Here is a 144179-nt window from a genome sequence, read left to right as displayed (position 1 = left end):
AGTGCTTTACGGAACAGGAGTTCTAGAATAAGTTACTTCATGAAGTAATAATTTACAAAAAATACAAACACCTTAAATTATAATAACTGTAATTAAGTACAGCCCTGCATCACAAGTTGTCTAAATGTGGGTAATTTATAAAATTAACAAGTTAAACAAAGATTGTAATAAATTCTTGTGTACTACCCACTTCTATTTTTATTATAAGTAGTTGCTTAAAAAATTTAATTGATTTGAAAAAAAGGAGGAGGTTCTCAATTCGACTGTATTTTTTGTTTTTATATGTGTTAGCTCATAAGTTTTAACCGAATGTTGTTACCTACTATGTACTGATTTCGAAGATTTTTTTTTCATTCGATAGCTAAAGATCAGCGTGTGCCTACACGTCATTTAATTTTGATCGAGATCGATATTATGAATTATCCTACAGTTATTTTTGTTAATGATCAATTAGTTTATCTACGTGATGCTAGATAATGGTTAGCCCTTGTATATTATATGTAGTACCTAAACAGAACCAAGCAATTAGCCTGATAGCTACAGACATAATATTACTTGGAAACGTTAATCTCAGCTAACCTAATTTGTTGATGTGTTTAGCACTATGTATGTGCCACATTTAAGCTTCTCGGGTATTCTAATGACTTGTCCTTATGCGGTAAATAATTAAAAATGAGGAACAGAAAGCAAACATTTTATTCATTTTACTTAAGTTAAAGTGTTGTACGTATTTGATTTTATTTTTATTTTTTATAAATGAGGTCATGATTGATTTTTGAGTAACGGTTTTAGTCCTTTTTGTCCTTATGTAAATATATTAAACGAAATAAAATTAAACTGTAAATATATGTGTTGATCGTTCTAACATTACTTAACTGTACATAGATTACTAACAATGTTTGGATGTGTTTGTTGTACTCTGTATGTTTGTGTTGTTTTAGGTTACAGGCTAACTATCAAATACCTACTATTACTACGACCTTCAATAGTCTATTGATGCCGTATTCTCAACCGCACCGATTAATCTCCTTCGTGTCTTCTCCATTCTACGTGACATTGGCGAAATCATCTGTGCTAGTTTGGCACTGTTGGAAGCCATTAATCTGAATGAATGAATATTTGAGTAACAAAAGCTTAAGTCTAACGTAAAATCTTATGTATGATTAGAAATGTTTATTTAATATCTAAATACAAATTTTACGTAAACAACATCGTGTTCTGTGTAGATCAGTGACTATTACTACTAGTGACTAAATGACTAATGACTATTACTACTAGTGACTAAATTAAACACGTCCAAAGGGTTTAAAATATAGTTTATTAATACCCACATAAATAGATTAATGAATTACATACGTTTATAACATAGGCACACTACAATCGCGGGTAACAGCTAGTAAAAGTTGATGTTAAAATCCACTTATCTAATATTGATTGCTAATGACGTAGGCGAGAATAATAGTTAATGGTTTAACGTGAAGCGGGCGATAAACACATTTTATACGTTGACATATTTTTAATCAACCTAAAAAAAGAAGGAGGTTCTCCATTTGACTGTATTTTTACGTTACCTCATAACTTTTTACTGGCTGTACCGATTTTTTTATTTAAAGGCTGATAATTGTCCTGTGGTCGCATTTAAATTTTAATAGAGAACCGACAAGTAATTTTAATTTCTCTCTAATAATGCGTATTTACTGAGGTAGAGCACAGCAGGAAATATCCTACCCAAATTATGGAGCAGCCCGACTGGGGTAGTACCTCGACCTTAGAGAAGATTACAGCTAAATAATACAGTTTTCAAGCAGTATTGTGTTCCTGTTGATAAGTAAGGTGACCAGAGCCTCTGGGGGTATTGGGAATAGGGTCGACAACGCGCTTGCTATGCTTCTGGTCTTGCAGACATCTATAAGCTACGGCTATCGATTACTATCAGGTGAGCCGTACGCTTATTTGCCAACCTAGTTATATAAATAATATTCCTAACAATAATTTTATACACACGAGCATATATACAATAATGTAAATTTTATACAAATGTTTTAACTGAAAATGTATATAACGGAAAACAAACAGACGAGATATAATATATATGCACATTTATTTGTCGGCATTAGCGCTGTCGTACGCAATTAGAAAGGAATTATTAAACAACAGATGCAACGGTCGCGCCACCTAGCACATCGTTCGATAGTCATCTACCCTCATTTATTATATTACTCGAGTTATTCTAACGTGTACGAAACGAACGGTGCAACCGCCGCTAAGGCAGTCTTGGCTCTGGCTTGGCACGATACACTCGTTGTATCCTGCTAGTAGCTTAACCTAGACTCGTTCAATAATTAATTTGTGCAAACGAATTAATTGTTATCTATTACGATTAATTTGGCTAGGCGAGGCGTATAACTCGAGCAGTGAAGGTGAGCGTTGATGCGCATCTCAAAGGGGACCTACACTTAGGTCGCAAGTCCTAGGCACTGCTCTGAGTTACTCCCTCCGCCAAACGATAGACTCGATCGTAACTCCGAAAAGTGTGCACGCATACACGCGTTCGGTGTACGTAATAATTTTGTTATAATCTTTTTAAGTACTACCTACATAATATTGTAAAGAGTGCGAGTATAGCCTACGCCCGCGCCCTGCAAACATAGAAAAGGAGCTTCCAAACAGTCGAAGACTACATATTTATATTACAAAATCTCTATGCAATATTCTGCTACGTAAATAATTCAGCGACGAACGTTTAATTGTAATTACTATTTGGCTTTTTATAGAATAAGCTATTCAACAAATTAATAAAACAGCTACAATTGAAAATCGTATTTTAATCAATCGTATGCTTACAATTCGTACATCATTTTGAATAAAAAGTTAATTACTTTACTTATATTTACAATTAGACGTTTCTATATTTTGTTCGAATAATAAGCGGGTATATTGATTGATTTGTAAAACTTGGAGGGTAGTTGTGTAAAAATGTTTATGGTATTGTTACTGTTAAGTTGTTAAAATTATGATTTTGACTTATTATTGATATTTTGAGCGTCCGATGTCGAATGCCGGTGTGCGGATAAATAGACATTGATTTTTGTCACACCGTTGAATGCTAATGTTTTTAGTTAAAGTTATTTGTATTTCAAATAAATAAATTAAAAAAAAATCTAAATTATATAAATAATTTCCATTCCTTTTCAATCACCTATATAAATCAGAATGTAATTGAAAATGAGACGAAAAATTGACAAAAGCCTCTCTCTGAAAATGTTCAAAATCAAATGTCCGGCCAAAAATTACACAAATGAACGAGAACATACTAATTGCAAACATTTCCATGCGTCCTAATGAGCATGTATCAAAACCAGACTTAGATTGTTGGGGGGGGAACTGTCGAGTTTTTTTTCTTATTTGTATATTTTCTATAAATACAGTATTGGCGGGGATTAATGCAAACTTAAAAGGAAAATGATAATATGTGCTTAAATTTATAAATTGTTATTTATCAATAATCTCAACATGTAAAGCGGAACAGATGGGTTATAAGTAATTTACCCGAGTATTAAAATACGTTATCTCTTTCTATTCTACTTCTATTGTAAAATGAAATAAAAAAATTCAATGAGCTACACGTGTAGTCCAACTTTGTAACGACATACAATGAGAGTCGTTTATTTATATTAAATCTGTAATTGACCTAAAGTAGGCATAATAAAACATATATCATCCTATCCTTCTATATTGCTATCTATTTTCCTGGAACTAAGTACTTCATATCCAAACATTAGTTATTTGTGTCATGAACAATTGCTAATTAATTCAACAGGAAAGAGAAGACCATTTAATTATTTTAAAAATAATTGTATCCAATATATTCCCAATCGGCAATATATTATTAATAAAGTATCTATATGTACAATACTCATAAGTGAACTGTAATGTTCTTGAGAAATAAAGTTCTTTAAACCTATTTTTTGTAATGTTTTGCATTGTATTGAATTAATTTCAGATAATACAAATTATATAATATATTAATAGAAATAATAATTAACACACTTAAATATACACATATACACAACACACAACAAACCATAAATGTCCGACACGTGAGAAAAGATAAAAAATGTTATTTAATTTTATTTAACATAGTATTGAAAATGTCATAGTTGGTCCAGGTCAAATATTTTTATAATAAAAATGTACTCTTCCACTCGATTGGCCTAATACGTCCGAGGAGATGTTTTGTTATGACGTTGTCACGTTAAACTATCGTCCGTAAACCAACTCTACGGACAACCAATTATTTTCGTATTTACTTCTCTACACTTTCATATTACTATTTATTTTGATTATTGTATGTTGCGATTTCCTTTAATAAATAATTGTGTTTGCTCGCAAATGAAAAAAAAACAACTTCAATTACATCAACATGTAATACAACGTAGGTAGACTAAAAGAAGTCAAGTGAATGAATACGCGTTATTCAAGCAGTTGTTATCAAATCTCGATGAAATTTAAACATGACGACATGATAAGCATCAGCTTTCGATTAAATCGAAAATCATCAAAGTCACACCCAGTAAAAAGTAATGCGGTATAATAAAACGTAAGTCGACGAATAAATAGTCAAGTAAAAACGCATTATTAGATATAACTTGAAAAGTACTTGTTAGATTTAAAATAAATTTAAACGGGAACAGATGACACGCACCACCTGTCAATTTAAAAAAATTCATCAAAATCGGTCCACCCAGTCAAAAGTTCTGTGGTACCTAACATACCTACATTTAAAAAAATTCAATCGAATTAAGAATGTCCTCCTTTTTTGGAAGTCGCTTAAAAAGAAATACAATTGAACCAAATTAATCTATTATGTAAAATCTTTTTTTTCGTTCAATTTTTTTAATTTTCCGATAAATTACAAAATATTTTTTCATACTATAAAACTTTTATTCATGGTTTAAGAAATAAATACAATGAATTTTCAAAATTACACACTACGAGTATTTGAAAAAAAGTTAAATAAAAAATCAATTAAATGATAAAAATACTGATAAGAAGATTACTGACTGACTAAATTATTATCATACAATATTAGACTATTAAAAAAATGTATCTTAAAATTATTTATTTATTTAACTAACTTAAAAATAAATTTTTCCTGTTAATTTAAAATACATGTTATAATTTATTAATAAAGCCCCTACTCATAAAGACCTAATTATCTACAAGGAAACAGCTACAATTATTTTTAACCCTCGATCCGAATACTTATTATGAGTTGATTTTATTAGTTCTCGAACAAACATGGCTGTGATATCAAGTTTATTTGTGCTTGTTTTTATTTTCAACACTGTTTATTCGGGTAATGTAATTTTTTTTGTTTATGGTGATAAGAATTATTCTTAATGTACTATAAGTCTTGCACTAAATACTGTTACAAAGAAAAAGAAAAAAACAGTTTTTCTTACACATTAACATTTCATACTATTACAGTGTGTTATTTTAACACATTAATATAAAACCGTTAAAAGTATATAAAGCTTATTCGAAGTGGTCTCCATTGCCTGCAATACAGTTATTTAAGCGTTGAAGCCAGCTATCAATAGAAGCACGCACTTTTTCCGTGGGAAAATTCTTCACTGCCAAACGTATGGATTGTTTTAAGGACTCCAAATTATCATGACTATCAGAGCAAGCATACTCTCTAAAACTGACCATAAATCATAATCAAGCGGATTAAGATCGGGACTAGATGACGACTAGTCTTCAGCTGTGATGAAATCCCGAACGTTGGTTTCTAACCAAGATTGGTGGTGCTATGTTTATATCCCGAGATAATATCTTTTGCCTTTTTTCCCTTACTGCTATGATAGCCTTTTTCTTACGAATACTACGTGGACGGCCAGATCTTTTTTCTGTCACAAACAGAGGAGGTTTTATTTTACCTATCAATAGCCCAGTACACAACCATTTGACTAATACCAAGCATATGGAGAGTTTTAAAAATTGTATTTGGCTTCATACCTAATTTGTGTAATACAATCACAATGATTCGGTTCTCTTTATCACCCCACTCCAATTTTAATATCACAAAATGAGAAAATACAACGAACAATCATATAAAAATGACATACTCCAAATTTAAATTTAATATTTTGTTTATTTTCAATTGTAACAGTATTTATGGCGACTAGAAAACAAGTCAAGCTTAGCCATATCATGTATCTAGACTAGATCAGGACAGAATGAGGCATGCCAGATCCGGTAAGCCCTATTAGGACCAGGCCTGGTTCAGATAAGGATAGCCTGATGTAAAATATAACCAAGTATGGTAAGTCATACTGGATTAGGACCGGGTCTGGTCCAGATAAGGATAGACTGATGTAAAATACAATCAAGTATGGTAAAGCATAACTTCGTCAGGACCAGGTCTGGTCCTGATAAGGATAGCCTTAAGTAAAAATAATGTAATCAAGTATGGTAAGGCATACTGGATCAGGGCCAGGTCTAGCCTAGATAAGGATTCAAAAAAGTGGCAAAATTTGGCAGATTTCAAAGAATTTTTTAATTTTATTTTAAATACGGTGTTTATATGTAGAATACTTAGGTATAAAGTTATTTATTCTTTTATTATTGGTTATGCATTTATTATTATATGCAGTCTAAACTGATCGAAAAATAGCTCACGTAATATACCTATTAGTTCCTATATTAGATATTATTATGTAAAAATAAATAGTAATTTGTGGCTTAAGCATAATTCACATTTATAAGTATAGATATGAAAGTAATATATTAACTCATAATAATATTTCGTAATTGTTATAAAAACGTATTATAGGTGTACTAGATCGTTCAATAAGTCCCGAGACTAACCTGGAAATGGCGCATATATTAAAAACTCTTTTGATTTTTAAAAAGCACTGGCTATCAATACAAGAATATGTGTCAAATTTTTAAAAATGGAATAATAAAATTATTGATTTTGAAACATTTAAGTGACGCTACGGTTGTAATTTCGATACAATGGAAAAAAACGAGTTTCGCGTGTTAATAAAACATTGTTTTTTAATAGGAAAAAATACCGTTGAAGCACAGCAATGGCTTATAAAATGTTATGCAGGATCAGCTTCCTCTAAAGCAACCATTTGTCGGTGGTATACCGACTTCAAACGCGGTCGCATGGACACCAATGATGGGGAACGCTCAGGTCGTCCAAATGAAGCAGTGACTCAACAAAATATTAACCAAGTCCTCAAAATCGTATTGGAAGATCGGAAGGTAAAAGTGCGAGAGATAGCTGAGATAGTGAAGATTTCAGCTGGTAGTGTTTTCACTATTTTACATAAAAATTTGGCCATGAAAAAGCTTTTTTCTAAGTGGGTGCCGCGTTTGCTTACAACTAATCAAAAGGAACAACGTATCAATGATTCAGAGCGATGTTTGGCGCTGATGAATCATAATAAAAAGCATTTTTTACGTCGGTATGTAACAATGAATGAAACCTGGATATACCATTTCACTCCGGAATCCAATCGGCAGGCAGCGGAGTGGAGAGCGGCTGGTGAAAGCCGCCCGAAGCGTCCAAAGACTCAGAAATCGGCCGGTAAGGTTATGGCGTCTATATTTTGGGATGCGCATGGAATACTTTTCATCGACTACCTTGAAAAGGGGCAAAATATAAATAGTGACTATTACATGTGCTTATTGGAGCGATTGAAGTACGAAATTGCGGATAAACGGCCTCACATGAACAAAAAGAAAGTGGTGTTTCACCAGGACAACGCGCCTTGTCACAAGTCCGTGAGAACGATGGCCAAAATTAACGAATTAGGCTTCGAATTGCTTCCTCATCCCCCTTATTCGCCAGACTTGGCCCCCAGCGATTACTGGCTGTTTGCAGATCTCAAAAAAATGCTTCAGGGTAAGAAATTTGACTCAAATAGTGAAGTTATCGCAGCAACGGAGGCTTATTTTGAAGCCAAAGACAAATCGTTCTACACATATGGGATAGAAAAGTTAGAAAAGCGTTGGAGGGACTGTATCGCTCTTGGAGGAGACTATGTTGATGAATAAAAATTAATTTTATAAAAAAGACCTTTTTTTAGTACTTAGTCTCGGGACTTATTGAACCACGTGTTAACGTTGTTTGAGAATTACAGATTTATATGATTTGTTTTAATTATGAACGTAACAAAATATAATTTTACTATTTTTAAATGTGACATAATTTTTCTTCTACACTGTAGTTACATCTTTTTTCTATAATATTCCAGTAGTTACTTATTAGACTTAGATGTAATAACTTAACCGTAACAAACAACTCACTTTATAAATAAGCATTCGTTCTATCGCCAGCAATCCCTCGTAACAAGTATGTTATACTTAATTTTCGTTGCAAAATATAATATATATTGTACATTTTTACAGAGCCTCCTCAGACGACGAAGGCACCTTTGGTATTGGTAATATACACGAGTTTCTTTAAATATCTACTCTTTAAAATAGAAAACAAGGTTTTTTCTATATATTTTTTTACAGCTCGTTGGGAAACGTCGTAGCAGGCTATAAAACTTCACGCTTGGATCCCAAGATTATCTATTATTATAATTGTAATCTTCTGCATTTGTCTAATTATCTATACTAATATTATAGAGAAAAGATTTGATTGTTTGTTTGTTTGCATTGAATTGGCATCGAAACTACTGATATACTACTACTGTGTATTATAATTTTTAATTTTGAAATGTTTGTTAAATACCACCGTGCAAAGCCGGAGTAGGCTGCTAGTTTAAATAAACATATTTTATACTGTACAATCAATTACATAAATAACTTTTAATAAAAATAAATTTGTTTAAAATTTTGCGCTTAATAACTCTTTTATTATTCCTCCAGGTATCCGGGTACATAGACAAGCTAATCAAAACAGAGCTGAGTAAGTTATTTTTATTTGGGACACCTTTAGCCATCCATATATATACGTATAGCGTTAATTTGTTACTTTATAAGTTTAACTAAATAAGATTGTCAATATTTCAAGAGATATCAACCATCGAACCTTTGAAAAAAGCAATAAAAAATCGTTTTTTTCTTAAATTAAGAAAACAAACGTGTTATTTGTTTGTTACTGAAAACACTATCATTGCTGTGGAGAGATGAATTTAATAAAAATCCCTTTATAAAAACCATGTTGCAATTTTTAAAAATATGTCAAATTATAAATATAACATACTTATATGGTCTTAGCGTTAGTAATTTAGTCGTATTTTATAACAAAATTCTTTTTTTTCCAGATGGATGTGACCTTAAAATTGTGAGTAAATTTATAACATAAATTATATAACTATGTGTTCAAAATTATTTAAATTGTCCTTTGAAATTGTAATGCAGATTTTAATTGATAAATAGTATACAGAATATTGTGTAGGTACAATTTCGTACATACAGTATTTGTGTTATTATTTTTTAGGGTATATCTGGTATGAAAAGTTGCGGCGCTAGTTTAAAAGGTATGAACAAAATTATATTGTACTAATATTTATTAATGTAAAGTTAGTCAATGATGTTATATAATGCAAATAGTTACTGTAAAATTTTAAAGCGTGCTATGTCTAACGACAAGGTCTGCCTACAAGATAAGAAAAAATGCCTAATTTATATTATTATTTATCTTATATTAATTTTATATAAATTTAATGACTGACGTAGATGACAATGACGGATTGAAAGCGACTGGTACACCTGGTGAAAAGGGAATACCTGGAGAAAAAGGTAATGTAGGACCACCTGGTCCACAAGGAATAAAAGGCAATGTTGGGCCAATAGGACCCCCTGGACCAGTCGGACCTAAGGGTGATGTTGGACCAAAAGGAGAACCTGGTTCAACAGGGGCAAAAGGTGATACTGGAGTAGGGCAGAAGGTAAGACCAATTATTATTAATTATGTTATAAACATACATACATACATATAATCACGCCTCTTTCCCGTAGGGGTAGGCAGAGACCACTTCTTTCCACTTGCTACGATCCTTACATACTTCTTTCACTTCGTCCACTTTCATTATTCCCTTTATAAATGCTATTCGGTTTAGGGTATTCTTGACCTGGCCTTTTTTCAAGACGTCCCTTATTTGGTCTCGGAACGTCCGCCTAAGTCTACCACTTACACACACTTTTTTCGTCAATCGTTCTTCATTCATTCCCTCGACATGACCAAACCATTGGAGCATACCTTTCTCAATTTTTGTCACTACATCTTCTTTCAGACCATTACGTTTCCTTATGTCACTATTTCTTATCCTGTCACTCAGTTTAACTCCTATCATAATTCTTAACGCTCTCATCTCAACTGCATTTATTCTGCTTTCATGTTTCTTCTGCTATACCCAACTTTCACTTCCGTACATGAGTGTCGGAACCAACACCCCCTCATGCACAGCCAAACGAGCCTTGTAAGACACCTTGCGACTGCTCATAAATGAGTGCAAAGCTCCATTCACTCTGTTTCCTGCATTCACTCTTCTTTCAATATCACTCTCACACTTTCCATCTCTTGTAAACTTTGAACCCAGATACACAAACTCATTCACCTGTTCAATTTGTTCATCTCCAATCACGATATTGCAGTCTGTCACTGCCTCATCTCTTTCAAACACGTTGTTATAAACGTTCAACAACGTATTTTATAGACGTTAAAATTAATTGCTAGTTGTAGTTGCCTATAAATGGATGAGCACAGTGAAAGAGTATTTACTGTACATAAATTGTTCTTTGATTTTTTTTAATCAACGAATGAATAAAGTGAATTATTGTTTCAGATTTTAGGGAAATTCTAATCCTGAGGGGGGACAATTCGTATATAGATTAATGTAGTAGTCGACAACTCACGGAAACAGAAAGGTTTTTGACTCATTAGAACTAACGACTACAAATTTATATAAATAAATACCTATTTCAGTATTATTTGAAATTTCATCTCTAAAAGGGTTAAATATTGGTAGAAAATTTGTATGAAAGTCCATTATTTGAAAATTTTAAGCATTTATTTTTGGTGTAGTGTGATATATGGAGTAAATTTTGTTTTAAAGTTTATTGTATTCTTAAGTAATATTAGACACTGATTAAGAAAAAATATTAAAATATTATATATTGGTGGTGAATCGTGGTATTATATATAGGTAGTATGTTTGAAAAATTTTCAAGCCTAAAAAGTTTGTCCATTACATTTGATATCAGACGCAATTAATTAGTAAACAAGTATTTCAACCTTTTTGGAAATTCTTAAAGCAAATGAATTTTAAGAGTTTGTCTGTCACATCTGAGTTTAAGAGTACAAATATTTATTTTAGCCTTAAAATTACGTTTCAATTAAATAAGTATTAGCTTTTGTCGAAATTCTGGAGAGTGGAATAAGAGATCAGTTCTTATTACAAGAATTACCTAAAACTATGAGAGCACAGTTTTTCGAATAGACAGTCTGTGCTGTCGGGTATATTCCTTACGTGTAGTCTTAAACTACTGTGATGTTTTCATATGGTAATATATGAGGATCCCTGTGTAAATGTTATATTAACAGTTAATTATTGAAAATTGAATTCCGTCAACAAACATTTTATTCATACTTGTATTTTTATTTTAAGGGTGAACCAGGAAAAGATTGCAAACCTGAAGGTATGTTAAAGATTAACAAATTTTTTTAATTGAAAACTAACACGTAAAAGTTTTTCTAAAAAAGTTTGAAAGATGTTTATTACCATTGACGTAAAAAGTATTGAACTAATTATAATAAAGCTTAGTATGTACTTATGTAGATAGTTTGAGATCCGGAGTAAATTATAGGCTAATTTTAAGCCGACATTCCTATGGGATCGGAAATAACGCAGGTGGAACTGCGCTTGCGGTTATTTGGATATACATAATTATGTCAATAACTGCACCCGCAATTTCAGTACGTCCTGTTGAACCGAAAGTATTCATGGCCGTAAAAATAAAAAAAATAAAAATTATAAACAAATGTCATTTACGTTATAAATTCTAATGTACAACCTTATATTTTTCATTTGCAGGACTAGGAGATCCTGAAAGCGGCAAAGCAATATTGGGAAGTTTTTCGAAACCAGCTAAATCCTGTGAAGAAACGAATGACGGTAAGATTATGAAGTAGAATAATATTAGTGAGAATAATATATTAAAGAGCAGTAGTGTCGATGTATATAATATTAGCTGAAACCTCGATTTCATTTGGTTCGCAATTGTCATCCTTTTCACGAAATCTCTAAAATAAAACATGTACGTACCTACGAGTATACGCTAGCTTAGGATGAGTTGAGTTTAAATATTGCGTCTGACTTTTAAATTATTCGGATCTGATAAGATTTATAATGTATTAATTCCTAAACTTTCAAACCAGGCTAAAGTATTTACGAATCAATCACTAAAAAAAGAGGAATTAAAGTCGATCTAGGGAAAAATTATGTATAACTAAATACATATTTTGACTTATCGTCCCACGGAAATGACGGAATCGTCCCAAATTTTGGTATTTTATTTTATTTAGGAAACAAACTGTATAATAATACAGTAAATTAATAACATACAGCCAATAGACAAACCAACAAAGTTTCCAACAGTAAATAATTCATAAATGAACAAAAAGAACACATTAACAAGAAATAATCGATAAATCATATACAGAAATATAAATATAAATAATTCAAGCAAAACTAAAATAAACAATTAGACAAACAAAAACAAATAGGAAAATTCAATACAATCATCATTTAAATAATAAACAATTTGAGGATAACAAATAAAATTTAATACAACATTACAAAACTCAATCAAACCAACTACTGATTGAATACAATTAGGTATAATTATAATTAAATCAATTGAAATCCAAAATCATAATAGATCATTTAAAAATATTATTATTTAATGGCATTGCAATACAAACATTAATCACTTAAAGTTTTAGTTCTTTTTCTCTTTTGTTTTTAAAGTTACATTATATCAAATACAAATTATCATTAATTAATTAAAAATCAAAATAAAAACAATTTAGTTAGACAATTACAAAAAAAAAAGAAAAAATACAATAACTATCTTATAATCTTACTGTCAATAATGAAATATTAGAACACTAACAATTAGAGAGCTTTGATTCTTTTCTTAACCAATCCCAATGAAACTGAGAAACAGTCTATTTCTGCATACACTTTATTATATCGAGCACTTGAACGCTATATAAAATTGTTTTTGGCGTACATAGTTCTCGTAAGGGGAATGGTAAAAGTGGACTTACAGCGTGAAGAATTAATGGAGTATCTGAAGTTCAAGCTATGTATTTAAAAGAATCTGAGAATCTATCATATTGTTAAGCAACCTCCACAAGAATATTTGGTCTATACAAGACGTGCATCAAAATTTGTGAATCTAGTAGTAAGAATTCTCTTAAATTCACGTTGGATCTTTTCTATTTCATTATTATTATTTTATATTGAGGGTTCCATATGATTGAACCATATTCCTAAATTGGACGTACTAAAGAGTTATATAATATAATTAGGGTATCCGTGTGCTTAAAATCCCTACTAGCCCTCAGAACGAAGCAAAGAGTACGAATGGCCTTTGCAACAATGATTTCTACATGTGGTTTTAATGTTAATTTGCCATCAAGGTGTTCACCCAGATCTCTCACCTCGGAGACACGACTCAGAAGCTTTTTATTTAAGTTTTAATTAAATATAACTGGTGTTTTCTTACGCGAATATGAAATAATGTTACATTTCTTAATGTTAAGAAGCAGATGATTAGCAACACAATATTTGCAAAGTTCGTCCAAATCATTCTGCAGTAGCATGCAGTCGTTAGAGTTATTTATATTTTTATAGATTTTCGTATCATCTGCATAGAGAAGTATTGATGAGTATTTAAAAACGTGACGAATATCATTACAAACATGTTAAAAAGAAGAGATCCGATGTGAGAGCCTTGGTGGACACCTAACGTTACTGGGAAAAATGTTGAACAAAAACCTCTGATCGCAACAGCTTGGCTTCTATCACGAAGATAAGAAGATAACCAACGTAGGAGGTCGCCGTGTATACTCACTTCCTCGAGTTTAATAATTAGAAGATCGTGAGATATTTAGTCAAAAACTTTAGAGTAGCCAGTATACACGGCATCCACCTGGTAACCTTGATGCATAGCATTCGAGACGTGATGGTATACTGTCCTATTTTACATAATTTTGAAATTGTCCTTTAATCTTTAACATTATATCTATCACCGGATTTAAAAATTGGAGTAACGAGTGACTTCTTCCATATTATATAAAGTATCTTCTGCTTCAGTTTGAAGTATGAACTCAATTCGTTGGACACGAATAAAAGTTTAAGTAAGTTTCGATTAAAAGACACACAGAGACAGACCAAAAATTACATTTTTACTTCAGCGTCGATTAAAGTCTGTGCTCCAATAAAAAAGTTCAAGCTACCTTTACAGTACTAAATAAGACGTGTTACTTTTTTTATAGTATGTATTCCTGATATAGATTTCATCCAACTGTGTTTACCGATATTACTTCTTTACAACTGATAATAACTATTTAATATGAGATTGACTGTATTTTTGAACAGTTCTGGTGAATAGGGATAGGATTATCTTTGAAGTAAGTGAGGGGCCTCTCTAACCGCTGCTATAAATATGTTTCATATTTAATATGTTTCATTATACTATTTTATTTTATTTTTCATTATACTGTTATTATATTTTAACTAAGGTAGGAAATTTCCTGCTCAAAATATGGAGCAGCCTGACTAGGGAAGTACCCCGATCTTACAGAAGATCACGGTGAAATAACACTGATTTAGAGCAGTGTTGTGTTCCTGTTGTGAGTAAGGTGACCAGAGCTACTGTGAAGGGTTATGGGTAGGGACGGCTACACGCTTGCCATTCTTCTGGTGTTGCAAGCGTCAAAAAGGTACGGTAATCGCTTGCCATCAGGTGAACCGCACGCTTGTTTGCCGACCTAGTTGTATAAAAAAATATTGACGTCTCCCATTTGTCTGACTGCACGGTAGTTATTTTGTTAGCAATCGGTTACATTAGTAAGAAAATAATAATAATTATTATTATTTAATAAATGAATAAAATATTTCAATTCTTGATGTTTGCTACAGGTGATTAAAATTATTTGTTTCAGTTAACATTTATATAAATCCTTTGGACCCATTCCCAGTAATTTGCGATAGAAAAGAAAATAAAGCTTGTCTCAAAGTAAGAGAAATAGATGAAGACATTCAGAAAGCAGAAACCGTGACTTTTTCAAATAACAGTTTTTGGTTAGATGACCAGTTTAATTTGACAGCATTTTATGATGTAAGTTTTTTGATTCTTCATGGGTTAGGCATGGTTAGGGCACAGCAGGAAATTACCTGCTCAAAATATGGAGTTATGGAGCATCCCGACTGAGGTAGTACCTCGACCATATAGTAGAAAGATCATAAGCTAAATGCTAATGCTGCTCTCAAGCATTGAGTTTCTGTTGGTGAGTAAGGTAACCAGAGCTCCTGGGGTTAATTGGGAATAGGGCGCGACAACGCGCTTGCGATGCTTCTGGTTTTGCAAACGTCTATAAGCTACGGTAACCGCTTACCGTTAGGTGAGCCGTACACTTGCTTGCCAACCTAGTAAAATAAAAAAGCTACATATTTTTTGTTACATACCCAGAGGGCGGATCAAACCTATAATGCCAAAAGAGGAAACAAACTGCGCCAGCGGACTAGTCAAAATTGGTCGTGATTTCTTTTATTCAACGATGATAAATTTTTTATTTTATTCACATTAAACATGAACTTTCGAAAGTACAAAGAATAAAAACTTGATTGTGAATCAACGAAATAATGTATACAAATAATTCTAATTTGACTAAAATAAAAAGACATATTTTCTTACTTACTGAAATGAATTTAAAGTTAATGTAAAAAATATTCCAAATAAACAATAATGTTGACGAAATTGATATTTTTTCCTTTTTATTCATAATTTAGTGCACATTTAACGAGTTAGACTAAAAATGACAATAATGTGATCAAGGTAACTTCAATTTCAGTTAAAAGTATCCAGTCTATCCTACATCCTAGGTTTATCAACGAGTGTCACGCAAAAAATAAGGTATCATTGTAAAAACACCATATTAAGTAACGAACCAGATAAAGCCGTGCTGATGTTACTTTGGAACGACAAAATAGTTGGACCGGTAGCTACAAAAGAGATGCCTATGCATTACCACATACCGGAAGAAGAAAACCATTGCAAGGTTCGTTCAACGTTTAAATTATTAAAATTTATGTTGAGAATAATTGTGTTACAAACGAAAAAACCGACTTTAATACGTATACGTATATAATATACGAGTGCACAGACAAAAGAGTAAGTATAGAATAGGTAATCGAAAAAATACATTATTATTGGTAACTCAAAATCAAATTGACCACCACCACCTGATGAGGACCAAATGACAAATACCAGCTTTTGATAAAAAAAATCATCAAAATCGGTACACTTAGTAAATGCTTGAGATAGCACATTAAAAAAATACAGTCGAATTGATAATTTCCTTCTTTTTTTGAAACTCTGTTAAAAATACTGTTTAATTAAGAACCTCCTCCTGATTTTGTAGTCAGTTTAAAAGTTTACGCTGTTATTTATGTGTATGAATTAAATGTTCCAGGGTGAAGGTGATACATTGGAAACTGCTATAATAGAATTGAAGACACATTTAAACACCCGCCTGCCTGTTGTAGACTTTTATATTCAAGACATCCGTCCATCCCTTCAGCAGACAGTGTTTTTGGAATTGGTCGAGCTATGTTTTAATTATACGCCGTTAAGTGACTAAGGCGGATAAAGTTTATCCTGCGAATAAGTTACGTATATGTATACTTTAACAGCAGGAGGTAGAATAGGCTATTGGGACCTATCTCACCTCAATTAATAAACTACCAATTCTTGATTCATATTTTCAAATAGAAATATCTCATAAATATACTAGAATTCGATAGTAAATAATTAATAATTGTATTTGCTCGCAAAACGAAAAAAATCGACTTCAATTACATGATGGCAAGTAACTATTTAACACTAAACACGTCATGATCACCTATATCGTCTTTGTATGTATAATATATATTTATTATGTATTTAGATATGAATGTATTTTATTGTATATGTGAGTATTATGTATGTTTATTATTATATATTATCTATTTATACTTTATTCAAATATTCTAATTCGCACATCACAACAACAACAATTATTTGTTTACTTCCTAACTGCAGTTTCTTTTTCGTGTCCTATACCCAAAGGTTGTCTGGAAGAGATCGCTCTTTCAGCGATAAGATCGCCTTTGTACATCTTTCATTTTATGTTTTTTTTTTCTTTTAGTGGTGTACAATAAAGAGTATTATGAATATTAATATTTACATGACGGGCGCTTTCCACTAAAGCCGCAACGCCATTGACCACGATCGATGAAATTGCCGTTCGGCGAGACGGCGAAACCGAAAGGCCGAAAGGGCGTTGTGATCGGTGCGTTGGCTCAGTGGAACGCGCCCGATGTAGTAGTCGACAAATCAGTCAATTTAATAGCCACCCATCGTCGAGTCGGTTAAGAGGATTACATCATTAACTTTTATCTGTAAGATGTAATCCGTCAAATAACTTTATACACAAATGTTGAAACAGGTCCAAATGAACTTATTGAATTTTAATGAAGTTAATACAATTAAACAAGGATAGTGCTTTTGTCTTACGTTTAACATTATTTTGTCACTTTCGTATAGAATGTATAGTCTTAATACCTGATTAACCAAAAAAATTTTAGTTACACTTATCTATATCATTAATGTTAAAACTTTATTATCGGTTGATATATTATATAAAATGAAATAGTTGTGTTTAATACATTCTAAAAATTTGTAGCCATTTTGTTAAATTTTTATAAGTGTAAAAAAAAATGTGATAATTTCAATTTTCTTTGATGAGAATAATAAGTTTTTACACAACATGTAGGTAAAACATGTAGGTAGTAGATATCTAGGTACAAATAAATGTTTTCTACCATTATTTGTAATTCATTTGTAAAAAATGTGAAAACTAGAACTTAAAAAGATACACAGACGTATCTATCATTTAAAATATTAACATTGTTAGTACCAAGTAGCTGAATTAAGAGGCCATTATCCCGTCTTGAAACTGGGAAACGTGTCAAGTTGAAATATTTACGTTTTCTGAAACTTTAAAATTTTCAGCGCAGTTTCCTTATTTTTTTACTACGTAAGAATCTTCTATAAAACATTCGAAAACTTGAAAAAAATATTGGTGTATATAAATATATTACAATGAAAACAGTTACTATAAATAAGCGCCATCTTCATTAAAATTAATGTACTTTTTACAAACGAATATTAGTAGCGCCATCTTTTGATAAATTATGATATTAACAAGTTTGACTTGTTTGACGTTCACACATATTTTAAGTTTTACCTTTCAATTCAAAACATTAACACTAGATGGCATATACAATACATTGCAGTCATAATATAATTATAATATTATCTATCATATTCATATTATTATATACAGCAATAATGGGAAATTATTAAACTAATAAAATATGCCAAGAAATTATAGTTATAATTATTCATCATAAAAATATAAGAATTATTTATTATTTTCAAATACATTTGCATTTAAAAGAAAAGGGTTGTTGTACTAATGTTTTTAAAATCTTTTATGTATATTATTAACTAGCTTCTGCGTGCGTCTTCGTTCGCGTGGAACAGAGGCGCGCGCAATACTTGATCATTATTTTGATGCGATGTTATTGAAGCTCACAAAAGGAAAAAAGAACCCCCGATTTTGAAACATTCTTCATTGGTGCTCCGCTATTTTTGGTCTTAGCGTAATGATATATTATAGCCTTATAACCTTCCTCGATAAATTGGCTATCTAACACAAAAATAATTTTTCAAATCGGATCAGCAGTTTATGAGATTAGCGCGTTCAAACAAACAAACAAACAAACAAACAAACAAACTCTTCAGCTTTATAATACTATTATAGATTCAATCTGATAGTAAGAAATACTATGATAAATCCTAATGATTTATCATTTTGACAGAAATGACATTTCTATCACAATATTTTTTGTTTAGTTTTAGCGCACGTGCAATGCGCTTATTATAAATTTGGTAGAATTGCAAACGTTCATAGGTTATTTAAGGATTTATGACAAATATATCTACTAGTCTAACTTTCCATGAATTTGGAATATACAATAAACTTGATTACGCTGCATCGATTAAAAAAAAAGAAAAAGTACTTACTTAGCTGATGATTTGAAAGAGATGATTTGAGAGAATAAAAGCCTCATTTAACTTCGTGTTATTCATACCGAAAGTTGAGGAGATCGAACTAAAATGATAAAACGGTAGGTATATGTATAATAGTCAATAGTCAGCGTGGTGGATTAAGCTCTGATCCTTCTCCTACATGGAGAAAGAGGCCTATGCCCTGTAGTGGGATATTACAGCCTAACGCTTATGTATAATAGTCAATGCACAAGCAAATAAATGATTTTGAGAAACTTCATACATTTTTTCACAAAGATAAAACACTATTCCCGGTGTCGTTATGGAGATATTCGAAATTAACTTTGAACGGTTCAGTAGCGTTTTGTTAATTACTGATTGAACTCACACCTGGCAAGTATCATATTTTATATTAATTTTATTACAAATTATTAACGGTTTTCTTTATTAAAAATTATAAAATGCAATAAACATGACATTTCGACGTGAAAATTAACCTAAAAAATAAACTTAACTGAGGAGAATATAGCAGGAAATTTCTTGCTCAAAATATGGAGCAGTCCGACTGGGGTAGTACCTCGACCTTACAGAAAATCACAGGTAAATAATAATGCTTTCAAGCAGTGGTGTTGTGTTCCTGTTAATGGGTAAAGTAACCAGAGCTCCAGGGGGGAATTGAGGATAAGGTGGGCAACGCGCTTGCGATGCTTCTGGTGTTGCAGACGTCTATAAGCTACGGTAATCGCTTACAATCAGGTGAGCCGAACGCTTGTTTGCCGACCTAGTACAAAAAATAAGTAGATATTTATCTCACACATATTCGTAATATCAAACAGACTTGATTGACACCCCAGGGGTAAAAATAAAATAGTAGTTTTATAACTTAGATTTACCTTGTAACTGGTCGTCTATAACTGGAATTATTTATATGCTTATTAACTATAATAGTACCTAAAAATTATAATCCCACAAAAAACGAACATGAAAATATTTTTGGTGGGATTTCACTTATTTTTGTAAGTTGCTTATGACAATATATTGTTGCATTTTACCTCCGACACATTTTATACCATAAATATCATCCAATCTTCACCATATTCGGTTTAAGCACGCTGTTTTTGATTTTATGTTGAACTGATATGCAAACGGTGATCTCCGCCAAAACTTAAATACCAAAATTACAAAATGTAAATTTTCGACATAAACTAATAACTGATTTTTATTTTTTATGTATTTTATTATTATTATAAATAAAAAGGAGTCCCTATATCAATTTTCAGACCTCTAGCATCAAAATTTGCGGAAGTCTCATACAAACTTTCATCCCCTAGCTTAAGGGGTTGGGGGGTAAAAGTTCCAAGTTATAGAATTTTTTTGTTGTTTGTGTACTAATACTAGCTTACATACCAAATTTCAGCTTTCTGGGACTTCAGGAAGTACTCTAAGAATTTTGATGATCATCAGTGAGTGACGAAATCGGGGTTTTTTAGATATCAATAAAATCTAACGTATAAGAGCTATGCAATTGAAACTTTATATGTTAAATAAGTCTACTATTGACATCATATCCCCAGAATTTTGTTTATCTGGTATAATCCAAACCCAAATTATGAGGGTTCAAAAAAACGACGAAGCACTTCGAGAAAAGATAGGTAGTGCTTTTCGTTTTTTTTTTTTTTTTTTTTTTTATTTGTCTTGGCGGGGGCACTACCGTGCCCCCAGATTTTATAATTAATTGTTACAAGTTTGGTTTCAGAATCATATAAAGAGTAAAAAAGGAAAATACGTCCATTTTTCAACACAATTTCAATACAACAATACAGATGGCGCTGTTATAAATTTTTTTAAGGGAAAGTTGATTTTTATTATATTATGTACATAAATGTTATAATGTTATAAATAAACTACGTCTACAATTGATCCCATAAAAGAAAAAAAAGAACTTTCTAAACTGTAACATAATTCGAAAACAATAGGTATTATACCAATAAGTTATTAATTCATTATTTTTAATTTATTATTCGCAGGAAGTATAAAAGGCCAATGGGTTATGTTTCAATTAATAAAGTACAATTGTTAGATATACTTATGTGCACTATAAACTTTATCCAGAACCGGTAAAACAGGCCCTCAATATTGTATAATACCTACACCGTTGACAGAGACCTGTGTGTTTTGTATGATAACGTCATGAAGGCTTTATTTCCTTCACACCTTCTTTGTATGGCCTTCATATCAAATATAGAACATCTACTCCAGCCTACTGTTCGATCAAATACCAAATAATTATAGTGAATAATATAATTTGAAAATGACGATTCATAATTGTTTGCTTGCAAACGAAAAAAACACCGACTTTAATTACGTACATAATATCTATTTAAATAAAAAAACTGGGAATTAAAATATCTCACGTCGGCAACCATTTTCGTTTATGTTTTAAGTTAAAGTTCTTTTTTTTAACCTTATCTATACTAATATTATAAAGAGGTAAAGTTTATAACTTTGTTTATAATATGTAGGGGATAATCTTCGCAAATACTGATCCGATCAGGAAAATTCTTTCACTAACAGAAAGCTACACTATTCAGGAGTGACATAGGCTATATTTTATTGTAATTGAACGAAAAATTCAGTGAATAAGAAAAAGATTAAAATATAATATCAAAATGGTAAATAAACTAGCGCCATCTATCGCCACTTAGAAAACAATTTATTAGTCTTTCGACGTTATTAATTTAGTCTTATTTTTATCTATCGACGACTTTTTCTCGATTTTTAATAGATGGCGTTGGAGTAACATATTATTTATTTAAGTGCTATAAAATTTGTTCTTTAAAGTATGTTATTTGGTTAATATAATAATAATTAATGCCCAACGAAGTGGGCACGGGTCGGCTAGTGGTATATATTATGGTATACTAATATGGTTATTTTTAAGTGAAGAAGTAGGTAGTTATTATTTAATTATTATGCGGCTAACGTTGCTACTCGATAAGTGTCGTGTATAAGACAGTGTTATAACTTATTCGGTGTGCTTAAAAGTACTAGTGGTCGCCCAGAGGTCTAAATTTAACCAAAATTAATAAAAATTATAAATTTAAGGTTCTGTATTTCTTTGTACACAAAGTTTAAAAACAATTTTTAGTAGCTCATTCTATTTTATTTTTATGTATAATATAAATAATAATATCTAAAAGTAGGTTTGATGGATATAAATAGATAATTTTCTAATTTATCATTCGTCAATGCGCTGATAAAGGGTTAGGCATTATTTATCTTCATTCCCCATTTGTTATTTCAAAGGAGTTATAATAAAGGAGTTATAACAGAAACGATTGTATTCATTTGTTTTAATTAGTCTACTGTTTATGAGTTTATAGAGGATTGATACAATGTTTGTTATAAATTATTTTATTAATTTTTCAGCACACGCGTTTGTGTTTTTTTTTTAATAAAGAAAAGTAAACAAAATAATTTTTATCCATTAAACACATGGGTTCACCCAGTCGTTTCTAGTTTGGATATTCTACTATAAGTAAAATTCAGTTTTGACAGTGATTAACGTTGAAATTAAATAGTTATTACTAGACAAACTACCTACATTAGTCAATAAAATATTAGTTAAAGGATCATTATAGTTAGGCTGGGTTTCAAATAGAACATTTGAGTAAAGTAATTCTATAAACTTCTAATAGAACGGCTTATTTTTAAAGAATAATTCTTGTGTTTTATCTCTTTCGTCTTTATTCGCAGCTATATCTTGAATACAAAAACACAACTCAAACAATCACACACAAGAGAACTGAAAATAGATATATGTATATAAATATAAAATCAAAAAAAAACCACTTTATTCAAATAAGCCCCAAGCGCACTTTCGAATCGTCATTTTACAAATTAAATTTTTTATTTTTGTAAAAGTAAAGCTAGGTACCACCGATTCGAAATGTAGATTCTGCAGAGAAGAATCGACAAGCAACTGCGCAGGTACTCTTTTGAAAATAATATATAAACTGTGTTTTAGTACAAAATTAGTAATATCTTGCATGAAATACAGCTTCATAAAGTCCAAACATGTTTATCAACTATGTATCCTATACTATTTTTTTTTAAGAATACAACAATCCAGAAAGGAGATGCTTAGGTACTTTGCACAGTTGGAAACTTAGAGTTATTGGTTTATTTGGAGTATTTCAAAACAATTAATATTCTGGTGAATATACATAATATTGATATAAATATACCTCTTGAGACGCAATAATTGTTAATATGTCTACCATTTGAAAACCATCCCGTAGGGAGTAAGTAAGACTCGAGTTCCAAGGTCGTAAATGCTGCGAATAAGCCTTTTTTGCAAAATAAATACAGCACCTGTAGCATTACCCCATAGTATCAGACCGACATAACACTAGGAGACATAACACTATGGATATAGCTAAAATATATTAAGCGTGCAGTAGCAACGTCAGTCAGTTATCGTACTTTTCTAACTGTGAATGCTGAGAAGCTGAGTCTACTATTCAAGGATGACAAATGGGAATTCCACTGAAAATACATAACGTTACAAAAGCCCATCTAAATATATCTATAAAAATTTATTTCATAATTTTATTAGTTTAGTCGCTGATGCAAAATCCCTCGAGAATGGGGTTTTAGAATAAATCAATATTATTTAAGTATCAGAGCTACAAATAAAACTCAGACTTCAACCGTACCGTAATAAATATAGAACTTCAAAATCATTTACAATTAGTCCCAACACTTCTACGATGTATTTGAGGATGGCATATGAGTTGAATCGGTCCGTCCTCGGTCGTTAGCACAAATGGTTTAATGGCTCAAAATGGCCGTTCGCGTAACGACTTTGCTACTTGGAATTTTACAGTGATAATAACGTACTTTCAAACACTTTACATCTTATAAAGCTTAATACGAATCAGATTTATTGACGTATGGCACAGAAGGAATACCCTGCTTAAATATTATCAATTAAAACGGTGCGTAATAAGGTAATCGCTTAGCACCCTTTCCCCATGTAGTTTGGCGGATAATTTGCTTACATAATTGCATAAAAAAACTTGTATTTTGTAAAATAGAAGATATAGACCCTAATTTACCAGTTATTAGGGTTTAGTTATTATAAAGCCAGTTATTACAAAGCTTATCTCTGACATAAGTTACTGACGTTATCTACTATAGTATAAATAAAATATTTTGCTCAGTAAAGGATTTTTTCCTATATAGCTTTAAGCTAGTAATATGAGGTGTATAGGAGGTAAGATCATAATATGAGGTAGCGCTACATTACTACTAGTACTTAACTTTGGGATAGAGGATGATTTTCAAACAATGACGATCGTTATTACGTGCTTACGATAACCATCGTCTTGACATGCTCACAGAGATATAGATTAAGAGGCTTTTTCACTGGTTGTCGTTAAGGGGACTACGGGAGCTAAAAGCATGTTTTATAATGCCTTTAAGCATATGATCCATTGCAGTAAAAAACAGAAAAAGATATAATATTCTACAGGATATATGCTAGTTTGATAGTGTTTTGAAAACATTTTCAACTTTCTTTCTCCTGTAAAAATAATTAAATTTCTAACGTCTTTTTAGTTATTTTTTATTGAGTGTTTAATTATATAAATATACCCGGTAGTATTTGAAATAATAAATAAAAACGCAAAAACTTAAAACATGACATCTCTTATCAGGATTCGAAATGGTGTACATTGAATTAAATATTATTATCCATACTTCAATGTATTACACTAGTGGAATAGTTAAAACAGTGGTCAAAAAACTGAACGTATGCGAACTGACATCCATCCGTCAAACGTCCAAAAGATCAAAATTCTTTTACGTTATCTATTAGAATGCTCGGGCTAGCTGAGATTACTCTCGCTAAACGGCTAAATTATTATACTGTTGAGTTGTTTTTTTGTTGGTTGTGTAAATGTGTGCGTGCGTTCAAAAGTAACTCTGTTTGTTATATCTGTCGCGTTTTCACGAGAAAACACAAATGAATAAGACATAGTACGAGTACAGCCTACAAAGAATAAATTTACACAAAAAAAAGAAATTATAATAAATAAAAAATAGTGACAATAACACAATAATTAGGCTTGTAGGGGAAAATACATTAATACCTAATATTGTAATTATAATAAGACACATGACAAAACCAGCGGTTGCTTAAAATGGCAAATAGTATAATTTATAATCTGTTTAGCAATGTATGAGAACAAAGATTTCAATAACAAATTCCTTAATTTATTAACTGTAACAAAAACCATAGATACAAAAATAAATTTAATACACTGGTAGCGGTAATTTTACGGAAACAATGGTGGCAATAATATGAAAAATGTCATATGTCAAAAGTATGAAAGCATTTTTGGGGCTAGAAGCTTGAAACTTATTTTTTAGGCTGTTGATTCGATATAAATATGTAAGACATTCAAAGTTTATAAAAGTTTTACCCTCAAGGGTATAAATAAAATAGCAGTGCGGTGCGGTGCGGTGCGGTGCGGTGCGGTGCGGTGCGGTGCGTGCGTTCTGCTCTGTTGTGTTCTGTTCTGTTCTGTTCGATTCTGTTCTGTTCTGTTCTGTTCTGTTCTGCTCTGCTCTGCTCTGCTCTGCTCTGCTCTGCTCTGCTCTGCTCTGCTCTGCTCTGCTCTGCTCTGCTCTGCTCTGCTCTGCTCTGCTCTGCTCTGCTCTGCTCTGCTCTGCTCTGCTCTGCTCTGCTCTGCTCTGCTCTGCTCTGCTCTGCTCTGCTCTGCTCTGCTCTGCTCTGCTCTGCTCTGCTCTGCTCTGCTCTGCTCTGCTCTGCTCTGCTCTGCTCTGCTCTGCTCTGCTCTGCTCTGCTCTGCTCTGCTCTGCTCTGCTCTGGTCTGCTCTGGTCTGCTCTGGTCTGCTCTGCTCTGGTCTGGTCTGGTCTGGTCTGGTCTGGTCTGGTCTGGTCTGGTCTGGTCTGGTCTGGTCTGGTCTGGTCTGGTCTGGTCTGGTCTGGTCTGGTCTGGTCTGGTCTGGTCTGGTCTGGTCTGGTCTGGTCTGGTCTGGTCTGTTCTGTTCTGTTCTGTTCTGTTCTGTTCTGTTCTGTTCTGTTCTTGTTCTTCTTCTTCTTCTTCTTCTTCTTCTTCTTCTTCTTCTTCTTCTTCTTCTTCTTCTTCTTCTGCGTTTTCTTCTTCTTCTTCTTCTTCTTTTTTTTTTGAGAATTGACGCTATATGTCGTAACACAGGTTTTCTTAGTATGGCAGCAGAGGTATCCCAAGCAATTACTGTGGAATTGCCTTGTATTTGGAAGAAATTAAGTATTGTTATTAATATTACCTATTAAATAAATAAAAAATTACATGTCACCTCTAAGAGAACCTAATATACTTTACATATTACGTACTCTATATATTATGTATTTGAGACTCTGCACATGTAATTTGCCGTCTGACAGGCCTTTTCGAAAAGAATTTTCAATCTGAAGTTAAAAATTAATTACTTGTATTGAGCATTTGTTTAACAAAAATTATTCCGCGCAAATTAATGTTGAGGTTATTTAACTCGTCCAAGTCGCCAGTTTAGTGGAGGCAAGTGATCCTCTTGGAGAAGAACCAAATCTCCGACCTTCAGTTTGCCAAAATTGGTTTTCCATTTTGTTCTTTGCTGTAATTCAGCCACATACTCCTTCTGCCATCTGTTCCAAAAGTGTTGACGTATTTTTTCAAGTCTTTCATACCTTCGCAAATTTGTTTCCTTAATACTGTCTAGGGATTTTGACGGTAATGCGTTTAAAGCTCTTCCAATTAAAAAGTGGCCAGGAGTCAAAGATAAGAAATCATCAGGAGAGGATGACAAAGGGTAAAGAGGACGACTATTCAAAATTGCCTCTACTTGAGCGAATAACGTTAATATTTCTTCGAACGTTAAGTGACAATTCCCTATTACACGTCTTAAATGAAACTTGGCAGACTTTACACCGGCCTCCCAAATGCCTCCGAAGTGAGGAGCGTATGTTGGCGTAAAATGAAATTTAATTTTTTCCTGATTGGCAAAATGACTAAAAGAATCCTCGTTATGTTTTAAGAAATCAGTTAACTCTTTAGCTGCTGCAACAAAATTACGTCCGTTATCGCAGAATATTTCCGCTGGCCTACCACGACGACTAATAAATCTTTTCAGTGTCATAATGAACGCATCCTTTGACAAGTCGCTAACAGCTTCTAGGTGAATTGGACCTTAGTGGAGCTACCCTTGATTTGGAACATAGCAAACGTACAAATATTTTTTCATCGACATTTATTGATCGCATATAAATACAAGCTCCAAAGGCTGATTCTGAAGCGTCACTGAATGAATGTAGTTCAATGATTTCGGGAGAATTAATAAGAACTAATCTTTGTAATTTGAAGTCCTTTAAATGCCGTAAATTTTGAACAAACCTTTGCCAATCTCTTTGGATATCGATAGGCGCAAGTTCATCCCAATGTACTTTATTTTTCCACAACCGTTGTAATATTAATTTTGGTTGAATGATGCGTGGGCTTAAGAGTCCGAGTGGATCAAAGATTTTAAATGAATTGGAAAGAATTGATCTCTTAGTTATATTATCATTTATTGAAATATTTTCAAATGGAAAGTGCAAGGTATCATTTAATGGATTTCATCCTAACCCTAAAGTACTAGACGACTCACTGATAATAAGATTATCATGTGAATTTTCAAGATCATTTTCAAATATACCAGGTAGATTAGATTTAAATTTTCTGAGATTAAAACAACCGTGTCTTAACGCCTTTGTTACAGAAGATTTAATATAACGCAATTGAAGTTCATCATCAGAACCGGTGATGATGTCATCAACGTAGAAATCTCGTTGAATTATTGTTTTAATTAGTACATCTTCCTGTTCCTCTCCCAATTGCCAAAGACAACGAGTACTTAGGAAGCTTGCACTGGACGTACCATACGTGACAGTATTTAACCTCAATGTTCGTATAGGTTCGTTTTCATTTTCTCTCCATAGTATTAATTGCAAATCACGGTCGTCGTCATGTATATCCACTTGCCTATACATTTTTTCAATATCGCCACATAAAAGGTATTTATACTGACGGCTTCTAATTAAAATAGAAAAAAGATTATCTTGCATATTTGGCCCTGCCATTAAAATATCATTTAAAGAATACTCAGAAGACGATGAAGCCGAACCATCAAATACAACTCTAAGCCGCGTTGACTCACTATTTTGTTTTAACACAGGATGATGACACAAAAAATAGGAATTATAGGGTTTAGTAACTTTTGATTCCGTAAGATGACCTAATTCAGCATACTCGTTAATGAAGTTAGTGTATTCCAATTTCAATGAAGGATTTCTTTTAAATCTCTTTTCTAATTTCATCAGTCTAAATTTAGCAGTTTTGTAGGTATCACCTAGACAGTCAGGAGTATCAAGTAATGGTAGCTTAACACAAAACCTACCCGACTTAAGTCGATATGTATTTTCTACAAAATGCTTCTCGCAAGCTTCTTCACTCCAACTGAGTAAAGGCCGTTTAGGGAGATCTTCAATTTCCCAGAATTTAGGTAGAATCATTTCATCTATATCATTGGGTGATAATTTAGTCAGAACAAGGTTACACTGTGCAGATTTAGGAATTTTATTATTATTATTATGACATAAAGGGAATGAACCACAAACTATCCAGCCAAATTTTGAACTTCTCAACTTTATTTTAGCGTCACCAATGTATCTAGTTTTATTACCTATAATATCCCAAAACATATCGGAACCAATTAATAGGTCGATGGATCCTGGATCGTAAAATTGTGGATCGGCTAAAGGTAAGTTATGAGGTAAGTTCAGATTTTTTAAATTCATACAACACTTAGAAATATCTCCCATTATTTTATCTAATACCATGCATGTTAATTTTAAATTATATGAACTGTTTACAGAACTCAGCTTCACAGTACAAGTTTCGATGACATTGTTTAAAGCATTATTGCCTATGCCAACGACCCTTACAGCATCTATGGTATTAGTATTCAAAGATAATTTTTTGATCAAGGAGCGAGTAATAAATGAAGACTGGCTTCCACAGTCCAAAAGAGCACGAACTCTTGTCGCTTTGTTAGTAATCGGATTAGATACTTCTATAAGCGTAGTTGGTAACAATGCTTGACCGTAAAATCTATTAAAAAAACACATGGAAAATTCAGCATCATTAGTGACTGCATTACACTTAACTTCCTTTTCTGGATTGTGAAGTAAGCTGTTATGTTTTTTTATTACAATGACAAGGTTTCATTCGGCAATCACTAACGGGATGCCCCTGCCTTAGACAATTTACGCATAATTTATATTTTGATACTTCGTTTAATCTTTCTTGTATATTTTTTGATTTAAAAACAGGACAATCATATATTTTATGATCATCATTACAAATAACACAATAATACCTGTGTGGCTTTTGATTTGTAACAGCAAACGTTTTTGTGTAATTTATATTCTGATTATATTTATTATTTTATTATATTTGTTTTTATTCATAATACCTTTATTAGAATTATTGTGGTTTGGTACGACACTACAAGAGGTACTAGGTAATCCTTTATTCATAAAATTATCATTTTTATTACGATATAAAGATTCTAAAACATCAGCTCGATCGTTCAAAAACTTATTAAATAACTCTAGTGTTGGAATATCATCCAAACCATTTCTATATTCTTCCCACTTAATTAGCGTTTGACTATCTAAATTTGATGACAGCATGTAAATTAATAATATATCCCATTTATCTGTCGGTTGATCCAGACTTGTTAGAGCACGCAAATCTTTATTTACCTGATCCACCAAAAAACGAAGCGACCTATCAGATTCACGCATAATTGGCTGTATGGAAAATAAAGATTTCAAATGATGATTAATCAGCGCCCGTTTATTTTTGTATCGCTCACAAATAAGGCTCCAAGCTTTGGAATAATTAGCAGATGACACTTCAAGATTTGAAATTAGCCTAGCAGCATCACCCTCCAAATAAGATGAGAGATAGTGAAATTTCTGTATCGGCGTGATGCGATTGTTATTATGAATTAAGCTTTCATAAGTGTCATGGAACTGAAGCCAGCGGAAATATTGGCCGCCGAATTTTTCTATTTGTATTTGCGGTAACCTTATACCTAACTCGCTGTGATCGTGTAAGCATTGAGATTGATCCTTGTGATCAACGTTGTGATCATCTATTATTGTTTTAGCCATTGCTATACAAGAGATAATATCATGTTCAATATTATCGCGTTCATCCACTTCAACATCAATGCTTTCCGAATTTATAACTTCAATTTCGCTTTGTAAATTATCAAATTTGACGGACAACGACTCGAATTTTGTTAATTTTAAATTTAATTCAACTAGTTCAATATTTGACACTACCTCCTTTTCTTTAAATTGAGCTAAATAATTCTTAAATTTAGTGATTTGTCCTTTTATAGAACTACGTTTTACTATTAATTCCTTCAAACAAGAATTAGATAACGATGACCCCTTTTCAGTCATTTTGCCAACCGATGATTATTACTTTATAATATAAATATAAATTTGCAAATAATCAAATACGTTTTTCAATGCTCACGCGCGCTGTTCAGCTCGGAGTGCAATCAGGATTTAGGTGCAGGTTACGCAGCTGATGACGCAGCCCGGCCTCAAACCTTCGCAGCTGCGGCCACCAGTCACTGGAATGTTCGGCAAACAATTTTAAATAACCTGGGATACCGATAATTTCAACTTGTTATACCTAAATTTTTTATAATTATCTTAGACAAATATTTTAATGTGCTTCTAAATAAAAATAATATAATTATAATTTAGTGTTTAATATTATTATTTATTAACTACTCTTACTCTTAAATAATAACCAACATCAATAAATTACAGAATTAGAATATAGCACAAATAATTTAATCAATTATTCAATGCGTAAATGTATTATTGTAACTGTTAGGTATATTCTTCAAAAATAAGCGATATATAGTTTTTTTTTTTTAATATTAATGCGGAAATAGTATTTAGTTTCAAAGGAAATAATATTAATGGTTATAAAACACCAAAATTAACATTTACTTTCTTTGTTATAAAAATTATTTATTCCGATGTGGGTAGGTAACAAAAAATTATGTACTAAAATTTAAGAACTTATATTAATGAAATAGTTTTAAAAACTGAATATGCTTTACGGATTTCTTGTTTTGTTACTTAATTATTGTTAGATACTGGGTTAAAAAAAATAAACTTGTGCGCTTTTAAGACTATATTAGCGTTTAAAAACAATTTGAAAATTACATAAACTATATTAACGATTCGAGGAGCAATTCAAAATTTTAAATTTTTGAACGGGTATGACAACAGTCATTGCGAAAGCCGCTGATTGGTCGAACTTGCATCCATACGACCCCCAATGTTGCCAAGTAGTTTGGACATGCCCCCGGCCTTGGAAGCACTGGCATCCAACGTTCTCTCTTCTGAGTCTTCATAGAACAGAGGACATATTCGAGGAAATGTACGTCTTATGATTCCTGCACAGGTTTGGATATCTGCGACTCTGGATATTCCATCCTTTCCTGGTTTGGTGGATATTATTCGTCCTAAGCTCCATTTTAATGGATGAGTATTGTCGTCTTTGATGACGACCATGGTGTTAGGTTGTAGGTCAGCCTTATGGTGCTTCCATTTGGTCCTAATTTGCAATTCGGAGATATATTCTTTGCTCCATCGGTTCCAAAAATGTTGCCTGATTTGCTCTAGGTGTTGATAGCGTGTAAGCCGGTGAACCGGAACTTCAGCCAGTGGTTCTGCTACAGGAGCTGTCAAGGCACGTCCAACCAGAAAGTGAGCAGGAGTCAGTGGCAAAAAGTCAGTGGGATTGGTAGACAAGGGACTAATAGGTCGGGAATTCAATATAGCTTCAATCTGTGACAGTACCGTGGCATACTCTTCAAAAGTTAGGCGTGCGTTTCCAACCACTCGCAGCAAATGATGCTTACAAGATTTTATGCCACTTTCCCACAATCCACCAAAATGAGCCGCATACGCTGGGATAAAGGAGAATTTAATATTTTGACTAGTTGCGTATTCAATTATATCATTTGAACTCCTTTTTAAGACGTTTTTGAACTCATTAGCAGCTCCGACAAAGTTTCGACCATTATCGGATAATATCTGATAAGGTTTACCTCGCCTAGCAATAAAACGCTTCAAAGCAAGCAAATAAGAATCCGAAGACAGGTCACTGACTAGTTCCAAATGCACCGCGCGAGTTACGAAACAAACAAATAAACATACGTAACTCTTTGTTATCTTAGAGCCCCTACCCTTATGGTTCAATATGAGCATTGGTCCAGCGTAGTCAACACCACACTGATTAAATGGAAAGGTGGGTGTAATTCGTTCTGGTGGTAAATTACCCATAATAGGGGAGAACGATTTACCTGACAGTCTGGTACAGGTGACGCAGCCGTGGACCGTGCGCCTTGCAAGATTCCTACCTCCAATAGGCCAATAAGATTCCCGTATATTATATAATAGGGCTTGTGGCCCGGCATGATGTAGAATTTTATGTTCGTAACGAAATAACAACACTGCAAACCAATGTTTACAAGATATTAACATCGGATGTTTTTTGTCAAAGTTAAATAATAAAGATTGCTTAATTCTCCCCCCTACTCGTAATATTTTATCATCTCCCATAAATATATTTAAATTGTTAAAATTGTGTTTTAATTTTAGTTTTTTATTACAAGAAAGTAATCTATATTCATCTGCGAATGTTTCTAATTGTGCCAGTTTTACCAAAGTCTCATTGGCACTTTGTAACTCATCAACAGTAAGAGAGCCCTGACGAATATTATTTTTATAGCGTATATTGTGTATAAAACGCAATACGTATGCACAAGTCCGCTTCATACGATTAAATTGTGAAAATCTTTTAAATGGGAATAATGAAATTTCGGACGAGCTGACTAAAGAATTAATAGGTTTAGATTTTATTTCAGGTAAACAAGAAATATCTATTTGTTCGTCATGTGACTGACTGCAATCAAATGCAGGGTCACGAAGAAACGGTGGTCCCTCCCACCACATAACACAATTTTTGAGGTCTTCCAGTCCGACACCGCGGGATACTAAATCTGCTGGATTTTCCTTGCCGCTGACATGACGCCACCTCAACGTATCAGTGAGCTCGTGAATCTCAGATACTCGGTTTTGAACAAAGGTTTTCAATAAATTAGGAGACATGCGCAGCCATCCCAATACTATGGTGGAGTCACACCAGAAAGTAACGTTATCGAACTGACAGTTTATTGATTCGCGGATTTTATTATAAAGCCTAGCACCCAGTAAAGCGCCACAAAGTTCCAATCTCGGGATGCTTACCGGCTTTAGAGGCGCAACCTTTCCTTTAGAACAATACAATCTTACGGTTACCGATGAGTCATGATTTATGGTACGCACAAATACACAAGCCCCGTACGCGACAGACGAAGCGTCACAGAATATGTGCAGTTCGATGCGCGCGGGGTTGATACCTACAACGTGACGCGGCACGCGTATATCTTTGAGCATAAGCAGAGAAGTCGCGAAACGGTCCCAAATGCGTGAGACGTCAGCGGGAACGACATCGTCAAAACCTATTTTTAATAACCATAATTTTTGTAATAAAATTTTAATTATAATCACCGTACAACTTAACAATCCCAAAGGGTCATAAATCTGACTAATCTTTGATAAAATGTATCGTTTTGTAATAATTTTATTGTCAATCTCATAATTTGTGTTAAAATGAAATTCGTCACTAATGTGAAACCAACCTAATCCTAATGTTTTAGCGTGGACATTATTACCTAATGATAATTCTTTAGATAATTCGCATACTCCGTTTTCGACTTCATCTAAATTAAAATTAAACATCCACTTGCGTAACGGAAAACCACCCGATAGTAAGTGACTAGATACATTTTGACAGAACTTTAATAATTGATTTTTGTCATCGTGCGTCGTTAATAAGTCGTCGACGTAAAAATCGTTGCTGATAATTCTAGTGACATCCGGATCAGTACTCTCAACTGCCAATTGCTTGAGACATCGACAACTCAAAAACGGAGCGGAGGCGGTTCCGTACGTAACAGTACAAAGTTTATAAACGCGAATAGGTTCTGACGGGTCGTCCCGCCATAAGATCAATTGAAGGTCACGTTGATCCTCATGAATTAAGCACTGGCGAAACATTTTTTCAACATCAGCACAAGCTGTGTACTTGTGCTGCCTAAAGCGTAACAATATAGCAATGAGATCGCCCTGTATCGGTGGACCGATCATTTGGAGGTCATTCAATGAAATACCCGTGCTGGACTTTGCACTGCCGTCGAACACCACTCGCAGTTTTGTAGTCGTGCTATGCTCGCGGAGTACACCGTGATGCGGCATTATATAATGAGGTTTTCCGTAGTTATCAGCTAGTTTCATATGACCCAAGCGTATGTACTCGTGAATAAAATCGCAGTAAAGTTTTTTATACTCCGGATTACGTACTAAGCGTTTCTCGAGAGCTAAAAACCTTCGTTCCGCTTGCGAATATGTCTCGCCTAATTTATCGGGTGAAATTTTGAAAGGAATACGTACAACGAACCTTCCGTCAATCGTGCGCGTAGTATTATTAACGAAATGTTGTTCGCAAGCACGTTCATCCTCACTGTGCGTATCCCGAGGCGCAAACGTTTCTTCTAGTTCCCAGAACTGTCGTAACTGAGTATCAATCGCATCCGAAAAATTACATTGAATTCCGTACCCTTTATTGCGTGAAATAGAAAAAATAGGCCCAGAAATAATCCACCCTAACTCTGTGTCTAATAAGAAAGGTCCATTCGGTAATTTTATTTTATCTGTTTTTATTAAATCCCAAAACTTATCAGCTCCTATTAAAATATCAATATTACTAGTTTTATAGAATTGCGGATCTGCTAATTGAATGTAATCAGGTATATTAAATTGCGTGTATTGTAGTGGCATCGCAGGTATGGCTGAAGTAATGTTTGGCAAAACAAAACATTGTAATTGTGTTTTATAAGTGTTGGTCGTCGATACGATTTCAACGTCACATATTTGCGTTGATTTTGTGACAGAGTTACCAACACCTCGTATTTCGAACGTGGACTGTATAACATTAATGTGTAATAAATCGCATAATGATTTTGTAATAAAACATCTTTCTGATCCATTGTCCAGAAGGGCGCGAACTACATGTAACTTATTTAAGTCGTCCGTTATTTGTATTAGAGCGGTTGACAATAATACCGGTTTTAAATTGGCTGAATGAACACAGTTAGTATCAAGGTGTGCATTATTTGCATTAATACTAGATGCGTGTGTTGACGAGTAAGGTGTGAACGGGGAGGCGGCAGAGGGCGCGGGTGCGGTCGCTCTGACTATCTCGGGCGCCGCAGGCGGCACTGACAGTACACGACCATCACTCACCTCAGTGGCATTACTCGCATGACTTGTGAATGTTGTATTAATATTATAATAATTATTATCGGGATGCACTAACGAATTGTGTTTCTGATTACATCTACGGCACGGTCCAAACCGACAATCGCTTACTGTGTGGCCTAAACGTAAACAATTTATGCATAGTTTTTTATCATTAATGAATTTAAGTTTTGTTTCTAAGTTATAATCGAGAAATGTTTGACAAGCGTACAGTGGATGACTTGCGTTACACAACAAACAGCGCTTTTTAGTATTATTATATAGTTGACGTTCCTTCGGCTTATTTGTGGAAACATTGCAGTGAACTTTAATTGAATTTTGATTGCTAAGTTTTTTAAAATTATGATTTTGTTTGCTGTGAGATAATTGCAATGTTTCTAACATATCAGCCCGGTCAGTAAGGAACTTCATTAGGCTATCAAGTTTTAAAGATGTCGAGGAGTTATCATTTTTTGAGCATAGCGTACCTTTATGTTGCTCCCACTCACGTTCCGTGCTGGGGTCTAATTTAGAAACAATTAAATATATGAGTAAAGTATCCCAATATTCCACGGGTTCATTAAGGTTTGATAAAGCGCGTATATTCTTTAAAACTGTGTCTATTAAATTGCGTATCTGAATATGTGACTCCTTGCTGATACTATTCATAGTAAATAATGCTTTTACATGATTTTGAACAAGTAATCTTTGGTTGTTGAAACGAGTTTGAAGCAATTCCCAAGCAATTAGGTAATGACTTGCCGAAAATTCCACCGAGTTTATAACTAATTCTGCACTACCCTTTAGTGATGATTTTAAGTAATGAAATTTTTCAATGTCGCTTATTTCACTGGAGTTATGTACAAGACTTATGTAACTATCTCTAAACTGTAACCAATTCCCAATTGAACCATCAAATATAGGCAAGGATATTACAGGTAATTTAATAGTTGGCTTTTGTGCGGATGGATTTAAAGTGTCAGTGTCCTTACATAAACTTAACAAATATTCAGCTTCAGAGATTGCATTATAATAGCTGCTTTCAAACAGCTCTCGCTGTGTTAATTGATCATCAATATCGGATACAGATTCTTCTAGCTTGGTTTGTATATTATTAAATTCACCGAACATAGTAGAAGCTCCTTGAATACGCAACTTTAAATCTATTTGTTTTTTACTACAGATAGTTTCGTTTTTTAAATTACTTACATAATTCGCAAATCTAGTTAACCTGCCTTTGAGTATACCGCGTTTTTTAATAAGGTCTTTTACTAGACTGGTATCACTTTGTCTATACGGAGAATTATCGCGAGATTTAGGTGCTAAAGTATCATGACCTGGCTCAATCATTTTAGTGGAAAGCGACAAAGGGGGGTACTTACAGTATTGAGGTTTTTAAATGAGATGCGAAGTAGTTGAAGACGCACGGCTGGTATTAGTTGACTAGTAATTACTGAAATTTAGAGAATTAAATAGCATTAAACAGTTGAAGTGGAAGTGGGGCGGGAATAGATAGGATGGCTGGCCGTACCTATTTGCGCGTTTTCAGATACAAAACTAGCTTCCTTCAGGATTGATTATTCCAACGACTACCCCTTGGCTTCTCCTCTTACTGCATAAGCTGCTATGGACTTGGATGACTGCTCCCAGACTTGCGTGTTTTTCCGATCGCTGCCGCTGGTTTATTCGTTTTCGAATTGATGTGGCTCCGAATGACCAGTTTATGTTAGATACTGGGTTAAAAAAAATAAACTTGTGCGCTTTTAAGACTATATTAGCGTTTAAAAACAATTTGAAAATTACATAAACTATATTAACGATTCGAGGAGCAATTCAAAATTTTAAATTTTTGAACGGGTATGACAACAGTCATTGCGAAAGCCGCTGATTGGTCGAACTTGCATCCATACGACCCCCAATGTTGCCAAGTAGTTTGGACAATTATTAATACAAAAATTATTAATTTGCTTTAGAGGCAATTTTGTATAAGTTGTAACGGATGATTACGGAACAAAGGATGGCACTTATCTGCTGTTCCTGGCTTCGAAATTAGGCGTGAGCTTTATTGTCTGCACTGTCCCTTTCGTTTTACTTGCCAGATTTATTGTATTTCTTTAGCCTCGGCTCTGGTTCTCGTATCGGGCTGGTTTTAGATCGACACCTCGACGTGACCTTTTCTCGAACACGATGGCGAATTTTGTTTTCTGAAATTTCTCCTTTAATATTAGTTCCCCTCATGGGCCACCAATAAATGTCTTCAACGACACCCTGGGGCTTAATTGAAACCCAAAAATTTCTTCTTATACTGTTTTATTATAATTTTTACAATAATTATTGTGTGAGCTAATGTTATCATTGACTGAGAGATTTAGTGACAATTATGTAGGTAACTTAAAAATAAATTATTAATCGAGACTATTGATGCAACTGACGAAACGAATTACTCGCGGCGCTGTAATTCGGAACATTTAAGGCTAAACATAAGATATATTAAAATATATTTTACAGTAATATTTTTATTTTAAAAGCATTACAGAATTAATTGAGTAATAATAATAGAACAACATTATGCTAGTGGTTCTAAATATTATTTAAATTTGCATCGTTTAAAGTGTTCTTCAAGTCATTTTAATTTTTAATATTATTGCGAAGTTTATGTTAAAATGTATTCTTAAAAATTTTATTATGGACAGAACACTGGAACGGCTTTAAAATAAGTAACACAAAAAAAAATGTAGATTACATTACTACCAAAAATTTTAGAAAAATATACTAAAAATTCATAATCTTTCACTTCAGCCTGTTATATCCCACAGCTGGGCTTAGGCCTCTTTCCCCATGTAGGAAAAGGAGCAGAGCACGTTGCTTCAATGCGGGTTAGCAGATAATCTCTAAAACTATATAACTAATGTTTAAAAAGTTATTTTCGAGTATCATATATAATAGAAAAATTTGCGGCGGAAATTTAATATTCGTTGCTGTTATTAAATTTTCTTCTAACGTTTCACTTAAGGCGACCACACATTATTAGATATTTCTATTACAATTTATTAACTGACGCTACAGAGAACTTCCACCTAGCAAATTCAATAATCTCAGTCTAATTCAAGCTTAAGGAAAAACTAGTCGGTGAATATTCAGAATAGGGCAAAGAATAAAAGTAAAATAATTTAATATGATATGGCTTAATAATATTAGTATGCAACATAATTGGTTTGGTCTCATTCAGGAATAAAGCTTAGTCTGACAAAATTTAGGTTAGGGCGAAAAGTACTAATAAAGTTAGATAATATGTTATCTTAACAACAAAATGTATGTGCATGGCTTAAGAGCGTTGATTCTTGAATATTTGTAGATACATAATATACATTAATGTTCTTACGATAAATTCGTATAATGTGCGTCGAGATTTATATATCCTGTCCACGTTTGTAGGTAAAGTACACCGTAATACATTATTCCGTAAGTATCATACATGAGGGAATACTGAAGAGCGCGACAGGACGGTAGTGTGTGATGAATATTTCAACTGACCCGGGTAATATTCTGGAGATTTCTGGCCGGTTGTACATGCTTAGGAATTCACTTATTGAGTGTGTAATTTTATATTATACAACTTTTTTTATCGTCTAAAATTTTTCTTCGGTTAAAAGTTACAATTTTTTTTAGTAGAGTAGTTGCAGGTTTGCAGGAAATATGACAGTTGCAGGTTCAATTTTCGATTGACACTATTTCTATATCTTTCTAATTTATATTCTGTTAGATTATTTCACAGCATGTTTTGGAAAGCTGATAAAACCTATTATCAACATAAGTAGCGATCATTAATCAAAATTACAAGCTAATCTGAACTGTGGTAGATTAAGCTCCAACATTTTAGCTGTATAAAGAAGAGGCTTTACCTAGCAGTCAATCAGTCAAGTCATTTCGGTTCACTTCAATAAACGTCATATTTTTTGAACCAAATAAAGCATGTTAACAATAAGAAGCTGATGTACCTTTTGTATGCGAACTTTCTAGAAATTGGCTAGTCTTAAAGTAAAAAAAAAAGGATTGTATTGGTACAAGGGTCATTAAAATTGTATTTGAAGTGTAAGTATGGAAAGAGTCCTTGAAGACTACAGCCTATTAAATTGAAGTGCCTGCCTATGTCGACTAAAAATATAATGATGTATGTAGTACACATTAAGAATCTTACTAAACTATTGTACATTGATTGCAGTCGTTCTTTTGTTGGTGGAGTACTAGATTTTATGCACGAGTATACTTTATTTTAATGATTATTTCCGGTATATTATCCGGTTTCTATATTCAAGAAACGATTTGTTTTGCTCACGAACTGTTAACATCTAAAATCGTAAAAATGTCTATAAAGAATTCGAAAGCTAACCAAAAAAGTATGTTTGTATTTATTTATGCACGTAAGAAGTTATACTTCATTGGCTAGCTAACCTCACGTAGCTAATTTCTTATTTGTTGACTAGCTAACTTCAAGTCACACCTGAAGTGTGCGCGCGCAGTCATTGGCTAGCTAACTTCACGTTGCTAACTTCTTTTTCGTTGAATAGCTAACTTCAGGTGACGGTGTGCACGTGCACTCATTGGCTAGCTAACTTCACGTTGCTAACTTCCTCTTCGTTGACTAGCTAACTTCATGGTGTCGGATTTTTTCGTGACGGTATGCAAGCGCATCGTATAAATTTACTTTCATAATTTTTCCCTAACCCACCAAAAGAAGTACAACTTCAAAAATTGCTGAATTGTTTGTGCCGTTCTCATGTAGCACTTCGCAGGAGATATAGATTTTTATTTATATAGATTAAGCACAAGAATTATCTTTCTCATTCCGTATAAGAAGTCAAAACAAAACTACGCGGCAATTATTGTAAGTAACAGTTATATAGAAATAATGCGCTATCAGGTTTTATTGGGGAGAGTAGTAGTATATTAATAATATGAGACACGTAGCGGCATAAGTACCAAATATTTATTAGATTGGTTTATTTACGTGCACCGCGTCGAATACGAATGTAAAATACGGGTACCGTCGGCTGGATAAGATGATAAATTTTACATTACATATATATTTACCACTATGTCTTATACCCTTATTATAGATATTATATACATAGCCCACAGAATTAGCAAGTTGAAGTTGCAGTGGGCTGGACATCTGTGTCACAAGACCGATAGCCGTTGAAGCAGACCTCTCCTAAAGTGGAGACCACGTCTTGGCAAACCCAGTGTGGGACGTCCTCCGGCCTGTTGGACCGACGATCTACGTAAGATTTCCGGTGTGGGCTGGATGAGGATTGCGGAAAACCGGGATGTCTGTCGCGAACTTGGGGAGGCCTTTATCCAGCAGTGGACTGCAATAGGCTGAACTGTAACTGTAACTTATACCCTTCTCCAACAGGGTGAAACCTGCCTATGTCCAATTGTGGGTAATTATATATTGAAATATTTAAATATATTGTACCACTATGGTGGCAAACAAGCGGTCAGTCCGCAAGATGATAAGTGGGTACTGTAGCCGTAGAACAACTTCAACACCATAAACATTGTAATCGCTTTAACAATCTATTCTTTCGAGGAATTCTAGCCAGGCGCCGTCACTCTATGTACTTGCGCGCTATAGTTATCTACCACTCGGTCGAGCGGTCTTGGGCCGTTTGCGGACCAAATTCAGTGCGGTTGTCGCAAGCGAATTGTACGCACAGTCGCACAATGTTTTATTTTAATCGTTCCATTCGTTCGTCGTACCTACGATACCTCATACGATACGGTGCCTCAGATGCGTTTCATAATTATGATTCATTTAAGAGAACTTACTTTTAAGATAACTAGATTTCGTATAAGAGAACTTGAAACTATATTTATTAATAATTTAGAAAAATAAAATAAAACAAAGGCCGGGTACATACATTTTGATTCTCCCTGCCCTTGTTTCCTAAACAATATCTAATAAAACTTTTTCAGGATTTTTTCTAGAATAAAATTTTATAACCGAGAATTTAGTTAGAAGGGGTATAAATTTATACCCATATTTCAAAAAAAAAAAGAGAAAATAAAAATAAAATTATCTATTGCTCATTATAAAAAAAAAAAAAAAAAAAAAAAAAAAAAATTGCAAATTTGACTTCTTACTTTTAGTTTCTTTTATCAGAGAGAGATTAGGTTATAGATATTGTCTAAGGAGTCATATTCTATTGATGAGATCTAGCGATATTAAAACCGTTTAGAGTTTAAGTAAAAAAGGGTGTTGCAGGTTGAATAATTTGGGAACTGAAAATTATTATTATTATGCAAAAATATTTTTTACACGAAAAATATTATTTATTTTGCATCGTTCTCGCTTATTGTGTTATTTATTTTGAATTGCAATTTATATCAAGAACAATTGTAGCATGTTTTGCATAGCTATAATAAAAAGCAAAGCCTGCGTTAACGTTGGTTAAGATAATTGAATTGCCAATTGACTATTTTGTCTATCGAAGTAAACATTATGCAATATAAAAATTGATAAAAAAAATTAAAACTTGATTTTTTTTTGCCAACTATGATTATTAAAACATCAAAATAATCGTAACCAATTGTTGGGCGTTTCGCCAAAATGGTAAAATAATGTCCTAATGGCGAAGCCTTTGACATCTTTGCCAAGCTCTTTAAGGAAATTCGCGTAGTTATTTAGGATGTAATATAAATTGTTTACAATGATTAAAAGTTACACTTTTTTGTGTTTAAATTAACGTGGAGTATAATTTTCATATTAAATTTATATGTTTAACAAAACGATCACACTTACAAACCCTCGTATACATATATATATATATATATACAGGGCTAGCCGCAACAAAAATTAGACAACATAATAGTAGTTTTAGTAGACTACACCAGAATTTTTTAAGACGTTGTAGATTGTGTATTGAAGCTAAAGGAAGACATTTTGAAAATTCGCTATAAATAAAAATCAGTCATAACTGTTTTAATTATTTTATTTATCATGAATGGTAATTATATCACACACAACCAACCTAATTTATCTTAGAAATGAACAATAGGTGCTTTTAAAATAATTGATTAATTTTAGGACATTTTACGGCCTTGTACATTTAAAGGCAGTTTACGGCTAAAATAGGCCTATTAAGTACCACTTTTTTTGTATTATAATCAAAGCTGAGGGTCTTAGGAAATTTTTAAAATTACTAAAAAGTCATGAAACTTTTTCGTTTTTTTTTATTAAAAGTTCAAAATTGAACTCCGACTCGCTCAAACCCAAATTATTTATTTTCGATCTGAATTTTTAATAACTTTTATTAATAGTAGGAAGCTAGGTATTTTATCTGTGAGAGTACAACTCATAAGGACTAAGACACAAAAAATAAAAATAAAGAAAATGGCTTAATTCATAACGAAAAAAAAATTTTTTTAATAGTTAGGTCGAAAATTTTAAAAAATATGAAAAAAAATCATATCTCCTAAACTACAAAAAATAGCAGAACATACATGGGGTATTTCCGAATACCTCCAGATGTCAGCAATCCAATAAAAAATTTTGGACGTCACCCATTGGACCATCCTGTGTATATATAGAAAGTGTAGAGAATATAGATACTACAACAACCTGGCTACAATAACAAATACAAACAACACAAACACAACAAACAAGTAAAAAAAATATTATTAGATATGTCATAACATAACAGAATAATAACAGTAATCAACCTAATAGTCAATGAAATAAATTATGAAAGAAAACTGAATACAAGGTTTTTTTTTTATTAAAAATTATTTTATTGTTGGAATAGAGATATCCTTAGTGTGGAACCACGATAAGGAAACCAGAATCTGATGATATGATCCCAGAGAAATCGAGGGAAACCCTCGAAAAGCCGCATAACTATTTACTGGGTCTACCGATTTTGATGATTTTTAATTTAATCGAAAGCCGATGTTTATCATGTAGTCACATTTAAATTTCATCGAGATCTGATTACAACTTTTGGAATAATCTTTGATAATGCGTATTTACTTGACTATTTTTTCGTCTACTTACGTTGTATTACTTGTCGATGTAATTGAAGTCGGTTTTTTTTCGTTTGCCAGCAAACACAATTATTAATAAAAATTATCAAACTTATAACCCAAAAACATATATAAATTCATTTTTTACAGTTTTTCACAGTTTACTACTATCCTATAAAATTGGGTTTATTTTCTTATTGCATATTATTTGTGTGCGTCTGTATTCTTAAAACAAAAGAAAAAGTAAAGGAAAATTATAATTCTCGTAAGCCATTACGATGTTACACAAGTTATATTTACTACTGACGATTGTAATAAATTTTAATATCATTCCCAAATAGATAAAACCGCGCCATACATAATAAATACATAAATTAATTTCATTTAGTTACATCAAGTACAAAACCAAGATTATGTATTCTAAATAAAAACAAGAATATTCTTACTGGTATTCGGTCTTTGAATTCCCTCAATAATGGCAGCCTTGTTAAAATAAAATACATACTTTGCTGAGAGCTAAGAGGATTTCCTTTATTAGTGTTGTTATGTTCCTTAAGCGCACTCGTGTCGTGGCATGCATACAATCACAAACTACTTGAACGAAGCAATTTGTAATTTACCTCACATATTATGACAATATTTATACACATCACAAGAGCAATACACACCTTGGAGTAGCAGTGCTAAAAAAAATTTAAATGAGATAACTCCTCGCCTTATTGCCTCCACTGGTGACAAGAGGGCTGGTGCATTTTATGCTCAGAGAATCGGCATAGCGATTCAACGGGGAAATGCTGCCAGCATTATTGGCACGATTCCACGCGGACATGATTTATACCAAAACTATCTGTAAATATTTAGTTCTTAAGTTGTGAATTGTAAATATGTATAATGTTTAATAAACTATTGTTATTGTTAAAATAATAAAAAAAAAAACATCATAAGACTAATAAGCTAATAATAAAAGACAACAATTGTCAAAAAATGTTGAACGTAAATAAATTAAATAATTAAAAAAAGGTAACAATTTAATACCACTACTTACTATCCTTTTATTTATAATACTAAAAACTTATCATCAATTGTTACTCAAAATAGTATAAAATTTTATGTTCTAGTTTGAGATAAATTTAGTTGACGGTTATTTTAATAGATTCTAAAATGTATAACTCGCAGGCTACGATAAAATAATATTATTAACATCACACAAACTCAATTTAAAAAGGGTAAAAGGCCACATTTTGTGGCTGTCAATGTTCGTTGGAAGTTGAATAAATAATGTAATGATTATATTATGGTGTTCGTTGTTTTCATAATTTTCACATTTTCGAAACACCCCAAAAGCAGGAAAAATTACGAAGAAAATCCAATACATTATTTAGTCATACAAGTACTCTCTAAACACGAATCTGTAAAATTTTCTTAAATTACCCAAATAAAGCTCTACTCACTGCATAATGAAGGGTAAGGGGTATATTATTATATTTCACAACATCCACGGGCTCTTAGTTACCCACGATATTTGTTCTACATAAAATGTTTGTTTTATTATCGGCGTGCGTTTATTTACAATAGTTTAACTCGAGTAAGGGTAAGGGGTAGGTAATTATATACTTTTTTAAACAAATTTTATCGGTCATGTCAATTCTAATATAATTGACTATAAAAACTTATTACAACTATTTTTTTATCATTTGTTGAAATTGAAATTTTCGCGACTGTTCAATAATACGTGAAGTCGAAGTGGGGCTGTGACAAATACGGTAAGCGCTTATTCTTAAACCGCTATATTTTTATAACAATGCATCAATATCTATAAAATACACACTTTTATACAGAATACACATCAAACTATAAATATTTAAAATTAATAAATAATCATTTAAAGTATTTTTTGAATACTATTAGTGACTGAATATGTTTGTTGTTAACCAATTAAATTTGATTGATTTAAATCAATTCAGATAATTATTTATTTGAATTAAAAGAAATTCAAAAATTTATTTTAGATTTCGGTATTATTTAATTAAATTTGATATTATTTTAGGTTTCTGTAATAAAAAAATTGTAATCCAGCTGTTCAAAATATTTTTTTTTTAATTTATACTCCTTGAAGAAATAAGAGATTTTAGACGAAAATTGATTGAGCAGTCAGGTCCCATAATTTCGGCAACTTTCTCTCATTATCCACGTCTTTTAGATTGTGGTGAAGAAGTCGTAAGGACTTTAAGATTAGAAATTGTAATTAATTATCTTTTCTTAATTCTTACTAAAAATGGAAATTTCATAATTGTATGGAGTTACAGGTTAAACGAAAGTATTCTTTATATCCCAAGTCCGTAAATAACTTTCTGAAAAAGTTTCTAACGAAAAAACTAAGAAGTATGTACAGCAACCAATTTATTGTCTTGTTTTTTTTTTTATTTTGTTGTAGTAAATTTAAGGGCTCTAATGATGTTGTGTACATTACTACCAGTATTAAATTTTATAAAAACAAAATCATTACCAAAAAAGGCAAAAGCAAAGGAAAGAAGATATTTTATTTATTTTGATATAATAGTTAATTTTTTATTTCATTTATATAAACATGACGAGCTATAATGTTCTCCAATATTATTATTTTTACTTTTCGGACTAGTTTTCATTAAATTCCAAAATTTCCACGTTCTCATAAACAAACTATTTTCTCTGTTATAGTTTATTTAGTTATCATCCATCAATTATATTAATTAATCAATCAAAAATAATAATCAATTAACATCACAGTCATGTCAATATCATTGATTCAGTTGTTCAGCTCAAAACGGTCATTTTTGTCTTGTTTTTGACACTTCATAAAGTTTACGTTTACGTCCCAATAGCAATTTGTAAACTGAAATATTCCATAGTAAACATTGTAAAAATTGTAACGTTGTATACAGTTTTTATTAAAAACGTAGCATAGCTGCGTAATAGCCAAGACATAAATCATAAGGCACAGAAGTTTGGATAAGGGTCCCTTCATATTGTCTACAAAGAGGAAGTAAAAGCGATATATTGTTACGTCTAAATTTCTTGAGATTTATAGTTGTAACAGTACAACCAAAAACTTTGACCAACTAGAAAAATATAAGTTTGAAATGAAAATGGTGAAGTAAAGTTTATCTAATTTTTACTATAATATAATATATTATGTAAAATAAAAGTGTGGTAAATATGATATGATTGAGTACGTGCTTAAGCTCTTATCTTATAATATTTGATTACAAAATTCAAAATAATAACGTTTATACGTTTATGTATCCCTTAAAGCTGAAGGTGAAATGCTTAACAGATATTACGGTACTCTTCGAAAACATATAATCTACGTTTACAACTAAATCTCGTGATTAGTCAACACACTCTAACGGCTTATGTGAATGCCACCAATTAATCTTCGTAGAGATCTTAGGGTGTTTCACATTGAATATTGCTCGACAGAGTTAGTACGTCGCAAAACATTTGCGGTGAGGGGATGTATACCTTATAAAACATAGCTTGATCTCTGCGACATTTGTTAAACTGACATTCCTAGGGTTGTATGATACAGAAAAAAATATCGATATTAATTTTCGGCGTTTCTTACTTATCGATGCCATAATTATAATCGGTACTTAATAAAATGAAACAAATATTTTAAAACATACATTTATTTATTCCAAAGGAGTACACCCCAAATCAATTTCCGAATCACTTTCAAAATCGCTAGAGCAATCTTTTAAATTTATAATGAACTCTTGGTCGCAAATATTATCAAATCGAACGTCCCGCTCCCAATCTTCTTCCATTAATTTTCTGCATTTGGTAACTACCTTTTTCCAATCTTCTGCAGATACATTTTCAACCGCAGTGTTTAGTAACTGCAGCATTTTATTTGCCGTAAAAGGTGGTGTTGTGTTAGATCTAGCAGCGTAACCTTAAAAGAAAAACATATTTTAATATCATAAATTATACAGGAGTTAATACATATAGAACATGTCTAACTGAAATCCGAGCAAACAAACCTTTTACTTGGGCCCAGATAAGCTCGATCGGATTATACTGGCAGTGATATGGAGGCAGTCTTATGACGTTATGACCCTTTTCTTGGGCTATGTCATCTAAGACATACGTTGGTGTGCTGGGTTTGTGCAGATCAACGAGTCTCAATAATTCGTTTTTAAGCATTGTTTCATTGGCCTCTATTCCTTTTTCTTGAAGCCATGCAATTATTTCTAACTTCCTGTTTGCCGAAGTTGGTGGTTTGTGCTTTTGGACCGAGTGATATGGGGCGTTATCCATAATTATATAATGTGGCTCCTTCAAATTATCTAATAATTTTAAAAACCACTCTTTAAATTTTTCAAAATTCATTTCTTCATGGTATTCATTGGTCTTCGTAGATTTGAATGCCAATAGGCAATTAGGCACAAAACCAGATGACGTCCCAGCATGAGTTATTATTAGTCTTTGACCTTTGCCTTCAGGTACTTTGGTGGTCGATTGTGTCGTACCATCGGTCCAAGCTTTGGATACGGTATGATTGGCGTTTAGCCATGTCTCGTCTAGAAAGACAACTTTTTCCCAATTTGTAATTTTTTTGACTTTCCGGAGAAAATTCACTCGAGCAAGAGCAATGTCGGTTCGTTCCATTATAATTTTTCTTTTGTCACTTTTTTTATAGGAAAATCCAATATTTTTCAAAATTTTCGATAGTGACGGCAAGCTTCCTTTAAACAAGTCTGCGTCTTTTAGGGACACCGCCAGTTTTTTTAATGTAGGTAATTCGCCCCGTGTATAATAACCATATACATGATTGCGAATCGCAACGGCGTCAAAGTCGTCAATTTTTGTGACAGGAGCAACCTTTCTTCTTTTTTTATTTGGCGTTGAAAGCTTTTTTTCCTCGTCTTCAATCAATACTGCGGTTGAAGTTTCGCCATATTTTTTTTTACTGATGCGAATTACTGTCGCAAGTCCAATGCCAAGAGCATCTGCAACTCTGTCACAAACTTTTGCCATGGGTAATAGCGGTCCACCATTTTGGTTTTCTCGCTCAAAATATTCACGTAAGCGAATTACAAGCTCACGACTTTGACTGTTCAAAACAGTTTTCTTCGTTCTCTTTGGCATTATGCCAACAAACCTCCACAAAAACTAACAATAACAACAAAGAAACTAACAAAAATAACTAAAGTTAACAAATTAACAGCAATAGTACAAAAACAAAGTGATGAGAACGGAAAACACGTAGCGTATACAAGGCGTTAGCACTCGTACTGAGGAGAATGGCCGAATGGGTCATATCAAACAATATGGCGGTGCGTTTGCGCCATCTTTTTGAAGAAGACACGCCGCGACCAAACTTCTCTCGAACCCCAAAGTTGTCGGAAGGAATATTACGAGTAGGTTAGAATTTAGATTTTATTTACTCACTATTGTAAATAATGTTATTTTTTTTTTAAATATTCAATAATATTATTTTTTTCAATTAAATGATAAATTAATTTTGAATTAAGTTTTATACAAAATATCGATAGTTTATAGTCTGTGGTCACGATGATTAATCGCTTATCATTAATTAGCTCAGCATGCCCATAAAGTATGACATTGACTGGTACGATTGTTTGCACTGTTAAATTCTGAACTTCATAGGCGCGATTTTACTGACAGCTGTCCCAGAGATCAAGCTATGTTTTATAAATAATAGGAGAAATCTCCAAGCGATGTCCGTCTCTTGAGAGAGACCGTCTTTACTAAGATACTTTATATGTTTTTGTGATCTTGCGTGTTTTAACAACATCATCTTTATATTATTTATTTAATTCGCGGTTGTAATTTGTAATAGTACTATAATAAGTCATTAATATTAATGTTTCGTGTGTTTAATAAATTTTACTAATGCAAGTTCAAAAATTAAACTAAATTAAATACAACGAATTTTTAGAGTATCTTAAGATAAACACTAATATTTTTATGGTAGTTTTATTATATCTTAGACATATAAGTTTGTCAAATCGCATGAGGAGACTATACAACCATATAATTATTGTATAACAGAACGATAAAGGACCGCATCTTGTGTGAGGAACTCCTTAGTTTGAATTTCCTCTAAAAGGAAACTTCCTTCACCCATTCACGCTACGCATCAATGCTTTAGTTTATGGAGAAGATTACGAGACAGTTATAGAAGAGAATTTTAAGAGAAAAATGAGAAATAATGAATTTTAACCTGTACATATAAGAGCTTGAGAAAAAAGGTTGGAGCTTAATCTATCGCGTTTTTCAAGATTCTCTGTGGTTTTTTAACTGACTTCAAAAAAAGGAGGAGGTTACTCAATTCATCCGTATTTATATATTTTTTATGTATGTTCGGGGATAACTTCGTCGTTTATGAAAAGATTTTGATAATTCTTTTTTTGTTGGAAAGGAGATATCCCTAGTTTGGTACCATGATAAAGAAACTAGGACCTGATGATGGGGTCCCAGAGAAATCGAGGGAAACTCTCGAAAATCCGCATAACTTTTTACTGGGTGTTTATTTTAATGATTTTTAATTTAATCGAAAGCCGATGTTTATCATGTGGTCACATTTAAATTCCATCGAGATCTGATTATAACTTTTGGAGTAATCTTTGATAATGCGTATTTACTTGATTATTTTTTCGTCTACCTACGTTGTATTACTTGTAGATATAATCGAAGTCGGTTTTTCTTAGAATGCCTGCAAACACAATTATATTTTTGCTATTGATGACTGATTAACTTTTATATTATCTTACTTTATTGCATGTTTTTATTTTCAAAATATGTAAGTTTCTTCATGATGCTTTCCTACATCATTAACCACAAGTTGAGTATAAAAAAAATACGAATTTTTCATTTAAAAAACAAGCTAATCCAGATTCAAACGTGCATCCGTCTCGTGGTTTATGTATAAAATACGTTCCTACGTACTGTTAGGCCATTTCAGTTCTAAAATTCGTTTCAAAGAAATGTGTTCATGTGCTCTTTGTGTTTATTTTTCGAAACAAACATCGTATGTTTTTCACCGTATTTGTGTATTTGTATATTGAAGCGAAATTGTATTTTTCTATAAATATAAAATATGAGTTCACATAGGACAATCAAGCTTAGTGATAACAAATGTTCTCTAACGGTCAATTTCTCATTTGTAATCATAAATAATTATCAGGAATATGACCGTTACGTAGGACTATTCGTGGCATTTACAACATTGGAGCTCGAGTCTGCTTGCGGTATGTTTTTCACATTAACAATTGCGTTGCAATATAATTATAACAATAATATGTATATTTACAGGAATATTGATTGTTTTAAAAAAAAATTGTAGCTCCAAAATTCCGATTGCGAAAAGTAAACGTCTCCTTTCTGGTTACGGTATTCGCATGTATAATAAGATGCCACAAACAATTTTGCAATTATCTCAACATAAATTTAAAGCGTTTATGAAAAATAAATAGATCTTATTATTCATTGCAGAATTACATAGATGATAAAGATGTGTGCAAGATGTGTGTTAAAAGAGTAGCTGCAGAGTTTCTTGAAGATTCTTCTCTGTAAAATTTACATTTCCAATCGGTGATAGCATCATTTTTAAAAATAATAATCACTTTTAAAATTTTAATTTGTAAAATGACGTTTCGAAAGTGCTCACTGGTAGGAAAAATAACTAAGATAAGAGCTTAAAAATGTTTAATTATTGGAGATGACTTATTTATATATTAAGATTGTTATAATTATTGTGTTATGTCAATAAAAAATTTACTGCATTATATGATCGCAAAATTGACTGAACTATTAAGCAAAATTAATAGGATAAGGATATGACAAGCGATTTACTTCTTTAGCATTTTGTTACTAAAGTTCATTTTTTGAATAAGAATCCTGTACTTATAACATTTTTAAATAAACATTACGTATAAATCTGTGTTCTTAGTACCGTATTCTAGATGTTATCATTTCGTTCGACTCGCAATAGAGTACTGTTGAGGTTTCCAATTATTTTGTACACGAAGAACGAACTAATTGAACCTTAAGAGTTGTCGATATATTCGGTAGTAGTTACTGAAGCGACTACTCATAAGAAAATAAACAAAAATGTTTTTTATTTTTATTTTCCATCGAATCATATTGTAACCATAATTCTTATGTTACCACCGATGAACTAAAAGTTTAATTAGCCTGCTAAAAATACCAGGATTGGAAATTGTTTGTTCAAATATTTATTATACTTTTTGCACACCAATACAAAAGTAACAAAGCATATAATATATATAAACAAAATGAATCGCAGAATGTATGTAAAGAACTCACACACTTGTCACTTCAGCCTATCGCAATCCGCTGCTGGACATAGGTCACCTCAAGTTCAGGCCAGACATCCCGGTTTTCCGCAAACCTCATTTTGCCTACACCGACAATCTTACGTAGATCATCGGTCCAGAGGGCTGAAGGACGTCCCACATTGCGTTTGCCCAGACGCGGTCTCCACTCCAGATCACGCCTGCTAAGCCATCGGTCCTGCGACACAGGTGACCAACCCATCGCCACTTCAACTTGCTAATTCTTATGCAACGTACATTCGCGGATAATTTCGAATGACTGCGTTAAACCAATACCAAATTGGATCATACTTTTCGTGTTCGTTATTGTCAAGACAAATTTGGATTAATAGAAATCGATATGTTAACAAAAGAAAATATAGCGGTACCAAGTCACTGAGCCAGCTAATTAAATATAACAATCACTGAGTTAAATCAGTTGCTACCGAGAGACTTATTTGCAATTTTTTTTTAGGCAAACTTTGGGCAAAGCACCGAAATAGAAAGAGTAGAAAGCAAAATATAAATTTATTCGTTATGCTGTTTTATTGCAAATGTGATTAATATTTGTATATTATATGCATTGTCAAAATTGCTCCCGAGATCATAATGAAGGCTTAATATACTTGAAATGTTTTCCTTATTTTCTTTATTTGAAATATATACTAAAATTTAGTTGTTGTAAGTTGAATATGAAGTAGTGACCTTTCGATTAATGTGCGTGCTCATACCAAAAAGACAAAAGATATTGTCATCAGATATATACCTATTATATAATGGATAAGTCATCATCATATCAATAAATGCTTCAGCAATTTATTTAGTTCATTAAGCGCAGGTGGATGCAGACAAACGAATGAAATACAACGTCAGACATATCACAATCTCTTTTTCCGCTAGAATTAAGGCCAGATATGTCTTTACGACGTCGATAAAATGGATAAATTTTTTGTTATAAGGAGATCTTTGATCATAAAAAGAATGGAACATACTTGTAGAGGAAAAGCGATGCGTTGACTGTTCTTTTTTGGAATTTACTCCTTATAAAGGATTTTCATATAAGTTAGAGTTAAATCTACTGAACGAATGACCTCGTTACGTTTCTCGTAACGCCATCTATCGGAACTTAATAGGGTTCCGATAGACGACGACGTTTTCAAATAACGCCATCCAACAGATGGTGTTATTTGATTCGTTTATTTACCATTTCATATGGTATTAATCTTTTTCTTAGACTAGTACGCCTTTTTTGTGTCTATTTAGACAGTCGATCGACTAGCAAACGAAATAAAACCGACTTCAATTACATCGAGAAGTAATACAACGTAAATAGACTATGATTTTAGAAGATTCTTTCCTTCGATGTATCTGGGATGCCATCACCAGAGCCTGGTTTTCTTATCAAAGTATCGCCCTTGGGATATCTCCTATCCAGCAAAAAAAAAATCAGCAAAATCGGTTTATTAGTGACGAAGTTATCCGCATACACACATAAAAAATATAGGTCGAATACGATAAACCTCCTCTTTTTTTGAAGTCGGTAAAAAATAGTAGGAAAATAAGTGAAACTACAATTTATTCACATTTGAACAGATTTGAACATGAACAGATATCGACCATATAGGCGACTGAGTTGAATAATAATGTAATATTTTTAGTATTAATATTCTTGAAGACAATTCTATAACTCGATCGCTTTGCATGGCGTAATCCCGCGATTTGCACAAGCCTTAAGTCGACTTATTGTGTATATGTACTGAGGAAGCAAATGAATTGTAAGTACATTATTTTCGTTTGCTCATACATATGAAAATATTACAATTTCGACTTGTTGGTTGCCATTGTTTCAAACTTTCTGATACTTTCTTTTGTCTTTTAATTCAGTTGCTGTGTTTTTATGTCTTTTACTTTTCCTTAGTCGTCAATTTTATAAGCAACTAGCTACTGGCCGCGTCTTCGTCCCCGTGGAATAGTTACTTTAGACTAGCTGGGAAAAACTCAAAAGGAGAAAAAAACCGATTTTGAAACATTCTTCATTGGTGCTCCACTCCTATTGGTCTTAGCGTGATGGTATATAGCCTATAGCCTTTTCAATAAATGGGCTATGTAACACTAAAAGAAATTTTAAAATCGGACCAATAGTTCCAGAGATTAGTGCGTTCAAGCAAACAAACAAACAAACTCTTCCGTCTTAACAATGTTAGTATAAATTAAAAATTTCGGTATCGATTGTAAGGAATAAGAGCAGTCCTAAATAAACTGTCTTGTGTGTTTTTATGAGAATGTAAAATAAACTTACAAATAAAAAATAATTTTTAATTTTTTGTGTACATTATGAATAATTTTATTAAAATTTTGTATTCAGGTAAATATTATTAAATACTTTTTTTTTTAAGTAATCCAAATTAACAACCGCTCTGATGTAGTAGTGAGTGTGCTATTAAGCTAGGCGCCTAACGCTAGTTGTTTTCGGGTTCGATTCCCAGTCGGGATAGATATTTGTATTTCTACGAATATTTGTTTCCGATTCAGATGTTTATCTTTATGTTTCTCTCCAACGTGCCTCGGAGAGCACGTTAAGCTGTCAGTCCTAGTTGTTATCATAGACACCTAATAGCGATCGTTACTCATGGTAGGTAACATACCCGCCAACTCGCAGTGGTACCTAATCCACTTTTTCCCTGCGCGTTGTGGATTTAGCTCCGATCAGTCTTGTACACGGAAAAAGAGGCCCATGCCCAGCAGTGAGATGTTACAGGCTGAATCGTATTCAAATCCATTAACTTTCAACCTATTACTTATTGATAGGAAAAGTAAAATTTTATTTGTACTTAATTGGAACTTATTTACACTTTATTTATTTTTTTAAAGTTAATTTTGTTTGTTATAAAAATATACAGGCTGTAAAGCATCATACTGCAATGAATATGGGCTTTCATATATGTATTTGGATATCTTATTGGAATGTATTACTTATTAAATTAAGCACTGTACTCTGTTTAATAGGTACGTATAACAAGTAAGGTGCGCGCTTGATAGGGTCTTAGTGCTGTCAAGGGTTGAAGACCTTTGTGGCTTTACGAGTGCCGTAGCAGTGACCACTTTTAATTTGATAGAGAATCTCGTCGACGTTGTTTCGTTTTATACATTAACATATACATTGAGAAATGTATTATACCTATATAAAATATTACAAATTCTTTGGTAAACACCAAGCTAGCGTGTGTGCTTCATCATCATTATGATAAATCATTAAAATCTTTTTTGCAGTTTGATTGTTATTAAGTTACAAGTCATTCAAATATTGAAAGGAGAAACATATAAAAGATACCCCTTAGGGTTCTTATCCAAAGGGTAAAAACGGAACCCTATTACTAAGACTTCGCTGTCTGTCCGTCTGTCCGTCCGTCTGTCTGTCACCAGGCTGTATCTCAAGAACGGTGATAGCTCGACAATTGAAATTTTCACAAATTATGCGTTTCTGTTGCTGTTATAACAACAAATACTAAAAACAAAATAAAATAAAATGAACATTTAAGAGGGTCTCCTATACAAAAAAGCCATTTTTGCCTATTTTTGCTCGATATCAATAAATGGTACTGTTGTTTACCTAGTCGATGGTACGGAACCCTTCGAACACCAACCCTACGATCAAATAAGATAATTTAGGCTTACAACTACATTAGAATTATCCTGCTGTGATAGGCATCCATAGGTTACGGGTATCAGCTTACATTCAAGCGTACTGTAAGCTCGTGTGTCACCTTAATGGTATAAAAAAATAAACAAAATAGATTTTACATTAACCATGGATGTCGAGTTATATACAAAGGTATAATTATAATTTCACAAATATATCATATAATTACACAGAGTCTTCATCTAAATTATCCTTCTTGTATAATATCATCTTCTTATCATTAAACTTCGACGGAAAGGGACATAACTTTTGGCTCAACTGAATAGTTTAAAGACTTTAGAGCTATTTATAAGAGGAGTTGAAGCAATGGTCACGACAACTGGCCGATACCATAACGGTCAGTTTCGAATTTCTTTCTTGATTTATATTTGTCGTAGCTTAATACTTCTTTCAGTGTGAAGAACACAAAGTTTGTATCAATACTTGCTTAATACTTCTTTCAGTGTGAAGAACACAAAGTTTGTATAATGTGTTATAGTGCTTGTATGATTTTTATAAACTAACACGGTGTTACTACATTCTTTAAATAATTATTTTTCCGTATTCGAATTAATAGACTCTGAATACGACGATAATAAACAGTGGCGAATGAGAAATGACTCTTTTATGTGTCTTTTACGATGTTCGATTATGAAAAATAAATAGGGAAATAAAATTTTTGCACCAGCTGTCAGTGATATCGGTTCGCTCATAAAACTTTTATATAAAATCTACAGAATTAATACTAACTGAAAATGCTTTATATAAAAGTCGTTTTACATTTATATTAAAAATTGTAAAATCGACTTAATAGATTATTGATTAGATTACATGCGACTTGAAACAATTAAATTTGCGTGTTAATAAACTTTGTAAATTTAGAAATGTTTTATACGTCCATTACTTATAGAATCACTGAATAAATTGCATTCATCATCATCATCATCATTTCAGCCTACTACAGTCCACTGCTGGATATAGGCCTCCACAAGTTCACGCCAAAAATGGCGTGAACTCATGTATTTTGCCCACCGAAGACGCTGCTGCCCGTCTTTGGCCTGTGTATTTTAAAGCCAGCAGTTACATGGTTATCCCTCCATCGTTGGGCTTTTTTAAGTCCCAAGATAGTAGTGGATCTATGTTATCCCTTAGTCGCCTCTTACAACACCCACGGGAAGAGAGGGGGTGGCTTTATTCTTTAATGCCCTAACCACACAGCATATTGCATTCCAATGTATTAAATACAGTACTTTAAATCAAAGTACAATTATATTCGAATTCAGTAATGAGGTTTAAATAATATATCTAAAACGAACATATAAATCTATTAAATTTTAGTTACTCTATTTTCACAGACGAATCAAAACCTAATCGGATATAGCTGCAGGATCGTAAAATCCAAATGCAAATACCACAGAAACGTCGTAATTTATTCTCAGATTGACTGTTCTTATTATTATACCGCAACGTCTTCAGATTTGATTTGATTGAAAGACAAATTCTAGAATGTTCTTTAAGATTCGCTGAATTTGATGCTTTGTTGAATACTAATTTAATGCACATAATCAGTTTAAGAACTAACTGCTGCCAAATTAATTAATTTGCAACTTGCAGCTTTCGCAAATTTTGTTTATTGTTGCCATCTATCGTCGCCTTATTATGTAATTTCTTCATTATCAACTTAAAGCTTTTACCTATTGATGATTTAAGCTATGTCTATATTAATTCATTTCTGTAATTGTAATCAAAGCATGTTTTTAGATTTCCTGTAATGGTTCGAATTTAGTCTCTTAGACACAACTATATAATTTTTTTTGAGTAATTTCTTTATACCTTGTAGTTAACTTAACTATAAAACCATTTTGTACAGTTTTTTTATTCATTTGAAATGCGCGATAAAACGTTGAATTACTTTGATTTTTTAAAGAAAAGAGTTAAAACGTAAACGCTCAAAGTAATTACGTAAAATAGAAAAGAAAAAAGGTTATTTAATTTAAGAAAATCAAAAAAATAATTAAATATGCTTAAAGAAAATCTACAGACAAATTTATTATAAACCGTTGTTAAAAATATATTATTGAATCAAAAAAGCATGAGCTGAAGTAATCTGTAGATGATGCGAATAGATATAATATTTAAATCTTAGACGACGATTAAAAAAGAGCTAGATTCAAATAAGCACTATAGAATTTTCGGGAAAGTTTAAAATATTAATATTATCGTTAAGTGCATCAAATTTGAATACTGAAAATCTAATTAATTTTATGAACAAAAAAATAATCACTTGTGTAAACGAATTTTTTGCTTTGTTTTTTTAATTAATTTAAATTTCACTGGTAGGGAAGATAGCTTTTTATGTTTGGGGCTACGATGATTCGATTAAATTTTATGGTGAAAGGTCAAAAGGTTAAACTGAAAAATGAAATGAGCAAATAAAGTAAAAAACCTAATTTCCAACATTAAGGATGGTAGCATGTTCTAAAACAATTTTATCAATAATGTGAAAAATATCTATACAAGCGTATTCCGTCTATACAAATAAATAAAATTGGAGTGTCTGTTTGTAATATTAAAATAACCGCTTTTTACTAAATGCATATGGATGTATACACGGTACATAACCAAAATAAAATTTTCTACAATTTTCGTCTGTCTGTCTGTCTGTTTGTTCCGGCTAATCTCTGAAACGGCTGGACCGATTTTGACGGGACTTTCACTAGCAGACAGCTGATGTTATTAGGCTACTTTTATTTTTGAAATTTATTTGTTGTATAACTCTGCCAACTGAACAATAACTTTTTTGTCCAAGTCTACGCGAACGAAGTCGCGGGCACTGCTAGTTTGATAATAAGAAAGTAATATTTGGCCTTAATAACTTGACGACGACAAGACAAACAGAATTTATGTTTCATTAAGCTCTACGTATATTTTACTTGTATTCTGCGGGTCAAATTAGGTATAGATAAATATTTTATTTATAATTTTCAGATGTTGAAAACAAATTTATCCAAATTATAAATCAAAAAGTTGAGGTAACTTGTTCAGAGACTAAATATTAAAGTATTTAAACCTCAGACCCGCATCGAACGAAACACTCAAACGTACCCTTCAACCCCTATAAAATTGTCTTTTGGTTGAAATGTTCAACTTTTAGTCCGTTTTAGACGTCTGATAAATTTATAAAATTAAAAATTACCTATTGTTTTATAATTAGTAATACTTGATGTATCTATAATAAGTTCTTTTAGTAATATTTATTCAATCTCTCATATTAAAATGTCTGAAACGGCTGGACCGATTTTGACTTTTTCATTTTATTTTATAACTCTGTGAGCTGAACAATAGGCAACTTTTTTCTTAAATTCGATGCGGGCGAAGTCGAGGGCACAGCTGAAATAAATAAAATTAGCAAACAGACCATTACATCTGTAAATAATTTTAAACCTAATTTCACTGCTGCTGAAACTTTACAGTTTACAAATTCTATTCATATGTCCAGCGAGACGACTCAAATGTCCGGCGACACTAATTGAATGCAAACAGTCGAACTTGTTCGAGAACTTTCTAATATTCGCATGAAACGTATAAAATTTGAATTTCGCCTGAAACGTATACAAAACTCGTGTATCGTTACAAATTAACAGTTTCTATTTAGTAAATAGCTTCTATGCGTTATATATACATCCCGAGACAAAATTTAAAGATTATTTTGAACCTCACAAGCCTCATTTCCTTTGTAATGTAATTGCCGCTAAACTCAAAGCATTATTTTGGCCCTTTAAGTAGTAAAAATAGGACATGGAGGCCAAAACTATGATTTAAGAAAGTTACTTTTAGCCTACGAATCTACCGTCGCTTTCATCAATAAGATTCATTTTCACTATAGAAATGTAGACTCTGGAGGCTGTCAGTACCTTCTTTAATATTTTAAAAATATCGGAATGAGGGACGAGCAACTATAGTATGTAGATTTTTTTAAAATATAATGCTTATTTGATTTTATAACCAGCAAGTCAGAAAAATTTATGAGGACAAACATGGAGCTGAACTTATTTTCGCTAAAATGAAATACTAGTATTTAAGTTAACATAAATATAGTTTTAAAAACTTTTTTATGACAATTTTATATGTGTTAGGAGAAGTTTAAAAGGGCCGAAGTGAAGTTATAAAGTTTTATAGCATAGAAAGTTTACTGTTAGTACTCAAAATAAACTTTTCTTTACTTGCTTCAGTCCACAGTTGAATTTTCGATTAAAAAAAAATTATTAAATTATTCTAGTGTTTGATTTGTACATCAAATTTAATTTTAATAAAATAAAACGAAATATTATCAACAATAATAATTTATTATCTCTCTTATTATTAGATCGGGTTTCCTATTAATTTATTTATACACTTCAAATAAATAATAATATAATTGCAAATAAAAATATTCGCCATGTCGTTGTCTTCTTCGCATTGTGAGTACCTGAAACTTTAAATGTTGATTGTATTTAAAATATACATATACATATGCCTCACAATAACCCCCAGTAGTATGAGAATCGTGGCATCGGGGGTTTGAAAACACAAAAAAAAACGTCAAGTATGCGACAAGCATCTCTAAGAAGATAATAAGATCTCTACTGTACGAAAATTTGTTGTGAACGGGGATCGAATCCGACATTTTTATCTCATCATCACTTCAGCCTATCGCAATCTACTGCTGAATATAGGCCTCCACAAGTTCGCGCCAAAAATGGCATGACCTCATGTCCGTTACCCATAGCCACCACGCTGGGCAGGTGGGTTGGTGGATTTTTACCTAGTAGCTGTCAATTATCATTAAAAATGTTCTATAATGCATAAAATACTTGTTACCGTTTAACAATCATTCCAAAAGCTTGAACTTTATAACAGAGTCTCGAAATAGTGTTGTTAATTTTTAAACAATAAAAGAATTGATGTCATTTAAAAATTATTTTACATACATTTTGAGCTCGTTTGGTTTTTATTAAAAACTTTATACAAACGTATATCCTAGCTACAGTCGAATGTAAAAGAAACTAAATGAAATATTTCCTCTGGCGACGAGCCAATTTTTCTTCCACTGTGGTGAGCAAAGTTTAACGAATAATTTTCTCTCTCAATAAATACAGTTGAATTGTCGCTATCGTTCAATGTTTTGCTATAAATATAAAAGTCAGAAACGTGTAAAAATTGTGTTTATGAAAGACGAATCGTTGTTCGGAGTGAGTTAATAGGGGTATCTAAGCGGGAAAACACTTAATTGTGATCTACGTTAAAAGTAAAGAAAAAACAAAGCGATTACACTTATTCCACTTATTTGTCTATCTAACAAAACTAGGATAATTGTAGTTATTATAATTTAGATAAAGGTATCAAACTACCACATTGAAATAGATTATAAAGTATGAAATGGCAAGCACTTATCGTATGCTTACATTCTAACTGTTTTTCTTTGCTTTAATATGTGATGTCTTCAAAACACATGTCAAATTCTAAAACGATAGCTTATCATATTTTTATGCACTAAAACCACTTTAAATCCACCAAAATAACAAGATTAAACTCAGGAGAATGTTTTATTTAAAAGTATAAAATCCTCACCACTGGAGTCCGGCTTTATACTTTGCATCTCTGAATCCTTAAGGAAAATGTATTCGGCTTTGAAACCGGTGCCGTCTAGCCTGTCGTTGGAACGGAACGTGACCCTCAGAAAATTACTCTCGGAGGCGACCCGCAGTTCCCTCAGTTGTCCACAGTGCCTCTGACTGTTTTTATCAATCATCTTGCTCGAGAATTGGACGTAGTCACTCGCTGATATAGCTTCACATCTGAAAGTTAACTTTGTTTGTAGTCTCGCAGACGGTGGGTGTTTTTACTCTGGTTTATTATTTAAGAAACCGACAAAGGTTTTCGTAAATGTTTATTTAAGCACTAGTATTTGTTAGTGATTTTTTTCATATTTAATTTTTATACAACTCGTTGCATAATTAAGTACGATAGTAGAAACAGTACTACGATAGTAGTATATTATATTCATTTGAATGAATTTTAATTCGTTCGACTGAAATAATTGAATTTTAACAGGTCATTTTACAGAGAAACAATATAATTATTTTATTATTGTATAATTATGTATAATTAAATTTAAGTTCATTCTAAATTACAAATAATGAATAAAATTATCACCCTTCATTTAATTTCATTAACAATTAAAACTGCAAAATTATTTTAATAGCATAAATTAAAGATCAGAATCACGTTTGAGAAAAAATTTCTTCCTTCAGCGATTGAAAAAAACACTTTGTGTAGAGAGTATGAAAATATTGCTTTGTCAGAAACAGGAAATCAGAAAATTTTCAAACCAGAAATATACTTACAAATAGAAAACAATATTATGTGGACATTATTATGTATGTTATGTGTGATTATGTAAAATGAATGTGGAATTTGTTTCCATTTACATTCATAATAATTTATTGCCACTATTTCATTGTCTGAAATTTGAGTTTCAATTACAAATAATTTATATGGAATGAATTCCAAGTAATTGTTGCAAATATTTTGAATAAGTATTCCGAAACAAATAATTATCAAATATAGACTTTTATGTATTGTATATTGCAAATATCAACATTTATTCCTCTGATTACGACGTTTAAAACAAAATGTACCTACGAGCAGGTGGTATCTAAATCATATAAATAATAAAATCTGTGGATTTATTGTGGAAAATTGTCCCTGTTACGAATTGGTATTAGCGAGGTTAGCTACTAAAATGATTCCGATACAAACAAACCATGTAAATTTTATGTGTACGACTATATCAAAGTAACAAAATACATATATCTGAAAAATAAAAAGTTAGTTATTATACCATAAATTGGTGTTCTTTTCATGTTAAAAATCATTTCTGTTTTTTAAGTGTTTAATGTTTTGAATGATAATATTAAAACAGAAATATCAAAAACTGTCAGTCAGTCAGTCAATCAGTCAGTCAGTCAGTCAGCTCAGCCTGTTAGTATTAATATATAGCACTATATTACAGAAATTTTTAGCACAAATTTATATTTTAATTAAAAATACAGTTGAATTGAGAAACATGTTCTTTTTTTAAATCAGTTAAAAATAAACTCACGGAACTACTCCTTCAACGTCGAAGTGTGTAAAGTGTATATGCACTCTCTCGTTCTTCCTTCCATAGAAGAAGTAGTTGCACTCGGTGTCTCGCGGGTAGAGTCCCGGGTAGTTGGGTGATGTCATCACACCCCTTCTCCGATCGGTGCTATTGTATACGAAGGCACATGGAAACTCTAGCAACTGCTTCCCTGTTGCTATGGCGTAGTCTATGAGACGAGATAAATACGTATCATTATTGTGTATTATGTGTATGTGTGTATTATGTGTATATTATGTTGTGTGTGGAGCGTGTAAATGTTCTTAATATAGACTATGTTTGCAATTAAGGTATAATTGTTTTAATTTTGACATAAAAATGTGTATTTTTTTGTATTTATATTTATGATTGATGTGCTGTGTGGCTACGGCACTAAAGAATTTAGCCACCCCTTCTCTTCCCGTGGGTGTCGTAAGAGGCGACTAAGGGATAACAAGGTTCCACAACCACCTTGGAACTTAAGAAGCCGACCGATGGCGGGATAACCATCCAACTGCTGGCTTTAAAATACACAGGCCGAAGACGGGCAGCAGCGTCTTCGGTGCGACAAAGCCAGTACTGCGGTCACCAACCCGCCTGCCCAGCGTGGTGACTATGGCAAAACACATGAGTTCACGTTATTTTTGGCGTAAACTTGTGGAGGCCTATGTCCAGCAGTGGACTGTATAGGCTGTAATGTATGTAATGTATATTTATGATTATCATACATTTTGTCATTTCAGTATTACGCTTCAACAATTGCTGTAAAATATTTCTAATATTATTTTTAACTATAAATAGCCTCTTTTATTACGTTAAAGCTAAAATATAGTAAAGCAAAGTACCTTCAACGAAATAATACGATATTTTAAAACCTCTGCTGTATCTGGATGAATATATGCCTCTGAACTCGATCGATAGTTTTGGTCCATTCGACATTAACGGCTTTGGTACGTCGTTACCGCAATAGGAGGCCATTTTCTCCAGCCGACCGTCAACGTATAAAAATACGTCCAACGAATCCATACTTTCACAGCTGCAATAAAAAAATATTTATCAGATAACATATAAATCTTTGTTACACTATTGGGAAAGAATATTGTTAGTAAAAGCAAGGATGAATGTTTTGTACTGTGTATGTTTACTGTGAATCTTTGATACTGTTTTGGTATCGGTATTTGGTTAGAAGAAAAAAAAAAAACTAATATTGTAAGAATTTGCTCTCGTGTAAGCGATTTGTGCTCAATAATCTGTCTCATTAATCTATTGCAAAAAAATTACTGTAAATACAAAAAGTATACAGTAAATACAAAAATATTTTATTTGGGTTTTTGGTGCTGTCCATTAGTTGACTTTTTTACTACTCAAATCAATAGATTCTAAAATTTTAACGAAATAAACCAAAGTATTTTAAAATGAATTAACAATATTTTTTAAAGAAATCTCAAAGTGGTACGTTCGTTTTAAATGAAAATCTGCAAAGAAGTCGTTCAAATATATCAAAGGATTAAAAGAACAGGCCTTTGAAACTTCATTACATATTTAAATAATAAATATTTCTTCTTTGGCTGATATTTTAATCTACTTTTAGATTAAAAATTATTTATTTTTATGTAACTTATTTTATGTAACATGGAAGTTAAAGCGTAATGCAATAAAAAAGCTTTGCTGTAACATCGTTGCTATAAAAAGATGAAAAAAATACAAAAGGTTCATTAATAAGGACTTCTTATTTGATTTTTAGCATTGTTAATGTTAAAAATCAAATAAGAATTCCTTATAAATTAAAATATATTTAATTAACAATTTATCATCATAATTGTTTAATATACACTTGAAATGTATAAAAACAAACGACTTATGCAATTAAAAAAGTACCGTCGGTAAATTAGTAGCTGGTTGAATAGTTACGAAATAATCGTTTGAACAAATTTGTTTCGCGAAACTATAAATAATGTTACTGTTTTATGTATTTATTGTATGAATCCTTTAAACTAACTTATGTGTATTATATAAAATTATATTTTGTTTCACTAACCTTTTGAATACAAAATCAATCGGTACCAATAACATACGGACGGTATTTATTTTTTTTTGTAATATCCAAGCCGGAGGGTTAGTATTGAAACTCGAATCATTGTTTTAGATTTCATAATTGTTAATTGTAACAAAATAGTGATGGTTTTGGGAATCAAAATTGCAAATAAGTCTCATATTTTTAACTAGCTTTAAAAAAGTAAGATGTTTTCAATTCGACTTTTTTTTTGTTCCAGTTTAAAAAAAAATGTTTAGAATTTCCCTAATGTTTGGGTAACACAAAAATAAAATCGTACAAATCAAACCTAAAATAAAACCCTGTGAATACAACAATTTCACAGTATTAGCACTATTGTTATATTTATTTTTATACATAAGCGTTATAAAATATACATCGGAGAAAAAAAAACATGAAACTTACCACAGCGTAGGCATGTGGGCTTAGGTGAGGGTAATCACTCCCTTGTTATCGATACGGAACACGTTTAATAATTTTAAAATAGCGGATAAGAAAATTTGCATTTTGCATTAGTATGGAATCCTCATTTATTGAGACGCCATTATTAAGTTAAATTTGAAAAATATGGGCTCACGCCCGACCGAACAGAAATTCGAAACAGAGAAATTGATGTGATCACACCTAGAGTGATTACAGAACATGAATGACAACATGACATACCTTTTGAGGTTTGCCAGATCAAAGACTGCGCGTGCGACAGAATGTACGAAGATCTTTGTTGCCAGACTTAATTAATTTTAAATAAAAAATATCTTTTTTTTAATTAATGGCCATGAAAGCAAGGCTCTGAAAAAAACACACAAAAGACGTCCTGCAACACCTAAATGACTTCCTAGGTTAGAGTAGGGATCCACTCAATGGCTTGTCGACTGTCGGTGACTTTCTCGTGATGAACCCTGGCCAACGGGATGGATAGTAGTTCAACGGTCTCGTTTCTATCAACTACTCTTACAAATTGTTAATAGAAATGATATCGGGTTCTCATTATTTAAAATCCATAATATTTTAACACTAATATGTTTTATGGGGATTATATTTATAATCAAAGTTACTTTAAAATTGTAAAGTTATATTAATTACAGTAAGGCAAGTGTATGTAAAGTAGTAGTTGCATAGTTTTAATTAATTTCTTTATAATCAACTTGACTTATGACCCTCAAAGAACATGGACATGGAAGGAACAAAAAACAAATATTTTTTCATATAATTTTTATGTATTTTCTTCATAGTATAAGTAAAATCTAGTCATACTACTCACTTTAATAAATACAACGTTACAATTAAAGTCGGATTATATCGTTTGCGAGCGCACTCAATTATTAAAAAAAGGAGTTTATTTCAAATGTGTTTTATACTATTTAATAATAAAATTTTAAAAAATGTAATATATTTAACAATGTAAATCATTACCTATGTGAAAGAAATAATGTAATACATAATACTGCTTATAAGATTGCAATTTTAATTTTGATTGACCTCCTCTCTTATCTAGATCAAACTGCCTACTGGCACTATCTGAAATTTTTCTCACGATACTTTTCTTTCAAGCAGATGCAAGATGAGTTCTAAACTTTTAAAACTCTTAAGAACTCTACAATGTTCCAACACTTTCGTGTTATAACATTTTACGTTTGGTTTTTGTAGTGAAACTTCTTTAGGCGTATGAGGGTAAATTTTTTACGGGTGAAAAGCAATAATAATATTGGCGTCATGAATATGTGCAACGTTTATGTCGAACAACAGAGCCACCTAGCATGTACTATAGAAACTACAAATGTTGTTACATTATATCGATAGTATTACATTGCAAACTAACTAGAGGCACTGGAACGATAATCTAAAGCTTTAGATTTGTATAAATATAAACGAGACATAAAAATTAGTTTTCCAAAGAAGTTTTTTTTTTTTTTTAATTATGTTATATATCCACAGGCTTATTATGCCCGTGCTTTTGTTATTCCATATATTATTATTATTATTATTTTAACATGCATCGGTACTTCACCGCAACTTAAGAATCCAGAAGCCTTAATAGCTAGTTTTAAAATTTCTAAAAAGTCGACGCGAGTCCACTGATCAACACTATTCTACATATTGCTTTATTATATTTTTATATAATAATTATTTTTATTATATTTACACTTATTTGCTAACTACAATATATGTACACTTATTTTCTAACTACAATATATGTACACTTATTTGCTACTTACAATGTACACTTAAACTATGTTATTGTTAGTAGTTAGGTATTTTTTGTTGTATGTTTAGAAATCGTTTCATCCATTTAAATTTTTTTTTTTTTAATTTTTATTAATATATTATATAACTAATCCTATCTTATTAAGTAAATATATAAAGCCTTATCATTACAATTACATTATCCTATACCTATACTATTACGTTCAATTTTATTATTTATATTACTTTACACTTTGATCTACGCACAATTTATACTTACAATACAATGACGTCTTCACACCACTATATTTTCCAACATTTTGAGCACATTCTCAATGACGGCAGTATCTCTATGGTGAATGGCCATCTTGAGACTATGCTCAAGGATTTTCTTGTCCGTCATCTCCGCTGCCCTCGCCACAAAGCGACCAATTGCGTCGTCACGGTCGTCGGTGTAGTAGACACAGGTGTTGGTGTGTCTAGTCACCGCGACTACAGCGTGCGAAACGCTGTCGTGGATCTTGAGCCTCCTTGTACTTGTCTGGAGGACGATGACGTCCTCATAGGTCTGGCCCTGCGCCTCATGAATGGTTAAGACGCGCGATCCCTTACTGGACCCGTATCCCTGGTCAGTCAGCAATCTCTTCTCCTCTTGCGTAAATACGAGGTACAGGGTTCGGTCCCTTCCTACAGGGATGCGCGCGCCTGTGAGACTCTCCACTCGCAAAGATCGGATCTTTGTGCTTGAGCTGTACACGGTCTTGTAAACCTCACTGATGGCAAAGGCGACGTCTTTGGGGTTACGATGCGTGCACGACAAGTCGCACGAAATAGTCGTTACAAGGGTTGGTATACAATACCGCATTTCGAACAGGTTATCCCTGTCGATGTACGGCAGTTGGTTTATGTCTCCGATGAGGACTACCTTCTCAGCTCCCGATAGTCGGGCGGCCATTACTATGGCTCCGAAATGGTTCATGAGGGCTTCGTCTACCGTTAGGCGGTTGATTTTTGAACCCTCACGGAAGCCATTTACCAGAATGGAGGCCATAGTACGCACCCTTTGCTTGGCCTTGTTGCCATAGCGGTGCACCAGTTTTTCTTTTAGATCTTTAGCCGCCTCGACTGTGGTCGTAATCACGACTTCCGCGTCCCCATCGAAGTCCCCGACTATTCGGGTTGTCTTGCCGCATCCCGGTACCCCGTTTATCCACTCCAGTGATGGTAGTTCCCAGGTCACGTACGGTAAGCCGGCTTCGGCCCGGTCGCCCGTGATGGTTTTTGCCATCCGTAGCATCCGGTCACCCAGCATTACTTTCGTGCATCTCGCTACTACCACCACCGGGTCCCCTTCAGGTGTTTCAAAGGTTTGTGACTCCTCGTCATTACCCTCGGACTCGACCGCGCTCACGAAGCCTGCTGTGATGTTATATGCGGCCATATACCTACCCGACATCTTGCCCTTGAGTATTTGTCGGGTTTTACTGTTGCATATGGCCGCTTCGGCTTCCTCGAGTTCCACCTCCAGTAATCTTTGGTGATCGTACTGGTAGGTCTGCATGATCTTTTTGCAGGTGGCCAGGCTTACCTCGCGGTTTGCCTTTATTATCGCCAGGAACTCGATTAGGGCGTTCTCCGCATGTTGTAGCGGTGTGGACGCAGGTCGAAGTCTCGGCGGTGTTACATGTCCCATGTCGGCCTTAGTACGAGCGGCCGGTGACGCCTCCGGGTGCCTCGGACTATTGTCTCTGGTGAACCTGCTCAGCGCCGCCGATTGCCGCTCACCCTGTCCAGCCTTTTTGGGAGAGAGGTGATGCGGGAGCTTGCCTGGTTTTGGGGAGATGGTTGCCTGGATAAATGTCGCCAATGACATCGAGCTCGGCTTAGATTCGGGTGCGGCCGTTGCCCTACGTTGTTCTACCTTCTGGGCCTCGACCTTTAGTTGTAGGCGCTCCGAGTCGCTCGGTGTGGCTTCCCCGAGAGCCGGCGATGCGGGGGGTGAAGGTGATTTGGATTTTGGTTTTAAGTAACCAAGGTCTTCCCCCCTGTCTTCGTAGACAATGACCTCACTGTTCTTGGAGGCCATTAGGCAACCGTACCTATCTGATACGTCGCCTCTATCATAGCCGAATCTCATCGAATCCACACTGATTCTTCCGGGGATTCCCCCGGGGATCTCGCTCATCCGCTGTAGCCACAAGCTGGACTGCGCGAAGGCGGACGTCTCTCCCCATTCGAAGAGTGCGATCTCTTTGTTTTTTAACCGCAACAAACGATAGGTCGAGTCGCCCTCCTGCTCTTGCGCTAGCGCTGTGATTTTTGTGCGCCTTATGCTTGTCTTTTGAGTGCTACCGTTTATCAATAAGGCGAGTCCCGGCGAAATCGCCAGCCGATTGAGTTCTTCGGAGCGACAGAAGCTTATACCCATCCTCTCCACTTCGCTGTCCATGAATAGGGCCACGCATCTGGTCCTAATACCAACTTCTCCACTTCCATTCACTTCACTGGGCGAGGATTGTGTCATCCTGCTCTAAGTCGGCTGCGGAGGTGCGTTTTGGTTGGCTCTATTCCTGAACAGGTCCTGGAGTGAGGAAGACATGGTCCTAGTTATTTGGCCCAGAAGGGTGCGGCCAGGAGACATCCGCGGAGCTGTTGTGTTATCTCGCTGAGCGGCTTGTTGGACACGGTTTTGCTCTATTTGTGCTTGTGTGTAGTGTGTCTGAGTGTGTGTTGTATGAACGACGGTGTTGGCACTCTGCGCAGGTGTTAAAGCCGGTGATGGAGAAAGCGTGCTGTTCCTCTTTGCGGCTGTATTGACGGCCTTTCTCGCGAATGTGAGGAAGGACGTTCTGCTAGCCTCGCTCTCCAGGATGGTATGAAGCGATGGCTGGTCTAGTTTAATCTGGAGTTTGAGTTCCAGATCCAGCCTTTCCTTACTGAACCTCGGGCAATTCAGTATAATATGCAGAACTGTCTCCTCACAATTCGGGTCGCAGATACACGAGGGACTGTCAGTGAGGTGGAATCTGTGAAGATACGCCGCATATCCTCCGTGGCCGGTCAGAATTTGCGTGTCGACAGATGTTGGTGCCTATTTCCTTACCAGTCTGTAAACGGTCTTTACATCCGGTAGGAATATTTTCGTCACCGAGCCGGTCTTCGAAGAATTGTATCTGTCTTGCCACACCCTGGCAGTCGCTTCCCGGATCTGTCTTCTGACATACGAGATTGGTACTCTGTCGTAGTCAGGTGCCGTCTTTTTTGTTAAAGCCGCCCTTTTGGCCAGCTCGTCCGCTCTCTCATTGCCCGGTGTTCCAACATGGGCCCTCAACCAAAAGAACCGCACTGTCTTGTTCTCTTCCCGGAGCTGTCTGATTCGACTCTTTATTTCCACGGCCAGAGGGTGAGTCACTGAGGGGCTCCTCAGCAGATCCAAAGATGACCTCGAGTCGCTCAAGATGTTGATGGAGCGTGACTTTGAGGTTTTTGCCATTTTCACTGCTCTGAAGAGTGCGTACAACTCGGATTGAAAGACAGTGTTGTGAGGCTCTAACCGGAAAGTGGAGTATCTTACTTCCCTGTCTTGGTCCCAACATGTGAGGGCGGCTCCAACTTTACCCTCTATTTTGCTTCCGTCGGTAAAGATAAGAGGCCCGACGATGCTGTGTTCCTCAAGGACTTCGGGGTTCAGACTCTCTAAGCGCTCGTACTCCGTTGTCATGAGTAGAGAAGGATGGGGGTTTTGCATTGGTCCCACCTTGCGCTCCAGCTCTCTTCCCGGTGGAAGAAGGTCCGTGCTGTAACCCTTTTTGGTCTCTAATAATATGGCCGCTTCTCGAACGCGAAGGTTCAACGGGAGCAAACCTGAGAGGACTAGTGCCGATGTAAGCGACACCGTTCTGTACGCCCTGCACATTTTCAGAGCAAATCCTCTCTGCAGTGAGTTTAGTTGCTTTCGTACCGTCAACTTCTCTGCTGCAGCGGACCATACGCTTGCTGCGTACAGAACGATGGGCTCTATCACCGCCACATATATGGTCCGTACGATCTCTCCGTTCAGACCCCAAGTCACTCTCGCCGCGCGCGCAAGCTGTTTATAAATGTCCACAGCTTTTTTGCATACTGCGGATACGTGGGCGTTGAAAGTGAGCTGCGAGTCCAAAATGAGCCCCAGCAGTTTTATTTGACCTACAAGCCTCAGTCGAGTGCCGGACATATGGATTATGGGGGTATCGTATTTCAGCTTTTTATTGAGCACCATCGCGTTGGTCTTATGCGCGGCGAAGCTCAGTTTGTTATGTATACCCCACTCTTGTACGGCAGCTAAGGTGGTTTCGGCTGAGGTCTGTAGGTTGCCGGATTTTTGGCTGGAGAAGACGAGGACCACGTCGTCCGCAAAGGCCTGGCAATACACTCCCATATCGCTGATCTTTCTCAGCAGCGAATCCAGTATGAGGTTCCAGAAGGTTGGCCCGCCAATGGATCCTTGGACGCAACCCTTCGTGGTCTCCTTCTCACTGGTCGCTCTGGCGTAGTTGACAATGACCTTTCGATCCTGAAGGTATGAAGCGACCATAGCAAATAGGTTTCTCGGGCAATACTTGTCCACCAGCTGTTTTTTGAGAATCGGCCACCATGCATTATCGAAAGCGCCTTCTATGTCAAGCGATACCAGAAGCACTATCTTCTTAGAGTCCATTTCCTGCCTGATATGCCTGACGAGATCGTAGAGGGCGTCTTCCGTTCCCCTCTGCGGCATGAATCCGTACTGGCTTCGGTGCAGCGTAGGGAAGAGCCTCCACTGAAGTCTACCCACCATCATTTTCTCAACTGTCTTTCCTAGGATCGACAGGAGTCCGATAGGTCTATAGGACTTCGGGTGAGTGTAGTCCTCTTTGGCTGGTTTGCGGAGGATGCATACGTGTCCAAAGAAGTTTCACTTCTGACATGTGTTCTTTGTACGCACGCATTTTTTTTTACAAATTGTTTTTTGTTGGAACAATAAAAAATATTTAATAATTGCTATTAAACATAATGATGCTTTATTTATCCAACATTTTTATATAACACAGTGCGTGAACATAAATACTGCCTTCATATCTTCATATATATGTATGTATGTCTTATTAGATATAATATGTAGATATATATATGTCTTGGAACTTAAGAAGCCGACCGGTGGCGGGATAACCATCCAACTGCTGGCTTTGAAATACACAGGCCGAAGACGGGCAGCAGCGTCTTCGGTGCGACAAAGCCAGTACTGCGGTCACCAACCCGCCTGCCCAGCGTGGTGACTATGGGCAAAACACGTGAGTTCACGTTATTTTTGGCGTAAACTTGTGGAGGCCTATGTCCAGCAGTGGACTGTATAGGCTGTAATAATGATGATATATATGTCTATATATAGCAAGTATTCCATGAATGCACCACTACTATATAAACATTTTATGTTGTAATACATTAAAAAAGCTTTGGTAATTCAATCGAGGTAAGAATATCAGCATTTGAAATATGAGCTTAACGCTTGAAAGCGTTCAAAGCCTCCGTTATCTTCGAAAAATTTCTCATTTTTATTATTTACCAGCTTTCGCCTGCATAGCTAGTGGTTTTTAATTTATCTTAGGTAAGGAAATCTTTGTATAAAAATGTCTTAAAACTTTTAAAATGGAACAAACAGCTATGTAAAAAACTTTAAGCTTTACTCTTTTTTATATTTTTAGTTTATTAAATTTGTATCGGTGGCTTACGTCTGTAAATTAACTATAGCTATATATATATTACTATAGGTCTTGTAATGAAAAGTACAAATCCGGCGTAAAATGCTGATGTTATAACAATTAATTTAAGCACTCATAAACTAAACCAAACACTAGTATTTTATAAATAAATCGTATATTTGTTATTTATTTATTAAACTATTGCGTGACGTTGTTTTTGATAGATGAAAGGAAATGGTAATCATTTGGAAAACATATGAAAACGGTGTTACAATTACATTAATAAAAAACCCAAATGGCGTTCGTGAAAAAGGGTAGGTGTTGGCATTTTGTTGTCGGTCATTAGGGTTAATTTAGGGTAAAACTTGCCTACATGAAAAATGCCTTGACCTGAAATCTTTTAAGTGCTTTTTCACACAAAACATGTTTTTTTTTTTTGTAGCGTGCCAGCGGTTTAAAGCTACGTAATGGAGCATTTTTTGTTTTGACTTTAAAAAAAACAGTCAAGCTTTTTTGTAAAGACACATAAACATGCATGTATAATTCTTTGTTATTAATATCAAATTATTATAGGTTATTATGAGATATATAATTTTAAAGAGAGCTATATTTTAATAATTTAATAAATATAATTATGTGTTTAAAAATTATAAATTTGTAAACATTATAATTATGTACGTACGTAAAAAATATTTTGTTTTATAGTCAACATGTATTTCTCAATAGTTTGGTAAAGAACTTGGCACAACATAACACATTAGCTTAACATAATTAAACCTTACTTTGCGAATATCTTCATCCAATTAGACAGCACTTATGCAATGTTTGCTTCCTTTGCATTTAAATATGTATTATTATAAGTATCTATTTATTTATTCCCATTATGCTGGTTACTTATTCAAGGTTAAGCTTCTACTTTTAATAAGTAATTATATATCGTAACTAACTCGGCAAACGTTGTGTTGCCGCTAAACGCTATTTTAAAATACGGATTGGTGGTAGAAGAGTGATAATTTAGGGTTGTATCTATTTTTCAACGCCAACTCGTAATAAAATAAAAAATATATAATTTATCTAAAAATTAAAAAAAAAAAAATAAGGGTGGACTACTCTTAACGTTCAGGGGGATAAAAAATAGATGTTGTTTGATTCTCAGACCTACCCAATATGCACACAAAATTTCATGAGTATCGGTCAAGCCGTTTCGGAGGAGTTTAACTACAAACACCGTGACACGAGAATTTTATATATTAGATTTGACTTTCATTTTTTATTACAATATATTTTTAAATTATTCTTAAACCCAGCGAAATATTAAACGTAAGCCAGTCAACATGTTATGACTACTTTCTGCAAACACAGCATTTAAGGTCCCTATCGCCTCTATTATTATTTACTGTGTGGTTACGGTAGTAAAGAATATAGCCACCCCGTCTCTTCCCGTGGGTGTTGTAAGAGTTGACTACGGGATATCACAGTTCCACTACCACCTTGGAACTTAAAAAGCCCACGATGGCGGGATAACCAACTGCTGGCTTTGAAATATCAATCGAAGATGGGAAGAAGCGTCTTCGATGCGACAAAGCCAGCCGTGCAATCACCAACCAGCCTACCCAGCGTTGTAACTATAAAATAACACATATGAATTCACGCCATTTTTGGTGCGAACTTGTGGTGGCCTAAGTCCAGCAGTTGATTGTGACAGGCTGAAGTGATGTGTGATGATGATGACGATCGCCTCAATATCTTCTATGTAGTAAAAATACATTATTTACGTGATTTAGTAGCAAGAGTATCTACCTTAAGACTTAAGCCTTATCGTTGGTTTGATTTCCATTCGAGATAGGTTCTGAATGTATATTTTTGTAGGTATATATGCCGCGGTGTCCGCGAGACCACGTACAGGGGTCGGTTCTTGTCATAGACACTTTATCAAGTGTTATTAAATTATCCAGCTATTTCATGAGGACAATCGTGTTGGATTAAGCTGTGATGTTTTTCCTTTATGTTAAGGAGGCCTTTGTCTAGCAGTAGAATATACATGTGTCAATTTATTCATATTTAAAAGTGGTAGTTGTTACCAGAAAGCTAAAAATGTTAGTAAAAGTTATTCGTGTTTTGTGTGTAACAGAACGAAAGTTATAAATTTATAATCATCGCGGTGCGGTAGCACGCCCGTTCCCGCTTCGCATTCAACGGCGTCTGTCAAATAACATTTTAACTCCATTGTTATGCATATGAATAAATTTCGAAGTGTAAAATTTTAATATAAAAATTTTAACTCCTGTCACAAACAAATTCTGATGATATCGTTGAAATTTTTCTAAATAATAAAACTGGCACTGTTATGGCATTACGTAAAATTAATTCCTGGCAGGTATACGCAATAAGGAGAGAAATTTGCAAAAATCTAACAGTTCATAGCAAAATTTTCTTTAATGATAGTTTACTCGCAACGAAAAAAAAAAAAAAACAATTCACATTAACAGGTAAAACGTTAGTTGAAAAAATAGTCAGGGTAACTAGACGCTTAGGGTAATTCAATAAGTCGTCATATATTGGTCAAATTTAAATGGACTATTGACAAGTTTCAGATTTAATGGAAAAAAAAAGAATCACAAGAGTTGTGAGGTAATATATAAAACTAGAATTGAAAACCTCCTCCTTTTTTGAGAGTGGCTTAAAATAATACTAGCGTTTGTAAAGTTGAAATAAATTATGGAATAAAAGCTGTCATTTTATTATTTGCTACATAATAAAACTAAACCGTCAGCAAATGTTTATATATATATTTGCAATGCGCTGTTGTGTCATGTATTTAAAAATGCTTTAAATTGTGTAGACACTACATAAAATATAAACAGTTTATGAATTATTTATTCAAATATGATTACAATTAATTCTAAGTTAATTGAAAAACAAAATGTGGTAAATCCAAAACTATTGTATTGTGGTTGGATGTTCATTTACGTCAGGAGTGTTGTATCTACAATGCTATGCTGCTACGTTGCTACGTTGCTGAATCTCCGAATTGAAACACAATTCCCCGTTAAATGTACGTGCGGTCAGTCAAACATCAATTACGTTTCGGTCCGTAGTTACTAATACAGAGCGGAAAATATGTAAATGGAAAAATAATTCTTCGGCGCATTCGCGGTTTTTATTTATTGCACTTTTATGTTTTATTTATTTTGTGGTTTCATTTTAATTTGTAAATTATTTTATAAATTTTTCGTCTGTTCTCGATGAAATATATAATTGTTTTTTGTTTGTCTAACTTCTCTTTTAAATTTAAATTTGTAAAAAGTCAGGCTTTTTACTGGTCTATCTTTATATAAATATTTAAAGGTCGCTCTCTGATTAATAAGAGGGTGACGCGAAAGCCCGTTATATGGATTCAAAGGTTTAAATCTAAGCCGATATTGAGTTTCAAAGGATAAAAATAAAATGTTCAAAATTCAACTCGTGCTCGGTGGTAATGTAAAACATTGCGAAGAAACTCTGTTTGTTTTAAGAAGTTCTAAGACATGTTTTTATTAAGCTCTGAATCTTCTAAGAAAATATATTTTTCCAGGTTCCGCATTACCTGTTTTATATTTTTTTTAATATATGAAAATTTAGTGTAAGACTGTAGGCTGTGCGTTAAAGAAATAGGCAGATTTTAGAAGACCTAATAGCTGACTACACACACTATAAATATACTTTTCTCAATGATTTTTTTTACATATTTTTTTAACTTTAACAAATTATTTTTATTACTACAATTCTTATAGTATATTTCAAATATTTTAATTACTTAAATATTAAGACTACACCTTACATTTTTTTTAATTTATTTATTTTAAGTCGCTTTTTAACAGCTAAGGTCATTAGCGACTTCAATAGTAACATTTATATAGTCTTGTACATATTTTTTATTTTTAAAAAGTTAACTGTCTGTATAAGACCATTTTCAGTTAAACAATCTTTTAAGTTATTAGGTAGGTTACATGTTGATTTATCTCTATTATAGGCCTGACAATCTACAAGAATATGTTTTACTGTTAGATCCATCCCGCATTTACATTTTGGTTTACTAATCTTTTTCATAATGTATACATGGGTCATGTTTGTGTGATTAATACGGAGCCTAGTAATAATGGTTTGATGTTTTCTATTATTAAACGATGAAGAAAACTTATCAAAAATAGAATTTCTGATCTCATATAATTTACTTGTATTGTTATTCTTCCAAAGTGTATCCCATAAAGTTTTTATTTTATATTTAATATGATTCTTGAAATCAGTCGCGTTTGCCTTAATAGAAAAATCTATTGAGTTCAAGTTTGCTGCTTTTTTAGCTTCTAAATCGGCTTTTTCGTTACCTATAATACCTATATAACTAGGGATCCAGATTATTTTAAATATATATTTTTTGTTAATTAAATTTGCCATTACTTCTTTAATTTCTAATATAAGTGGTTCTTTATTTGCTATTGTTTTGTAATGCTTGTAAACATGATTTTGAATCAGAAAAAACTATGAATCTATCTAAATTACTATTATATTGTATTATTTCTAGAGCTTTGAGAATAGCAATAGCTTCACAACTGAAAATCTTGTCGAAATTTAAAAGTTTGTAAAGCAAGGTATTATTGTGAGAGACTACGGCACATCCTGATTTGTTATTTATCACCGAACCATCTGTATAAAACTGCTTGCTTTCCTTATTTTTATAGATAATTTCATTAAATAAATTTTTATACACGGATGGTGGGGTGTTATCTTTAAAAAAAATGTGTCAGTTCTAGATTGATAGGAAATTCACAAATGTCCCACGGACCATAGGACGGTATTTTTTTTTTTTGGAAAACTGATGGAAGGCACAGATTCAATTCTTTCAAGTATTTTTCAGCTCGGATGTGTAATGGTTGTGTAAGGTTTGGGCGAATCTCGTTCACACAGCTTTAGATGAGGATTTAGTAAAATAATCATATATTGGACTGGATTGTTGGGAAATTATGTTTACGGTATATATTAATATGAGTTGTTTTCTTCTCAAATAAAGTAGCATTTCCCCTGATTCTGCCAAAATACTCATGATTGGGCTTGTCTTAAATGAACTTAATGCACCTTACATTGTTTTAATCATAACAAAAAAGTTAAATATTTCTAAATTTCTTGATATTCATTTAATGTACAACGCAGCAAAGCATTACGAAAACACACAGGAACGGGGCGGTAACATGCGCTTATTTTGGTACTGGTTTTTTTATGACTAAAAAAGAACACGGCTCAGAGATTTATGCCCATGTTCGTGAACAATAAATTTACTGCTATCACATTATTAAAATAAAACACTTATACAACATCCTACATTTTTTTTTTTATACTATAGAACAAATCGACACGAACAATTTATTCTTTAGCTCGAATTTTAGATAAGTAGGTTTTTATTAAATGTAAACTTGGCAAAATGTTGTTTTCTAATGTTTACGCGAATTTTACTCATTTAATGAAACAACTTTTTCCGAATTTTATCGCGGTTTATTATCAAAAGTTAATAATAAACCGCGATAAAATCCGAAAAAAGTTGTTTCATTAATTGGCAAAATGTGTTTTTATAAGTACTAAAAAATTGTCAAATTGCAATGAATAAATTAATTATTAAAAATACCAAATTTGAAATAAGTTTCTTAATTAATATAAAATGTATCACGTTATTCCCTTTTATAAGGCTCTATTGTAAAGTTCACTTTTATGAGTTAGCTTACTATAAAATGCTGGTGTCGAAATATTTGCTATTGTATGAGAACTTGAACTGAACACGACTCAATGATCGTCTGTATATCGATTAACGATACGATATAAAATAAGTAACAGATTTTAATATTTCAGACGACTCTCATCATCTTCCTTTCCTTCAACTTCAGTTTACTTCAATTTTTTAAAATATTTTACAAAATAAATTACAGCACGCAACAAATACTACATACAACATGGAAATATTTTGGTATTACGTAGTTGAATGAGTTCAAAAATCAAAAATTACTAAACAATCTACAGCAATATCGTAGAGCAATTATCTGTCCAGCGACAAGTAAATGAATAAAAATACGATAATCGTATAACCTCTTAATTTCTTTCTAAAGTATCTTATGTAATAAGAATATGCATAATAAGCGAGCGAAAAAAAAAATACCGATCATTGTGCCCAGAATTGAAATATGAACAACAATTGTGGTTATACTAGCTAAGAACGGATTCTGTATATGATAATATTACTTGTTACTGAACAAACCAGATAATTGTAAAATCAGCCAAATTCCCGAGCTATAAAACCTCTAATCCACCAACATATAACATAATTGTAAAATCTGTCACTTGTCTGGGCTATCACGTTAATAGAACGCAAGAATAAAGCAGGAACACACATTCATTGCAGTATTACGCGGTTACATCAGGGCTTGAATCGCACACGGCTAAGCGATCTGTGGCTATATCGGTGAACGATAAATCCTCACCGCCGCGCCAGCTGCTGTTAATTGTAGTCCGCAAAAACCGAACCAACAATTTTTATGTATCGCCGTTTATAATTGGCGTCTAATGCCGGGATTAATGTACGTGTTTTATTATGTTAATACAGTTTGTTAAGCCCGTTTAATCAAACGTTGGTTTCATGTTTGACTAATTTTGTTTTATCGGGGTAATGAAATTTATCGAACAAACAGGCAGAAAATAGAAGAAAAATGCAGCAAGTACACAAAAAAAATTGTAATGTGAAAGTTTAAACTGATAAATGTAGAATACATTTAGATTTCCTAGAAATCGTACTTTAAGATATAAAAAAACATAGTGTAGGTACGTAAATGTAATCGTCAATTTTTTATTGTATAAAGTAAGTATTCGTAGTGACTCAGTCATATTATATTGCTATGTAAATAAGAGTCAGTTGTCTCCAAATAGGAAGAAATTTGACGACTAGTATGTTTTTTTTTAAATATATATTTAAGTGAGAGTTACAAATTTATCAATGAGTTCGATGAGAAACTCATTACTTAATTTTAACTATATTTTATATTTATTCATTATTGTCAGAAACTATTAAATTTTCATACATAGAGTTGTGTGGAAAATAGACGAATTAAATTCTATTTGCTATATTAAAAATAACCTTAATGAAACTTACCGATACATTTTAAATTCTCTCTAAAACCAATATGGTAGAATTATTAGATCCAATTCAAGAATATATGTATATTGCATGCATGCATGCAATAAAAATAGATCAATTGTTTGTAGTGGAATACATACTTTTAACTACAGTAGGATACTGGACTAGGAACTACCTACCTGTTACAAATAATTCCAAAAATAAACTTAATATAAATAAAAAGTATACACAAGTTCATGTCGTAAAAAGTTAAGCATCATAGTAAAAAAAAAACAGCTCACTCAATAATGCTCCCGGTGACTCTTTGTAAGCTGAAGTCTTCGAATACTAATCTCACTCGTTCCCTGCCCCTCGCCAGGAACTCGTAATGACATTGCGTTTTCGGGGGGTAGGGGGAGGGGTAGAGAGGAGAGATCAATTTACCGCCGCTGCTCTTATCAGACCTGAATACTTGATGACAGGATGACGCTGAAACGGATTGACGGTTATAAGAGGCTTGATTAAACGTTACCTTATTTTAATATAGTAAGTAAAGTATAATTTAGAATGACATTGTTATTAATTATGAGTATTCTTAAAAAATTGTAATGACTATAGTTTACATTTTAAATTTGGAATAAGTTGCTCAGAACAAACGCTTTAGAAGTTTTGTGACAGTTTTTTTTTTTTTGACAATCTTGTTACACATCTCATTTTAATCTGTTTACTACTGTCGTTTACTAAATAAATTAAAAAAAAAAAAACAAAGCTTTAAGATTTTACATCTTTGTATTAAACAAAGTCTATATTTTTCATATAATTTTGTGATCGACAATCAATGTGTCGACATCGACGATGTGTAACCCCTTTTTATAGAATATCCAGTCATTATAAACAAATCTGATCTGGTCTAGGCATTTCACAAAGAATTTTATATATCGTTTATTGTTATAAGCCCTATTTATTCAACATCAACGAACAAAGTTCGCCTCGAATAACTTTTAACTCTTTTGGAACCATTGAAAGCTATTAAACATAACGAATGACTGAATGATAAGTTTTAAATAAATTATGTTAGTAATTTACAATAGAAACAATTATTGTAAAGGAATGAAAATATGTTTATGAGAGTTTATCAAACTATTTGGTCGAATAAAAGTTTAATAAAAAGCGTTAACAACAATTTTAACCCTTAATCGGGCAGAACCAAAAAAAATATTTTTCATGGCTTATGTATAAGTTTTTGTGTCGTGTTGGATATCAGTGTACATAAAATAGTATTTAAATTACTGAAACTGAAAAAATATGATGTTTTACGAGTGGGAAATTATTTCCCTTTACCTGTTCATGGACAACCAAAGTGGGAAATAATTTCCCTTTGCCCGATTACGTCTATAAATTTTAATAGACTAGTAATTTGCCCCGACTTTACTTTTGAATTTATTTTTGTTAATAAATGTGCACAGAATTTTTTACTGAGAGGTGAGGTGGAGTGTCAGTATGCGAATAAAGGACCAAATACTTTTTTTAACGATATATAATTAACAAAATATTTATTCACTTAAATGAAATTGCTTAAAACAATCTTGCGGGCATAATGCCACTTTGCATGTGGAGCACAAAATGTTAGTGCGTTTTTCTTTATTTTTTGTGCTGCAAAATCGACACCTTTTGTACGTAGATCCTTTTTCGGGAAGATGCACGCCCACATTTTGGAGTCGAATTTCATTCGGGACACCAAAATTTCCCCCTTTCTTATTTTTATATACCATAGAACCCCTTTTGGTGTCACTATAGTTATTGATAAGGCCTCGCGCCAACCGTAACCTATAATCCTTATGGGAGTCGCTCGTAGTTCTATGGAGAGTTGTGTACGTTATGTATGAATTTATTATGGCAGCATCAAACATGAAAAAAAATAATCTCATCCAAAATTTTCTACTTTTGCGGCTTATGGGATATGACGATCTGAAATGATCGAAACGATCGACACCTCCCATAGAGCGCGTATAATCTGCAATTGCTTTTGGACACAAGACGTCTGCTTTGGTGCCATCTTTTTGTGTTCTTTTTATAAAGACAACATCCTTTGGATTGTGTGCTGTGGTGAGCACACATACTTCTCGGGTATCCACCCATTTTATTGCAGATACCGGTGATACAGTTACTGCTGCGAATTCGTGTTTCCCTAAGCGTATATTTCTTGTCTGAGTCTTCTTGATTATGTCTGGTAGTTCCTTCCGGTTGGTACGTACTGTTCCAACTGCATAAACATGTTTCATGTATAAATCATCAAGTAAATTCACTCCAGTAAAAAAATTGTCAAACACCAATAACGTGTTTATTGGTAAGTTTTGACTAAATTTCCAAACAACATTGTATCCTAAGCCTTCATGTTCCATGTTATCACCCTTTCCAGTATACACCTCAAATTGGTAAAGATAACCAGTTTCGGCATCGCATCTAGCCCACACTTTGAATCCGCGCTTAATCGGTTTCTTCGGCATATACTGTTTTAAAGAGCATCGCCCCTTAAATTTCACCATACTTTCGTCAATGGACTGAATACTTGAGTTAGCTGTTTGTTTCTGAAAAATGTCATTTAGTTCTTCTATAAATGGTCTTAGTTTGTACAGTTTGTCATAGTTCGGGGAGTTTTTGGATGGCGCTAGAGAATTGTCATTTAAATGTAAATTTTCAGTTATTTTCTTAAACCTTTTTAGTGTAAATATTTTAGATATCTCAGGGTTATTATAAAATGGATCAGTCGACCAGTAATATTCCATATTTGGTAATGGATTAAGTCCCATCATAATTAATATACCCAAATAAGCACTCATATCATTGTCTGTTACGTCAGACCAGTTTCTGCTTGATTGTTGGTTTGCATATTTATTGGTCTGTTCGGCAATTTTTGCTATAAGATATCTCGGAAAGAAGTTGTTAAATATTTGTATAGGTTGTGTTTTGTGAGTATAAATTGACTGGGGTATAATTTTATTCGAAAAGTCTGGAATGCTATGAATATGATTATCAATTTTCCATTCACGAGGATTATTGTTGAGTCTTTCTATTCTCTCAATTCTAATAGTAGGTCTTGCAGGGGTTGGTTTATCGTTAGAAACTGGTCCTATTGGTTCATTCGGCGGAATTAAAGTTGGTGTAGCAAAGCAAAGTGGTGGAACAGAAGCTGTTATTGTTGGGTCAGTTGGTAAAAGCAAAGATGATGTAGTAAGTGGTTCTGAAGAAACAGGAGTACATTGGCTGAATGTTGAAGGCCCTTGTAAATTTTTTACGAGTGAGGATGCAGGTAGCTCCGTTTTGTTTGAAGTGTCATTTGGTACGGGATCTGAAGTTTGTTTACTAAATATTTCCTCTAAACGTCTTTCAACTAAGTCTTCTGAATTTGTGCGGTAAAATGAATCCGTTGGACTTATCAAGCAATCGCCATAAATATCGTCATCATCAGAAGTATCGATGTCCGATAAATCAGAAAGATTTTCTAATATATTTTCAAGAGCTTTATCATTAATTTTCCGTCTTTTAAAAGACATGATCTAAAACAATGGAAATCAACAATTTAAAAAAAAAAAAACGAAATTAAGTAATTGACAAAAATAAAAAAAGTCTACAAAAATAAATCCCCACTTTTTATATATATTGACGTAATATAGAGTTCAGGAGCGGACAAAGGGAACTATTTTCCCACTTACAAGAATAAATTTCAAAGTAATCAAAACCACACAAACACTGCATTTTTGCATTGAATATCATAACAACATTACATAGAATATAATAAATTAGTACATAACGAATCAAATATCTACTTACCAGAATCTTTTTTGAAGAAACTTTGCAGATTTATGTCTCCACTGTGTGAAAATCGCGCGAATTTTTCAAATGTGACGTTAATTTGATTCTGACATTGACACTTGACATTTGAAAAGCTGGGGTTGTCAATAAAATAATTCTGTAATTATCTAAGATTGTATTTGTGTAAAAAAATTAATTTGAAAGGTTGCCAATTCAAAAATATTCGGGAATTTAGCTAGATTGACAGGGTGGGAAAATAGTTCCCTTTGCCCGATTAAGGGTTAAAATCTACTCGTATTTTATCAACGTTACAGCAGTTCGATAAAAAGTATCAATTACTTTGAACGAAACTCTTTAATTAGATACGCAATTGTTTACGTAATAACGTAAGTACGTAGTAGTCTATATTTGTACGTGTAAAAATGATAAAAAGATTTCAGTGTTTCACCGATCCCTAAAGAGCTTACTTGCGGCACTGACTGCTGGCCCCAGTGCGGATGATCCATCAATTACACCTGGTTTTTTATTACTTTCACCATCTGTAATATATATAATATTTTTATGGTATCCTTTTAAACAATACTCACATACTAATGTTACTTAATAAGTACGATTATTAGCGTCGCGATAATGAAATCCATTAGGACACGTGAAATTTGAACCATAGATCATAAATACTATTAATTTAAAATTAAAATATTCCCTAAAAGTCAGATTTCAAACCCCCGACCGTCAGCTATTAGGACTACTACTTTTTAGTCTTATGCTTTCAAGCACAATTATCACATTTATTCTATTAACAAGAAAATACATAAAGAATTCAACATAACAGTAAATAATTCTCTTCTTCTTACTCTTTATTTCATTTGACGGACTCCTTTAAATTCCTTACGTTGCATATGATTTTTTTTTTGCATTTTTTTCCTAGACAACATTAGAGCTTTATTTTACTTTAACATTTTCAAATCATCCAGATTAATCCAATTGTAATAAAAAGTGCATTAAAATTGGTTGTACTAAGAAGTTGCATAAATTTTTATTTATGTACATTACAGAAAATGCTTACTAAACCTGCGCTAGAGTTATCCTCCATTACGAACTGGTAACTGGCCTTGAATCCCTGCCCATGAGTGTTTGAGTTTGCCGTGAATTGAACTAAGAGCTCTGGTCCCGTTGAAACTATTTCATATCCTAAAAAATAAACAAGTCATAACTGTAAATTAAGAAATCCTATAAAAATAAAATGTTTTGGTCCGAGAAGTTATAGAACTTTATAATTAATGTGAAGTTAGCAGTGGGTCGATAATGTAGATTCAGTTAAAATAAATACGCAAAAAACTAAACTCATGACTATTTTATATTATATACTTTTTATGGTACAAAAATATTCAACTATATAACGAGACAAAACGGAACAGTTATTACTAAATGAACTGTCCAACACTCAAAGAACTTTTCAATTCACACTCGTAGTACCTGAGATTATCGCCTTTACCCAAACGAATAGAACTTCAGATTGAAAGTATTACTGTAAGTAATACCTATACGTAATATATAATAATAATAATATATAATATGTAATACATAGACCCCACGTTGGCGCAACAGTTACAGCCATGGATTCTACCTGTTGCGCTGACGGTTGCGGGTTCGATCCCCGCACATGACAATCATTTGTATTGGCCATACAGGTGTTTGCCGTGGTCTGGGTGTTTGTGCAGTCCTTGCGGGTCTCCCCATCGTGCCTCAGAGAGCACGCTAAGCCGTCGGTCCCGGTTGTTATCATGTACACCTGATAGCGATCGTTACTCATAGTAGGTATATCCGCCAAACCGTATCGGAGCAGCGTGGTGGATTAAACTCCTGAAAGAGGCCTATGCCCGGTAGTGGGATATTACAGGCTGAAGCGTAATATATATAGGTACGTAATTCTGAGTGTAAGAAGTTGCGGTAAAAGGCCAAAGAACATAAAACTACTAATACTAATATTAGTTAGAAACTTATGTGATAAGCGAATGGAGTTCTAATTATATCGAAAACATCAGAGTCATCTCCTAAGGCTTATCGCGCAAATATATAACCCGATTTACTTAACTTTTTATATTCCAATCTAATCTTATCAGATACACGAAAGCAATATAATATATAATATATACATATTATATAAATATACACTTATATTGAGACATAGAAATACGCCGAAACAATTTCGGTGTTTTATATGATCGTTGAATGCCCATTACGAAATCAGATGTAACAATTCTGAGAACTAAGTTTAATATCGGAATAAAATCCAATAATTTCAGTTCTTTCGCTGAGAACCACTCAGTCCTTTATATTCTCAAAGTATCTCCAATGTTGTACATAGTAATTTATATTTATATATTTTATCCGTTCTCTATGCCGAAAGATACAGACAGACGGGGAAATAAAAATGCTAAAAACATTTTTATATTGTTTTCGCATAATAATATGTTCCCTTAAAATTCAACTGTTTAAATTATACACAAATGAAATCTAATAAAATTATATATATACTAACGTAATTTTTAGGTCTTTGCTATTTGTCAACATTCTTTTTTTACATAATATTACATCCAATAAGGAAGATAAAAAAAAAAACAATCCCATTCGTCGTAATTTCCCATATTTACGGAATAAACAATTATTATTATGAATTACCTAAAAAAATGAAAAGTCCTTGCAGACGACCATCCAAAAATAAACTTCAAAACTCGGAAAATGTCATAAGCGACTGTATGGTAAAACAGCAACCAAAAAAGTATAAGCACGACTAGTTACGCACCGGTACATACTTTTAACTTATTACATTTTGCTTGAAAGAAAATATTCATATAAATAGCAATACGAAGTATATAAAATCGAATCATTTTAGTCTTAAAATGGTTCAATTATACTTAATTTTCTTTAATTTGTATGTTTTAAAGCGCTTTTTTTCAAACTTTAGTACTGACTACAACGTATTACGACTAAACATTTTAAATGTACTACGGCGTAGTCAGTACTGTACCGTAGTCAGTATGTCGGAGACACGCATAGTCGTGTTCACACGTACATAGACAAATGTTCGATGTGTGACACATGTTCGAAATAGTACACAAACTCGCATGTTCGTTACTCGTATGTATCGATACATTATTATGACGTACATATGACGCACGCGTGTTCTACATCACTAGACTACACTTGCTCTGTAAAATCACACTTTGTACACGGCTTAAGGTTTGAAATATTTAATAGACCTAATTGGTTTATAGTATTAATGTCTATCATTCTACAATATCTGCATAGTATAACTGATCGAATTGCTTATAATACTTTGCAAGCGCATTCATGTTGTTTATAAAATTAGGTATACCTAGTCGTGAACATGGCAAACAAACAATGAATCGTAATGACGGGTATATTCGAATATATAAGTTTAGTATTATTGTGTGTAACAACGACAACATGAATAGTTAAAAATAATATTTTAAGATATTTTGATAATTTTCAACAAAATGTAAATTTTTATTAAAAACCAATATTAAGTCCTCTCACCTACAATTTCATTGCAAAGCATTGCAATGACCGGCGCTGTTGAAGCTTTTCCATCGAATACTTTTATAATATCGGCACGATTTAAACAACTAAAATAAGAAGAAAAATCACATTAAAAAACATATATTATCTTATCATCCAAACATATATCACAAAATCTTAATCTATTTTATCTGTATAGAAAAATATGTAAATAGGTAATACCTTTCGTCGCCTTTCTGTAAATATGATTCTTCGAAAATCAGTTTTACTAATTCATGTTTTCTGAAAAAAACACAAACACACTTTTTTAAACACATAAAATACAAATATAAGCATTAAAGTGACAATAAACAAACGTAAATATATAAATAAAACCTAACAAACCTTTATATGGCCCTAAAAACCTTTTAAATGAAATAAAAATAAAGGTTTTAATAATTTAATTTTTTACAATTGTATAATAATTTCATTCATCATAATCCAACGAAAATTCTAAAATTAGACAACAAAACGTATTGTGAGATAAATCTAGTTTATAAATTAAGTGAGCGCGGCTGATGTGTCCAATTTAGTGGCGGACTGTAATTCTGACCGAACGTTATAAACGTGCAAATTAATGCGAGCTTCAATTTGTTTATTTACATAAATAAACGAAAATTCGAGTTCGTGTCACCCGTTCTATTTACAATTTTAATTATAAATAAATAGAACGGTATCCCTCTTATTTAGATCTATTATACATTTTGTTTAGCTAATTTTACTCTCTAAGTAATAAAAATTTAATAAAACTTAAAATCGTTATTGTACTTTATGTAAATAAGATCTCAAATAACGTAGTTCACTTTTTTACCTTGCGTTAAAATGATAGCTGCACCTCACATTACTAGGGTAACTTGAAGGATACCTAGGACTGTAGAGTCGCCCGTGAGCTGGTTTATTTGTTTGTGAAGTAAATACATAGTCACACAGTGTTTCAGCGACCTTAACACCGTCAGTCTCGAAATTACCTTAAAAATAAATTACTAAATCAGATGATAAATATTTCAAATTGTGATTTTGATGACCTTTAATACTTATTATATATATTTAAATACCCAGCAGAGGGATGTTATAAGTTGAATCAATAAATTCGTGTTTGATAATATTTTTGTAAATCTTCACATCTTTTATACCTAATCATACAAATGATAAAAACAATGCACTCATTTATACCTAACTAATCTTACCTGCATAAAAATGTTAATTTGAAATTAATAATTTCCACCTTGAACAAATAACATTTATAAGAAAGATTCGAAATGAGCCATAGTTATTTATACCATTTATTATACAAATTACTTCATTCATCATGTCAAGTTAAATAATTCCTTTCAACCTCGAAGATGCTAGATTGATTTATTCGACATTATACAACATTTGACTTATTGCGTTCAAGTTTTTATTGATTTTCCATGTACTTGGATACAGCAATAAGGAGTAATACAAGTAGTTTTGAATATTTTACATGTATATGCAACATTATAATGTGTGTTATATACATTATAGTTTTCAGATGTGTTCAGTAAACTTTCCTGCAATTAAAATCCTACTAAGTAACTTTATAAAATGCATTCTAAAATCTAGAATTTTATAGTTTTTGATATTCTAACTGATCTCAAGCCAAGCACGTGCTATGGCGCATTCGGTGTGGGAAGAACTTTTTTTATTTTATTATTACAGCCTATACAGTCCACTGCTGGACATAGGCCTCCACAAGTTTACGCCAAAAATAACGTGAACTCATGTGTTTTGCCCATAGTCACCACGCTGGGCAGGCGGGTTGGTGACCGCAGTACTGGCTTTGTCGCACCGAAGACGCTGCTGCCCGTCTTCGGCCTGTGTATTTCAAAGCCAGCAGTTGGATGGTTATCCCGCCATCGGTCGGCTTCTTAAGTTCCAAGATGGTTGTGGAACCTTGTTATCCCTTAGTCGCCTCTTACGACACCCACGGGAAGAGAGGGGGTGGCTAAATTCTTTAGTGCCGTAGCCACACAGCACAGCACAGGAAGAACTTAAGTATCGAGGATTCTCGGACATTAAATCAAGTTTGCTTTGGCGACGTCGTGGCGTCAAAACTTATGATATTTACGTATTCCGTTTGTGTTTGTCACACTTGTGTATTGAGTTTGAATTTTTAGAAATGTCAGCATCGACATTTGTTGAAAGATATCGGAGATATACCAATTTTCATGCTTCAGTGAAACGTGAAGAGTTGCTTAAAAATATTGCGACTTTTTATACAAAATATCACATAATTTCGTACATTTATTTTACTCCGATTCACAGGTAGTGAAGTAAAATTGAATAAAAATATCATAATCGTAGTATTTTATGCAACCATCAATATTTCAAAACTGTTATGTCGTAATAAATATAAAAAGACTTTTATTATTTTTATACAGTTTATGAAAGTTTAATATAAGTAAGTATAAAGTAACGTTTATTCTCCAATTTATTTTTACACAAAATATATGCAAATCGTTAGTTCAATACAAAATTATTACTTACGTCTATCTATAAACCTGTATGTTCCGATAAAGCCTGTTGCATTTGAAGCCTTTTCACCACTCTGCATTTCCAATACCATTAAGGGTCCATGAGAATACAATGCTGGCGGTGCATCAGCTCTGTTCCCGCATAAAATCCTTGACCACGCGGAGTATTCGTTGATACCAGGTGGACCAGGGCCGTGAGTGCCCCCTTCGGAGTACACCTTGAGGAAATCTCCATTAGTACATCTAGAAGAAAAAATATAGATGTCATGAAAAAAATGTAAAAATTGTTTTAAATTTTTTCAAAACTGTCTTAAATTGTTATTCGCTTACTGTCTAATGTCTCTTTATTTATTTATTTTTTTTCAGCTCTTTCACTGTGACCAGTACTGATTTTACTTTGATACTTGTTGACTTTTTTAGTAATTATTATCATTGTCAACAAATTTCTGAGTATAGAGATCGTTCAAATTACATTCGCACGCGACGCAGTGTACTTATACCTCTAACAATCAACTTTGAGGCAAGTAAAGTGATATCGTAGATCGTAAAACATGTTTCAGAATCACTTGATTGAGTGAATATACTCTATAAAAAACAAGGTCTGCTGGAACACATTGTTTTGACAGTGAAAAACCTTTACTTTAATACATTTACATACGCAAGAACTCATAAACACAACTATACACATAAGATTCAATAATTTTAAATGAAAAGAATATCGTCATAGCTTTACTCATATAATGTATAATCATAACATTATATGAGTAACATTTACCTTAAAATATTCTAACATAAAACGGAAGACACTCGACGCACACATTCGTTACGAGACCCCGCACTTTGTTGGAAGTTTTCTAACAGAAATTTGTGATAATAGATATGCGGTGAGGCTAATGGCGTATCCTTGCAAATGCAGATGATGGATCATCTATTCTACCACAAAACGGAACTAATTAAACGTGCTTAATGTGTTCATGTGTTGTGGTAAGTTAGCGAATGTAACCAAATATGATAGTAATTTTAAATTCCATCTTTTTTATCCAATATTAAAAATCTCATTTTACGGTGCTTGTGGTGGCATTCCTCCGAAACGGCACGACCGATTTTTATAATTTTTTGTTTATATTTGGTACGTATGAGAATAGGCCGTAAATATATTTCATTAAGTTAGGTGATTAAGGTGTCGGTATCCAAAAGGCAGAATAACGTTTTGCCTGGTCAGCTAGTTTATCCATAAAATTTCTTCTTTTGATATTTCTGGACACTCATACTTAATTATATTAGTAAGTCAGTCTAAATTATTATAACTAAACTCCTAAAATGGTTTTATTAAAATTGAAATTGAGATAATTTGAACAATGAGAACCGACAAAGGATACTAAACAAACTAATTTGTAAGGGAACAAAATTAGAATTTATCACTAATTATAATTAGTTTTACAACTTTGAAAATTATAGTCAAGCATTACATTTTATAATATTAATTTTATTTATGTTTAGAATAATTAAATACAATATTGCTAAATTAATAAGTAAATCTACAAAGAATGTGCCATTCGACACACGACTGGGTATTACTCCCTAACAACGATTACCTTGACATTTTAAATAGAAGTATTTTGTTAAACAAATCAAATTAGGTACTGAAATAATAAAACTATAGTATTAAAACCTAAAATTGACCGCTCCAGCGGGGATCGAACCCGCATTTGCGACTGACCGGTGCTCTAGCCAATTAAGCTATGGAACGATGTACTCGCTAGATCGAAATTTTTGATAGGATGATTTTATATTCGGTCTAAGCGACCGTGGTCGACACGGTGAGTCGGAGATACAGGTTCGATCCCCGCTGGAACGGTCAATTTTTGATATGATATTAAAAAATATTTAGAATTTCCTAATGTGTGAGTAACACAAATAAAATCGTACAAACTCAAATTGACGCTAGCTTTTCGTATCGGTATAGTAAATGCATAAACATGTATAAGAGCTGATAAACGTCAATCTCATTGACAGCGTCACTTTACTTAACATTTCACTCCCTATATTGTTTTATACCGCGGACCTCATCTTGTTTCCTAAGAAGTAAACTTAATCTCCGAAAGGTATGTTTGACTGTACTATGTGTGTGTTGACTGTGTATGATCTTACTAAAATCAGAGCTAAACTTTCTCATAAATAAAACGGAAAAACGTTTAGAAGACCGGTTCCTTTAAAGTCTCCTCTTGAATAACGACGACATTCACGATTCAACTATCACCTAAGATAAGCTATGTTTTAAAGATGCTTTCCTCGTGAAAAATAAGTCTCAGAAAGTCTTAGATGGGATGAGGCTTTACGACCGTCGTCACTTTTGACCCCTCTCTTTATACCTCAAGTCGCGGCTGTGAGATTTATTCTAAGGTAGGGATTAACTGTTATAAACTAATAAAAATATTAATGTCAATTGAAATCAAATAGAAAAAAGATTAGAATTCATTGATTACTTACATAGGGTTTTATCATTAAAAATATCCAATAGAAAACGAAGACTTAACGATGTGTGGCAATGTTTTTACATTGGTTAAATCATGTATTGACGATTTAAAAAAAATGAGTGTGCTTTAGATCACATGACTGAAATAAAACTTCTGCACAATAGAATGCACTGTGTCGTAGATATACGAAAGGTGACTATGAGAGAAAGAGAGAAAGAAAATGTGCTCGCACCTTTCTTTCTTGCTCCGTTCGCCTCACCCGATCAAACTTTGCGTAACGCTCTCGTCACGCATTCACCAACTTACTACTCAAGTCAAGCGTGCGTAAGCTCAGCAATATTTACATTTGGAGGAAGCTTCGATAATGAGAAAATAATAAATAATTTTGTTGTTCAGTGGTGACTCAAAAGTGCTCTTGAAAACTGCTCGAATAAACATTTTTTTTATTTATTTGAATTGCTTTAATTTGATTGATTTTTAGAATTAAATTAGTGATTTCATATATAAATTATAGGAAATATTTCAATTTTTTTCCTTTATAGAAATCGAACATATTCTAATGTATAAAATATTGCTAACATAAAACTGACTTTTTGTCAACAGTTTAATAATAGGTCGTGGAAAGTCTTTTCGTATTTTCTTTGATACCATGAAAAGGTGACATTTGAAAACGAAATTAAAAAGTAAAAAAAGCCCACCACATTTCATGTATTTCATATATTTCGTTTCCCGCCACTTTTCATTTCCACCAAAATAACATCAAGAGAGAAATGTCAAGAAGATGTTCCAAAATTTCTACAGCAACGGAATCTTGTCATTACTTATAAGATAGTGGCAAATTATCAAACAAAAAGGTACATATTATAATTAATATAAATAAGTTTTGTAAAACCTTACCTTTAAATTCAATATAAAATACGAAAAAACTTTTTTAACCGACCTAATATACAGATATCGTGGCGTGCAATAAAAGTTGAACGTGAACAAAGCACCAGAATCCTCTCGTCCGTCTATAATTTGTTCGAACAAGCTCGTTTCGAAACTTCGAACACCTACACTATACGTGGCATGTTTTCTAAAAATGAAATATAGCGTGCACTTCTTTCAATTTGCAAGCCTTGTCAAAATTTGTTTTAAATTTTTAAATTATTCGCAACTGGTTGAGTTAACGAAATTCAATATAGTTCCATATATAAGGAAATTCAATATAGTTCCATATATAAGGAAATTCAATATAGTTCCATATTTACACCTACATACTACTGCTTCGTTTAGGTCATATAGAATCATACGGTCTTCTGAATAGTCCAAATAAATCGCAAGTGACTATTATTGGTAACTCATATCCAAAATTATATCCCTCAACTTACTTCCCGTCTTGTTCAATTCTGTCGCACTAACAAACACTAACAGGAAGAGGTGAATTCATCGTGTTATTAAAGACCTGGGGTTATAATTTGACAATACTTTTACCTGGGCGCCTCAAATTGCGGAGATGAGTCGAAAGGTCTTTGCAACCATAAGTTCGCTAAAAGGTTGGATTACTTTCTCCTCTTTAAAACCAAACTTGCTTTTACTTATTAGATTATGCCGACATTGTTTATATTGATTTTTCTGAATAATTGTTGAAAAAGTTGGAACGATTACAAAGCCTTATCATCATTATGTATTCGCTTTATATTCAGGTTGCGCAAATTTGACCATATATCTCAACATCGTAAATAGTTGAAATGGCTACCGGTTACACAGTAACGAAATATGCATTCTCTTTCTGTCCTGTATAATATCCTTTATCAACCCCACACATCCCATTTATCTTAAAGGGAGAAGTTTAACTTGTTAGAACATCACACAGAATGTAATTTGCGTTCGCTCAGTAATAACTTGCTTTTATTGACTTTTTGTCGCTCAAATGCGTATAGTAATTCCTTCACTACACTGTTAAAAATTTCTTTGGTAAACTTACTAAAAATGTGTGGGAAGTTTTAACGCAAAACAATTTAGTAAATTTACTAAACAGAATGCTTCAACTCAATTTGAGAAAATTACAAAATGTTTTTGGAAATTTACCAAGCAGTTCCAGAAGATTTAAATAGTAATTTTATCATACAGTTTTGTAATTTTACTCAAGAATGCTGTTTTGTAACTATACTACTTAATTCACTTGAATTGAGTTTGATAAAATTGCAAAATATTTTTGGAGATTTACCAAGCGGTTACAGAAAATTTGATTAGTAATTTTACTATACAGTTTTGTAATTTTATTCAATAATTGATCATAAAAATGTTTAGTAAATTTACTACGCAGTTTCGTAACTACACCAACCAATTCATTTGAATTGGGTTTGATAAAATTACAAAATATTTTTGAAAATTTGTCAAGCAGTTACAGAAAATTTGATTAGTAATTTTACTATACAATTTTGTAATTTTAATCAATAATTGATCATAAAAATGTTTAGTAAATTTACTACGCAGTTTCGTAACTATACCAACCAATTCATTTGAATTGGGTTTGATAAAATTACAAAATATTTTCGGAAATTTACCAAGCAGTTACAGAAAATTTGATTGGTAATTTTACTATACAGTTTTGTAATTTTAATCAATAATTGATCATAAAAATGTTTAGTAAATTTACTATGTAGCTTTCTTATTGTACTGTACAATTGATTTCAATTGAGATTTTTAAAACTAGAGACATCTGATGTTATTTTACCAACTTATTATTGTTGCTGTTATTTTATTTTTGATACTTCCTAATATCCTGGAAGTCGTTAATTTAAATAATTTAAACGTTAAAAATATAGGACTTAATTGATTAATTTAAAATTAAAATATAAATAAAAATTATTACATATTGTTTACGTTAATAAAACCATTTATTGAGGAAATAAAATAGTAATACTAATAGCAGCATAAAATAATATTGATACTTTACAAAGTATCATAAACAATTTACGCCAAAATGATGAAAACTCGACTTTCGAAAAACGGGGTAAAACCAATAACTTCCCGATTTTTAAAAAAAATTTTAATTTTTTTAGAGGGAAGTTAAAAATGCTTTATTAATCATAACTTTACTATATATAATTTTCAAATCAAAATTTTACATATAAATATGATATAAAAATATTGATAAATTTTTAATAATTTCAATAATATGTAAATAAACATTTTTTTTTGTAATCTTTCAAGAAACTATGGTAAACCGAAATACTAACAATTTTGGTTCATCTAAAAAAGTAGTTACCCTATTATACTGTTAATTATACAAAACACTGTATAATTTTACAGTCAAAATAATAAAATTAATGAGAAGATTATTGAATTTCCAATGAATTCATTAGAATTCGAATTTAACTATTGTTTCACAATCTTACTAGACCACAGATTAAATTAAAATACGCACAATGTTTGTAAATTTACGAAGCTTGGAAACGAAAGTCGACAGCGTGTTTAGTAAAATTAAACAAGGCTAAAGAAAAATAGTATTTTTTAGTAATTTTACAATACATTGTGTAATTTTACAATAAGAATAGTAAAAATACCAAAAAAATTTTTTGAATTTTCAATAATTCCATTGTAGTTTCAATTACAATATTGTTTTGTAAATTTACAACAAAAGTAGGAATTCAAAACACAAATAATGTTTGTAAATTTAAGGTGCTTGGTATCGAAAATTGATAACCTGTTTAGTAAAATTACACATGGCTACAGACAAGTAGTATTTTTTAGTAATTTTACAATACATTGTGTAATTTTACAATAAGAATAGTAAAAATACCAAAAAAATTTTTTGAATTTTCAATAATTCCATTGTAGTTTCAATTACAATATTGTTTTGTAAATTTACAACAAAAGTAGGAATTCAAAACACAAATAATGTTTGTAAATTTAAGGTGCTTGGTATCGAAAATTGATAACCTGTTTAGTAAAATTACACATGGCTACAGACAAGTAGTATTTTTTAGTAATTTTACAATACATTGTGTAATTTTACAATAAGAATAGTAAAAATACCAAAAAAATTTTTTGAATTTTCAATACTTTGATTGTAGTTTAAATTACAATATTGTTTTGTAAATTTACAACAAAATTAGTAATTCAAAACACAAACAATGTTAGTAAATTTAAGGAGCTTGGTATCGAAAATTGATAACCTGTTTAGTAAAATTATACATGGCAACAGACAAATAGTATTTTTTAGTAATTTTACAATGTATTGTGTAATTTTACAGTTCAAATTGTAAAAATAATAACAAAATTTGTAAATTTCTAAACACTTCACAGTAATTCGAATTATAAAATATTTGGTGATTTTACAAAAAAATATAGTATCTCAAATTACTAAAAATTTTGGTAAATCTTCAAAGTTTGTTATTAAAATTTAATAAACTGTTCCGTGAAATTACAATACAAGTAAGATTTATACTCTAAGATTGTAAAATTAAAGCGCATCTTAGCAAATTTTCTCATATGTCTTGGAAAATTACTCAAAATGTGTTATAATTTGAATTCATACACACTGATTAGTAATTTAGCCATCTCATGTTGAGTAAAAAAATGATAATTTTACAAAAAATTTTTACAGTGTACTTAAGTGACCAATCTTTTGAATACTCTGCATAATATCAAATTTAATAGATGTCAGCAAATATTTTTAAGAATCGTTTGCACAAATATCTATCTATCTATCCCTTACATTGTCTTAACGTGTGATCTATTATGTATGTGGTGTATTTATGTATGTATGTATGTATGTATGCATTTATACATGTATGTATGTACGTCTGTATGAATGTATGTGTATATCGTTTCATATATGAATGTTATATTATGTAACTATATTTAGTATTTCGAATTGATTTCCGTATCTGTAATAAGCTTGTTTTGTTGTTTGCGCGTTCTTCCCGGCACTTTTTCTTAAATTATTATCATTAAAGGTTGCCTTTGCATACAATACATGCCATGTTTGAACCTAATGGTTATTAATTCAAAACACATCAAAGCTTCAAAAGACTTCGCTTGTACATTCAATTAATCAATATACGATCAATATATTACGATTTAATAATAATTAAATCGTACTTATTATATTTTTGTATTTTTTTTAAACCATGTTTATGTAGTATAAAAATTAAATCACTAATATAGTACCCGACTAGAAAAAAAGGTCAGGCTCAACCAGATCATTTATCTTGACCGGATTAGGATAGAATGAGGCATGCCAGATCCGGCAAGCTCTATCGGGACCTGATCTGGTCCAGATAAGGATAGCCTGATGTAAAATATAATCAAGTATGGTAAGGCATACTGGATAAGGACCCGGTCCGGTCCAGATCAGGATAGTCTGATGTAAAATATAATCAAGTATGGTAAGGCATACTGGATAAGGACCCGGTCCGGTCCAGATCGGAATAGTCTGATGTAAAATATAATCAAGTATAGTAAGGCATACTGGATCAGGACCCGGGCCGGTCCAGATCAGGATAGCCTGAAAGAAATTACGCGAACTGAGCTTGAATCGCGCTATCAATGTTTTTAAGCGCACTTAATATATATACAGTTATCAGGACAGTCTAGCAGGGAGTCCATTTCTACACAGTGGAGCAGTCGTAAGTAATAGGAAATAGTTAATTAGTAGTTAATTATTAGAAGTTAATAAATAAAATTTAATTAATAATAATAATTAATTAATAACCTAAAAATAAATAAAAATAATTAATATTTAAAGTAAAAACATAAATAAATAATACATTGCAAAAATAAACGGAAATAAATATCATATTAATTATGTTAAGTAGCATATTTATAATATCAATTCGCTTTTTTTTTGTTAAACAATTTTTTCAAGAATATTATAATATATATATACATTCGTGTTTTTTAAAAGGAACGGACCGAACCGGCTGATCAGGATGAGATGAGATTTCCTGATCTGGACCCGATCAGGTAATCTCATCTCATCCTGATCAGGTCCAGATAAATCTTCTGCGTTACATACCTTATCCGGTCCAGATCACGTATGCTTGGTCCGGTCCTTCTAAGGAACACGAAAAATTTTTTACTCTGGTAATTTAACGAGTATATAATTTGAAATCATTTCACACTTAAAATAAAAAAGATTAAACAATTTTAATGTAAAACCTTCATTTGACACAACGACCACAAAAGTTTATTTTATAAATTACTGACGGTAAGGTTCGATTCGGAAAACCGCCTATTAATTAGTTATTCTACCACAAAACAGAATTGTCTACTATTGTTGTTTTACAATTTAATCAACAAATAAACAAAAAATATATAAAAAGAGAGTTCATGCGAAATATAATTATTAAAAGTAAATAGGAAAATGAAAAATATTAGATGGTTCTAGACTAACGTGAGAAAATTCCAAAAAATAGTAACCAAGTGACGTGCTATTTGAGCTAGGAAAAGCGAACAAAACTTGATTAGTTCAAAAGTTCAGCATTTTTACGGCTACTCGGTCTTGATTTATGCGATACACAAAAGTGTAAAAATTTCACGTCCAAGCTACTTAAAACGAACTCAGAAGCACTTCCATTTAGATGTAGTCTGAATTTTTATTATGATTAGTTTTTTTAGTTTTATATAAAGTTTAATTAGTTTTTATATTAAATTAAAATTTCAATTTCAAAGAAAAAAATCAATGGACCAAGATACGCCATAACTACCTGGCTCATTTATGTATTGCTAGGCAAATTTAGGTCAAAGAATCATTAAATAAAAAATATGTGAGCTAGAAACTATCATATTTATACTTGTAACATATACTGCATGTATACGTGTATTTTTTTTGCCAGAAAAAGCCTGTCCGCTGAACATTGACACATCGTTTATGATAAGAAGCACATTATTGTAAGGGACGGCGTCTTACAGTGTCAATTTATATAATGCCAAGTAATATATTAACTCTTATATCCTCTTCTTATAGCTTATACAGACGGTAAGAAAATACATATAGTTTAAAAATAAAATCTCAAATGTTTGAAAATTTAAAACTAATTAAACTCGTATTCAAAGAATAAGGTAGAAGTAATTTGCACAATAATGTCCGATGCTGAATACCAGAGCCAAGAGAATACCATACCGCATTTTAGGACTCATTAAATTAACTACAGAAAAGAAAAACTTTTTCGAAACAATCCGTAGTACACCGGAGAAATAAAAGCAGTGAAACCTCGGCAAGTTGCTTGTGTCCTCTCGTCCTGCAATAATTTCCCGGTACAGGCGTACTGCGACACTGCAAATACCTATTTCGTATTTAGAAATTAGTGCTTCGTATTTCCCGGAGAAAATCTAAGAAACGATTACAATTCGTGTCGGTATTTCACATGAACGTTATCGCGATTACAAACTGTTGCTGTGAATTGTTTCAACTTCCTTTACTTAACTGAAATCCATCAATTAACATTCCTATGGGGAATGACTTGACGTTGCTTAGTAAGATTGATTGTAATTGTAAATAGTTTTTGCTTAATCGGTTATCATACCAATGTTTTGATTATTAAGTGTTTCTTTCTATAAACTCAGAAAATGGGTTTTATTTATATCGATCAACAAAAAATATACTTAGTACACATATGGTCGACTGTTCCTAGGTAGGCCACTTGATGTATGTAAAATGGTGACAGCCGATCGACGAACAAATTCTTACCATATTTCTAAATAAATACATTCGATCATCATTTACGACTTCAGAGCGAGAAACCATTGGCAGGTCTGTACCAACTGTGTCAGTCAAATGTGGTGTAAGTTAATATTTATCAGTTAAAAAAAATGGTTATTCACCAAAATGATTTTTAGAAAAAAACTTACTGATTACGTTGTTATTTGACTTGTTATTGTTCGATAATCACAGCATCTAATCAACTTATAAGTAAGTCCGTATTCTGCAAGGGCTCTTAAAGTTGGGTTACTTTACCAAAACATTATTACAAGAACGAAACATTTTATACTTTTCTCGTCATCATGTTTAGGCTTTTCAAAACAAGGTGTTCGAAAACAATGCTATCTTACGGTTTATCAGAAATAGCAATAAAATAAACTGTGAAACTTAGAGAGATATAAAATAAAATATAACTGGCGTATAAAAATAAATATTTGATCTCAAGTGTAACAAATCATCGTAAAAATAAAAAATTGAAATACGAATTTTCTTACTAAACAATTAGCGTAGCCTTAAAACAACATTGAGAGTAATTTTAAAACATTTCTTTTGTGAAAACCTTGACGAGTTTGAAATATATATATAAAATAATTTTATCGTAGCGAATAAGGTATGATGCGGGCGGGTATATCTTGAAATGACTATTTTTGGTATCTTTCGATGAGATTTCGTATTTACTTATATATTTTTTGCGTTTGTAACAGTAATGTTGAAAATAAACAATAATATAATATATACTGCTGCTACTGTATCGTGTCCAGGTACCCAAAGGTTATCTGGAAGAAATCGCTATTTAGCGATAAGATCGCCTTTGTACATCTTGTATTGTATCTTTCTTTATATGTATCTGTATTTCAGTGTACATTAAGAATAAATAAATAAATAAATTTGATATTGATATATATTAAAAAAGACACCAGATGAAACGGAAAAAAATTTTTAACCGACTGCTAAGAAGAAGGGCATTCTGTTCACACTGAATATTTTTTAAACACTCCGGGATTATCATAATAAAACATAATATGTAACAGTTTGGAAAAAAGTACAAAGTCCAATTCCAAACACAGCATAAAGGCAAAATAAATATCAATCTACGTCAACGTCACTGGCATTTCATCCCAAATATGGTCATAGCCCCGTGTAAACACTTTTTCGTACCGGTTCGATTTCTTCCTGCCTTTGGTCTTTCAGGCTTGATTTGAGACCTGATTGATATGTCAGCACTGACGAGACTTTACAAACGCGGCATTTCGTGTATAAACGGGGTCCCAGTAAAGATTTTATCGGAACAGGCTTGTGATTCTCTATGACATTTAAATCTCGTATTCGGCGTAAAGCATGAGATGTGTCACAGTGATTTAAAAAATAGCTTAGCAAAACGTACTCGTGACAACGGATGTTTTGACACATCTCCTCCAGCGTTTTCTCCAACAGTTTTGACACGACGATTAAAATATAAGCCTATATAAGCTATAAGCCTTAAAAATATATACCTACATAAAACATATAGTCGTATGTACCCGTACACGTATTATATGAATGTCTAAATCTTCTTTATTTAACAATTTTCAGAACAGTTGAACTGTTTTTACGTTTAAAATGGATTAATATAGTATTAACTTGTATCATCAACCTAAAGTAAATTTACATTAAATGTCGCAATGTTTCGATGTAAACTTTTAAAAGATAGCTCAAAATTTCGTCTCTCGTAATTCTTGCAAGAACTTTGTTTGTACTACCGAAAGTAATATTCTACTGTTGATTTTGTGCCTCATTTTTATTTATTTAACCGAAAGTTAAATATTATAAATTTATATTTATAAGGAACTAGATATCATTCTTGGTTCCCATTTATTACCATTTTGTAAAGAATAAGCAGTAAAGATCCTTGGAATCAGAACTTGATTGACAACTTTTCAACAAAAAGTAAAAAACCAAGTAATTGCATCGAAACATCAATTTCAAAATTAATTAATTCTTACAATTAAAAGTTATCGTAACCATTCAATTAATAATAACGTAAAAATAATAACATTAGAAATTATTCATTATAAAATACAAACATTCGAACAAAGAAAGATAAACTCAAACTCCTTACACAAGGAACTGATAACAAGTTTCTGATTACAAATCCGAAGTTAAGCATTAAAATTGTACTTTATAAATATAAGTAGGTACATATTTTAACTTCGACAAGATTAACTGAACCGAGTTTAACCATTAATTAATTAACATGCTTGAATTTTGTTAACTTTGAAGATTGTCAGAATCATAATCTTCTTGCAAAGTTTCTGTACTCAAATAAAATTTTAACGTTTACCCTTTTTATTTTTAACTGAATTAAAAGGTTCAAGTATTTTAAGGCATAGCGACATGGTACAAAAAGTATAAAATTAATGATTGATAAGTTTATAGAGCTGCTGTGTGGTTACGGCGGTTGTGTGGTTAGGCCAGTAAAGAATATAGCCAACCCCTCTATTCCTGTGGATTTCGTAAGAGGCGACTAAGGGATAGCACAGTTCCACTATCACCTTGGAACTTAAAACGCCGACCAATGGTTGGATAACCATCCAACTGCTAGCTTTGAAATACACAGACCAAAGACGGACAGCAACGTCTTCGGTGCGACAAAGCCAGTCCTGCGGTCATCAACCCGCCTGCCCAGCATGGTGACAATGAGCAAAACACATTCATTCACGCCACTTTTGGCGCGAACTTGTGGAGGCCTATGTCCAGCAGTGGACTGCGATTAGCTGAAGTGTACGTGTGAGTTTATAGAGAAACGCTATTCCATTTTAAAGTTTCACAAATATAAAACGTGTGATTTTAAATTGAAAAATACGGAAATATCTCTTCATTTTTATGAAAACGAGATTTTTGATTGCGTTATTCGCTAGTTGTGTTTGATTAGACACCCGTATACTGTTATCAAAGCGTCAGCGTGTTTGTTTTGTAAACTGAATTTGAAGTTGATATTCTAATTCTGTTTTTACACAACTGCCTAAAAAATGCGTTTTCTGTTTCGAGGAATTATTAATACATACGTTGATGTTGTTATGACAATAATTTATATGATTTTAGACACCTAAGCCGTCTGGCTAGCGGTCACGGATTCTGAATTCTGTAAAATTAAAATCAGCGTTGCTCTTTAATGAATTATTCATGTTGAAATTTCACGATCCATTTCAAACTTAGCGATAAAAGTAATGAATGAAAAAAAAAAATTCTCTGAATGTAGAAATAAATTTTAATTTTTATGTAAATGTGAGTGTGGAAAGAAGTAATGGATTAAGTTTTGCATCTTTTCTCAAACACGGAAACACGGAAAAGGTCATTTTCTATCAAAGATAAATTTAAAGGATATGGATCTCAAGAAAAATCTTACGCGACTTACTGGTGGCACTTTTAGTTAACATAGTGTGTGTATATCGAAATAAAAGTTAAAGAACAGTTATTCCGTTTTAATAATATGATACTTTGTATGTTTTACGTTAAATTAGCGATCTCTGAAATTTTTAACGATATGATTAAAATTAAATTTTCATTACTGTGGGTAGTCATTACTGTGGGTAGTCACAGAAATAAGAAGCAATTTTAGTGTGCTCCTAAATTTTATTTACTTTATATAGTTTATTTACATTTTTTTGGCAAGATTATGTGTTGATTGTTTGTGTAACTCACCGATACTAATTATCTTAATAAATTTTCCTGTCAAATTATTATCAAGAATCACTTCTTCTTTTTACCGTATTATTTTACTATGGACACACACAACCTAGAAGCTCTGGGTAAGCTGTTTGAAACACGTATGCAGGAGTATGAAAGGAAACTACAGAAGGTAGCAGAAGGATCATCTGTGCATACTGATGTTACCATGCTGTCCCAGGATTTTTATAATTTCAAATCGATGATCTGGCAATTATTTAATAATATAAAATCACAATTAGAATCTCTCTCGCTAGGCCTTGATAGACATGAGATGATCATGAGGAAAAAGGTCCTCCTCTTCCACGGCATTGAAGAAAAACATAATGAAAAGCTTCCTGAGGTAATATACCAGGTAATAGCCGAACAATTAAAACTGCCTGATATTCCAAAGAGCGATCTTCAAGTCTGTCATCGTCTTGGTGTCTCTGCGCAAGCTAAATCAAGACCTGTCTTAGTCAGGTTCACTGCCCTTGATTCCAGGCAGGCAGTTTGGGATGCTAAGACATTACTTAAAGGCACTGGTATCACCATTTCGAAGTTTTTAACCAAAACTAGACATCAGATTTTCCTATTGGCTCGTAAACATTTCAGAATCAAAAATTGTTGGTCAACTGGGGGAAGGATAGTTATTAATCTTCCCGACAAAGCACGACGTAAAATCGAAACCATGGCCTCCCTTCAAGATATTATCTCCAAATTTCCAGTTGGTAGCGGCGATACTAATGTTCCTATTGTTCCTGTGCATGTAACTGACTCTAAAAGTGCTAAAACAACTAGATCCAATCGACGTAAATAGTGTGCTTAGACGGAGTTTGTGTCGTCATTACTAGTACGTATTATCCCTCTACGTCACGCTTGTTAGATATTTTTTTATTTGTATTGCAAGGTCGGTATTTGGAAATTATATATGTAGGTACTTTAAAATCCAAACATTGTTTAAGTCGGTGGTTTAAATTTTACTATGTATTTAATTTATACTTTGTGTTGGCTTTAATTTCTATATGTTGAGTGGTTGACATTCGACTGCTGTCAGTACGCCTGTTGGCATTTTTTGTTTTAACTTTATAAAATAGTGACACTGACCGTCCTATATATATATATTTTTTTTTCTTTCTTGCAATTTTTGATAATATAAGTCTAGTTGTAATTTTTTTTATTATTATATTGCTACTTTTCTTTTATATTTTAATTATTATTATTTGTTTTATTTTTTATTTTGTTCATGTAAATTAAAGTACCAAGTTGTAATATTTCCTAATACTCTGTACTGCTACGCATTATGGTTCAGCTACATTTGTAACTTTTCTTTTATATTTTATTTGTTTGTTATTTTTTTTTATTTTATTTTTTTTTTAACTTTATTCATATATATTTGTTTTGAGTATAATTAATGCTGTAATTGATCCTAATATTATAGCTGCTAGGTATTATGATTTAGCTATATTTGTAACTTTTCTTTATATTTTTTTTTTTTTAAATTTTGTTATTGTAAATTTGTTTTGAGTATAATTAATGCTTTTTCCATCTGATACTGATTCTAGTTTATTTTAGGTAATTATTTTTAATGTGTTTTATTTTATCCTCTCTTGCATGAGTGGTGAGTTATTACATTACTATTGTGCTTTGAGTTGTAATAAAGTATATTTTTTATTTATTATTCGTATTGTATATTTATTATATTTAATTTTACGTGTTGTTAATCATATATTATTCTTCCTAATACGTAATATATGGATACTAATTATACATACGATCTTGATGATAGTTTTTTCTCATGTTCTTCATCCAGCAGTTTTAAAAGTGTAAACAGTATATCTTCTTCGCCTTATACATTATGTGATCAACTATCGTCGGTATTCTGTGATTATCGCTCTTTTCTAAATGTAGTGTATATTAATGCACAAAGTGTTCCCAGCCATTATTCAGATATACTGGCATCCTTCAGTAGCAATTCTATTGATGCGATCTTAATTTCAGAATCATTTTTAAAACCATCGCTCGTATCTAAGCAATTTGCAATACCAGGATATGCACTAATTCGCAATGACAGAGTTGGTAAGGGGGGCAGAGGGGTGGCTATCTATCTTCGTTCTGAAATTAAGTATACGGTCGTCGACACGTCTCCTTCAAATTATTCAGAATCAGCTGAACACCTAGCTGTTGAATTATTTTTACACCATGGCAAACTATTACTTACAGTCTTTTATTGCCCGAATCTTAATATTGATTATTTTAATGGATTTGATACTATCCTTAACAATTACCGCACCATTTACCAGCATGTCATTATAATGGGTGATTTCAACACTTGCCTAATGAAAGATAACCTTCGTGCTCGTAAACTACGTGCCTTACTATCATCTTACAGTTTTCATCTCTTACCCACTGCTGCGACTCATCATTTTCCTGATTGCACCCCTTCTCTGTTAGATTTAATGATTGTATCTTCAATTGATAATGTTCCAGTTCATGGCCAACTTTCCGCTTCATTTTCTTATCACGATCTACTTTTCCTGTCCTATCGTGTGCGTCCCCCTAAACGTATACCTCAAGTAATCTTCCGACGTAGCTATAGGAATATTAACCAGGAGGCGCTGGAAAGTGATGCTTCGAATATTGATTGGTCTGATGTATTGAGTGGCATCAGTATCGACGAAAAAGTTAATAGCCTTAATTCGAAGATTTTAGACCTTTATCATCGACATGCACCACTTAAAAGAACCAAAGTCAAGCATAATCCCCCTCCCTGGCTTTCCGATATTATCAGAAGCAAATGGCATTAAGAGATTGCGCTAAAAGGAAATTCAAAATTTGTCCTTCCGGAAGTAATTTCCAAAAATTCAAAACTCTTCGTAATCGATGCAACCGTCTTCGTCGTGCCGCCAAACGTCAATATTTTCACTCTTCTCTCCAAAATAGAAGTACTTCAAACGTGTGGAAATTTCTTAAGTCCGTGGGTATCGGTAAATCACCTATCCTTTCACCTAGCGATTTTGACTTAGATGCTCTCAACAAAATTTTTTCCCATTCTCCTACGAGACTGTGTTCTAACGTCAAAAAAGGCACTCAAAAATATTTATCAGAATTACCATTATCCAATACTCCTTTCTCATTTACACCTATAACTGATTCAGATATTAAAACTGCAATCCTTTCAATTTCATCGCAGGCCGCTGGCAATGACAAGTTATGTTTGAAAATGATTACGCTGATTCTTCCATTCTTATTACCGATTCTTAACCATATTTTTAACTACTCTCTTACCACTAGTACCTTTCCGAAAGCCTGGAAACAAGCGAATGTTATTCCTTTGCCTAAAGTTACCAATCCTTCTTCTTTAGCTAATTTCCGACCTATTTCCATATTGCCTACTCTCTCTAAAGTTTTTGAATGTATTGTCCGCAAGCAGTTCTCTTTCTTTTTATACTCTAATGATCTTCTCAATTCACATCAATCTGGCTTTCGTCCAGGCCATAGCACAACTTCGGCTCTTATCGGCGTCACTGATGATATTCGCTTAGCCATGAAGAATAAATCGCTTACAATCCTTATACTTATTGATTTTAGTAATGCTTTCAATTCTATCGACTTCGACATCCTTCTTGGCGTACTAAAATCTATTAATACTTCTTTATCCGCGTTAGCATGGTTTGAATCTTATCTGCGGAATCGTTCACAGCGTGTTCAAGTAAATACATCGTATTCCAACTGGTGTAACCTTACTGTGGGATATCCCCAAGGTGGCGTACTTTCCCCTCTTCTTTTTTCAGTTTTTATTGACTCGATCACTAAGGTCATATCTTTCAAATACCATTTATATGCTGACGATCTGCAAATTTATCGCCATTGTAAGTTACATGATGTCGCGTCTGCTGTTACCTCCATCAATGATGATCTAAGGCGTATTACTGAATGGGCTGATAGTTTCGGTCTTACTGTTAACCCGGGATAAAGCATTAATCGTAGGTAGTAAACGCATTCGCTCTCGACTTGATATAGCTTAACTACCCCCTATTACCGTCGACGGCGTTCCTATTACTTTTTCCGACTCGGCTAAGAACTTAGGTGTTGTTTTTGACTCCAATCTTAACTGGAATGCTTATATCAATGAGATCAGTCGTAAGGTATACTTTTCACTCCATTTTCTAAAAGCACTACAAAATTTTTTACCCTTCAAGACTAAAGTTTCTCTTGTGCAAACTCTCATACATCCGATCATTGATTATGCCGATGTCACTTGTTTAGATACCACCGAAGAATTGCTTAACAGACTTGAGCGACTACAAAATTTATGCTTGCGTTTCATTTTCGGCTTAAAAAAATATGATCATGTAAGTCACTTTCGTAAACAGCTTCAATGGCTACCTATCCGCCATCGTAGAAATTTTAGAATACTTTGTTTCCTTTTTAAGACTCTTTTTAATCCTCGTTCTCCTTCGTATCTACGGGACCGCTTTTCTTTCTCTCACGACGATGATTCTCCGTGCAGATCACTTAAACGTTCTCTTCTTCAGATGCCCATCCACCGTACCGATTTTTATTCTTACTCCTTTACTGTACATTTCGTTAGACTTTGGAATTCCCTACCATATGAAATTCGCGATTGCAAAACACTATCACTATTTAAGAAAAGAGTGAGAAAATTCTACCTCACTCAATCCTAGTCTAAAATCAATTTAAGTGTCCTTATGCGTATTGGAATTTATTATCGTATGTATTATATTATGTATCGTATTATTTGTATCTACGTGTGTATAAATTATAATGTTGGTGTGCATTTATATATTGTATAATTATGTATTTATATTATATTTTTATTATCTATATGTTTAGATTGTACACGCTAATTTTGCGACTGTTTTATAAGTTTCCTGTAGCAGGACTACTGGAAGAGATTCCATCATGGGATAAGTAGTGCTTTTGTACCAGCATTGTTTATAAGAGCTATTTCCTTTTGCTATCCTAGTGTACATAAATTGTTAAATTGTTAAATAAATATAACTAGCAAATCTCCACAATATAGAGTCTAAAGTATAAAATCTAAATCTTTTTTTATACATCTAGGTGGACAAACAAGCGCACAGCTCACCTGTTGGTAAGCGATTACCGTAGCTTTTAGACGCTGCAATACTACAAGCATCGCAAGTGCGTCGTCGATTCTGCCCTAATCACCCCTCAGGAGTTCTGGTCACCTTCATCATCACACAAACAAAACACTGCTTAGGAGCAGTTTTATTTAGCTGTAAACTTCTGTAAGGTCGAATTACTTTCCCAGTCGGGCTGCTCCAGATTTTGAGCAGAATATTTCCTACTGTACTTTAGTTATCTAATTAAAACCTATATTTTATTTAAATCTAAAGTACCAATACAACACAACAATTACAACTGAAAGAATTTAGTGTTTAATCAAAAATTACGTATCGGAAGAGTCAATAGGCTTAACCAAATAATTTTCTTCTTATAAACGTACTTACAGACACAAAACACGTGTCTATGATAATATATAAATAATATTATAATAAATATAATAGTATTATAACATAAGTAATATAAATTAGAAGATCCAATAAATATTAATACACCACTGTTAACATCTGTAAAATCCTGAGGTCGCTCGATGAATACTAATTAAGTAAAATCGTTTTCAGCAAAAATACCGTCATATCCGCCGGGCTTTAGTTTCAATTAGAATGCCTGGTGGCTCGCGTAATTACACTGTCATCTATATCTGTCATGAATAGAATTTATTGTTCTCATTAATTCCGCAATGAGATAAGAAATTTTCATTTCAATTTTTTTTTGTAAATTATATTAATTTGAATATGAACTTTGTTCAGGTATCAATAAATTTCTTTCAAGACAAGTGTCTTAATATGCTAGTTAGTTAATTTAGCCTATTGCAGTCCACTGCTGGACATAGGCCTCTCCAGGTATTTTTATATATTACTTAGTATTGAACTAAAAAGTAAGATAAAATCAATATCAATTACCTATTCATTTATAAGATTTCTATAGAAGAAAATAAATAACGTGAACATTGCTTGCTAAATAAAGCTATATTTTTTTTCCTCAAAATTTAATTTTGTTTCTTTTGTCACTTCAGTCAGCAATAGCGATCTTAACACCTTTTTTCATTTTACTTTCAGTAATGAAGATACAGTATAAAAAAGCGCAGTCAGCGTATTACATCGAAATACCTTTTTGAATATTGTAAAAGAATGAAACCTTAATATTCGTTTACTTACAGCCATGGTTTCATACTCTCAATTTCAGATTAATAAACAAAAGGTCTCAATGTTATTTATGTAAACCCCATTTTTGACTTTCAACCGTTCTTAAACTAAGTCAATTTTTAATATCTTTAATTCTTTCGGTATAAAAATTTTAACTAAACGTAATCAGTAATTGATTTTTAGGAGTTTGTATTCAATAAGAAATAATTTTATGTTTTATTTGTGCCATTGAAATATTCTTCGTGTAACAAGCACGTCTTGTCGTTACGAATGGGCAGATGGATAATAGAAAAATTCAAGTCGTAGAATTTATTTAGGTTCTTTTTACTAATTAAATGATATGTATACATTATTAAATTTATGACAATTTTTTTTTATGGTAAAATAGACTGATCCAAATCTTTCACCACATTAATAGGATTTTTTTTCGTTTTTATTTCAATCACATACGGATAAAATACATGTATTTGTTAAAATCGAAATAATCTAATAATTACCCACCTTTAATATGAAAACAACAAGGGCGAAACCTTTTATACTGAAACGTCAAATTCATTAATATTTTCACCGTTCGTATCGAAGTCGCGTAAGCATTAATTTTTGCATTCGTACTTCCTGTGGTTATGGCCAGATAATCAATAAAGCCGTGGTTTACATTTATAAATGAGAATATTCACCATTTAACAAAGTAATTAATGTTTAAAGGTAACTTTATACTTTCAACCACTGTACTTTGATTCGATAAAACGCTTAAATAGCTGACAGTTCAATAATTAATTATAAGGAAAACGTACCGTATCGTAAGTTTGATGACTTAATAAAATAAGATAAACAATTATTATTAACAAGAAAGTATCAAAGTAAAATATTAAGGAAAATTTACGGACAGCTAATTTTAATTATTAATTTTCTTAGTAGGTACACTTTAAGATCTCATTTTGTAAGTAAGATAATAAAAACAGATATATTATTAGCTACTTGAGTAATGCTACAAAACAATGATAGGTGATGTTAGATCGAGAAAAAAGTTTCGTCTTCTTGCCGTCATTTCGTAGGTAGTGACAGGATTCCGTTGCTGAAGAAATTTTGGAACTTCTCGTTAAATATCCGCGTCAAGTAGTTTTGATAGTCCTCTCTTGATGTTAAGTTTACACTACCTAAAGAATCCTGAAGAGACCTAAATTGATGGAAACATAAAGTTTCAAGATCGGGGATTTACGGTGGATGTATTAAGACTTCCCAGTCAAACTCCCTCAATCTTTGTTGAGTGTTTAAAGACGTGTGTAGTCGGGCGTTCTCGTGATGAAAGACCACACTTTTTCTGTTGATTAATTCTATCCCCTCGGCGACAGGTTGAAAAATAAGCTATGTTTTTATCGTATTATTCGGAGTATGGGACAATTTAGGGCAACTTACATACTGCGTCATTACGAAAGCGAGATCCACCATCTAGATCCAGGTCACAGCATTAGTTGTGGCTGTTGTGCTGACGGTTGCGGGTTCGATCCCCGCACGTGACAAACGTTTGTGTTGGCCATATAGATGTTTGCCGTGGTCTGGGTGTTTGTGCAGTCCTTGTTGGCCTCCCCACCGTGTCTCGAAGAGCACGTTAATCCTGTCCTCGCCGTCGATCCTGGTTGTTATCATGTACACCTGATAACGATCGCTACTCATAGTAGGGAATATATCCACCTAACTGCATTGGAGCAGCGTGGTGGATTAAGCTCTGATCCTACAAACGGGGAAAGAGCCCTATGCCCAGCAGTGAGATACTACAGACTGAAGTGAATTCTATTACTTATTGTTAATTTTTTGCTTAAGTCTTATCAGCTGTTGACAGTATAAATCTGAATCGATGGTTTTTTCCCGGTGGTAAGTGGTCGTCGTATTCTATCGTCTCTTCATAAACGGTTCGATATCATTACGTCTTAAGAGAGAATCGCAAATGAGTATACAGTCCATTGGGTTTCTTTCAGTGAGTTCATGTGGCACTCACATATCAAGTTTTTGTATAGCTAGCCTTTTCTCAAATGGGTCAAGACTATTTCCTAGTCAACTCTCAGATTTTCAGCTATATTGTGACTAATCAGACGTTGATCTAGCTCAACTTTAAAAAAATATCGTCACGTTTATCTGTAACTAGGCAACTACAGCGAAATGGCATCTTTGACATCAAAATTTCCTGACTGAAAGCGTCGTAAGATTATTTTGCGGCTCAAATCAAATTTTTCCCTTTTTTAAAGTAGAACTTTAAAAATGGACCGAATTTATTCGTTGGATTCACCCATTAAGCGGACAGAAAAAGAAATGAAAAGTGTCGAGAAACTGTTTTTTACATTCTTAATATCATTTTAAAATGTCATGTCTTCAAGGTATCAAAAAACCAGCTAGTTACAAACAATACAACCAAAAATATTTTATTGAAACTTTTTACTAGAAAATATGAAAATAATTTTTTGCCGACCTATTATAAAGCGTTTGTGGAGGATAATTGAGATATTATTGTACTATTAACCTCAGAACAACCGAGTAAATATCTCACGAGTCAAGCAAATAAGCACAAACAGCCTAATTAAATAATTTTAGAGCTTCGTATTACTACTTACTGGATTTATATGCAAATAAAATATGACATAATTAGCTCATTAATTCTTAATATTACTTTTATTAATCTTAATAATGACGACAGGTTAGTGCCCCGGTTAGCGCAGTGGTCACAGTGACTTCTGGTCGCGGTTTCGAACTTCACGCTTGACTATTATTTTGGTATTTGTCTTGGTCTACTTTAATGTTTGTGTTGTTGTTTCTTGACGTCCCATATAGAATTTCGTTTGTTCAAATAGTCTATTTTGTTTTAATAAACATTCATAAAAATTAAACATTTATTAAAAGGTCATCTAAAAAACATCATAATACATTGTTTCTTAAATAAAGAAAATCAGAGACGCTATGAAAAGCAACATCATGACTGTATCAGTGAAGCGTGAACGATCTACGCAATTGAGCAAAACGAAAGTGTACTTGAATACAACAATTTTTAACGTTTGCAACTAATATAAGCAAAATCATCTGAGGATAAGTGAAGCAAAAACACTCGTGACTAAGCGAGGCAAAATATTTCCACAACTAAGCGAAACGAATTGTATGCGACTAAGTCGAGCGGAAACAGGTGCAATTAAGAAAAGCGAAAACGTACATGTTTAATTCGAGCGAGATCATACGTAGAAGTGTGGAGAGTGGTATTTTTAATCACTATTTCAATCTCAACACCAATTTAATTTCTATGTACATTGTCATCATAACTATTTTTGAAGTGTTGGTATTTCTAGGAAAGTCTGCTTAATTAATATTAACGTTTATAGATTGTTTTTTATTCAACCTTTAATATCGTACTACTGAACATAAACCTTTTTCTAAATGTAAAAGAAGGTATGAAGTTTAATTCACCACACTGATCCATACTGCGAGTTGGTGGATATATACTATTTATAAGTAACGTTCGCTATCAGGTCTTTATTAGCACGGGACCAACAGCTTAACGTGCATTTCAATTTTTAACGTTTATTATTATAAACAAAATATTTTGCTTGATTATTATCATTAATGAAAATTTCATCATATTTGTTGCAATGAAAATTATTTTGAAATATAACTTGGTAACACATACAAATTCCTATACCCCAATCTCTAACGCAAAGTTATAAGTATACCTACAATCAATCATTTACTTGCTATACACTATTTGAGTAAACATTACCTTCTGTTAGTGTGTCAACGAAATTTATTCGATTTTATAAAGTGTACAGTTGAGGTTTTTTAGAATGTAAAAGTACATTCTATTCTTTATTGCTAGGGAATTTACGATGGCGTTAGTGGACTTAAACTCTCTGTAATATTTTATTTTGTGTCGTTACGAAGTCGTCACCATTTTTACAGCGACGTGAATAAAAAAAATATGCTTTTAACGTTCCGACGCCGTTTCAAACGTCGTGGACCAATTGGAACGGAAGTAAAGTAGTTTTTGCATCTTTGAAGTTGTAAGGAATGTTAGAATTTAAACATTTTTTTTTATCTTTGTACCCTTACCTCGTTTCGTAAAATACCTTATCAGTTATGTAACATTTTGTTTACATTTAACTATTAAAGGCTTACTGTAACTTTAAAGATAAATAATACTGCTTTCAAGCAGTGTTGTGTTACTGTGGTTAGTAAGGTGACTAATGCTCCTGGGAGGGTTGAGGGTAGGATCGGCAACGCGCTAGCGATACTTCTGGTGTTGTAGTCGTCTATAGGCTACGGTAACCATTTACCATCATGTGAGCCGTACGCTTGTTTGCCGAACTAGTAGTACCACAAAAAAATTACAAGTGTGTAATTTTACTTCACGTCTGTGTATCTTCTAATAACAACAACAAGTCGATGAAACTCATATTTTTAACGAAAATAAATTTGATGAAAAAACATTACGTAGCGTTATAATATTGAAGCGGGTTACGCACTAACGCGGCGCGAACTTTATCCGAATTTTCATATTGTATTTTAACATTGTTTTGTTACATTTTTTTCTCTTTTTCATAAAATATGACAGTCTATTTAACCGTAATTTCAACATTCATTCTAGGTGTTCTGGTCAACAAAAACCTTTCCTACGTTTCTTTTTATTTTTTTGTAAATTATTTAGCACTGAATTTTACATAATTTCATTATTTTTGGTAGAGATGCATTCAATATTTTATAGATAGATAATATTCTTAATTGTACATCAACCCACCAATAATCACAGTAAGAAATAAAAACAAAGGCCATCTTATCGCTGAAGAGCGATTTCTCCCAGATAATTTTAAAGGTAAATATGCAAATGATATATTATATCTATAATGATTATTCTTAATTTCCTTAGCGATTGATGCTTAAAATCAATATTCAAAAAATATCAACAGCTTAACCTATACTAAATTACCAAAATGTTCAAAATGTTATAAATTTGAAACGCAGCTCTTTCCTACGTACATACAAATATAATTGTGTTGATATCTACGTTAAAAAAAAAGCTTTGTTGTTGTGTGTATTGTTTCGAATGTTTTCGACAAAGCTACTATTGGGTTTCACCGTCATATTTATAATATGCAGGTATTATTTAGCAGCATTTGAGTAATTAACAATATAAACCGTTTAAAAATACGATTTTTTTAAGAAAGATAAATAAATATAACTTTTGTTTTTTATCACATAAAAGTATTTCTTAATAGAATGGAACACCTTTGTATATTCCATCGTTTGTTAGTTCCACTCGATTAGTTCCCGCGTGTCACCGCAGCGCTATGATATATGAAGCTTTTTCAAACAATCTCTACTCGTTATAAACAGAAGAATTTTATTCTATTTGTTTGAACTTTCTTGGTATGGCTTATTGTAATCAATATAAATCTTAAAGCAATAAAAAATAGAGATTTATTGTTTGTGGCGTTACATAAACATTTAAGAAAACAAAGCATACATCACCTTCTTATGTAAATGATACTAGTACTTTTCGTCCGCGCCCACGTTCTTACATTTATTACACAGTGTTTGCGAAGTGTGTCTCTGGAGAAACATACGACCAGTGGCGTAAAGGTTTAAACTCTAAACCTCGTCCTTAATAGTCAAAGAGTCCTTTTGTACAACTGTGACACATTAACAAACTTTTATAGTGCAGTTAAATGCCAAAGATATATATTCTGATTCTAAAAAAAAGTAATACCACACCTCAATGAATTTTCCCTTTGGTCGTTTAAGTCCTTCAACTTTATCAGACGAGAAGTGTTAATTTAAAGTGAAAAAATATTAACCAGTACACACTTAGAATTCCCAAATGAATACACGAGAAAATATACTATGAGGGTAGATACACACAAGATGTTTCGGTTATGTTTAAATATTACACACTTGTTATGATATTCATGAGAAATCTGTTCGCAGTGCCCAGTGAGGAAAACATATGACTTATGTAGGTTATACGTAGGTGCATACGGAAAATGAAATATATAATAAATTGAATGTAATATCATCATTTTCTTGAAATTAACTATTTTTGTTACTAAATGTAGGCGAAAAGTAAATACTATTAAAGTAATTTTAGAGATTTTGTAAAATCTAAGTTTCGCTACAAAAGAATTTTTGATTTTGTTTTAGGAGGCATTATTTTATAGGATAGTTATAGTAGGTCATGATAGGAAATGGCCTCAGATGGCATTTGACTGTGTTTAGTAACATGGTCAGTTGAAGAGACAATTAAGTCTAATAGTGAAGGAAAACAGGAAAAATATGAGTAGCAGACAAAGGTAAAATATGCAAATCCACTGCTTGACAACAGAATTACCCATGATCACTGTGTGGCTGTAAGTAGGAGGATTTTGTAACATACCTCTGAGTTTCTTTTTTGAAAATTATTTTTCGAATGAGCCGGATTATGGATATAATTATTTTAAAGTATTTATCGAACCTTTGTGAACGTTGTGTCCGTAACATCAAAGAAAATACATTGACATTGGAATAATCTCTTTATATTTTTATACGGCTATTCAAAGAAGGTAAACCATAGAATTAAAATTCGAAAATCATATCCAATCTACTATCTAAAACATATTATCTCACTTTTGTGCTTTTCATACAAATGAAGTGTAAAAATAAATATTGCGAGAACTGTAAACACAAAGCGTCCCGAGAATCACGTATATTACGATAATAAAGACATACAAATGGAAGATGTGATTTCTTTCTTATGTGAACATCGATATCTTTATGGGCAATATGTGAGAGACGTTGACAAACGAGAGAAAAAATAAAATAAAAATCGATACAAATTTTTACTACAAAGGAATTGCTCAACATGCCATAGCGTGATGATTCATAGTCTATGTCAGTTGGAGTTATGCAGTTCTAAAAAAAATTGTTTAAATTGTTGTTTTAAAAAGAAAAAGATAGAAAATTGTAGATACGTTAAGAGACCAAAGCATAAACAAAAAAGACAAAAATTAAAAAAAATACACGAAGTATTATTAATTCCCACCATTTAATTTAAAATATGCTAGATTTTTTTGTTACTATAAGAATAAAAAATTAAAACTATTATAACGCTTAATTATTTCAAAACCCGTAGGTATATTAGATTAGAAAATGTTTAACTAAACAAAAATAAACTTATTTAAGATGAACCTTCGTTGTTAACGCAAACAAACAGTTAAGCTTTTCGTGCTTAACAACATAACAACTTGATAGTATTAAATAATGGATAGGTTGCCCGCAAATTATTATTTAGAATTATGACCAGACCAGTAATAATTTCCTATTTTGTGTTCCATTTTGTTCCAATATTCGATTAGATTACACAATGATAAAAGATTACTCAATAAATAATAATAATAAATAAGTAGAGGCTTATATAATTTGACAATACGTTGGCGCTGTGGTCACGTTGATTAATAATATTACGGTTGGCCTAAAGGAAAATTATTTTAGTTTATTTCTCTTTTAATATTATCATTGTTATTGATATTAACTGCCCTTTTTTTTCTTTAAATAGATAAATAAAGTATTATATTTATAGCGAATACTAGATTAAATAAAGATATGTTGGCACATTGGTCGGAGTACTTGAATATTTTTGTTGACGCTGTAGTTATAGTAAAAAATATATTATATATTATATATATACAACTAAGTATAGTTGCCGTAACTGACTGTTATTGACTAGACAAGACCTGACCACTACGCTAACCCAGCGTCGTTTCTTCCTCGTAAACAAAAAAAAGTAACAGAATATTTTTAAAAGCAGAATTTTTGTTACTAAATTTCAGTTTAAAATAAAGTATTAATAAATATTTATAGAACAAAAAAAAAGCGCTTTTCCACCATTCTCTAATAGTATTACTAATTTTTTGTTTTCAATTATATGCCGAAGAACTTTGACAAACAAGAATCCAATATTTATACACAAGTTTTCAGAAGATTTTTCTAATCTATAAATATAAAATTGCCTCCTATTTGCTCTATTTTATTTTATTTCAAAGATGTTTTAGAGGTTTCTTTTAGAAGTCCGTTTTCATACGCGTTCCGTGTCCGTTTTCGGTCACGTCTTTTAAGCTCGCCTGTACACGGCTTTGAAAGTAAAACACGTTAAAAGCAGCTTTTACGGTCGAATGAATTTTATTGTTCACAATAGCTGTTCTAACAATTTACATCGACTGCTTTATGGGCACAAATGTGACGACATTGGTAACAAAGTGTTATATTTCTAAAACCATACTTACGAAAACTGATGTGATTTTATTTCGATGTATTTTTTTATTTATTATTATTACTGGATAGTCAAATAAATATGTTAATGTTTTAGTAATTAATTTTATATTGGAACAGCAGCAATCGACAATAATATTGATCAATGTTATAAAAATTATTTGGAATAATAGATGGGTAGGATAAGATAGAATAAGGCATAATAGATAGAATACTATAGATTACACATTATGCTTTTAAACCAAGCGCTGCAAATTAAATAAGTCAATAAATAGGTTTTTTATCTATGTACGTAGGAAAACGTAGGTTAGCTAGAACTTACAATTCATAAGGATAATTACTGTATAGGTTATGTCTACGTAGAATGCTAGCGAGAATACCAGCATTTTTCTGGGAAATCGCAATCCCAATTCCCAGGGCGAAAAATATGCCAGCTCTGCTGTCACCAGGGCATCGAGACGAGGGCTTAAATTTTTCTGACTTTTTGCAACATCATTACAAAGCTCTATTTATATCGTTTCTAGGTTTATTCGTAGCTAGCTGTATTTATTATTAGTTTTATTATAGTGTCGCCGTCATCGAAATCGATGAGGAGAACTATAGTTTTTATTATTATTTGACATTACACCTATTTCTTTATACTAATAGGAGTATGTGAGAAAAATAAAATATAGAAACTTTTTAAATCAATGATACATAAAACAATACCATTTTAACTGTTTATTTTTATTTTTAATATCACCTTTGATAACCTATCATGCCTACCTAAATTGCGTTTATGTGAAGCTATGGGTAAATAATCATATTTACTTATACGAATATTTAATTTGTAAGTATATAAGATTTGTTAGCGATGACGCGTAACTTTAGATGTTTATTTATTGTCACGATAAAAATGCAAATATAATTGTTATAGAAAAAGATTCGTAATGTTACAGATTGCTTTTGTCATATCTACATTATTTTAGGTTTAAGAGATTAATTTATGTTGTTCCTTATATTTCTATACTGGCCTTGCGTTGTACGCATATACGCTTCAGCCTGTAATATCCCACTACTGGGCATAGGCCTCTTTCCCCATGTGGGAGAATGATCAGAGCTTAATCCACCACGCTGCTCCAATGCGGGTTGGCGGATATATTCCCTACTATGAGTAACGATCGCTATCAGGTGTACATGATAACAACCGGGACCGACGGCTTATCGTGCTCTCCGAGGCACGGTGGGGAGACCCACAAGGAATGCGCAAACACCCAGACCACGGCAAACACCTGTATGGCCAATACAAATGATTGTCATGTGCGGGGATCGAACCCGCAACCGTACCCCGTAACTGTTGCGCCAACGCGGCGCGGGTATATATACTATTTGAGTATATTTATCTTGTTTCTTAAATATTTAAATTCAACCGAATACTTCTTTTTTAGAAATAAATTCTTACCGTGAAAACGAAATATTAATTTTGGCTCGTACTTGTCTCATGCCCGTTATGAACTGTTTTATTGTTACATCTTAATAAGATAGGATTTAAGTCTCTGGAGAGACAAAAGCCTCGTCTATTAATGAGATCGTTCCAGCTCTTATCTTGTCATGCTCTTTATCATAGTGATTTATACTATAAGTGGGATAAGAAAACTTAATAACGTTATGATACTTTGACCTAAATAAAAGATAATTAAAATATAAAGCAATTTGTTAACGTTATCGCCCTAAAAGTTTCTTTTGTTTATTAAATTTTCAGGCTTTCTTGGTATTTTTTAATTATGTAATGAGAAAGAGTTTTTAAGGCAGTGAAAACATTTTAATGGAAAAGATAGTATTAGCTTATTACTCTATCTTTATACTTGTATCTTTATCTCTATACTTGTATCTTTGCTACTATTATTAAATCTTTTGTTTTCATTTTACGACATTATCTCTGATTTCATTAAAAAACAGTTTAATAATATAACTTTATTTATTATTTATTTATTTATTCTTAACTTACACCAAAATATAGACACATATAAAGAAAGATACAATACAAGATGAACAAAGGCGATCCTATCGCTAAGTAACGATTTCTTCCAGATAACCTTTGGGTACTGGACACAGTAGTAGCGGTTAGAGGTGTGCAGAAATTAAGGTGGAAAAATCAATAATATATAATACATAATATACACACAGTACACATACATAATATATACATACACATACATAAATGCTTTGAGACACACATATATTTACATAATAATATGCATACAAAATAATTACATACATATAAAATACATTAACAAATAATTATTTACTAAAAATAATATACATATAAAATATCATATAAAGAAATGTTACTAACGATATGTAGATAAAAAATGTTTTTTAACACGTCGCTTAAAAATATCAATCGACTCCGCTTGGCGAATGTCTCGCGGGAGGGCATTCCACAGTTTTACAGCCTTAACACAAAAAGATTCGCTTTAACATTGACTGTGCGATATAGGATGTTTAAGCCTGTTGTCACCCTGAGAACGAAGGCTTAACGTACTAGGTACGTCCGAGCCAAGAAATTTAAAACATTTTTTTTAGGTATGGGGAAGTAGTGGGATGGAAAAGGATAGAGTAGAGAAAAGACAGAAGATGTGAGTTGCGGCGTTCTCTTATTTTAAGCCATTTAAGCTGTGCTCGATAATCTGAGATACGATCTGCTTTCTTAAGCCAAATATGAATCTAATGATCATGTTTTGAAGGCGTTCAAGTTTATTAAGGAGAGTTTCAGAAAGGTCAGAATGCAAAGCAAACATCAGCGTAATCAAGGATAGGAAAAAGAAGTGTGTGAGCAAGTGATATCTTTGTTTTGATAGGCAAGAAATTTTTCCACTTTCTCAATGTGCCGATTGCAGCATATATTTTGCGACTGATCTCAGCAACTTGAGGTCTCCAAGAAAGTGTGCTGTCTAAACTGGGGCTGATTTTTGATACTGCTATAATGACTTTTTTTTTTATTTAACTTTTACGCAAATTTATGTTCTTTTTTTCTTTTTAATATTATAAATTAGTATTTTTAGACAAATCATTTCAAAATAAAGAAGGTTCCTCAATATATTTTGTATTAGATTTTACATATTGTATTTAAATATTTCACATATTCACTTTTGAAAAAAAAACAGTTCAAATAGAAAACCAAGCTCCGTAATTCCTATTTTTCTTTAGCCACATCGCGCTTTTATATTTAGGACTAACTAAAAAGTATTCTCCAAATTTTATCATGTTCTTTTTAATTAAATATATTTTTATAAAGTAAGCTCATTTTTAACCGACTTCAAAAAAATCATAATAAGTTTTTTTATGTGTGTTTACGTATATTTTTTATGTGTGTTCGCGGATAACTTCATCGGTCATGAACCGATTTCGTTGATTCTTTTTTTGTTGGAAAGGAGATATTCTAAGGGTGGTACCATGACAAGGAAACTAGGATCTCACGATGGCATCCCAGAGAAATCGAGAGGAACCTTCGAAAATCGTAGTGGCGACTTGTGCATTTGTTATTTCGTCAACTCAACGACGAATGACTTCAATTACATCGACAAGTAGTTGATGTAATTGAAGTCGTTTTTTTTAGTTTGCTAGCAAGCACAATAAAATTATTATATTTAATACATTTTTTTTATTTAAGTGTATAATTTTTATTTCTAAAGAATGATTTGTAATACAACACATTTATACATCATTATTATCTGATATTTGTGTTTTGTTCAAATTGTTTGTTAAATTTAATGTTATTTGTTGCGATCAACTTAACTAACGCATTGGGTTACTGTAATGTTAGTTCTAAGTTTTTTTATGCATAAATAAATAAGTAAATAAATAAATAAAATTTCTGCTCACTTTTTTAAGTCATTATCTGTTTCTTATATTAGTAAAATATGTAGTAGCAAATCTAAAGCATTTGTTAATAAGAAAAATTGATGACGCATCGGCGCGATGGTCACAGTTTTATGTTTGTACAGGCTATACAGCTGTTGTGGTCTGGGCGTTTGTGTTGGTATTGTGTGTCCGTAACCTTGGCACAGGATTTTCATCCTACTGAGATCCGTTTAGTGTAAAACGTTTATTTATTTGTTTCAGTCCAATCTAGTCAACGATTCGAAGCGACTTAATTAGATTTGGGTGGCGCGGAGAACACGGAATGGGTGCTTTTAAAATTATTACTCTATTTAAAATTTTGGAAATATTTCAAACAAAATTAATATATAGTAACCTGATTGAACCTTTCCAATTTATTTCCACTGAAATGGCAAATTTTCTCTGATGAAAATTACAATTTTCAATAATTATTTTAATTTTTTTTAATCAAGAACTATTTTATTTAATATACACAGTTTTCGAAGAAGGTTCCATAATAATATTAGGTGAATTTTTTACTAAACACAAAATTATCACATAATGCGTTGCGTCAAACATATAAAATAGGATTAAAGCATGCGACTATATGAATGCGATATTGATAAAAGCATTACTTATAGATCACGTCATGGCATTTGATTCCAAGTCAATGGCTTCTAAAATATGAACTTGCGTTAATCGTAATGTTTACTCCACTCCGGTGGCTTCTACAATGTGAATTTGCGTTTTACTTAATATAATATTAAGTAGGGCTAATTTATAAAGCGCTTGCTTACACTTGGCCGCCTGGCGCTAGTGCGCTTGAAGCGATATGAAGCCAGTGATTGACTCTTACACTTTAACCAGGGCTTGCCCCTTTGGCTTCGGTATTTGCTTTATTGTAATTAAATGATAGCCTTCGCTGCCGATTTTAATACTACAGCTTCATCTGTTGCATCTTTTCCGCCTATTAGACTTTGGTCCTACAACTACTACTACTACTAAATTTATTTATAAAACAAATGCAGATACGCTATAAACTGCAGATCTCACGAGGAAGGTTCATCATCAGGTGGTGGGTGCGAGGTCATTCCCTTTTTCTCTCCTCTTAATTTTTATATGTACTAATTATTTTAATATATTAAGGATGTAGAAGAGCTACATTTATCAACAAAGCTTACCAGTTGTTCATAGAAATGAGATCAAGTTCTCCTTATTTAAATTCCAAATATTTTAATATTTAATAATGATATTTTTTATAAATAGAAATTATATTTATGATGTTTATTTATTATTGTAAGATGAGTATACGAGCAGTTAAATGTAGTATATAGTTTTATTTCATTCCATTATAATCAATTGAACTTATGATCACTGACGCTCTAAAAGAACATGGCACAAAAACAATGTAAAAGGGGTCTTAACCCCTAGCTGACTAGATGATGTCACGAGCGAAGAAATAATATTATTTACTAGCAATATTCGCACGAATAATTCGCACTAAATAAGTATAATAATTGTCAATCATGTTGACGTTGTTTCAAAATTAAAGCCCTCATATGTATAATTTTAATAATTAAATTATTTACAAAAGCAAAAGCAATTCTAATTTTTTTTTGTTATGGTAGCCGGTAAAGCAAGCAATTATCTATAAAATGATATAAAATTTATGTGGAGTAATATTGAGGTTTTTTTTCTAAAAAGAGAGGCAAACATCTTAACCTTATATTATAGATTATTAATATATACGATTCTATTATCTTTATATAATTATGTGTATTCTCTCTATAGTTTGAGTAGAATCTAATCACACTGTGCTAAATACAGATAGTTAGAAATAGATAAGTTGCGTTGTATATTTTGATCGCAGTAGAGGTTTATTTACTTACATTATATATAAAAAACTTACCCCATATGTTCCTTGTAAATGTCGAAATCGGTGAATACGAGTTCAATGATTTGATGGGGCTCTGCATAGAACGTATACAACAGGCAGAGGTCACGTGGGTAGGGGCGCGGGTAGTCTGGACTGCTGAAAGTGCCTCTTTCTTTTCCGTGCGTAGATGTGAAGCGAATACACGAACAACCTGGTAATTATTTTTCAATACTATCAGCTATAAATTTAAAAAAAAAATGTGAAAAAGGTAACAACATTACGTTACGAGTTATTTGTAAAATTTGTTACAGTAAGTTGTAAAACGTATTTTTAACCTAGTTTTTGTAATTCTAAGATCATCCATACCATGAAATCTTGTTTAGCAATTGTTTTTCAATGTTTTTAGTATTATTTGCTCATTAACTGCTTAAAAACTTGTTAACGCTCGTTGTATGCATCAGCATGCATTTAATACAGTAGCTTTCCATTTATCTACTTTTAGCATATTGAACAGAAGATTTGTTTAAACTCATAACTATAATAATAATTGCCGTAAACCAAACAAAAAATAATATCATTTGATACTATGCGAACTTTCCTGAAAATTCATAAGAAAAAAGGGAAATAGTAAAGCAAATATTATTTACGCCTTTTCTCTCAGAAGCAGTCATAATATCTTATATGTCTACAACTGAATATTGTATATTATGAGTTTAAACATCTGAGCATTTATAACAACAAAGCTCAGTAAGTATTACAATCACGCTATTTAAATTAAAATAATTTTTCATTTGACGGGCAGTAAAAACAAGTAATATAATATTATGTAATCAAATATTACACAAACATTTTTGTTAAAAATTTTAACTAAAACAATTCGACGCGGGCCGCAGCACCCTTAATGACAGTAATTGAAATGCGACTATCAAATACAACGGGACCAAATGGAAAACATAATAGCCATAATAATCATAACATTAACACTTCAAACAAATAACGTAACAAAAAATAGGGAATGGGCAAGTGTGCGGGACACGGCTCCAATCTGAATATTTTATGTTAAAATCTTTTGAGTATGTCAGCTGGTACGTATTCGTAACTCATGTAATGCTATGAAACGAAAATGTTTGCAGCGAATGTTTTTAAGCAAAATTGGAAGATAACTTGATATGCGATGTTATTTGATATCCGATGAAACGTTTTTTCGTGTCAAATATATTTCATTCGTCCTTTGAATATGAATACGGGTTGTGTTTGAACCTCATTTTTTGTTGTTATAATGCTTATTTTTAGTACGTATGGACGAAATATGGTTTAAATAAAAGGAACTGTAAAAAATATTAATTTTTATAATGAATTTTTAAATTACTGTAATGTTCGTTTCTTATATTAAGTATAGATTTGAGAATTTGATTGGATTATTATGTGACAAACGTTTTAATAAAGTTGTCATTTATTTTTTTAAATATTGAACATTAAAAGAAGCTAGAACAGAAGATGAGAGTTATAAAGAGTGAACGTAATGCCTGGATTACTATTACCCCCTCATTCAATAAGGGGCTACGTTCGTAACGATTTGTTAGAACCAATCTCCGCTCGTGCTATATCTCTGAAATATTTCATCTTTTATCTTGCATCATTTCCTTTCTTATAAATTAGTAATGAAAGGCGCAATGACCAGGTATCAAAAACGTGCTTATAGTTAATGCTTTCGTATTTTGTTTTCCTCTCTTAGATGGAATTAGTATTAGCTGGCAGCTAAATGTATTTGAAATGTAATTTATTTGATAATGTTTTCTGGTAAGAAATTTTGTATCGTACTATGATGAGTCTACGGGACAGATTATTTACCTACGGTTCTGAAAGCGTTTATCATGTGTTTCTGAATGTTAAGTTCGCCTTGTAAGATTTGTAGTTACTTGAATTCAAACTTTTAGGTTACACAGCTACACATACTATATTAACGCTTAAGTATAATATGTTAACCAGTTAACACTAATAAAGTACTATCTATAATACTTATACGCGGTAATTAAAATGTCTGAAAAATGATTACCAGTTTTTGCTTAGATTGTTTCAGTTATTTGATAATAATAAAAAAAAAACAAACTATAAATAAGACAATAAGTGAAAAAATATATAAGAAAAATTCAAAAAAGATAAAGTTTAGATACGAGAAAAGATGTCGGAAATCTCACAAAAGGAGCAAGTAATACGATCGTGTTGGAAACTCTTACGTAAACGAAGCAAAATGGCTGGATAACAAAACAAATATACATTACAAGCGACCGCCTCCGGCTTCACATGTGTGTAATGTCCGCACGATGTTTCTGAGTGATTTAGCAATAGAAAGATCATGATTAGTAGTTAGGGGTAAATTTTTCCGTGGGATATCTTAATGTATTTACAAAATTGAGCTAGCGGTAATTATGCGTAGTAAGCGAAATGTCGACTAAACGTTTTGAAATACTGTAATAAGTTTTCAAAATTATCATTTTTATGTAAACTCGTATTTATATCAGCTGCTTATTTTAGTCAGCTGCTTTAATAAAAAACAGCTAATGCATATTCAACCAGATATACTGGTATTTTACTTATGCGATATAAGTAGCGTATGTGTAGTACTTACTAGGATTAATGGCGTGACCTTCATCCACCGTGTGCAGAGATAAGTGTATGAGGAGGAACAGCGCTGTTGATGTCTGGAAACAATATTTATTTATTAAAAATAATATTAAATAGAAGAAAAAGAGTAATAGTAAATATCTACCACTAGAATACCCAGTGTCAAACCTGACAATAAAAATCAAACTCTAATATCAAAATAAATATCAATACGGCTTATATGAATGTTTGTTACTAGCAGACGTTAAACCCGTGATGTCATTATATTTATATAGATACTTTATCAAATCATTACATTAATCTTTGTTATTTATAATTAACAACATAATTTTAAAAACATTATTCGATATATGAAATTTTTTACTGTGTAAAATTACGCATTATGCGTTGACACGCGATAAGGTGATGTTGAGTATATGGTGCGATTGGAGGGCATCATTCGTTATGAGTCCCGCCGGGAAAAACCATCAATTCGAATTTCGATGAGACTTATTGAGAATAAGCGGCTAGAATTGATCAACAGAAAAACTCTGGTCTTTCATCACGAAAACTCCCATCGTACATACGTCTTTAGCAACTCAACGAAGATTTTGACCAGGAATTTTTAATGCATCCACCATATAGAACCGATCTTGCACCCTTAGATTTCCATGTATTTCGGTCCCATCAGAATTCTGTAGGTAGTATTAAGTCAATATCAGAAGAGTATCGTCAAAAGTATTGGTCGCGGTTTTTAATGAGAAGTCCTAAAAATTCTACAGCAAAGAAATACTGTCACTACCTACGAGATGGCGTCAAATTATTGAATTTATATAATTATATAAAATACGAAGAAACTTTTTCCCCGACCTGGAAATATTTACTGTTCACATATCTTGAGTTTCGTTTATCACAGCGATATACCTAATAATAAAACGGCGATACATTAGTATATACTTACATATAATGTATTATAATTTGTTTGTTTCTTCAAAAAAAGTGTTATTTATACCATAAAGAGCTATATATATATTTCATTATTCATACAATATTAATACAGTTTTAAGTATAACAGTGGAACTGTGTCATCCCTTAGTCGCCTCTTACGACACCCACGGGAAGAGAGGGGGTGGCTATATTCTTTAATGCCGTAGCCACACAGCTACCACTTTGGAATTTATAAAGGCCATAGGCCTATGTCCAGCAGTGGGACTGCAATAGGCTGAAATGATGAAGTACAATAGAATTATATTAAGCGATCGAAAAGCTGGCTATAAATATCAATCTCTTGAAGTAAACTAAGGAATATAACATAATGCGATAAAATTGCCAACTGCTTATTAGTATAAAAGAATACGCTGATCACGATCCAATAAGTACCTTTATGATACTTTAATTCGTTTTTATACTTGACCAGACTTTAATAATCCTGTAATGGGGTTTAATAATAAATTGCTTAGTCGAACACAAAAGTATGTTGTGTCAGTAGGTGTTAAAAATGAAACACACTCACACGTTTTCGTATATAGAAACTTAAATTAATTAATTTAACTCATATATAAATTCGTATTTAAACACACAAAAAAAATATACATCTGTGAAATAATCTTGACAGCGTGATTTAACAGACGGCACACCGCCATCTATAAGTAAATGAAGGAACTAAATGCATTAGTCTTCGACTCGGACGCACAACGCCATCTATTAGTAGATGAAGAAACTGAATACATTATTCTTTACATCAAATCAATAATATTATTCTTTTCCTCAGTAGGTTTCAGCTCATTAACATTGAAACAAAAATACGTATTTTTAGCCAGTAACATTATAAATTGATAATGAAGCTCCACATTACAATTGTGTAAATTTGTTTTAAGTGACATTTTTACTTAATTGTGTTACTGGTTTCAATACGGTTACGTACGTTTTCGCACGCTTTTAGACATAATATCCGTTGGAATGTGCGCAGATTTTGACAATAGAAGTGTTTTGTATTTTCTGTTTTATCTGTGTCTTATGTTATTATCTGTGTCGTAATATGAGATGGGTGCAGAAAAAATATAAAATAAAAAGCAATTTGCGTAAATACGTCGGCATCCTTGTGTAGTCAGGCAGATTTTGTTACCAGCGTCGTGCTTTACGTGTTTATTCGAAGACTGTGCAAACCAGTTACCATTGGTAAAAAATAAAAGATGTATCAATATAAGAATATATATAAAAATATTAATTTAATGAACAGTTCAAAAAAAAAAATCCAATCCTAGTAATAAATATTCGCATTAATTCAGGTGTCAAAAAAAATCTATAGAATTTATTTTTATATTCTTTAATATAATGTTTAAGAAATTCTATATTATATAATTTGATACTTATAAATATTTTGATCATTATATAATGTACCTTATATGTACCTCTATAAAGCACACGAATCACTTACAAACAACTTAATCTAACAAGGTTATTCCATTCATGGGTGTTTACAACATATTGCCTTGTAAATAGTAATTCGATATTCGTATTATAACAATTATTGTACTTGAATAGCATATTGAAAGCATTTCCGCTATTAGCATGTGGATGTGAATATGTAAAATTATTATCTGGTACATAAAACAAAAACGGAATTTTCCTTATATTTTAATTATTATTTTTTTGTCTTTCAGTAATGCTAGTTTGACATAAGTCATTTCACCAGTGTCACTACTGTGCCTTAAAGAGCACACTAAAGAATATCTGATGACGATCATTACACAAAGTTGCGAAGTTATTCGTTAAAGCGCAGTGGAGCACCATGGTGGATTCAGCTCTAATCCTTTATCGAGAAAAGGCCTTTGACCAACGAATGGGACGTTAACAATTGTTGTCAAAAGCTGATAGAATTATTTTTTAATATCGGTAAAATTATTTGTATTTGACTTTAAGTGACATTACAGAGCCGTCAAAAGTAATAAATTGTTACAGCTCAATAGAAAAAAGTTTGTACTGTCATTTAATGACGTTACAAACAAAATAAAAGTAACGAATTTTAAATCAGACCTTTTTCGTTAAGGAGTTACGTCATTGTGATTCGAAAAAAACAAATTGCATGTTAAAAGGAACTTCATTACGACCTACATCACTTTGATGTCTTGTCCTACGAGTTCCTAATTGCAAATGAAGTCAATAGAAGTCTTTATTGACTAGTCCCAAACGAAAAAAACCTTTGATAAGGGTGAAATTAAACTAAGCTTGAATGGACGAATGATTAAATTGTTTTCAATTGCTATATTAGTTGCAATAACAATTGAAAATGTGGTTTTAGCTTGTTTATAGTTCTCAAGCTTTACGAAATATGGTTGTATGATTTTGAATACGTAAAACGTAAATGTACATTATGTAGGTACATTAACATACTCTCATAAGTGTAAACATAATACTTAAGATGCTCTCTGCGATCGTTTTAGGAACGTCTCCCTTATTGTTTTAAGGCCTCTTGAAATTTATTACATAATGGATGCTGTGAGACAATTGAAGTAAAAAAAAATTGTGTTTATAAACACTTTATTCATGTATGAATAACATGCTAAAGTAAAATGATTAAATTAAAAAACCCTTCTTTTATTTTTTATTTTAATTTTTATATTTAGTTTTTTTTTTAATTTCATTTTTTAAGGGACTGCTAACCGACGATACACAAAAATTAAAATAAAAAAATAAAAATACGTAGCAAACTTTCTTTCACTGTCATCTGTCATCTGCTCATCAAATTATAGTATATGTATATACAACGACTGTTAAAATATTAAACAAAAATGAAAAACAAATGTTATAAAAATGGTTCAAATATTAGAGTTACGTTGTAACATAATTTAAATCGCGTGTAAATTCGTTCCGAAATAAAATGTAGTAGGTAAATATAAACGTACTGAAACGAAACTTCATAAGAAGCAAAACGACTTAGAACTCGAACTATTAACATGAACGTAGATAGTAAAAACGCACCGAACTACCAAAGACGTCTCTTCACAACTTGCTCTTTGAACCAAAACTAACTTTGTACCACTAAAGCCGTTCAAAGCGTGTAACAAAGGTAGTTGAGAGAGTTCGTAACAAATGGGCGTTCCACGCAGTTAAATGATAGAGAAACTCACGGTAAATTCAAGTCTCTTGTTATGCTAATTCTGCTTCTGAAGTTGGTCGGTTAAACCGCGAAAAGATGGTACACATTGTTAATTATAAACCACTTGATCAATTAAGCAAAGTTTATTTAATTTAGATCAATTAATTTTAACTCTCACATTTTATTTATCTAAAGGAAGAAAATTTAAATATTTAACCACATACAAAATGAAAACTATATGTATATACATTATATGATATTATATTACTTTTAAAAGTAGATATTATAGCTTTTATTACAAAAATTTTGAGGCCCTAACTGCATTATGTTCTATTTAATTAAAAATTTGATGGTCTTACCTTAACAAATCTTTAAATAAGCCACTAAGATTCTAAAAACGTTTGGCTTTCCAGGGGCCAGATACGATTAATCACGCTGATATATCTCGAATTGGTAGAAATATATTTATTCAGATTGATGCCTTGAATTTCTTCTACAAATACAGGTATTTGTAGACTCTTTTTCTTTACCGCTGTAAAAGATAAATCTTAAACAAGAGCACTTCAGAAAATCACTGTTCAGATTTGTACCCGTCACAACCGCTTAAAATCTATGTCTTCTATTTGTTCGAGCAACGGATAAATTTTACAAAGTTGTCTCTCAGTAATTTGATTACGTTTTTAATTGTGCGGCTTATTATAATATAGTTTATCTCTAAATTTATTCACGGTTTAAATTAAATAACAAATATTGACAATATTAATGCGCCAATTCGAGCAAATAATATTTACGTCATAATTTTATTAGTAAGTAGAAAGGACCTACTTAAAATTTAAAAAAATCCCCCAATTAAAAAGTCGTATTTGGTTACTATACTTTTTAACCGATTTCCAAAAAAGGAGGAGGTTCTCAATTCGACTGTATTTTTTTTTTATGTATGTTACATCAGAACTTTTGACTAGGTGGACCGATTTCGACAATTTTTTCTGAATCGAAAGGTGATGTGTGTCATTTAGTCCCATTTAAATTTATTTGAGATCTAACAACTACTTTTCGAGTTATATCTAATAATGCGTTTTTACTTGACGCTTTTTTCGTCGACCTACGTTGTATTATACCACATAACTGTTTACTGGATGTATCGATTTTAATAATTATTTTTTTGTTGGAAAGGAGATATCCCTAGTTTCGTACCATGATAAGGAAACCAGAATTTGATGATGGGGTCCCAGAGAAATCGAGGGAAACTCTCGACAATCCGCATAATTTGTTACTGGGTGTACCGATTTTGATGATTTTTAATTTAATCGAAAGCCGATGTTTATCATGTGGTCACATTTAAATTTCATCGAGATCTGATTACAACTTTTGGAGTAATCTTTGATAATGCGTATTTACTTGACTATTTTTTGTCTACCTACGTTGTATTACTTGTCAATATAATTGAAGTCGTTTTTTTTTTTCATTTGCGAGCAAATACAATTATGTTATTACATATATTGCGATAATCTTTAAGTATTTCAAAATAATAAAAAAATAAAAATACAAATTAAAATTTTAATTAAAAGGATTTAGTAGATAAAGCATATTATTCGACATAAGAAGTATATTTATTGATAAAGATGTGTGGATTTAAAGGCGCTTATTTCATGTAGGTTGTTACTAATTTTATCGTAACACACATTTTTTAAAGTGTAACTACTGAGTTTCTTGCTGATTGTTCTCTATATAATTAACATTCAGGATCGGTGGTACGTTTAAAATTAATTAATTAAATTTATGTAATTTTAGTTTCTAAAATGACGATTTGAAAGTGATTTTGAAGCCTATTTGAAAAAAAAAAACAATTTTCGATTTTGACTTTTATATATATTTAATTGTAATGAATAACTAGAGACCATTATAACCGTTACCATTATATATACAATGCACCGAAATTCACTTAAATTCAATCATCTAATTGCCCATCTATATATATAAAAATCAATGCCATTTTTCGTTGTAATTTTATAACTCAAGAACGGGCTCATCTATCCAAACCAAATTTTTAGTCTTTGTTCGGACTATTTAGAAGATGGTATGTGTGAAGTTTGCACAAAATCCGTCGAGCGGTTCTTCATTTATCACATTTTTTGTAACATCATCCTTTTGTTAATGGAGATTTTTGTGTCAAATTGAAACTTTTTTTAAGATGGGGATTGTGCTGTCAAATTTAAACTTTTTTCAATGTTGACAGTATAAGCATGTTGTTATGTGATTAATGAGGTCATTTAATTGTGGACGTGCTTCGATTAAAGCAAATCGATAATTATTGCTTTGTGTTTATATTTTTAAACATATTGTTGAGTGCATTCATACAAACGGTGAGTCTTGAATTGTTCAAATGTACTATGTATATATGTGCGTGTAATTTTCTCAGTTTTTTAGCGAGTCATCTGTGTTTCATATCGTTTACAGGCTTTATTTGAATTAAATTTTCAAACAACGGTAACTTTAGAGCTGTTGAAGTGAATTATATGTATGCATGTGTGTTTCTTTACTTGAAAAAACATATTATGCGCATACAGGTGTTTTATTCATTTGTAACAGATGGAAGCACGTCGATTTAAAAATGAATTATTTAATGACATTTTTATATTCATTGATGTATGCAGTCATATATATTTCCATACAAAAATATACGCTCATGTGTAAATACTGATTCACCACTATTAATGTAGCAATTGGTTTTTAATTTGATTTATTCTTTTTTATATGAAGGAAAAATGCCACGGGCCAGACGAGCAAATACAGGTCTGCTAACGTGTAATGCAAATGATGTGGCATTACTAAGACGATCACAGACTGCAGATGAACGCGCACAAGCTAATGCATCGCAGCGTGAACGTAATGCACGAAATAGATCTGTTGGCCCTGTATCTGTACTGAATCTTGCACGGCGATCACGAATACATCGTGCTGTTTTGGCGGAAATAATGCGTGCTGCTTTTAATTACAACAGTCAGATTGATTATAGTATGTACGGATACATGGAAATTATAGACGCAATATGTCCACATTGTGATGCGGCTAACTTTCAAGGTGAAGCGCCCGGCATGTGTTGTGCTAATGGAAAAGTGAGATTGCCAGAATTAGAAACTCCACCCGAACCATTGTAATAATTAATTTTTGGGACATCTCAAACGTCAAAGCACTTTTTGAGTCATATTCAACAATACAATTCGGCATTTCAAATGACATCTTTTGGTGCTACAAAAATTATTAGAGATAATTTTATGCCGACGTTTAAGGTAAATACTTTAATAGGATTGTCCCATGTTTATATCAATTTGAATAATAAAGTATTCGATAGTTTTAAAAATCAAACTAATTTAAAAAATGTTACAGATTCAGGGCCAGATTTATCATCAAGCTGGTTCGTTATTGCCATACCCCGACGCTGATCATCAATTTTTGCAAATTTATTTTATTGGTGATGAAAATCGTGAATTGGATCAACATTGTGCAATTGTTTTGAATAAAAGACGAGACATTATTCGTGAGCTACAAAGGTTTTTCCATCAGCAAAACGCATTAGTTCAGTTATTCAAAATTGCTCTCGATCTTATGCCATCTGATAATCACAAAATCGTAATAAGGCCTGCTAGAACACCTTTTGGAAAGTATGCAAGGCGATTCAATGCACCGACAATTGACGAGGTTGCAATTGTAATTATTGGTGATCAGTTTCAATCCCGTAATATTGTACTTCATCGCAGAAATGAGCATTTGCAACGTGTTTAGGAAATTCATCGTAATTACGATGCATTACAATACCCAATATTGCATTGGAAAGGTGACGATGGCTACCATATCAATATACCAATAATTGATCGACGAACAGGTTAAAATAATTGAACTACTTTCAGTGTGTTAAAACTTTTTATTTATATAATTTTCTAAAGTCACATTTTGCAATTATTTTCAGGTCTATATGTACAGAAAAAAGTAAGGACCAAGAATTTTTATTCGTATCGATTGATGGTTCATCCACAAGCACACAATTATATCTTGAGATGTGGTAAGATATATCATCATTGATATTTATGCCAAAATAGAAACTGAACGTCTTAATTTTATTCGTTTCAACCAAGCAAAATTAAGATCCGAAGAATATATTCATTTGCAAGATGCGATAGCGAATGATGCTAATGTTAATGACATTGGACGTTTAACTATATTGCCATCTTCGTATATTGGTAGCCCACGGCATATGAACGAATATGCACAAAACGCAATGTCTTATGTACGAAAATACGGTCGACCAGATCTGTTCATTACATTTACATGTAATCCGCAGTGAGATGACATCAAAAATAATTTATTTGAAGGACAGTCAACAACTGATCGTCATGACTGTACAGCACGTGTTTTTCGGCAAAAATTGAAAGCATTTATGGATTTAATTTTATAATTATTGTATGCTGTGTGACTACGGCACTAAAGAATTTAGCCACCCCCTCTCTTCCCGTGGGTGTCGTAAGAGGCGACTGAGGGATAACAACGTTCCACAACCACCTTGGAACTTAAGAAGCCGACCGATGGCGGGATAACCATCCAACTGCTGGCTTTGAAATACACAGGCCGAAGACGGGCAGCAGCGTCTTCGGTGCGACAAAGCCAGTACTGCGGTCACCAACCCGCCTGCCCAGCGTGGTGACTATGGGCAAAACACATGAGTTCGCGTTATTTTTGGCGTAAACTTGTGGAGGCCTATGTCCAGCAGTGGACTGTATAGGCTGTAATGATGTATTTGGAGAGGTGCGTTGCCATATGTACTCCATCGAATGGCAAAAAAGGAGATTGCCGCACGCATACATATTAATTTGGCTGGTACATAAAATAACTTCTGATCAAATCGATAACGTTATAATTGAATTTGGAGGAATCATGTTTTTCACATGGCCAACTTTATGTTGCCTGTTCCAGAGTTGGTACCCCGTTTGTTTAGTCATACTCAAAATGAAAAAACAGAAAATATTGTTTATCCAAATGTTTTGGATTAAGTTCTAAAATAGCTAGCAATTAATAAAATATTTTTTTTGTATTATTAATAAATTAATTTGATGTAAATTTTTTTTATTATTATTATTTCACTTTATACGTAGCGAAGCACGTACCGGGCCGCTAGTTGCACATATAATTTCATTACATGTATTTGACGTATCAATATTAGGCATTACGCTAATGTAAATTAATGCATTAGCTTATGCGCGTTAATCATTACGTGTATAGTAATAAACATGAATATAATATAGTTTTAAGTATAAATATTTGAACAGTCCGATTGAAGGATACAAACAACAAAAACATTTTATTTAAATATTATTATTTAGCTGTGATCTTCTCTAAGGTCGTGGTACTACACAATCGGGCTGCTCCATATTTTGAGCAGGAAATTTCTTGCTGTACCTCAGTTAAATTATTGTTAAGTCTACATTCCACATTTCGCAAATCTCGTAGACAATGTCTAAATATATTTTGTACTGTAATAGTTCTAGCGTTTTCTGTCTTTATGTATATATTTCTTCTGTACATATCCTTGTCACTGATCTTCACCTAAACAGCTGAACTGAATTGGTTAAAAAACTTTAGGTATATTTTTATGGGTTTATAGATGGTTTTATAATGAGCGAGTTATAATGAAAAACATTAAAGCAGCAGATTCGTCGTTTTTTGGTATCCAGAGCCTACTGAAAATTTGGCGCCCAAGGCCCACCAAATATTTGACACACTTTCATTTAATTTTTTTATTTTTTAACCAAATGAATTTAACACATTCATTGCACGCACAATTTTCATTATGCTCATTAACAGACTTAAAAAAGGGAGGTTCTCAATTCTACTACTAAATTGCGGATAAGCCATTTTGAATTTATTTTTTATCAATTGAAAAAATCGTGGTGATTTTGTCACCCCCCTATCCTGTGCTGCTCGGGGCTATCGTCCCCCCGGCACCCTCCACGCTTCGCCACCTTTCATCCGTTACAGGCTAAAATCGCCAGTGAATTAAACCTTTTTTTCCTTGACTGTCTTTTAATAATTTATTAAAAATAAATAAGTGAATTAATCAAACGTAATATTGCAATTTATTTATTAGTTAATCAGCATTTATTCTGTTATTCTAACAATGGTATATTATAACAATGTTACAAAAACGAACCAAAATAATATTGTTAATTACCTAAAGTAACGTCTTGAAATAAGCTATTATTCATTTCCAATTTATTGAGAAAAATATCGTTCTAAAATCTATATCTAAACATCCATTTAGTTATATTTCTTTAATAATAAACTTGGAATGTAATTTTTTGCTTATTTATGTGATCATACTTATTTTAGGAGATAACTTTTCTAAATCACGAAATGATGGATAGTTTTTCTTTTGACGAATACATAAGGCTGTTATTTTTTTTTTATGTCACTAGGTCGGCAACAAGCGTACGACTCACTGGATGGTAAGCGATTACCGTAGCTTATAGACGCCTGCAACACCAGAAGCATCGCAAGCGCGTTGCCGACCCAATCCCCAATCCCCCCCCCCCCCCAGAAGCTCTGGTTACCTTACTCACAACAGGAACACAATACTGCTTGAAAACAGTATTATTTTGCTGTGATCTTCTGTAAGGTCGAGGTACTGCCCCAGTCGGGCTGCTCCATATTTTGAGCAGGAAATTCCTGCTGTGCCCTACCTCAGTTTATAAATACTTAATAAAACTTACTTAATAAAATATATTTATTTAAGTAAGTTCATTAATTATTCGAATTGAAGTGAAAAAACTAAAATAGCAGTCAATAGCGACGGAAATAATAGTGTGCAAAATAAAACGAGTAATATCTTCAAGTGCTAAGGTATTATAGATTTCTAGTCCGATTCTAATAAAGTCGTATCGCAGTAGTAGAACAGCGGACGAACAATTTCATTTATGAGGTACACAGCAGGGAATATCCTTCTCAAAATCTGGAGCATCCCAACCAGGGAAGTACCTAAAAAAAATAACACTTCTTTCAAGCAGTTTTGAGTTCATGTGGTAAATAAGGTAGCCAGAGCTCCAGGGGAAGGTCGCGGGTAGTGTCGGCTTGCGATGCTTCTAGTGTTGCAGGCGCCTGCAGGCTGTACGCTTGTTTGTAAACAAGCGTACTTTTTATAAAAAAAATCCTTAAACAGCAATAAAATAATATTCGTTTTTGATAGCTTTTACACACTATTAACTTATTTGTGTCATTTTGTTATCAAATCTATTTGTATTTGGTGTCATTTATTATAAAACATATTTGTGTTTGAAAGCTTCTTCAAAATAATATAGGTAATTTAAAAACTTTTCACCACAAACGCCATTTTATAACAATACCATTGTATAAATAGTGTAATTAGTTTAATCTGCTTAAAATTTAACCAAGTTATGAGAATTCAATCGCATTATTATACAAAATCAGCGGTTATATTGTTTTGCATCCGAAATAACTGGAAGTATTTATTTATTTTGTACAAAAATAATTACTAACGCTATCGATACATAATTAAAACAAAAATGTAACGGGTTGCTGTCTGTACATTTAAGATATACGAGAAAAAATATTATTGGGATCTTTATCAAAGAAAATAGCACCCAAAACAATGATTGTCAGAATTTTTGTCTGTTTGTCTCTGCGTTTGTGCATGCTAATCTCAGAAATAGCTTATCCAATTTAGATGTGGTTTTTACTGATATATTTTCGCGAGCTAAGCTTAACATTTAGTGTTTGGTTTATGGTAATTGGTTCATATTTAAAAAGATATACTAATTTAAAGAATCGCGTTAAGTACATAAAGTCACTATTTCACGCGGACGAAGTCGCGAGCACAACTAGTATTTAAATAAAAGTAGGGAATGTGAAAATATTCATATTGAATTTAACTACTCTATGAATTAAAAAAAATATTGGGTTGTGCTATCACGCGAGTGTTTTAAATTCAATGTACAAATTAATAAAATTATTTCAAAAATACAATCGTGTCGAAATGCTTATTTCAACAAGTAATTGAAAAAAGGGAACATAACATATCCTATCCTACCTACATATCCTACTGGGGGTCGTTGAGTGTGAGGCGTTTATTTATTATTATTTATTATTTATTATTCCATACATGTACCGTATTTCTATGGTCATTTATGATATTCATATTTGTAATACGATGATTCTGAGAGTCAGTTTGTTACCGATTCAAAAAATAATTTAATGATCGATAAAAAATAACAAATTAATAACGGTAATGCTCATAAAAAGTGTTAGACACTTGTTTTATATTTCAACCTTTTTTTTAGTTGTTTCATATCTTTGCCATCTTGTATCCAATAAATCATGTTTTATGAATTATGCACTTGAATTATACAATTTCTGTTACTCTTGTACACACATAGCACAGTGTAATAATTACTTATATTGTGACTCTATACTGGCATACGTTAATCTTTACGTAAGTCCTCATTGACTAATGCTGACTGACACATTGGCCAATTTATCATCTCCGAGCTATTGAAACTAGACACATAAAATTTGGAAATTACAGTTTTCCAATGAATTCAACTGATGAATTATTGGACTAGTTGATGTGCTCGAGTAGTTGGTCGATTAGCTGTGTTACAAGCCACTCAAACAATCAAGCAACTAGCTATAATTACTTAACTTATTGCTCGATTAGTAGTTTGACTAAGTTATTCGACAAGTTATAAGTATAGTCTAATGATTATTATCAATTGCTCACAAAATTTCTAGACTAGTTGCTCAATTAGTTGCTTGACTAGCTACTAAATTATTAGATCGACTAGTAATGTAACTGTTTCACTTGTTATTCAACTAATAAATACTTCGATTGATTACTGGACTATTTCTTTATTATTTTGTTTACTAGTAGTTACACTGTTGTCAATCTTGACGACGCGTTAACGCAACATTCACGTCACTAGCATAAGGTTGTTCCTCGCAAATGGCATACATTTTTTTATAACATACACACACGATCGCCTGTTCCTAATGTAAGAAACACAATGCTTGTGTAAAAGGTAACAGCCGACCGATATAATAAAATATTTATTTATTTTGGTAAATATACATGAAAATAGTACATATATAAATACAAATAATATACCCAGACTCCGGCGAGAATCGAACACGCAACCGGCGGAACAGAAAGCAGGGCCACTAAAAACTGCGCCAACGGGTTAGTCTAGGTCAAACAAATGTTTGGCGTGGTCTGGATGTTTGTGCTTGTGTACTGTGTGTTTCCGGATCCCTGATATAGGAGTAAATCCCAGCGTATAGTGTGTGTCCGTTGAAAAAAAAATATGCTCAATTAATTGCCCAGCTTTTCGATTAACATATCGTGTTTTTTGTTATCGTTGTTTTTAGGCCTCGGAAAATGCAAATAAGTACAGAAAAAAGGAATAAAACAAATCTTTTTGTTCATAAAGTGTTCAAAACTCTCGTAGAAAATAGATAAGTAACGAGGCTTTGCTACTAAAACCTCCGTTCTAACCGACAGTTGAATTTATGCACCAAATTTTCAATAACCACGTGGGTTTTTCTAGAATTGATATTAAACGATATAAATTTCAGATTTTATGCACATAATTTTGATGAACGGCTGCAAGAAAAGCATTTTTATCAAAATTTAATAGTTATTATTAAGAGAAAAGTTGAACTAATTTATAAGCTATTCGGTACAAATCCGAGGTAAAACTGTGAGAATTCCAACAATGTCGTAGAATATTTTCCGTAAGCACATACAATCAATAAATAAAAGTGCCAATTTATAGCGAAAGTTAAAAAAAGTGTGTGTGTGTGTACTTATGTACGCACGTAAGAAGTTATACTTCATTGGCTAGCTAAATTCACGTTGCTAACTTCTTCATCGTTGACTAGCTAACTTCAGGGTGTCGGTTTTATTCATGATGGTGTGCGCGCGCATCGTAAAAATGTTCTCTCATAATTTTTCCCTAATGCACCAAAAGAAATATAAGTTCAAAAAAAAAATTAAGTTACGATGAAGTAACGGTCGACATTTATATTTAGTTTAATTAATTTTGGGTTAAATTGTGAATCATTGCGCTTATCAAATCATTTCGCAATCGATTAAGTCATCCAAATAAAAAAATCGTGTTTATTAAAAGTTAAGCGTTACGTTATTAATACTTTATTTCAAATTATAATCTCTCGTAGTAGTTAGTTTCTATTATATTTACCCAATCTTTGAGACCAAATTTCGATACCGAGCTCAAATTTGTTCAAGTAGCAAAAATGGATGAGATAGTAATATCTAGCTTATCTCGCTTGACACAAAAAGCGAATAAGGAGGTAAAAGTTATTCGAAAATTCCTCAAACATTTTACTAACAAAAAAAACGAACGCTTTACTAAAAAAAATATATAAATTATTGATTTATATATTTTATGCCTAATAAGTTTTGTAAACGTACAAAATTTTTAGTTACATTAATACAAACGTACAAAATTTTTATGACTATTCTTACTGAATCTCATTATAAAAACTACAAAGATAGTTTTTTTAATTAAAAGCAAAAGAATGGTTAAATCTGAAACAGAAATGATAAGTGAAAAATCTACTAACTTAATATTCCTTAATCTAATAACTATTACCCTTATGTCTCTGCCTAATTTGAAGCATATAGCACAAAAATATAGTATTTTATAAACCTCTTTAGTGCGGCCCTGTTCCAAAATCCTTTCTTGATAAACGTCTACTAACACTGTCAAATTTTAAATTCACAGCACAAAAATGTAGAATTTATGTAAAAACTTCCGAGATACCTCTTTAATCCGGCCCTATCAAAAAATCCTTTCTTAACGGCCGTCAACGAACTATTAACTACCTCCCTGCTAAATTTTAAGCCTGTGGCACAAAAAAATGAAGGACTTTCATATAAACTTGATCATGCCCTTAGACCTTTTTAATCTGGACCAATCGATAAATCCGTACACAGCGGTTCTTAGCAGACCTACTATAAACTACCTACCTAGCAAATTTCATGTTTATGGGTTCAGCGGTTTTCGAAATTTCGTGATGAGTTAATAACTCAATGATTATATATATATATATATATATATATATATATATATATATATATAAGACGAAGATAACACAAGCTATATCGATACTGTATTTTTTATTATTAATAATCATTATAATATATAGTGGATTCATTTTACAGCAGTTTTTAATATATTTCGCAATGTATCACTCGAGAACATTACAGCACAGTGCATTGTTTACAATTGCTATTATTTACTCGGGATTAAAGAACGCTCCACATTTGGCCGTTCGCCAGCGTTGGTGTTGACGCCGACCACTCCTGCGAATATTATATATCATAAATCATTTCGAACAAAAGTTAACTAATTCAAAAGTAACAAATTTTTGTTTTAAAAGATAATTGTTAATAAAATAGGTAAAAAACTGTTCAGTGGCTAAACACCGAAGGTCGAGGGTTCGATTCCAGCTCGGAGTGGATATTTGTGTTCATACAAATATTTACTTTCGTTTGGTTGTTAGTCTTTGTGGGTCTCCCCACCGTGTCTCGGAGAGCACGTTAAGGAGCCGTCGGTCTCGGTTGTTATCATGCACACTTGATAGCGATCCTTACTCATAGTAGGGAATATATCCGCCAACCGGTATCGGAGCAGCGTGGTGGATTAAGTTCTGATCCTTCTCCTTCATGCCGAAAAAGGCCCACCAGTGGGATTCTACAGGTTGAAGCGCGATGATGTTATCATGAAAATGCAATTTGGGTAAAGTTTCATAAGTTTACTACAATGACTAATTACAATTATGATTGTAATATTTTTGTAGTAATCATTATCATTACAGCCTATACAGTCCACTGCTGGACATCCTCTCACTGGCCTCCACAAGTTTACGCCAAAAATAACGTGCCGTCTTCGGCCTGTGTATTTCAAAGCCAGCAGTTGGATGGTTATCCCGCCATCGGTCGGCTCCTTAAGTTCCAAGGTGGTTGTGGAACCTTGTAATCCCTTAGTCGCCTCTTACGACACCCACGGGAAGAGAGGGGGTGGCTAAATTCTTTAGTGCCGTAGCCACACAGCACACAAAAAAAATTGTAGTAAAATAAACAGCAATTCTAATATCCTTTCTACTCCCAACGATATAGGTATTAGGCTACCTATATTTCGCGTCGGAACTTTGACAGTTTTTCTTTTCTTTAAATTTGAACACAGCTATTCGATCAGGCGTATCAACAACGTGCTCGAATCAGAAACATTGAAAGTTAAAGTTTCGATGAAGTTTTTAGTACTTATATAGAGTTGAAATCATATTTGTATTAAAAGTATGAAATAAAGTTAATTCAATGGATAAACAAGACTATGTGCCTATATATTTTTTTGGTGTCATCGTAATAATTATTTTACTGAATATTAAAAGGAAAACAATACATAACCACTTAATTTTCATGCTAATTTTATTTTTATTTGGAAAAAGTTTTGCTTATTTGCTTATTAGTGTTAACCATTAGTTCGCTAGTTAAATTGCTACAACTATCAAGTATACATTTATGTGTGCGAATGAACCATATATTCAAATAAATAGATAAAAAATAAAAAATAAAATATTTGTAACTTAATTATCAATCAATTATGGCAATAAAATGTTTTTCAGTATCTGACCATAAATAATGGACATCGACAATTACATTCGGTAATTTTCGGTAACGTCAAAAATAATTCTAGAGCTTCGTAGACGAAGTTTAAATTAGCCGATTGTCTCAAGTCTCTGTCAAAGTCGATGTGCATTATTTATGGCGGGATACTGAATATAATTATGTATTTCTGTTCTAAGCTTATAGCTACTAATTATATAAATCTAAGTGCAGTTTTCTTTAATTTATAGATTGCATTGGTATTCCGTTGGTATGGAAGCAGTACGTTTATATTACTGTGTTTATCTGTAGCTGTTTGTTCTTAGATGTGTGTATCTGAGTGGTAGATACGGTGCGTCACGTCACAGCAGGATCTCTGTTATTAGCTCAGACAATACTCGTATAACGCCATCTAAGAGCTCTTCCTTTCATGGACGTTACGTTGATGAGAATGACGGAGACAATAAGCTGTCTAGTTAAGGAATATTGCGAATTAAATATCCCGCGCAATTTCATCGCCTTAACATATAATGTAACGCGATGTAATATAGCCTACTAATATCACCGTACT

The 144179-nt window shown here is 32.4% G+C and overlaps 4 protein-coding genes and 1 long non-coding RNA gene across 5 annotated transcripts; 1 reads left to right on the top strand and 4 right to left on the bottom strand.

Moving 5' to 3' along the window:
* The first annotated feature begins 8900 nt into the window (after positions 1-8900).
* Positions 8901-17015, top strand: LOC123657880 (collagen alpha chain-like). The gene is made up of 9 exons (XM_045593375.1): positions 8901-8935; positions 9294-9313; positions 9470-9509; positions 9709-9920; positions 11640-11670; positions 12066-12146; positions 15206-15381; positions 16115-16321; positions 16736-17015. Exons 3-9 carry the CDS (start codon positions 9482-9484, stop codon positions 16901-16903), a joined length of 903 nt encoding a protein of 300 aa, XP_045449331.1. The 5' UTR covers positions 8901-8935; positions 9294-9313; positions 9470-9481; the 3' UTR covers positions 16904-17015.
* Positions 17016-31025: 14010 nt separating this feature from the next.
* Positions 31026-34644, bottom strand: LOC123657616. Its single transcript, XM_045593139.1, has 4 exons — positions 34633-34644; positions 33755-34201; positions 31819-32296; positions 31026-31147 (listed from the first exon to the last, which is right to left on the bottom strand). Exons 1-4 carry the CDS (start codon positions 34642-34644, stop codon positions 31026-31028), a joined length of 1059 nt encoding a protein of 352 aa, XP_045449095.1.
* A 3-nt stretch (positions 34645-34647) lies between these two features.
* Positions 34648-37255, bottom strand: LOC123657615. Its single transcript, XM_045593138.1, has 2 exons — positions 34780-37255; positions 34648-34703 (listed from the first exon to the last, which is right to left on the bottom strand). The coding sequence occupies exons 1-2, from the start codon at positions 37253-37255 to the stop codon at positions 34648-34650; spliced, it is 2532 nt and encodes an 843-aa protein (XP_045449094.1).
* Positions 37256-47582: 10327 nt separating this feature from the next.
* Positions 47583-48112, bottom strand: LOC123657847. The gene is made up of 2 exons (XR_006743781.1): positions 47953-48112; positions 47583-47864 (listed from the first exon to the last, which is right to left on the bottom strand). It is a non-coding gene; the product is annotated as an uncharacterized LOC123657847 (long non-coding RNA).
* Positions 48113-60278: 12166 nt separating this feature from the next.
* Positions 60279-127101, bottom strand: LOC123657614 (suppressor of lurcher protein 1-like). Its single transcript, XM_045593137.1, has 14 exons — positions 127090-127101; positions 126844-126916; positions 124248-124425; positions 90106-90335; positions 88409-88565; positions 87781-87840; positions 87577-87665; positions 85087-85206; positions 84483-84554; positions 80505-80691; positions 63959-64149; positions 63096-63303; positions 61562-61788; positions 60279-60419 (listed from the first exon to the last, which is right to left on the bottom strand). The coding sequence occupies exons 1-14, from the start codon at positions 127099-127101 to the stop codon at positions 60349-60351; spliced, it is 1875 nt and encodes a 624-aa protein (XP_045449093.1). The 3' UTR covers positions 60279-60348.
* Between the last annotated feature and the right edge of the window lie 17078 nt (positions 127102-144179).

This window comes from Melitaea cinxia, chromosome 11, assembly GCF_905220565.1.
Source record: "Melitaea cinxia chromosome 11, ilMelCinx1.1, whole genome shotgun sequence".
In the NCBI taxonomy this organism is placed as follows: Eukaryota; Metazoa; Arthropoda; class Insecta; order Lepidoptera; family Nymphalidae; genus Melitaea; species Melitaea cinxia.
Note: the sequence above shows the minus strand (reverse complement) of the source record. Positions and strands in the feature narration are given on the sequence as shown.

What these genes read in the sequence shown, in the direction of transcription:
- LOC123657616 (XM_045593139.1), bottom strand. An exon ending in GTGCTAGGCTTTATAATAAA is followed by an intron (nt 32,297 to 33,754) that starts ATCCGCGAATCA and finishes ACCAATCCCACT; the next exon opens with GACTTTTTGCCACTGACTCC. An exon ending in TGGGGGTCGTATGGATGCAA is followed by an intron (nt 31,148 to 31,818) that starts GTTCGACCAATC and finishes TCGGTATCCCAG; the next exon opens with GTTATTTAAAATTGTTTGCC.
- LOC123657615 (XM_045593138.1), bottom strand. Translation starts at nt 37,255, where the DNA reads ATGATTGAGCCAGGTCATGATACTTTAGCACCTAAATCTCGCGATAAT. An exon ending in CAGTGCAAAGTCCAGCACGG is followed by an intron (nt 34,704 to 34,779) that starts GTATTTCATTGA and finishes GTTACGCTTTAG; the next exon opens with GCAGCACAAGTACACAGCTT.
- LOC123657880 (XM_045593375.1), top strand. Translation starts at nt 9,482, where the DNA reads ATGAAAAGTTGCGGCGCTAGTTTAAAAG. An exon ending in ATTTGACAGCATTTTATGAT is followed by an intron (nt 15,382 to 16,114) that starts GTAAGTTTTTTG and finishes CTTCAATTTCAG; the next exon opens with TTAAAAGTATCCAGTCTATC. An exon ending in AAGAAGAAAACCATTGCAAG is followed by an intron (nt 16,322 to 16,735) that starts GTTCGTTCAACG and finishes TAAATGTTCCAG; the next exon opens with GGTGAAGGTGATACATTGGA.
- LOC123657614 (XM_045593137.1), bottom strand. An exon ending in GCTTTGCAATGAAATTGTAG is followed by an intron (nt 85,207 to 87,576) that starts GTGAGAGGACTT and finishes TTTATTTTTTAG; the next exon opens with GATATGAAATAGTTTCAACG. An exon ending in GGAGGATAACTCTAGCGCAG is followed by an intron (nt 84,555 to 85,086) that starts GTTTAGTAAGCA and finishes TATATATTACAG; the next exon opens with ATGGTGAAAGTAATAAAAAA.